Source organism: Dermacentor variabilis, chromosome 7, assembly GCF_050947875.1.
Source record: "Dermacentor variabilis isolate Ectoservices chromosome 7, ASM5094787v1, whole genome shotgun sequence".
In the NCBI taxonomy this organism is placed as follows: domain Eukaryota; kingdom Metazoa; phylum Arthropoda; class Arachnida; order Ixodida; family Ixodidae; genus Dermacentor; species Dermacentor variabilis.
The window spans coordinates 45,224,069-45,368,247 of record NC_134574.1 but is presented as its reverse complement, the minus strand read 5'-3'; the positions used below and the strand labels follow the sequence as shown (position 1 = coordinate 45,368,247).

Genomic DNA, 144,179 nt, shown 5'->3' with positions numbered 1-144,179 from the left:
TCGAACCATGTAAGCACATATGCTGGTCTCCGTTCCGAGCAAATCATGGCCGAGGTAGGGCACAAGTAGAATTTGCTCATGGCTGCAGCAGGAAAGAACGAACGGAAGCACCAGTTACGGTGCGTCTATACTGGGAGTCTATGTCGCTCTGCGGACTGCAGGAGCAAATGCTTGCCTCGAAAGACTGCTTACCAATGCGACTGACCAGGCCCCCACATCCGAGAAATGTAACACGGCGACCACAACCAAGTGGGGCAGCAAAACCCGATTTTGCAATCATTCAGTGTAGCTTGCGCAAAGACCCAGGCTATCGAGGAAGAAGAGCAATCGTCAACGAGACTAGGAATATGGAAAATGAGAAAGCTTGCATTCAAGAGAAAAGCCACTCTGCTCTGCAAGCATTGAAGGCCAAAAACATCAAGAAAAGTAAAATGGTGCATAGCAAACGGTGCGTAGGTTAATGCGAGACACGTTTCGATGTTGCATCAGCTATTTCAGGAGAGGAGTTGTGCATGACAACATACACTAAAAGGTACTGCTACAGATATGTTATGCTACTAGACAGTGACTAGTATTAAGTATCATCGAAGAATCGGTTGATCTTAATGTTTGGATGAGGATGAATGATCTCTAATGAGAATGGGCAACGAAAAAGCTTGCATTTGTAGAAGAAAAAAATTGGAGGACGCTTAAGCTTCGCCTTCAAGAGTGGAACGCGATAGCGTTCCACTCTTGAAGGTGACTGTACGCCTACTCAAACGCGCTACGCCAGCCAAACGTCGCGATCGGCAGAGATAGCCGGGCCCCGACGCGCCATGAAGGCGGACGCGGTCATGGGGCGAGTGGCGTGCCACGTGTCGGGGCAGCGGTGTACATTGCGAGGAGGGGGTCTTCTGTGTTTGCCGCAAGATGGCTCTGCATGTGCGCAGAGCGCCGCAGAAATTTAGCGGAAACGTACTTCGCTACTCGTGAAACTGCGACTTCTGTAAGTCACATGGTCATAATTACCGATCTACACCGCAGTATAACTTTCTGCGGCGCGTTTCTAAGGCAACACTGTATTCACTAGAGGCGATTTTGTCCCGTTTTGAAGGAGCGAACTCATGGCTGAGTGGTAGCGTCTCCGTCTCACACTCCGGAGACCCTGGTTCGATTCCCACCAGACCATCTTGCAAAATGTTTTTTATTTATGAAGTGCCTTCTGGGATTTATCGCTCACGGCCAACACCGCTGACGCCGACACAGGCTTTTCTGCAACACGAGCTCCTTAACACTGTCGCGTTAAAATTACACTTGGCGCAAATGGAATTGACATCGCCAGGAAGCTGATTAAGGGCAAACTGACGGAACTCTGGCCAGCGTCGTCCGTGTTTGATCAGAAGTTGCAGGTGCATCTGAAGACGAAGAATTTCTATAAAGTCCCTTTTGATTTACCTGGATGACTCAGCCAATTCGTTCGTGCTGGTGGAATGGTGGCTCAGGCTCTTTTCAATCTTGACACAGTGCTCTGCAGACATTATATCTCATGCAAATTCTTCTGCATGCGCTTCTTTGTTCGTGGTGTAAAAGCCTTGCAAATTCGGCGCCAGCCCCTTTCTGTTGGTGTGGATAGCACTCCTGTGATGACCAAGATATGCTTGGAATGCACTCTGTTGGGGCAGAACGGTGACACATGAGATACAGCACAGATTAGTCAAACTCATGTGTGTTTTCTTTTATGTTCGAACCAATTATACTGAACCATAAACATGAACGAACATTCATTTCTGCTGCAAACAAATGACATATATCTCAAGACCAGCAAGCCAATACAGCATATGTCAGGCATATTTATTTCTGAACCACATGTTTTTTACCTTGTAGTAGCAGCCAATGTCCACACAATGGCCTTGTTGTAGCAGGCAGCAGCTTCTGTTTAGTGTGTGGAGTGTGTTGCTTTATACTGGTGCCATCCTCATTACTGCACGTCTGGAACAAAAATTTTTACTGAATCAGAAATTGAACAAGCACAATTTTTCAATATGAAATGCAAAAAGGCGTGACGTATATATTGTAATGGTTTGCGACTACAGAACGCATGCAAATGTACCCTGTCTGTTCTAGGGTGCTTAAGAGGCACGTTAAATAAATTTGCTATAGTCCATAAATTTATGTCTGCCTAACTATACAATGCATGTAAACAGCTTAAGTATTATTAAGATCACAAATGAGAACATTTGTGCGTTCATTTATACACTGGAAGAGATCCCACTGCTGGTTCCACAAGCAAAGGCACGAAAGTCATGAAGCTAAATTAGAACTGATGCATTAGTTTGCTGCACGAACGTGATGCACTACTTCACTACTGCAAAAATAAATGCCCTGATATGCAAAGGGGGAAGGCAGCTGGGGAGGATCAGGTAACAGCAGATTTGTTGAAGGATGGTGGACAGATTGTTCTAGAGAAACTGGCCACCCTGTATACGCAATGCCTCATGACCTCGAGCGTACCGGAATCTTGGAAGAACGCTAACATAATCCGAATCCATAAGAAAGGGGACGCCAAAGACTTGAAAAATTATAGACCGATCAGCCTACTGTCCGTTGCCTACAAAGTATTTACTAAGGTAATTGCAAATAGAATCAGGAGCACCTTAGACTTCTGTCAACCAAAGGACCAGGCAGGATTTCGTAAAGGCTACTCAACAATAGACCATATTCACACTATCACTCAAGTGATAGAGAAATGTGCAGAATATAACCAACCCTTATATATAGCTTTCATTGATTACGAGAAAGCGTTTGATTCAGTCGAAACCTCAGCAGTCATGGAGGCATTACGGAATCAGGGTGTAGATGAGCCATATGTAAAAATACTGGAAGATATCTATAGCGGCTCCACAGCCACCGTAGTCCTCCATAAAGCAAGCAACAAAATCCCAATAAAGAAAGGCGTCAGGCAGGGAGATACGATATCTCCAATGCTATTCACAGCGTGTTTACAGGAGGTATTCAGAGACCTGGATTGGGAAGAATTGGGGATAAAAGTTAATGGAGAATACCTTAGTAACTTGCGATTCGCTGATGATATTGCCTTGCTTAGTAACTCAGGGGACCAATTGCAATGCATGCTCACTGACCTGGAGAGGCAAAGCAAAAGAGTGGGTCTAAAAATTAATCTGCAGAAAACTAAAGTAATGCTTAACAGTCTCGGGAGAGAACAGCAATTTACAATAGGCAGCGAGGCACTGGAAGTCGTAAGGGAATACATCTACTTAGGACAGGTAGTGACGGCGGATCCGGATCATGAGACGGAAATAATCAGAAGAATAAGAATGGGCTGGGGTGCGTTTGGCAGGCATTCCCAAATCATGAACAGCAGGTTGCCGTTATCCCTCAAGAGAAAAGTATATAATAGCTGTGTTTTACCAGTACTCACCTACGGGGCAGAAACCTGGAGGCTTACGAAAAGCGTTCTACTCAAATTGAGGACGACACAACGAGCTATGGAAAGAAGAATGATAGGTGTAACGTTAAGGGATAAGAAAAGAGCAGATTGGGTGAGGGAACAAACGCGAGTTAATGACATCTTAGTTGAAATCAAGAAAAAGAAATGGGCATGGGCAGGACATGTAATGAGGAGGGAAGATAACCGATGGTCATTAAGGGTTACGGACTGGATCCCACGGGAAGGGAAGCGTAGCAGGGGGCGGCAGAAAGTTAGGTGGGCGGATGAGATTAAGAAGTTTGCAGGGACGGCATGGCCACAATTAGTACATGACCGGGGTGGTTGGAGAAGTATGGGAGAGGCCTTTGCCCTGCAGTGGGCGTAACCAGGCTGATGATGATGATGATGATGATGATGAAACCAAACTGAACAGCAAGAACACTTGGAACCAACAAATAAGAAATATGAGTGAATTATCACGCTTGCAACTGTTTAATACGTTAAATTCTGTACTTTCACATCATTTTACCAAAGATTATTCGGTTTTGTGGGCAAAAGAAATTGCCGGCGGACTCGAAAAAAAGTTCCACATGTATATTGTTAAGGCTACCCAGTCACCTATGGCCACGGCTACAATAAGATGAAAAATGAGAAGCGCGTTCCGATATCGCTCTTTCTTTCCCGATTGTGTGTGTATATAACGACAGCCTCGCAAGTAATGGTTTATTTAGGAAACAGCAACGGAGGATCCCGACTGCCATATGTTCTGCAGTAGTTGTTAACTTGTCTCCGCCTGTAAGCTAATGAGACGAATATTATATAACGACTCAAGCAGCGGTGTTAAACGACTCACCGTTATTGCCGTTGTCAGCCGCACCAGAACCCAGCTCCCGTTTCGATGCAGACGTGTTCCGAAGGGCCCACGACCGATACCCAACTTTCGGGCTTACATGTCCGCTTGAAAACACGTCACTTCAACACAGGTTAAACAACGCGAGACATCAAAGCGCAATAAATTAGTTTTAGCAAAAAGGAAGCAACCAGTCTGAGTGCACGAACGAATGAATCCGTGCCGCCATGCACTCGAAAATACCGGTAAAAATTTTAAATCCAGGCCAGAGGTCGCGTGAAGATCGATGATGCTGAACGCTATTTGCGTTTATAGTGACAAAGAAACGATAAACTTACTTACAAAGAGTACAATATCTAATTAGCAATGATAATTTCGCCCTCTTTCTTATGTAACAGAAATGCTTCGGTAATTGTAAGAGAAAGTTTGTAAAATAAAATTGGGCTTATTACGGCGCCTCTAGCGGAAAATGTTCAAACGAACGTAAGCAGCCCGAAGTGATTCTACTATCCTGGTTTTCTTAGCAGCAGCGCATGGTTGATTTTTTCGCCCTCTGTGGCCATTTGTTGAACTTGAGAGTGTGCGGGGCCTGGCTGTATCTGCGGTTGCTCCCGACTCACGCCTTGCAAGAAGCACGCGATTTATATGAGCCTCACCGAACTGTCGTCCTCTCATCTCCCAAGCCTGCAGGTCTCGTATGTTCAGTTAAAAAGAACACCAAAGGGAAATTAAAGAAATACAGGTAACGGACTGTTTTCATACCATACTTGTCACTTCGTCATCTGCAAAGGCGCTACAAACTATTTCAGAAGCGTTACTTTTGTAAAAATGCCAAAATTAGTAGTAATTCTCATTTCTAGGTGGCGCCAGAAACGTCAAGGTAGCGTTCGGGTGTGTGTGTGTGCGCGCACGCGGTTGCAGACGTTGTAGCTTCATTTTGCGCACACTACACTTTTGCAACAGTACACATGGTTACGGCTAGTTTCGTAGTCGCATTTTTTGGTCGTAGTATTTATTGTTTACGCTACAAATTAGGTTGTTCTTAAATATCTATGAAAGTTAGTGGATAAAAATTATTGCTAATTAATTAGCGCTTTTTAGTGCCGTTATTTTGTGTTTGAAATGTTTTTATAACTAAATACGATAGTGAAGCTGTCAACGGCTTTCGGACTCGGTTACATGGTTGCAGTTGTGCGGTAGTTCACGCCTCGTGCTTTTTGATGAAAGTATTTCTTTTTCTTGTCGGACATCATGACGCACATTTTAGTGAAATGCTTTAACGACGACAAATGGGACGTTTATCCGTTGAAGTCGTTGCCTCACCCAGCTACTAGTCTGGTTGTTTTGATGAGTTGCGCGGCAGAGGTCATGATCCCTGTTGGAGAGAAGGCACCCTGAAACAGTCGCAGCCGAGCTTCTGCAGATAGGTAAATAATCTCGTTTTCTTGAGCACGCAGCCTTTTTTCTATTTTGACATTGACAAGCGTGAGATGTTAAGCACACCGTTCACTTTCTTCAAGCAAACCGCATGCCCCGGAGCAAAAGCGCGCGATACTAACTCTCGCAGCCGCCGTCACTTCGTTTGAAACAATGGTAGGCGAAGAGGCAGCGGTGCCCCACGTGCGTAAAATTGCACTGCTCCCTTTGTTCTTGTCTAATAACGTTTCCCTAATTTGTATGAGAGAACACAATTGGAACATAAGGATCGCCTTTTCTGCGCAATGATAGTTTTGTACACCCGTGAGCAAAAGTATACGGACCACGGGAGCGCGTGCCAAACTGCATTGACGCGCCGTCTACCGACGCGGTGCCTGCTGTCGAGAGGGCCGTTAGAGCAGCGGTGCGCATGCGCGTCCCATCATATCTGCTGGCCTGACATGTAGCCTTGCCTGACGTGGCTGCGGTGCTCGTAGACTAAACGTCCACTGGGCGTCGTTTATTTATTTCTTCAAACCCTTCAACAAGACTTGAACAAGAAATGCACGTGAGGGTGCCACTGCAGACAGCTGCGGCAACGCTGACACATTCGCGAGAATATAAAATCAGGTGCAGCTGTGTGGTGCACGCAGCTGTGAAGTTCCAATTACAGTTGCCCCCTTGCGAATCGGGTCGGGGTGACCGACCTGAATCACTGGTCGGGGTGACCACCGACAGACTCCGGTCTTGAGGGAACTTAGAACAAGCCAACGTGCTGCTGTTATTTTCGGAGATTATAATTTTCACTACTGTATGCATGAGTTCACTACGCTGTTAATTTTCCATAGGCGGTGATGACGCCTCGGAGGTCCCGTGGTATCCTCTCGTAACGCGATGCCGTGAGGAGACCCCGACAGCAAACATTGGAACAGTTCGAGATATTACAACACCGCAGAAAGGCATTTTGCGCGAGTCATCTGAAGGCGTCAGGGAAGGCAGTGCGGCGCGCGATAATTCCCCCCAAGAAGAATGAAAACGAAGCGCGGCGGACGCGCGTGCCAGCCCAGCCGCTGCGTAAAACAATGGCCCAGACGCGACGGAGCAGAGAGAACGACGCCCAGTGGACGTTTAGTCTACGAGCACCGTAGCCACGTCAGCCAAGGCTACATGTCAGGCCAGCAGATATGATCGGACGCGCATGCGCACCGCTGCTCTAGCGGCCCTCTCGACAGCAGGCACCCCGTCGGTAGACGGCGCGTCGATGCAGTTTGGCACGCGCTCCCGTGGTCCGTATACTTTTGCTCACGGGTGTACAGTGGCCACCTCATCTTTCATAAGGGCTCACGTGGGCCGTCTAAGCGCTTGTTATCGCGTTAGGATACGTGAGAGGCGCGCTGCCTTTCAAAGTATTTAGGCAGGCACTACGAGCTTAGAACTGCGACAAATTATTGTGCAACAGGCGTGCGGCTGTGCTACGCTTGTACCACACTAATACCGGAAGGCAGTGTTGCACTTCACGCTTACGCATTTCGTAACTATGGCGGCTGCCTTGGTAATTTGGGGCTCTAGGTCGTGGATGCGATCCCAGCAGCGGCCGCATTCCAAAGGAGAGGAATGCAAAAACGCTCGTGCATTGTGCATTGTATGCACGTAAAAATTTCCAGGAAGTCAAAATTAATACGGAGTCCCCAACTACAACCTGCCTCATAATGAGATCGTTGGTTTGGCACGTAGGACATCAGCATTCTTTTTTTAATCCGTAGTGGCTCATCGTATACCATACGGCTAGTGTGATCACCTCTTGCGCCGTAGCGGTTAAGCGCGCCTCGATTTAGGTTGCGGCTTATGATGCGGCGCACCGCAAAATATATTTCGCCTCTTTGGGATTTGCGGAGGACGGCCAACCGATTGGCCACAGCTTCCGCGCGGTGACTGTACGCGGATACACTGCGCAAATGAACAGAGGTGTGGTGACGATGTCGGCAAAGAACACAGCCGCCGACGGGCTCACCTTATCGGCTGTCACCGCCAAAACTACCGCAGTAAGCATCTTTATCTAGCGCGGCGGGTTGCCGTTGAAGGCGTACTGTACAATTGTAATAGGCGATAACCGAAACGTGCCACCGTCCTCTGCTGCCTCTTTGAATTGGACCGACCCGAATGTGCGTTGCTTGCAGAAGCGAAAGGAGCACCACTCGGCGCGTTGTCGCCTCGACCTAAGCGTCGCACACGTCGTTGCGCCTTGATTGTGCTAGACTTGCCTCTTCCCGGTAGAGAAAGCTGACAAATAGATGTTCCTCCTCATTGTCACCTGGTCTGTGACTAGTGTTTTTCTGTGCGAAGCCTCATTCTGGAACTTCAGTAACTTACCCAGCTTTCCATACCGCCCTCAGCAGGGGCGTAGCCAGGGGGGGGGCGCTTATGGGGCTTCAGCCACCCCCCTCCGACACTTTTTCGTGCTGCCCATGCACCGCCGACGAAAGTAACCTCCGGTGCCGGAAATTATTCTGGATTTTGTCTAGAGCGTCTTTTTCAAGCTTGAAAAGTCATTTCACCGCGAAAATTGCGAATTCGGGCTGGATTTCGCGACAACGCCCATGCACCGGGAGTCAGATAACGCAAGCAGCCCCATCCGATAACAAAGTTTCAAGGACGTGTTGATGGCGAACGGGCTCGCCGCGGCATATCGCGGAGGCTGCGGAATCTACACTCTATCATGGAATTTACGGAGCGCGTGGATGTCAATTCCGAAACATTATGGGTATAAAGTGCTCATAAACTTTTGATGTGAAAGGCGCATTGACATTTCCAAACGTGTGCTTTAGATTTTCGATTGCGGAGCTTTGTTAGTTTAATGCTCCAATAAATGTTTGACGCCAAAGGTGCATTGATTTTTCAAAGTCTGACATCGGGCCATACAACGAAACAAGCCAAATAAACGCACTAACAGAGAATTTGAAAACGCCCGCAGCGAGGTCCGATGAGACGGAGCATCGTGGTGGTTCATTCGTGCCGTCATGTCACATAAAAAATCAACATCTTTTTTTTTCACCTGCGCCAAAGCATCCAGAGAAGACACTAAAGCCAGACAAGGTAACTACGTTCTTATTTATTTTTTCTACTTTGACTTTTAATCGCGAGGACACATTGAGCCTCTCCAATTTTTTTATTCTCGCTCCCCTACCCGCGGGCTGCCAGAGCCAGCCAGAGCACATGCGTTTTTCTCGTGTTAACCCCACCACCACACGCCGGACTTCGGTGCGCATTCGGTCTTCTCTGGCCGAGTGCATTTTCGCCTGGCAGAGCTTTGGAAGCTTTCTATCTAGCAGCCGAGATAAACAAACAATGGTCGCTAGCCGCCATCCCTGTGGCGACTCGACGGACTGCACCGCGTTCGCTTGAGCACCACCTCTCCAGAAAGTCTTGTCTCGCCGGTGTATGATACGGAGCAGTATGCGCATGGTTCTTGGTGGACCAAGCGTCTCGTGTTTTCTTCGATATTCCTTTAATAGCCACATTAGTTGGCCAAAGTAGGCATTCGATTGTGACCAACATACTTTGCGTTTTTTTTTTCATTACGGTGCCCCCACCCCACAAAAAGGAAAAAGAAAGCGTTGTTGCGGTGCAGCGAATTGTCGCACGGTGAAAGTTCTATTTTGTTACTTCTTTTGCAGAACGTAGTGGGCCATGGGACGCTTCAGTAGCCAGATACTCTTATTATATTATTGCGATAGCAATTATATGGACACTCTAGGCGCATTCCTACCGTCGCCGTCGTCCTCATGTTCCGCATAACGTCCAAAAGCGATAACATCGTGACCCCGCGTCGCATGCTGTATGTGCGAGTGAATGCGTGGGGGGGGAGGGTCGGGGGAATGGGTGAGCCGACGATGGTGGCTCAATCTTGTGTGCGCAAGGGAGAAAAGTGAGGAGCAAGTGTGCCGCCTAAAGTCGCCCGCGATACATCGGTGTGAGTGGATGGAATGGGGGCAGGATCTAGGATTCTGTGAATCTGTGATTGCGCATCATGTTTATTTGCATTGTTTGACGCATTATATACCGTAACTTTTTCTTTGTTACACAGATTTTTATTGGCGACTAACTTATACGTATGTTTAAATATCTTGTTGCCAGGTATTGTGTATATGTGCAGTGAATTTCAATTGTTTTCAGTGGCACTTTTTTGCCCTTTATCAAGCTGTATCTTCGCATTTACATATTCCATTGTATGTCCGCATTTATAATGTACGAGGGCGAGTCAAATGAAAGTGAGCCTAACCACCCCGCGCCATAGTGGTTCTGTTCATTATCTCCAAGGCCTGCGCGTAACACACAGGCATCTCTCATTTACAAAAAGTGACACGCAGGTGTGAGGATAAATGTTCTTTAATGCTCTCACACACAGGGTTGAACATGGTTGCGTGTCGTAATGGACGCTCGAGAAGTTGAGCAGCGTGGTGCGGTGAGGTTTTTGACAGCTGAAGGTGTTTCCCAAAAAGAAATTAGTCGCCGGATGGCTGCCGTGTAAATTGAACATTGCATTTCATTGGCCACTGTGAAGCGTTGGAACAAACGGTTCAAAGAAGGACGGGAAAGTTGCAAAGACGATCCCCGACCGGGCAAAAGCTATCGTACAATCAACCCTAACAAAATTGCAAAGGTTGATGAGCTGATGAGACAAGAACGGAGGATGCGCATCGATGAACTGGCAGAGCGTGTGAACATCAGTCATGGTTTGGTAATGGATGCGCAAGATTTTGAACCAGTGCCAGAATGCGGAGAAGATCGGCGCTGCCTTTACTCATCTGATCCGGTATCACAATAACGGTGACAATGTCTTGTCTCCAATTGTGATCGGAGACGAACCATGGTGCCACTACTACGAGCCTGAAACACGACGGCAAAGCTTACAATGAAAGCATTCGAATTCACCACCCGCAAAGAAAGCAAAGGCCGTCATTTCTGCCGGAAAGGTGTTGTTGACTTTTATTTTTCGATCGTCAGGGGTCATTACTAATAGAATTTGCTAAATCTTGAGAGACTATCAATTGTTTCCGATATTGTGAAACGCCGGATCGGCTGCGTGTCGCAATCAAGAACAAACTACGTGGAAAATTGACGATTGGGGTCACCTTGTTCCACGACAATGCCCTCTTCACGTCGCTGATGCGGTTAATACAAAATTGGCAAAGTTCAAGCGGGAAACGCTGAAACATCTGCCATACAGCTCAGACCATTTCAGCCGTTCATTCTAAAACCATGTTCACTAATATTGGTGTGCCCCAGGGTTCCATATTGGCTCCGCTTTTATTTTTATTATACGTGAATGATCTGCCTAACTGCCTGTCCTTTTCGAAATGTATACTTTATGCAGATGATACTACTATTATTAATTCCAATAAATGTATTACAACCTTAAGTATCTAACCTTAATAGCGACTTACACAGCCTGATGGAGTGGTGCCAAACTAACCAGCTACAGATAAACCCGTCTAAAACAAAATTTGTTGTATTCACTTCCCACCAAAGAACACTTCACTCCATTCCTCCTATCTTATTGGGCGGAAGTCCTATCCCTGCAAGTTTTTCATGCAATTATCTAGGCATAGCAGTAGACAAACATCTTAAATTTACTCAACATATAACCAAACTAAAGCAGAAGATTACCTACGGGATTAGGGTACTTCTAAAAGCACGAAACATATTTGACCATCAAATATTACTATCATTGTACTTTTCATTTATTCATTCCCACATTAATTACTGCGTTACTTGCTGGGGAAACACTTACGTAACCCATTTAAGCTTATTGCAAATTCTGCAGAATCAGGCTATTAGGATAATTACATTTAGCCCATATAATAACAATGCCTCATATCTTTTACGAACTAATCACATTCTTACAGTCACACAACTCGTTAAATATAATCTAGGACCTTTTTGTACAGTCAAATCAATTGCACACGACGCGATAGCTTGTTACCACAGTCTTCTCTATTAAATACTAATATTATCAGGTTTGCAATGAATAGGAACTTCATTTTACCTAAAATCCATACTAATTATAGCAAACAGAGCGTCCATGTTTCATCTATCGCATTCTGGAACACACTACCAATTTACATAAAAACACTTAAAATTCACGAATTCAAGAAACAACTAAAAGATTACATTCTGTCGAATACTGATGCCTAGTCCATGCTCATAACCATTCTTTCAGGGTCCCTTCATTTCATTTTCATTGCCATACCGTTAGGTTTCTGTTTTTGCCTCACATATACATTCGAGTTAACAAATTCTACTGTGTTCGTCACGTCATCTACGCAGTTACTTCATCAATTGTCAACGAGATTGTGTTACAGTGCTTTTTTTTCATGACATTTATGCATATTTTATTCTTCAATCATGGTATTCATACTAAAACCTGTAATTTTTTAACAATTTGTTGAAAACTGCTGTACTTTTGTTTTATTACGTTTACTTTGTAAAGGAGGTCCCATTGCAGTCTTTGACTCCGGGACCTCCTCCTGAATATTAACAACTTGTAATCATTCTAATGATCTCAATAAAAACCGATTCTGATTCTGATTCTGATTCTGACCTGCCGCCTTGCGACTTCCACATTTTGGGGCAACCGAAAAAACAGCTCAACGGAAACAGATTCGTCTCGGACGATGACGTGAAAGTCAGTTGCAGAGGTTTTGAAGCAGCAACCCATGTAGCTTTGAAACGGGAATCGCGCGACTCATTAGTCAATGGGACAAATGTCTAGATGCGCATGGGGGCTACTTTTAACTGAAGTACCCCATTTGTCATATATTCGCCTTGGCTCACTTTCATTTGACTCGCCATCGTATATTCTGCAGAACTCGTGGTTTTTATGCGTGCTCTAGATCAGTTGCGACTATAATTTCGGTGCAATTACTCACGATACACGACCAGTGACAGTTGCTGCTGCGTAATTCATTGGAACAAATGACAGCGTCATTGAGATTTTTCATTGGCCGTTGCATATATACAAGAATGTAAAAAAGGATCTTGAATGACAAAGCGTCATTAACATATTTGCCCTCAACTTGTTCATTTCATGGCCTTTACCTTTTTTTTTAATATCAGCGGCATGCACTACTTTGCTGCCTTCGAACTGATGTAATTCTAAGGTTCGTGTGATATTTCTTTTACTTAATAAATAGACAAAAAACATGGAAGCATTGACATCAGTTATGTTGGGCACAATTTTTGGCAACGTACGAGTATATTCTTTTATGAAAAAATACGTATTTTACTTGTATTGACAGTGCATAGCGTTCAAGAATTCGTTTGCAGCATCTTTGGCAATGGCAATGCAGTTATTATTCGTACCCTAGGCAAATTCTTTAAGCGGAAGGTTTAGCTCGAGCCCAACTCCGACGCGGCCTATTCAGATACACGTAAAACGCAGAAACGCTTTTCTGAGATAATTCATGAATCGCTTTTAATGAAATTTGTTGCATTTGAGAAAGTAAGTTATATTCTAGTGTCTTTTGGAAGCGGAATTTCGATTTAGGGCCTGAACTTTGTTTCAAATATTTTGAAAACTCGAAAGTTCGAAAATAAAATAGAAGCACGAAGTTTACAAATTATTAGCTCTGCATGAAGAACAGATATCGCAGTTCTGTATTCGGCATCCATTACACCATTCCAAGCGGATAAATTTGATATGTCAATTTGTATCTTATATGAATTGGTTATGTTATGTACAAGGGTTCTGCAAAACCGTATTTCCATAATACTGAATTTTTTTAGACTCATGTGTAACATATCAATTTTGTCCGCTGTAGATCTACTATTATGTGCAATTCATAGAATTGTGATATCAATTTTCATGGATGATTTACGGAGTTGTAAACTTAATTGTTTCGTTTTCTGAAAATTTTCGATTTTTGCAACTTTACAATAAAATATTGACGACCTAACTCGAAAATCCGAAGCAAACATTCACTAGAATTTAAGTATTTCTTTAAAATGCAACAAACCTCGTCAAATCTGGTGCAGTGGTTGCAGAGAAAAACGAGTTCTCCTCGTACATGTTTTAGATAACAGTATCCGGCCTAATGTTTCCTCTTAAGGACGAGACCGAGCTGCAACGTGAGCCTCCTCCCCCCCGAACGAAATGTCTAGCTACGCCACTGGCCCTCAGTGCTTTTCCTGTGTAGCACGTTCTACAAACCTACTAACAGCTGAAAAATTACTGTTAGTGTTTGTGCATTATCTCAGTAACCCCCGATGGGAAAACCGTGCGAACAACCTTCATGTGTAGGCATGATACACTTTCTTTTTCTTCTGGAAAGCATGAGTATTGCAAGTGTCCTACACGTAGATTCTTGAAGTTTGTGTTTATTATACAAAGGAGTGCCCAGTAGCTACGGCTTAGTGCCTTAAGTGACGTAATTTTATTGCTAAGCATTGCATTCGGGTCGAAAAAAAAACTCGTGTTGTTGGCTTATTTTACTTGGTCTTTGATTGAGGAATAAGCCTTTCTGCAAAGGCCGACTACCTTCTGTTCCCCTTGCCACCGTTACTCAAGTTGTGGCCAAGTGCAAAATAATGTGATAATGTGCGTTTCAGTTTTTAGTACAATGTTACTTTTTTCTGCCATGTTCTTTCTTCAATTTGTTCAGCAGTAGCGAACATGTCACGCATTTCATATACTTTCGTGCAGATTTATAAGTAAGCTCTTTCTTTTGGTATGGTTCTAAATCAAACAATGTTAGCATTTTATTCTATTTTTAGGTATTTTGCGTGTCATTGTTTTTGCCATTACCATTGAGTTTTCCCTTTTTATAGTTGTCATGACTATGTCATACACGTCTTCCAATTTTCTGCAGTATCTTAGTGCACATATCAGGAGCTCGTCTGCATTTCGGTCTACAGGACGTTATATAAAAATCTTCATTTTTATGTGTGTACATGAAACGGCCTTCGCGTTTTCTAGGGCTTTCTTTTGTTATTTCACCATCTGTGAACGTTTGTCTTTAGTACTCTTCTATATGTCATGCACCTTGCACTTTTGCTCATTTCTTGAGCGTGTATCACACCACATTGTAAGAAAAATCTGTTTTCGGAAACGAAGTCAATAAAGCGAGACTAAACATCTGCCTTGTTGGAAGTGGAATCTTTTTTATGTCCCGGCACATGCTGGTATAATAAGTATGGGCAAGACTGCGCGCGTGCCAACGCATAGCCCACGGCGCACCACGCGCCAGCTCGCAAGCAATGGCAATGCGCTGTGTAGCGCGCGCTTTGCTTGCGAGCTGGCGCGTGGCGCGCCGTAACAAAAAAAAAAACGCGCCGCTTACGGGTAAAAAAAAAAAAAGGAAGTGGCGCACACGGCATGGGGGAAAGAGAGCGGAGCGGGTCGGCATAATAAAAACAAAAAGGAAAGAAAACCGTTTGGGAGAGGAGGTGCCGTGCGGCTGCTGTTCCTGTTGCCATGACAATGTAAACAATCGTGTGCGCCGCCATTTTGCTTCTGCGTCGCCCATTGGTTAGGGCTGTAACTGAAGGGGACCTTGGCGCTAGCGACGAAAGAGCGTCTGCTCGAAAACGGCCAATGGGAGCCATACGGAGATTCCCCCCCCCCCCTGCCGGAGCGGCTAGCTTCAAAGAAGCGGTGCATGTTCTAACTCGTACAGGCACGCTCATGTTCGCATCGCTCTCGGCGTAGCTTTAGGTTATTCCTTCTGCTGGACTACTACCCAAAGATTCGATATCTGCTTGGCATCGGCTATGCACTGTCGCGTGGTCTTTGGTTCTGTGAGACAGCCGGGAATATTTTTCCCGCAGTGAAACATCGCTGTGCATGTTTTAGCTAACATTTACCGTAGCAACCCATTTCTACTTTTTCTCGACGACACTCGCAAAGAGTCGCAAACTTTTACTTGCCAGTACAGTGTGTATATCTATTTCTTGCGTAGTTATGTTCAGTGTGGCAGATTCTTAATCCACGTAATTTCATTTTCTGTCCGCATTCCCTTCTCACAGGTTACGCATGCAGCAAATTCCCAGGTGCTAAAGTGTTCTACGTCAAGAGCACCTTGGCGTCGTGCAAGAGACACCCGTTGATTTGTGGCTGATCCACTAGCAAGCTCGCATCTTTGTTGACACTCTCCATCAAGTGGGATTTTCAACTATTTTTTGTGCTGCTCTGTGCTCTTTTGTGCCGCATGGACGCTGTGAAGGCTTACTTTCGATTTGCTCTGGCGTTTAGTAATAAAGCATCGGCTACCTTTTGAGCGGAGGCATTTACTTTTGTTTGTGAGAATATTTACCAGCCTAACCTAACCAACCTACGTGCGTACTCTAAACAGCAGCACGAACAGAGGCGGACGACGAAATAGGTAGGAGCACACGCGAGCGCAAGCTCAACTAAAAGTTTACTTATGATGACAGAGGTATTAAAGACACTGCTCAACTTGATAAAGGTAAAAAGCCGTGCATGCGTGGCAGAAAGAGCCACGTGCGACAAGAAAAAAATAAGAAAAAGCCATGTCATGTAGAATAAACGTGCGTGAAAAACGAGAACTATCGGACAAATCTTTCGAAAAAGCGAAAGATTTGTCCAATCAGTGATACTACCCAAAGAGAAATACTCTTTTGAGAACTGCAACTTTTTCCCACTAAGGGCAACCGATAACTTGGTGTGTATTTGTTTCGCTCGTGATCAATAAACGTTGCTTCTGGAACTTCTCTCGTGTTGCGGTATAGAGAAAGAACAATTGTTTCATCACGAAGACCAGAACACAAGAGGCATTATTTATTGATCGCGAAGAAAAATTCATAAGCAAGATTTCTGTGACCCTAAGTGGGAAAGAGCTGCTGCAGTACTCCTTTCCTTTATCTCCTTTCCTCTTCAACATCGGACTTAGAAAACTTGCTTTACAACTGGAAAACATCCCAAAACTCGATGTGCCTTCTATGCCGACGATATCACTCTATGGGCAACCAAGGGTTCATACGGCGACAGAGAAAACACGTTACTCGCAGCTATCGGATACATCGAGTCATACCTAACCACAGCAGGAATGAGGTGTGCCCCACACAAGTCGGAGTACCTTCAAGTCCGGCCTAAGCAAACTAAGGAACATCGAGCCCCGCCAATACATCTCGAGATTGCCGGGCAACCTATAAAGCGCGTCCCGACCGCACGCATACTAGGTATGCACATCCAGGAGAACAACGGCATAAAGCTAGCCTCAGAGAAATTAAATCACGTTATAAGAAGCACCGCATCACTCATCGCCAGAGTAGCGCGCAGCAAAGATGGTTTCACAGAGGACGAAACCTTAAGACTGGTACAAGCCCTCGTCATCATCCGTGTCACGTACGCGCTACCGTATCAAGTCAAGCGCAAAAGCGAGACAGAACGCATGGACACTCTTATAAGAACCGCGTACAAAACGGCCTTACAGCTACCGTCAAGCACAAGCACAAAGAAATTACTAGCGCTAGGCGTATACAACACCTTTGAGGAGCTAGCAAGTGCCACGCTCATAGCGCAGAGGGAGCGCCTCAACAAGACTCAACAGGGAAGACACCTTCTTCAACGGCTAGGGTATCCGCTGACACCTCAGTACTGCAAAGAAGAAACACAACTCTTGCCTAACCACATTAGAGAGAACATTGTAGTAGAGCCTATCCCCAAGAACATGCACCCCACCCACAATCAGGAGAGAAGAGCAGCGCGTGCCCGCATGTTGCACAAACGTTGTTTCAGAGATCCGGATACGTACTACACGGACGCTAGCCCGTATCCCTCGTCGCCACGTTGCGGGCTCAAATACACAATCGCCGTTGTCAATCAGGGGAACCTGGTAGCCTCAGCCTCCATCCGCGCCACATGCAGCGCAGCAGCAGAAGCAGCAGCAATCGCTCTTGCACTTCGCGATGCCGAGAGCAAGGGAAGGTCCGCCCGTGTCCTTACTGACTCACAAGCGGCTTGTCGTTTATACCTGAATGGAACACTCCCTATACAAGCCATTCGAATCCTGGGTCGCACACTACAATGGACCCATGGTATCGTCTGGTGCCCCGGGCACGAAGGCCTGCGGGGCAACGAAGAGGCGGACTGCGCAGCTCGAAGTCTCAATAGCCGAGCGGCAGACCACACCGTTCTTCAGCCCCCGACAGACCGACGAGCGACCCACGAGTTATTAACGACAGGTCAACAAATACTCCAGGACCAACGGCTCGGAAGAACGCAATACGCTCCCCCACACAAAGCTCTCAATAAACTCCAGGCAAGGGACTAGCGCCGCCTGCAAACTAACACATACCCACACCTGTCTCGTCTACACGCAATCTGCCCAGACAGTTATACGTCCCGAACATGTCCCTGGTGTAGCAACCACACAGCGACACTCACGCACATAACACACGAATGCACCGACCGTCCGGGCGACGCAATTTCGCCACGAGTCACAACACACACACTCACTACGTGGTCTTGGGAGGCGAGACTCTCCGAACTGGACCTGGGAAGCCAACTGGCGACCCTCGACGAGGCCCGGCGAGCCGCGATCGCCAGTGGAGCCCTGTCAGAGGGAACCACCCAGGAATAAACCGCGCAACGGTTTCAGCAATAATAAAGTTTCTCCTCCTCCTCCTCCTCTCGTTAATATCACTTACGGGACAAACCTTTCCGTTTTCATGTTTTTGTTAGTTTTTGACGCACATGTTTATTCTACAGGACGTCTTTCGGTCCTTTTTTGTTGTGCCGGGCTGTTTCTGCTGCGCATCCATGGCTTTTTCTTTGTGAAGTTGGCCAGTCTGTTTAAACTCTTCACGAATAAACTTCTAGTTGAGTGAGCGTTCATGTGTGTTCCTACCTTAATTCAACCTTCTCGTCTCTGTTTGGACGGTTGTCAAATATAAATGTACACCGAATTGGCGAAGTGTCCATAGAATTGATACATGAAGTTATTTGCGCTGTTTATTTCAGGAAGAACGCTATAGGGTCTTATCTTCTCTTTGTTTTTAACATTGACGTACATTCTTCTAGTTCAACTTCAAGGAGTCCCCTGAGGAAGCCAATAAGAGTGATGGTAACTTCCTTTGTGTGTAAGATTTATGAATTTCATAATTCAAGGCATGACATGTCACATGCCTGTTAGCAGGTATGCAAGCATTCGTAGTTTTTAAACAGACTAAGCTCTACATTTCGGTTCTCATGAGGCTGCTTTGTACTGTGCTGCATTCTCCAGGCGCAGGAACCTTTTTTATGCCGTAAGTGCATGTGTTCTTTTTGTATATATTGGAGAAAAATTTTCGTGAGCCCAAATATACATGTATCTCACTTTAATTTTTTTTCAACACGGGTGCTGTATCTCCCTCCCTCTTTGTTACTGCTTTGTCACAATTTTTATGCAACTTTTATGTATCTTATGCAATAAAATTCTGGTAGTATTTTAATAACATTTTACCTGGGCAATTGAGGGCATTGGTGTCTCGCATACGCGTTTATTTGCGTTTTTCACTGTCTCACAAATCTGGCTGTCCAGTCATTGGAACCTTTTTTCATCATTTATGACTATTTCTGGGGTACTTGATACTGCAAGTGCAGGTGACCATTTATTTGGCTGTTTGGAATTGTGTTAGCCATGTGTTACTACCAATTTTCTGTGCTAAATATTTATTCTTCTCTTATCGTTCAAAGTATTAGCCTTGCCTTACCTATTTATTGACTGAGGTACCACTTAGTTGCTGGGTATAGTGGAAAAGGCCCCTAAAAGTGCTCTAATTAGCTCTGTGCAAGTCCAGAAAAATTACCTGGAAATGAGCTCACTAAATTGAGGAAATGCCACCAACAAACTCTTCTGTACCCCAAATTAACATAATCAAATGGTGTACTGTTTGTTCTTGACTTGTGCCAGGGAGATAAGCTGCATTCATTACACAAAAGTTTTACAAGTTTATCTGTGCAGAAGGCGAACCTGGCTCGTCAGAAACATATGATTCAGGTGTTCACCATGCCCTAGAACTTTCTAAATGATGTGTCGTCAATTAATAGCTAAGCTGAGTGATGGTATTTTATAAAATAATTGGGCGACAAGAAAATATATACATCTCGAAGACAAAAAGCTCAGACAAGTCTACTTTGGTACTTCATTAAATTTTAATCGCCGTTAAAGACGTGTGCTAAAACTTGTATATATTTGCGTGAAGTCATTTGTTTCAAGTCTGTTATTTTGCCTTCTCACAGTCAGCCCTAGCTCTTCCTGTCATGTGTTAGTGTACGAAACATTTTAATGTAACATATTCAGATGTCTTTGGTGTATTCACACGCAAGCAGCTTCATGTTTTCAAAGTTGGTTGTTACAAGGGTATGCTTAAGCCCTGCCTTCTGAGTCGCTTTGCCTTCTAGTCATAAACTTAAGTCGAAAGTGAAGACCACAATGATCGTTTTGATTGAATTCATATGTATAGGTTTTTTCAGGTGTATTTACTCTGCTAGAGGGCTGTAGGTACTAGCCTATGTCTGCAGGTTCCATGTAGTGGTGCCTTATGTACTGTAAAGTTTCTTGTGCACGCATCTTTAGTGTAAATAAAGGTACTTCGAATTGATCAGTCTCACCTTTGCTTTTTTGTGTTCGGGAAAGTTATGTGCAGGCATCGGGGCATGCAAGTGTGAACGGTAAAGCAATTTAAATATATGAATAAAAATGCACTACCCCAACAAAACGTCAATCATATTTCAATGGCGACTTCTGAAATCTCAATGTCATTTCAACTGGGCCACAATGTACCTTTCAGTGATGTGTCAATAGTAAATCAACAACAGGTCAACAGAACTACCACAACGTCAGTTCAACGCAGAATCAATGGTAACCCAACAACCATAGCACAATAGACCTTCAATGGCAACTTAACAATTATTCAACATTGAGATACCCAATGGTGTCTCAATTAAATTTCCATGGACAATATAATTGCGACACCTCCAGAGAGCCTACTCGCTTGCTCTCTGTCGCAACAGAATACTTTGTAATTTTTTTTAATGTTCTTATGTTGTGGTCCTAAGTTAGTCTCTTGTAAACATAAACCACAGGAAAAAATGAGTGTAAGGTCGCTCTGATTGTTCGTGTTCTTAAGTGTCACGAATCGGCCACGTCCTTTGTGTATAGAGAAGGGGTTCACTTCCCCCCATGTCAGCCGGGCAACAGTTGCTGTGTTATGTGGGTCACAGGGTCACAGTCCGCCGACGGTCACACGAGTCCACACAGACCAGCCTTGAAAGGGACCGCTGTACACGGTATTGTGGATCTGGCTTCCGAGTACCTGACTAATTGGAGGCGCCGCCGAGGTTATGAAGGGCTTAGCAACTTTGACCTCGTGCCGCATGTACTGAGCAGGGATCTATTCTTCAACGCGTCCGGAACGAAATCGCCAGCCTTGTTGTTGGGTGCGACTGCCGACGTGGTGTCGAAGGCCAGCTTACAGTGCACGCTGTAGGGATGCAGTGCACACGTGAATAGTGCATTCGGACGGCGGCGTCTTGGAAACCGGCACTCGGAGAACTGTCTTGTAGACAATACGTTTGAAGGGCAAAAAGGGCCATCAGTCCCCCACGCGGACAAACTTTGAGTACAGCTGCACTACGTGGTGTCGATGCCCCTGCTTCCGAGACATTTGCGGCCTAGAGACGTCCTTGGGATTTGAGGCGGCCTAGCGGTAACTTGTTCGGGCCTGGCGTGTTATGCTGAGCGCGTCACTAACTACGGAGAAATGAGAGGGCAACGGAGTTTTAGGGAAGAAGGAAAAGAGCTTTGTTTTCCAATATGTTTATTTTTAAGAGTAAGCCCATCCCTGTGGGTTGTGGCTTAACAAACGGTTGACTCTAATTGGCAACTGAACCTGTGGGACGGGCCAACAGCCCTACCGCCTTTTTTTTCTTTGTATATTTGGGCTATAAAAATCGGGACGACATGCTGTCCCTGAGACTTGGCTGAAATCAGGATTACTGATAGATCATTGAGGCTCCGTACCATGTACGTTAGACTTGGCTGAGATCAGGATTGCTGATAGATCAGTGAGCCTCCGTGCTATGTACGTTAAAACGAGTCTGGGCTCTAACAGTCATTGAGACAGTCGAAGATTGAGACTTTGTTTCTCAATTCTTCAAATTTGTAATGTATTTGTTTTACCTGCCATGTATATAGAAAAGTTTACGTATAAATATTTCTTGTACATCTGATCGCATCGCTTCCTGCCTGCGTTTGATCAACAACTGCCGATCATCGTCCGAGAAGCTTCAAGTTCCAACGGTGAAGCGAGGACAGAGAACGAACGAAACTTTACTATGAGTTTAATATATCTTTTATGTCGCTGTAGTTTTTAATAAGTCCACGACAATTCCAATGTAGCAGTAACGCCATGTTTAATTATTTTGTAGGGATGTGGCTAAAAATTATTAGGTTCCTCATGTTTGAGGACCCCGTTATTGGTTTTTTTTTCTTTTTCTTTTTTTCGGTTAAGCTTAGGCTGCGCGGTTGCGGGGGCGAATTTGCAGTTGTCTCCATGGCCTCTCCTGAGGCGCTGGCGCTCCGCGACACCGCGGGGGTGTGTGTTTGAGGCCTCTCCTGTTGGGGAGAAGCCTTGCAGGGGCGCCGACTTGAGGGCCGGCTGGCCCTGTTTAGTAGGTGGCAGAGCTGCTTCTGCTGCCTCTGCCTGGGGCGTGGGTGGCTCTGCTGGAGGCCCGGTAACCGTGGCCTCAGCAGACACCGAAGGTTGGTGTTGCGCTACGCCCCGGCGCACCACATCGGCGAAGTTACTTCTTCCACTGAAGGAGAATGTGTTTGTTAGCGCGACACGCCTTCTTGCTTCTTTGAATCAAATGTTTTCTTTGCTTTTTTACGTGATGATTTCTTCTTCTTTTTTCCAGGACGGACACGCCCTGGAGTACGTGGCATGTTCCCGTTCACAGTTTATGCAATGCGCTGCATTGAGACCAACGAGACCACCTCGCGCATCTATACGAGAGTCGCCCCGCAGGCAGCTGTGCGCATTGAAATCTCCAAGAACAACGTAAGGTTCTGGCAATTTATCTATAAAGGACGGAAATTCATGTCTGTTTAATTCGTAATGCGGGGGTATGTAAAGCGAGCAAATGGTGGTGAGTTTGTTTAGGAGAACAACTGGAACCACCGCTGCTTTAAGGGGCGTTTGCAGCTGCAAACATTGACACGCTATGCTTTTATGAATAACAATGGCAACACCGCCCGATGATGCGACAGCATCATCGCGATCTTTGCGAAACGTAACATACTGTAGGAGGCAGTTTGTGTGTTTAAATTTTAAGTGTGTTTCCTGTGAACACAGCACTTTAGGATTGTGTTTGTGGATAAGTTCTTGCACATCATCAAGGTTTCTAAGAAGACCTTTGACATTCCATTGAATAATTTGTGCATCCATATTAGAAGTAAATTGGTGATGTGTGTGCAGAAAGAGAAGTAGTGATTACAGAGACTAGATTACAGAGCACTTTCGAGGCCCTGTGACGGGGGTTTGGTCCTTTCTGGAGCGTTCGATGGAGCCTCGCCGCTCCTTAGGCGCTTGGTGCACCGTGAGGATAGGTGTAGTGTCCATTGCCTCTTGTGAGGTGCCGGACACGCGCTCTTGCGAGCGAGAAGTTTTCCGAGAGAGTCCCGCCTCGGAAGCCAAGACCCCTGCGCCCACCAGCCCGGAGGTCGATGGGGCTCCCTGTGGGATTGAGCTGCGCCGGCTGTTGCCAGCGCTGGAAGGGGCCGAGGAGGATGAGGCAGCCTTGGCTGCGCCTACCTTCGGGGTCGATGGTCTCTTCTGCTGAGTTGGCAGAGCAGCGCTAGCTGCAACCGCCGCGGGGGCAGATGGCGGTCAGCCGACTCGTGGGTCGTGGGTCGTACAGCCGCCGGAAGCCTTTGTGTCGCTGCCCCCTGACTCGTCACATCGGCAAATGTTTTCTTGGGCAGATACGAAACCCGCCTGCGTGCCTCTTTGTATGATATACTCTCTTTTATTTTGATCGTTACAATTTCTTTTTTTCTTTTTTCCAAGATGGGCACGACCACGAGTACGCGGCGTGCTCCCCATCACAGTTTGCATAGTGGAGAGCGTTCTCACAAGCTTCAGAGGTGTGTTCATGGGCACTGCATTTCGCACAAGTTTGGCGGCCTCGGCAGCTCTGCGAACTGTGGCCGAAGCGCTGGCATTTGAAACATCGGAGGGGATTTGGCACGTATGGCCTAACCGGGAGCTTGATGCACGCAGGCGCAATTGACTCGGGCAGGATACTTGAACCACAGGTAATTACTAAGCGCTTCGTCGGAATCTCTTTGCCATCCCGCCTTATCTTAATTCTTCTGACATTGATCATATTTTGCTCACTGAAGCCCTCCAGGAGTTCCGCTTCAGTCAGCTCCAGCAAATCATCATCCGACACAACACCGCGGGTGGTGTTCATTGTACGGTGCGGGGTTACAGTTATGTGGGTCTCCCCAGATGACATTAGCTTCGCTAGTTGATCATATTGTTTCTGATCGCGGAGCTCCACGAGGAGGTCACCGCTTGCCATCCTCGACGCCTTGTAACCTGGAACAAAAACATCAGTCAAGGACTTTGAAACAAGGAACGGTGAAATGGTTCGCACTGGTTTGTCTGACTTTTCAGAGTGAATAACGTGGGAGCGGGGCAAATTCTGAATTTCGCGTCCGAAAAACTGGAAGGCACCTTCGGTGCGCCCTCGTTTCTGAGGGCGGTCAGGAAGGGGGAGGAAAGAAGTTTCCATGAAAATATATAAACATTCGGCAACAGCGCCGACCGCCCACCACGCAGCCCAACGAGGGGACGCGGTAGAGCTTGTGTACAAGCCTGCACGACGCCAGCCGCGCCGTCACTATAACCAAATATGGTGTACCCAAGCCACACAAGGTTAACCCTTGCCTCCGTTAAGAGAGGAAGTAAATGGAACAGAAAAGAAGACAGGAAAGGTCAAAAAGTGAGAGATAAAGACGAATATTTGAGGAGAGAGAGGCAGGAAAGGGCGACTACCAATTTCCCCCAGGTGGGTTATTCTGGAGTTGCGGTCTATGTGAAGCAGAGGCCGAAGAGGTGTGTTGCTTCCGCCGAGGGGCTGTAAAGGTCCAAACACCCGGCACTGGCTGAACCCCCAGCATCCCCGTATCCCCGGACACGGCTAAGCCGCGCACGGCCACACGCGGGAAGGTCCAACCCTTATGTGCTCGGGTACGTGGTCGCAACCCACCAAACGCCTGCTGACGCAGACGCCCCTGCGGGAAAATCCCAAAGATAGTACACTGCCGGGCCGACGCGCGGCCGAGGTGAATTAGGCATTAGGTACTCCCCGTATGTGGGCCGACCCAGAAGATAGTGCAATGTCGGCCCGACGCGTGGCGGAGGTGTAGTTCGCCATTAAGGGGCCCACATACACGTTCACAGAGTGGAATGGCTTTGAGATTTTATGATATTTTCAACTAAAGGGTTATATATTTTCATTAGTAGAGCCTAGCCTGCGTGCGCCGCCTAGGCTCTACTCCTTCCGACACAACCGTCTCACTACCATGACGTCACTGCAAAAAAAAAAACAAGTCGCACGGAAGCCTTCTCTCTTATGCGTGGCCTTGATCAAGGTCGCACGGTTTGAAACTCCTGGCGATACTTCTGGGAATTATCATTCGTACTACTTCGCGCTCCGTTCTATGCGTTCACGCCGCTCAAACGGTAATCATGATTGCATATGACGTATTATTGCCTTAGGTATAGATGCGTTGCTTTCTTCATTTCGTGTTATATTCTTTAATTACGCTCGGTGATTGCGCATGCATTGCGGCCGTAGTGTCGGCTTTGATTTCGGCGTTCCTTCTAGAGAACAAATATTCTTCTTGTTCTTCAAGCATGTATATCTCGTTTGTATCCTTGCGCGTTAATTTATCACCGCTACGTCTTGTGAAACACGGACGGAAAAACTTCCCGTAAACTTCTTGCTTCCCGCTTCAAATATATAAAACATACCTGCCCAATACGACAACCAATTCTCAGATTTACTGGAACTATTCTTGTAGAAAAAGAAGAAAAGAAATATCAGTGCCACATTCCATTCATGTTTCCGTCATCCTCGCGTAACAGTATGCGGAGTAATCGGTAGAGTTTTCTTAACTGCGGTCCGATCTCGGGCGCCCGAACAGATTTAGATAGCAATCATATAAGGCAATCTTTGGCCCGTCCGCCGCGCGAAATGTTTTCTAGTTCGTGCTTAACAACAAAAAAAAAAAACGGCGTGGTAGCCCAATTAGTCACTACATTGTGAATGGCGTTTCGCTGCTAAACTCGAGCTCACGCAATTAAACCAGGTCGCGGAATTGGATGGGCAAAAATGAATAAACACTCGTGTATTTCTGCTTAGGTGCACTTTAAAGAACCCCAAGCGTTGAGAAATGCCTCATAATCATATCGACAGATGCAAAACGACAGAACTCGTATAATAAACAAAGGTAGTAGCGTCCTCGGCTTTCTTCTAGAGGTGTAAACGAAAGAAATTCTTGAGTGTTATTCCTGAGAAAAACATGTTACGCCTATCTTATATTCCATACCTGATTGTCATGTCATCCCAAATGTACGTCCGCTTAAATAAGCCGCTTCTCTATTGTAAACGGCTGCGTGCAGTTATCACGCGCACTATCATAAGGTCGATACTGAAGCAAATAAAGGAACGGCGTACCTCACATACACGTAGAGATAATTCTAGATCTGCTGCGTTCGTTGATGATGATAAATGTGACACCACATAAGACACCCAGATTTATTGGGTTGCTGACAATGTGAGACTCAAAACAACATGCTTAACTTGCCTGAATCAAGTTAGCAGATTTCAGCCCTGTTCACATGGTGCGATTTTACACTGCGCTTTACGCAGCTGCGATTCTAGAAAATACGAAATTCGCATGGCCGTTTTACATGCAGGCAGCGCGGCAACTGCCATTTTTGACGTTTCCGAGCACCTAGGGGAAGAATGAGTTATCCTTGCTGTGAGTCTCCTTCAGCACAACAAAGTAAACCAACTTAGAAACTGTTTTCGTCAGGGTTCTTCGAGTTTGAGTGCGTTGCTTTATGGAAACAAAAATTAAGCAGGAAGGCCACAGTGACGTGTCTACGACGCGATCCTATTGGTCACTGTGAATAATGCTGCCTAGTTGAACATTGACTGAAGGGATGGGGTCTAGCGTCGCCGAGTCTTGTCGGTGGACCTTGAAATGTCGCACATCTCCTGCGTTCGTGCAAACCATGCCGAAGACCCATGGTGCACACTCCGCAACACCGCCGTAAATCTAACGGCTCCGCAGATCGTTTGTCGCCCTTCATTAGGCGGCCTCGATTGCACTTTCGCTTACCGCGAAGGAAGCACTCGTCGATTTGCACCACCTTCCCAGGTATGAGCGGCTGCCGGTCTCACCAGCCGCTCGTACCTCACGACCAGGCGGTCGTTGTTCCTCCAGTCGGCGATGGTCTGTTCTACAGCGACACGTCTACGCTTTTGCACACGCAGTACGCGAGCCCAAAGCCGGTACACCAGCCTGGAGAGTTACGCGGAAGTTTGGACGGCCGAGGCGGTCCGTGTTGGCAAAGCGCCGGTGCAGTGAAGCGGTACCGTGTAACTGCCACGAACAGCTTTCGGTACCTAATGTGAGCACTTCGCCTTCACAGGTTGGTTGGTCAGGGTTGAACCCCATGTCCTTGCAGATGCCCCAGTTCTCCGATGACGCCGCTGGACATGACCTTGTGCTGGGGCGCGGTGGACGCACGACGCTTGAAGCCGGAGAGAACCAAAGTTATTACATTATCTTTTCCTCTGCATCCCAGTCACATCAGATCTGTGCTCTGAAACCGTAATTTGCCCGCCACGCTGTCTCCGCAAACGAGGGTCTTCGCCTAATTCGTCACACAGCCAGTGCACAGACGTTCTCAGAACGCAAAAATCGCGCTGAAACTCCACATTGGTGATGTAGGCGAACGGGTCCATATAGCCATGTTGACGCTTGCTGCCACTGGCTGCGTTGACATAGGCTGCTGCAACCGCCACCATGTTCCCGAGTTCAACTCTGGGGGTGGCGTGGGCGGGGGGGGGGGGAGGTGCGGATCGGTGAGTTTAGTATAAGTGCGCCTGTCAATCAAAACCATACTTCACGCCCCGCACGACGAATGCAGCTTTTCTGCGCGCACTAACCACGGTTGGGTCCTGCCCAAATTATTTATATGCCTCGCAGCCGGGCTGAGAGGCTTAGCTTGACTGCCGCAATAAAACACACACAACGCACTATCATCGGTGATGTACTGAGCACCACTCTCAAAAACAAAGTGTCGAGTGTCGCTGGCTTATGCATAGATGTTCTGGCGCTATGATCGCGATGCTGAGGAGTGTGGCGTGTTGTCCAACGACAACGTATTGCAGCTCTCGTTTAAGATGGCTCCTCTCTCATCGGCGATGCAATGGAGCCGCAGTATGGCAAGCCCGTTCAACGTTTAGAATTGCTCGCAGTGCGATAGCATTTCTTCATCACAAGCACTGTGCACTAAACATTTGGAACACGTCCCTCTGCTTGAAGTCTCATTTGCTGAATGCGCATAAGAGCCCTCAGCTGCCAAAATGCCATCGCTGCGGTGTGGTTACAATGTCCGTCTGCTCCAACACCGATCGCAGAGGCAATCGGCAAGCACCTTGAAGTTCAGAGATCCTCAAATACAGCGCACATGCGCACAATTGCACCTGAACTGGGCACTCGATTAATTGCATCGCTGGACGTCGCGATCTTCGTAACGCATCGCGGGTGCTTCGCGCACACAAAAGAACTAGTAAATTTTTGCTTCGCTTCCTCACTATAGACCCTAGAATACCGCACCACCATTTTGCAACAACCGTCGTGTCTCCCGTCTTTGCCATTCTTACTTGGCAAAGCGATGGTTAATTTAGGAACAATATTTGAAGTGAGAGATGCATTACATCTGCGTTTCCAAGAAACTGCCATGGAAAAATAGTTATTGACAAATTGGGTCCCATTGCCCATCTGCTTTTGTGAAAACATACTAGTGCCTAGTAACGGTCTGGTTGGCTATTTAATTCACAAATTTCCTTCATGTGTGGCTGGAATGGTTTATTGTATAGAAAATTCAGTCATAACACAGCATAAGCATAAACACCAGCGAAATTAGCTAAACTAGCGCTGCAAAACACGACCAAGCATACCTACGTCTCTCCGTCCGTGACACGCCGGCATGTCAAACTAATTGACATCGATGGCATCTGTCTTCTTTGTCACGACTCAAAGCACTTGCAAATTTGGGCGCATACACCAGAGATACATGTGACATTTTTTTCACCCACCAGCTTTGCCCGTGACCGCCGCTGAACCATAGCTGAATCATGCACACCCCTCCACCTCGCGAGCGTTGATTGACAACCGTACATTCCTTCTTGGTGAGAAGGTGTAGTGGGACTTTGCGCACGCTTCCCTTTTAAAGGTACTGCACTTAGAGGGAGGAACGCACACTATGGGCGACGTTGAAAAACAAAAATCAAAGAAACCTGAAAAGGCAGCCGGCTTATTTTTGTTATGCTGTTTGGTGCAGTATGATTTCATTTTTCCAAACAGTTATTGTTCTGAAACCGCCTATTTTTGCCTATTTCTGCACCCGTGTACTGACATTTAGGTGCACGTTAAAGAGCGCAAGGTGGTCCAAATTTCTTCAGGCCCGCACTATGACGTGCCTCATAATGAGATCGTGGTTTTGGCACGTAAAACCCCATAATTCAACTCGCGGTGGTACAGGCAAGCCCTCCCGTGTGTTATCCGAATATGCTCAAGTTTGTAAACAGCGCTATCAAGTACATGTCGTGAGTTTTATTGCGGCAAACCACGCGATTATTTCGCGCTCCACATCCTGTCTATTATGGAGCATTTTTTTCCTGTAACAAGGGGAAAATGCAGGTGTTTGCTCAGTCGTTTGAATGCTTTGGCCTAATATAACCGGATATTAAGTTCCCGCAATGCTGAACGCATCCGGTATATGCACCTTGACAAGTATGCTGCACAGCTGCTATAAACAAGGAGGGAGAGGAATGCTTTGAAGTATGAGCCAAAGCGGCGTAGCTAATACGGCCGATTAGTATGCGTACCTGCTAGTCTAGCGAGGCAAACTGACAAACCACGCATTTTGCGTTAGCGGGAACATTTTTCACCGTAAGTGGCATTCTGTTACTCAATGCATGTACCATTCAAACGCGAAATTGTTCTTGAAAACCTCCGTAAAGGTTCACGGGGCAACAAAACTTCCGAGAAATATGGCGGGATATTACACAGGTGTCTTAAATACGGAAATTCCCAGAGAGTGAGAAAGGCCGACTAGAGCGTGTCTTCTTGAAGTACAAAAGCAGCGTCTCTTAAACACGCAAAGCTGCATTGAGCCATAACTAAGATTAAATCGCTTTAATCGCGTTTTTTTTCTCTTCTCGACAACAGTGTAGTGGCGATATATATAGACGGGAAGGCAGAAGCATAGGCCGCCACGACGCGTAGCAGAAGTTCACGCCATCAGCCGTGGTGCTGCTGTCGGTACTTAGATTGGCCAACTCACTACATGTGCTGGGAGAGCACGACCAGATGCGAGTAATATAAATTGAACTCTGCAAGAAAAATGAAGTAACATTGGCAGGGAATGTGACGTCAACGTGGAGGAGGACATGAAGCCATTGCACAGTGTCAATCGTCTGCATGTCACTAATTGTGTTCGTGGGGTTAATGCGACCTACAATGACATTTGCCAACTTCTCGATCGGGAGGCACAATTGATCATGTCCTTGCAAGTGATGCAAGCGCTTTAAACATCAGCGTTTCGTACTCCTGACTGCATGCATTTCTACTGGCCATTCTCCCTGCTGCGCAAGACCACCAGTGTCTCGAAATTGACAGTGTGATAGAAGCGGTCATGGCTGTAGGCATGTACGAATGAGAAGCAGTGTCGTTCATTCGCTGCGTTCATAAAATGAAGTCAACACATTCTAAAGTCGATTCAACACAAAGAGTACCATGACATGCATCACAACAATATAGCATTCACATGACGTAGCCATGTACTTAGATAGTGTGGCAGAGCCGTCCACATCCCATGTTGTTAAAACATGTAGCAATATCACAAGTACTTAAGTTCGAACAAACTTTCCACCCTTCAGTTCGCCTGTTAATACGCGGGATATGCATAACTTCTTTCTGAAATGCTGACTGCGCCCTCAAACTGTCAGGAACTAGAAAGAGTGCAAATCGCTGGATGTTTTTAAAATAGAAAAATATTCACGCAATGACGCCTCTGCGACTTGTCTAAGTATGCGTAAGCATTGTGCCTATTGCTCATCTCCACGCAGTCCGGTGTAATTATCGATGTTATTAAACTTAATTTGACCAATACCTTTTCAACCCTTATCGATTGTTACAACCTTATTGGCATAGATACGACAGTTAACAAGGCTTATCTGTTATCAACCTTATCGAACTTGATCCATGCCTTATTTTATCAACCTTTATAGGCCGCAGTCAACCTTATCGCAATCGATCCGACCCTTATCAATCCTCATCTATTCCTAACAATCTCATCGAATAGGATCCGACCTTATCAACTCTTATCAGCCAGTATTAACCTCACGGAATTTGTCCAACACTTATCAACCCTGGTCGGTGTTTATTCTAATCAGAATTCCTCCGATCATTTAAGCCCTTAGTTCTGTTCATTAAAGAAATCCTTGCGAACTATTCCGAGGGGGAAGGCAGCTGGGCAGGATCAGGTAACAGATGATTTGTTGAACGATGATGGGTGGGTTGTTCCAGAAAAACTGGCCACCCTGTGTACGCAATACCTCATGACCTCGAGCGTTGCGGAATCTTGGAACACCGCCAACATAATCTTAACCCATATGAAGGGGACGCCTAAGATTTGAAAATTTACAGGCCGATCAGCTTACTGTCCATTGCCTACAAAGTACTTACTATGGTAATCCCGCATAGAATCAGGAACCCCTTAGAACCAAAGGACCAGGCAGGATTTCCTAAAGGCTGCTCAACAATAGACCATATTCACACTATCAATCAGGTGATAGAGAAATGTGCAGAATATAACCAACCCTTATATATAGCTTTCAATGATTACGAGAAAGCGTTTGATTCAGTCGAGACCTCAGCCGTCATGCAGGCATTACGGAATCGGAAGGCATCACGGACGAGCCATATGTAAAAATACTGAAAGATACCTATAGCGGCTCCACAGCCACCGTAGTCTTCCGTAAAAAGAGCAACAAAATCCAAGCAAAGAAGGGCGTTAGGCAGGGAGATACGATCTCTCCAATGCTATTCACAGCGTGTTTAAAGGAGATATTCAGAGACCTGGATTGGGAAGAATATGGGATAAGAGTTAATGGAGAATACCTTAGTAACTTGCGATTCGCTGGTGATATTGCCTTGCTTAGTAACTCAGGGGACCAATTATAATGCGTGCTCACTGACCTGGACAGGCAAAGTAGAAGGGATGGTTTAAAAATTAATCCGCAGAAAACTAGAGTAATGTTTAACAGTCTCGGAAGAGAACCGCAATTTACGATAGGCAGCGAGGCACTGGAAGTGGTAAGGGAGTACATCTACTTAGGGTGGGTAGTGACCGCGTGGCAGAAATAATGGAAGAATAAAACTAGGCTGGGGTGCGTTTGGCAGGCATTCTGAGATCATGAACAGTAGGTTGCCATTATCCCTCAAGAGAAAAGTTTATAACAGCTGTGTTTTACCAGCACTCACCTACGGGGCAGAAACCTGGAGTCTTACGAAAAGGTTTGTACTTAAACTGAGGACGACGCAGTGAGCTATGGAAAGAAGGATGGGTTAAGGGATAAGAAGAGATCAGATTGGGTGATGGAACAAACGCAAAAATAAATGGGAGGGGGGGAGCATGGGCAGGGCATGTGATGAGGACGGAAGATAACCGACGGTCATTAAGGGTTATGGACTGGATTCCATGAGAAGGGAAGCGTAGAAGGGGGCGGCAGAAAGTTAGGTGGGCGGATGAGTTTAAGAAGTTTCCAGGGAAAACGTGGCCACAATATGCACTTGACTGGGGTAGTTGGAGAAGTATGGCAGAGGCCTTTGCCCTGCAGTCGGCGTAGCCAGGCTGATGATGATGACGATTTCTGTTGAGCAACTTATCCATCCGCGTTGCACCATTATGAACCATGATGGTACCAATGTAACCCTTCATCACTTTTTATCATTCTTATCAACTCATGACTGCTTTACTGGCTGTGTTGAGCGGCATGAAGCGCATGAACCCACAGTGATCGGTGGCATTTCGGTCGTTGAAGGAACGCCCCAATGGAATGAGCACCCGGCATCCACCGAAATACATCGTGCATGTGGCATGTTTGGCAATACATTGTCACAAAATCTGTATTTTTTATGTCTACAATGCTCCATGATGACTATAGACAATTTCATCGGGGGAGGAGGACAGGGCGCGCGGAGAGCCTTTCCTCCTTGGACGATCCGGCGCGGCCGGCACTGCTTGAAAGTATTGCTGCCGCGTGCCGCGGAACGACTTCGAGATGTTTTAAATCATACTTTGTGAAATTTACGCCATGTCCGTTCTTATAAGGTCATCTGGGAAGCCTTTCGATGTATCGGTAACTACAGTCGGCGGAAATATTTCTTGGGGGCGCAAAAATGTGACGCGCTTTATCAGCCGCCGTGTACGCAAAGTATCCGTCGCGGTGTGTGCGCGTGTTGTGAACTATTTTGCTTATATCGGTTTTAATTCAAGAAAGAAAACCGGTGTTTCTGTATTACTAGCATTAACTGATAAATAAGCTCCCTGTCTGATCGCTTGGCGTAGGGAGTAAAACATAAAGCACAAGAGCGCATGCTCGTGCACGGCCAACCTAAGGCAACCACGAAACATCTAAGCGACAGGCGCTATCAAATATTTGTGATGCACCGGCGTCATTCTGGCGCATTTCAAGTCTGTTCGGCTTGAAATTACTATATGTCTACGCTAGCCCTCCTGCATGGGGCCGATGGCGCAGCTCAAAACAGCGATCACTGCGGTTGGTGAACCGGCACGATACATATGTAAGCTGTGCGCTTCGGCATTGTCTGTTTGGCCTGTATACAGCCATAATATATAAGAGAGATCGCATAAAAATAATGCGATGGCTATTTTGAGGACACGATTTCCGTAATACGTGTGAGTGCGTCGTAGAGAACGGAACGAACACAACCGAAAAAAAATCGGTTATCATCCTCTCTCTCGAAAAAGCAAGAGAAAACGGGTTAACGCCGCAATAGGACCTCGCATAGTCAAGCCGCACGACGGTTATAGATATATAACCGCTGATGCCGTATGCTGGGACCATGTGGTATATAGAACAAAGATACCTCTAATCCAGTACCTCCCACTCCTTAGGACGCTCGCGCAGTTCGTAAACAGTCCCTTTACTGGACAAGCTTAATTCAGACTGTAAGGTATGCTGCTATTACTTTCCAAAACTATTTTATTCTCGGGCGGAAACCTCATTCACCGAACCAAGTAGTCACGCAATGTAACCTGCAGCCAACACTTTGAATGCTTTTCAAAGTATAACATCACAGCTCCTATCGTAGCAGAACGGTACCCACGCTGTTACGATATTCGCCTATGTTTCATGGCTCCTAAACGGCAGCTTAGAAATAGATGATGATACTGCAATAAGGTCACATTAGTGAATGAAACATTCAGAAATACGCAGTTGATCTCCGAGGCTGATTGTAGGTTCAAATATGTGCGCACACATCGCACTGCGTCTTCCGTTCACCTCAACGCCAGCAGAAACTCCGGCCATGACGCCTTAAACCACTCTAGCACATCTCACAGAAACGTTTACCAAATAGAAGATGCAGTCATACTAAACAGACCACACGACCACGAAAACAAACACCAGAACCTACTGCCGAGTGTATACCTGCCATGCAAAACACCTCTTTCAGGATAGCCAGTATGGCGCTGCTCATAGGCGGCGCCACTGCGTTCACAATATAGTGGCGCCTACGAAATAACGGTGTATACATGCGGTCCTCGATGTGGCTTTTATTACACCGTCACCAAATATTTCAACAAAGCCTTCATAGAAACTATTTTCGTTTGATAGCTGTCTTCTACCGCCGGTACAACACCTTTATATGTTTTCGATATATTCACTTTCTTCACGCGTGAGTGTTTAGCCCAGTGGGTAATACACTGAGCGTGGGGGCGCAGGTTCAGAACTAACCACCGCCAACGTTTTAACGCTTAAGAATTATCTGGCGAGTACCCGAGCAAAATCTGTCTGTCACGCGAGAATCCTATTGCATTATATATACCCAAGAAAGCGTAATGTCCGAAGTTAAAATATTTAGTTGTTATAATAGCGTACATGTAGATGATTGATAGATTTATAAGGTATAAGGACAATTAAAAACAATAATATATAACATTGATCGGAAAGAAAAACGTCCATGTCAAGCTTGAAAGCTTTTGTCGTATTACAAACGTCTGTGCACAGAAGTATGCTGTAGTGCCGCTGAGTTTAAAAATAAGAATAGCTGATTGGTACATACGATAATAATATATTATTATTATTTTTATTATTATTATTATTATTATTATTATTATTATTATTATTATTGTTATTATTATTATTGTTATTATTATTATTATTATTATTATTATTATTATTATTATTATTATTATTATTATTATTATTATTATTATTATTATTATTATTATTATTATTATTATTATTATTATTGCCACCCAAAATTGCAAAACAACACAACAGCCGCCGATCTAAGCCTGAGTTGGCTTGCAGGACCATTGTAAGAGTTGGGGTCGGGCATGAAATAGACGGTAGCTGGCCCATGCCGTCGTCCGACTCATCCATGCTAACGATTTGTTAAAGGGAGGGACTTGTTCTTATCGAGAACGAGGAATATGGGATTTATTTACAATATCTACATAAAGGGGAGAGAAAGTTAGTTTATCGGTCTAGCAAGACTGAAAAGAAAATGCATACTAAGCAGCCGTAAACGGCTGCTTAATAACACTCGGTCTTCCCTAGACCCCTAGGTGAGGGAAAATGGCCGTTCAACCTTCGACCAATGGGAGCGCCCACAGTCATCATTGTCGAGCCACCTTCGAGGGGGAGGGTTCACACACTCACTTCCGCACAGGTTTCACTAAACACGCCGAGGTGAGAGGGTTCTCGCAGACAGGGGTCTTGACCCGAGCAGGTGCCTCTTGATCCCAGAGCTGACCCCGAAGTCAGTAGCCACCGCGTCTGTCCATCAACTGCGAAGACTTATGGGTCCCGTGGGAAAACACCGCAAAACATCCTTTTCCAGGAGTTCTCTTGCTGCAAGCAAACCGTGAAGGCGGCAGCGAAGCGACTAACAATACTCAGTCCGGCGCCAGTGGCTAGACATGCCGACTCCATCGGGCTGTTGACGAGGCGCATTGTTGTATTTAGAAAGCGAGTCGTCGCCGTGAGCTGGGAAGGGTTCAGAGATTGCTTCTCCGAAGATCGCCAGCCCCCGCAGGCCGATCGTAACAGCTCCTCCATGGCGCGGAAAATCTCGACTGGCGAGTGCTGAAAACCGCTGGGCAGGAAGTGAAAGGCTGGTGGCAAGGGGGGATGCCTTGGCTTGCAGCGCCCAGCTGTGAACTGATGACACCGCCCCAAAACAACCAACAAGGACAGGCAACTGCAAATCGAACCCCACAACACGGCTCTGCGCCGAGATGACGTATCAAGGATTTCACTTTAGACCCGCTAGGATTCAAAGAAAACATAGGTGTAGAAAGAACAAATGCTGCATTTCGCTACGCGAATTTTTTTCAAGGGATTTCCTGCTGACAAATTCAGCAATCATGGATGGAGGCCTGCTAAATGAGAGGGGATCTTCTTGGCTTAACAAAATTAACAATCACAACCCCAAAATTTAGGCGGGATCCCTAAACGCAGAATTCAAATGAGCCTGCTCAAACCATCCGTATTGCTATGCAACTTTCGTTCTTATATCTAACGGAGAAGGTGTACTCTTGGAGAGTGAGGCTCCATCGGAGCAAGCGGCCATTTTTCTGTGACATTTGATAGAGCCACGTAAGAGGACAGTGGTCGGTCTCGAAGATGAATATCACACCGTACAAGTAACACGACAACTTCTGGGCTGCCCGAACTAAACAAGCACATTCCTTCTCTGAAGCGCTGTAGGCTTCCTCCCTTACAGTTAGTATACGGCTGGCATAGAGGATAAGATGTTCCTCATTATCGTCACTGACCTGACTAAGTACAACGCCCATACCTCCGTCGCTTGCGTCGCACTGAACTATGATGTTCTTTGTGTATTCTGGCGCGCGAAGCACAGGACGAGAAACCATTAGCGTTTTTAAACCTTGGAAAGCGTTCTCTATGTCATTACACCAGTGCACGGTATTCGGTGCTCCCTTTCGAAGGGCGTACGTTAAAGGACTTGCTATCTATGATTAATTTGGAATGTACCATTGATAGTAACCGACAAGTCCCAAAAATGAACGAATGTCTGTTTTCGGACGCGGCTGTGAAAAATCTCCAATCGTAGCTGTTTTCAGCTCGGCCGGCCCTCTCGTGCCCTCACCGACAACATGGCCCAGATAAGTAACCTATGAACAACCAAATCTACACTTTTCCGCCTTCATCGTTAAGCCTGCTTCCCTGAACCGCGAGAACACCTGTTCGAGGTGCGATACGTGCTGTTTCCAGCTGTCTGAAAAAATTGCTACATCATCAAGATATGGCAAGGCGAACTTATGCAAGTCTTTTAAGACAATATTCATTAACTTGTAGAAGCTAAACGGCGCGTTCTTGAGCACGAATCTGAGGGCGAGAGGGTGCGAAGTGCCTACAGGTAAAATGAATACGGCATAGCGGCTGCCATTTTCTGAAAGAGGAACTTGCCAGTATCCGCGTACGAGATATATAGTTGAAATGTATATAGAAACGCAAACTCTTTCCATTCGTTCCTCAACGTTGGGTATGGGGTACAGCTGATCCCTTGTGGGGGCATTTAACTTCCTATAGTCAACACACGGGCGAGGGACCTTATTAGGGTTTTCTACAAGTATTAGCGGTGACGTGTTGTCACTCTCAGTGGGCTCACTAACTCCCAACTCTAGCATGCACTGTATCTCAGACTCCATAATTTTTCTCTGCCGTGGAGACACCCTGTAAGGCTTTGATCTTACGGGTTCGGTTAATGTCAGCTTTATTTCATGCGTTATTAGTTCGGTTCTCGCTGGCCGATCGCTCAATCTGTCGAGATATTCCCCTAACACCCCTTTTAGCTCATATAGCTCCTCGGGTCTAAGCGCTTGCAAGCTTACCGAATGTTTGACCACTTCTAGGCTGATTTCAGAGTTTGAGGCCGCCTTATATTCATTAAACTCAGTACTAGTGTCATCCTGCTCCTTGATGGTAATGTTAACAACTCCGCTCCGCTCTACGTAAGGCTTCATCAAATTGGAGTGGTGTATCCTCACCTCCTTGCTGCGACCGGGCATTTTCAGAGCATAGTTAGTATCTGAAAGTTTGTGCAACACTTTAACCGGTCCGTCCCAGTGAACTTCAAGCTTGTTCTTTCTTGAAGGATTGAGGATCATTACCTGGTCTCCAGCGTTAAACGTACGAAGTCTCGCATTCTTGTAGTAATAGAACTTGGCCTTCTTTTGAGCCACTGCAATGATCTTTCGAAAAGTTCTTGGGTAGCACTTAGCGGTCCCAGCAGATTTAGCCCGTATTCTATCACTGTTAGACTCTCTCCTCTTTCTTCCCACATCTCTTAAGATTTTCAGTGGAGAACAGTGTGTCCTCCCATACACTATTCCTGCTGGCGAGAACCGTGTAGCCTCAGGAGGAACCGTGCGCAAGCCAAAGTGCTCGGAAGACAATTCTCCCAGTCTTCCTGGTGCTCGTAACAGAGCACCCGCAAAACTCGTTTAATCATTGAATGCCACCTCTTCACACTATTTGACTGAGGGTGATAGACGGAACTGTGTATCAACTTTCCCCCGCAATTTTGTAAGAATGTGGAAGTCAGTGAGCTGATGACTACTGACCCTTGATCCGCCTTAATTTCGGCTGGAAACCGAACTCGTGCGAATACTGCCGAAAGCGCCTCTACTACTTCGAGGGAGCTGAGTTATTTAAGAGGGCTTGCCTCCGGAACCTTTGTAGACGAACATAGCATGGTAGACATGTACCTGTAACCCGACTTTGTCTTTGGTAGAGGCACTACCGTGTCTATCACAAGTCGTCTGACAAGTTCTGATATTAGGCGCACTATCTAAAGTGTAGCTTTCCAGGTTTCTCCTCTTTACCCGAACGCTAGCATGCGTCGCAAGATCTCACACAGTGTTCTACATCTTTGAAGCAGACAGGCCAGTAGTATTCCATAAGCAATCTTTCCTTCGATTTGTTTATGCCTAGGTGGCCAGACCACCCATTTCCATGACAGAGACCCAAAAGGCCCTCCCTGTACTTAGTAGGTACGACTACCTGATCTAGAATCCTGCTCTTTCGGTCTCTGTAGTGCCAATACAATCCTCCTCTCTCTTGTATCGTCACGTTGCGCCTAGCAATGCCTTCTTTAGCTGCGTGATGTAATTTAGCCAAGCTGTCATCATTCTTTTGCTCGGCTGCCAGTGACTCTCTGTCCACACGTAAGCGCTGATCAAAGTTCTTTGAGGCCGATGATAGTAATGACCCAGTCCCGCTTGCGAGTGCGTCAGCTGGCTGAGCCTAGCTCGGATTCGGTTACTGAAGTTACCTCTTTTCCTACTTCCGCTGGAGCAGCTTTTGCATTTTTCGCCGAAAGCGACGCGATTTTACGAGCTTGGCCTCGCGTCAACACCTGTACAACGCCCTCTCCCAGTTTAAACCCTTTGTCACGCAGTAACGGATCCGATCAATTCAAAAGAACGTAAGGGTACTTCAGCGACAAGAATTTGAAAACTACAGCCTCGGTCGTGAGCTCCCCGAACGGTCCACTGATTTTGACTTTGGCCATGGGCAGACACACGCCGTGTTCTTCTACAACCTGTTTGATCCAATGCATCTACCGTCACGTAGGACGGATGAACAATGTCCATAGTGGCAGCACTGTCACGCAGCACCTGGCATTGTTTGCCATTAACTTGCAGGTCGTGAAGATATGCTCTTAAAAGTTCCATATTCTGGTCTTTTTCGTCCACGTAGAACAGCTACGCTAGGCTTCCCGCAGTTTACAGCGATCATGGGCTGCCAGGCATGAGCAGCTTGTTTTTGCGGCGATGAGCGAAAGTATGGCAATCCAAGCTGCCTTCTGGAAACAAGAATGGCTCACTGTCGGCGGTGACAGCATGCAAGGACAAGATATATCTATGATATATTTGTAGGCTGTTTACGACTCGTTCAATGATAAATGAGATGGTAAGAAGTTTGCATAAATCCGCGAGCATCGTCATCTTGACCACTGTTCTGATATTTGTCTCTAGCAATGCTGTGTAGCCCACGCCGGCGAAGCCGCTTTGCCGGTGTTTGGTAGGTTCGAGTGGTATCGCTTGTGGCAGGTGACGTAGTTGACAGTATTGGAAACTACCACTTCAAGTACTGCAGCAAGCCTTTTCGCAGGTCATTTGCCTTCAGATGCCTTTACGCAGCAAGAAACAGCTACACTGTTTAGGTTTTAACCTAGACTATCAGTCGTTTCAATTCCACATTAGCTTGTCCGCCACTGAAGCTGCTGATGTTCTTGCGGGCCAAGCACTGTCGAACATACAGATGACGAGAGTGCCCGAAAACATTCAGTGACTATTAAATGCAACCACCGGGAACAACTTCCACGCCTTGTTGCCCACACCATACCAGCGATGCGAGACGAAAGGACTCAGCCGATGGTAAACTTTATTACACCATACTCCCACGACGTCAGCGTGTACGCCAACTCGGTGACACAAGATAGGACTGTCGCCCTCAACAAAGTGTTCGTTTTGTTACGCTCATGCTATTATTGAATATTGCTCGTTAGAATGCTGTTGGTCCCCTAATCGGCCGTGCGCACTCATTTGACGTTTCACCCGAGGCAGCAGCTCCACCAAGACGTCGACAGCAGTGCCCGACACCGAGGGTAACGGGCACATGAGCGGTTCTCTTAGAAGCGATCGCGTCCGCCGCCTTCCGTCGACTTGGTAACGAGCATGAACTGTTTCGTGGAAGGAGCGTGAACGATATCTGTTTCGGTATTGCCTCGTTCTTGCGCCGAAGCTTGAATATCAGAGGTGCAGTTTTGTGGCATATACGGCACCTCTGACTGGCCACAACAAAGTCCTCAAATTTCCTTGTGTAGGGAACTAGGGAATAAGAACGTTTTAAAAGCGAATCTTTGGTGCAGAGAGCAAGTGCTGAAGTGTCCGGACGTCTGAAGACATGTGTGAGCTCTTACTAGAATCTTGTAACTTGTTTCCACATGTAAAATAAATCTCTTATTCTTCACTCCTACTCGCGGCCGCACTTATCCGTATGGCACGAAGGATTCCTTGCCTGAACTCTAGCCCGAGTCTCAGCAGTGCCCAGAATTTTTGCAAGGATTTTTGCAAGAGGTGTTTCGCGTCCTCCTCAATTTTCTTAATAACACCAATCTATTGAGCGGGAAATGAAGTTTACCAGGTCATGCTACAGTAGATCTCCCTGTCCCATTGGGTATGGGTCGAATTGGATTCTCACTGAGTGCGACATAAACTTGCTGAAGCGCTACCATTCTACCTGTGATCTCTCTAACAGCCCTGCTTTAGCACTGTTGTCTGACGACTGCTCACACTGTAGTCAACTATTAGCATGTTTATTCTCCCTCTTGAAAAGGAGACACCTGGGCGCAGCTTTCGCCGTAATGCTTCTACAAGAGTACACCAACCCGTGCTCTTCCTCCATTTCCAGATTCTCTGTATAAAATTATGCATTTTCTAGGCATGTGGTGGTTTATGGTAGCCGAAAGCAACCAGCAATGAACATGCACATGGGGCGTTTGAACACGCTCATCCTCATCCTTCAACCTTGCACCATAGCTCATTTTACCATACCTTTATTTCTTCAGTGAAACATTATCAGACAATATACGGAGTAGAGCCTATGTTTAACGATAACAAGCTGATGTATTGGTGAACAAACGAGTCACTCCATGCTGCTGGTTTTCGTAATATACTGGGGTTTTACTTAAGTTACAAAGTTTGCAAAAATCAAACACTGCTCGTTTTCTCAACGCGCAACGCTGCAGTTGATCCATCGCTTTTTCTTTTATAGTCCTGTCACAGCCACCAGCTTGTGTCCGCTAGTTGTCTCATTTTTCCGCCACGTGGTGTCAGCTTTCCGTAACCATCACCTCATTATACACCTTGTTTCAGTGAGCAAGTCGGGAAAGTTTGGCGAGGGTGCCATGTTTGGCCTGGACTGCTGCACTCCCGCGGCACTTGTGAGTGCAGCCGTGCTGCTGCTTTCGTGGGTGCTCTTGCTTCGCCGATGGTTCCGGAGGAGCCCCCCACCTGGAACGCGGATTCCTCCCATAGTTGCCGGAGCCACACTAACTGGACACCAAGAGTTGCGGAAGTTTGACTTCTACTGCGGCATGGCCATGAAGTGGGCGAAGGAGTACGGACCTGTGTACAGGTCAGCGAGTGTACGCTGTGCAGTGGCGGTGCGTTCTTGCGTGCGTGCGTCCGTGTGTGTGTGTGTGTTGGTGTGTGGGTGTGTGGGGTGTGTGTGTGTGTGTGCGTGTGTGTGTGTATGTGTGTGTGTGCGCGTGTGTGTGTATGTGCGTGCGCGCGCGCGTGCGTGTGGTTATGTGTGCGTGCGCGCGTGTGTGCGTGTGTGTGTTTTTGTGTGTGCGTGCGTCCGTGTGTGTGTGTGTCTGTGTGTGTGTGTCTGTTGTTAGATACGGGACCGTTTCGTGAGCCTACTTCGAGTTCACCAGACCACATCGAATCGCACCCTAGCTAATTAAGGAGCGCAGAAGCACGGATACCACATTCCTGAGGCGCGGCACGTGCAAACAAGTTGGCTGCCCCCACTTCGTGTGCCGCAGGTGGAGCTATTCACAGCTTGACTCTTTCCGAAAGTGAAGCGAGAGCCTGGCACTGTTGCGGGTAAAGTGGGTCCCGAAGCAAGACGGCTGTAATGCGCCGTGAAAACCACGCAGCGTCGCCCCCATCCATCTATTGTGACGGAGCATTGCAAGTCAGCAAGGCAAGACCGCAGGGAGAAGTAAGCCCTCAGACAATTGACGACCAAACAGCGACCCTCTCCGCCGGGTGTGACACCATCGCACGGGCGCCTACCATTGGCCGAAAAAGACGACACCCGAGCGGGCTCGCCGATTGGCCGAAAATGGCGTCACCTGAGCGGGCTCTCCTATTGGCCGAACGTGACGTGTCTTCGAGACACCGAAGGGCTTACAAGACGCAGACCGGGAGCAGTAGAGGAGAAGATTCCTAGAGTATTCCTTGATTCTTCTCTTTCGAGCTTCTTGCCAGTAGTGCCAGTAGTAGTAGAGTAATGACTCTAAGACTGTTAATTGACTCTCACTGTAAATAATGTAAATAAACCTCCCAAGTTTTTCATCTCAATGTCCTCCTCAACTCTTACAACTGGTTGCCAGTGGTGGGATCGCCTCCAAATGCAACAACTGGTGGCAGCGCTACGGATCAACCTTCGTCGAGAGAAATCCTGAAGAACCCGGAACAGCGAAAAAGAGCCTTCGTCCAAAAGGAGTCCCGAGGAACTTGGAACAGCGAAAAAGAGAGAGCCTTCGTCCAAAGTAGTCCTGAGGAACTGGGAGTAGCGAAGAAGAGCGAGCCTTCGACCCATGGAGTCCTGAGGAACCGGGAACAGCGGACCACTGAAGCAGATGGCAGGGTGCTGCAACCGTAAGTGAGCGCGTGGTTTTTTTCCTTTTGATTCGCCAGACTCAAACGTTGTGTGTTCATTTTGATAGTTCTGGGAATCGGGAATTTGTTGCATTGTGTGTTTGCACAAATTAATTACGGAAAACAATTCTAACCACCAGTCGGTATCATAGAAGGTTGACGAGGTTAGACTTGTTATTGGTGTGCGACGATTAGGGAGTTGAGGCGGACGAACGGATGAAAACGCCAGCTATCATAAAGGTGATTAAAGATAGTGGCAATGATGATAAAAGCATTGAGATTGCTTGGGAGGTGATACAAGAACCACGGGAGCGTGAGCGTTGTGAACGTAAGCGTGAGCGCCAAGAACTTAAGATTAAGTGTGAGTGTCAAGAACGTGAGCGTGAGCAAAAGTAGGAGAGAGAGAAGGCAGCATTGTTAAAAGAGATACAATATTGTGAGCAGCTAAAGGCACAGAGACAGCGGCTGTCTGAGAATTCTGTAGGTAGTGCAGAGCAAAAGAATGAGGAAGTATCTGGCGGTTTTTCACAAAAAACCGACGAGAAAAGTAGTGCCTGTGAGATTAGCGGCCCATTCATACGCGAACGGAAAGGGCTAGCTGCTAACGATGCCGTAGTAGCAACACAGGCCGTTAAAGGCCGTAGTGAGAGCGACGAGGTGCTGTGGCAGCAGAGGAATGTAGAGACAGCTAGGCCAGCTGCGAACAAATTGGCACAGTTACCGCGCGTGTGCGTCACATCTCATGGTATCGAGGTCGTTAGCGAGGTACAGGGTACTGTTGACCCGACAGACACGAGCACCCATGTCGAGATAACTGTCTAGTCGGATCTGCATGCCGAAGTGCAGTGCCAGCTGGACGATGCAGTTGAGGCTAATTCTCAGGATTGCGAGCTGCGTAGCTCAAGAGAATAAAACTGCGTTGTTCAGGGATCGGTGCAGCTCTCCGCCAGTCTAGGTAGCCAAGATGGGGATGATTCAGTTATTAATCATTCGGACTGTGCGCGTAAGACAGCGATAGATACCGACGGGCTGTGTGTCGATGCACAGAGTGAGCTGGGCAATGCAGTGAAGGCAGTTCGCAAGAGTGCAAGTTGCATATCTCGAGTAAAGCCTGCTGCATTGTTCAAGAGTCGGTTGAGCTGTCCGCCAGTCGAGGCAGAGAGAGTATTGATTTAAATGAAAATCAATCAGACTGCGCGGGTAAGAGACCGATCCGGGCCGATGAGATGTGTAACGGCCAGCACGAGGCGCCAGAAGGCGACGTGAAAGAGAATTCAAAGAGAAAGCGTCGCAGAAAGAAGCGCCGTAAAGATCGGAATGCGGTGGCTAATGTAGCGAAGCCAAAGACGGCGACAGGCGCGAAAAGGCAGGGCCGGGAGAAAAGAAGGGTGCGGTCGTCATTGACGATGTCGACACACCCAACACGTTCGAGCCACGGGTCGAAAGGAGACCGAGAAGCCTGTTCTGCACGGACGCGGACAAAGGGCACGGGGCAGTTAAATTCCTCGTCGTTCCGTCGTTCTTTTCGAAGCTCAGCGTGTAGTACAAAGAAGCGCAAGGTGGCAAGACGAGACCAGGTGGGGGGTAGCGACGCGGTCAATCGAGGTCGTGATGAAAACGGGGCGCCAGGACGCAAATTGGCATTAGACTGTAACGTCTTGCGAGAGCTGATAGTGAGTCAGCCCTTTTGTTGTTCCTCGGTAGCCAGAGTAGCTTTCGGACCGCGACCACCTCGGGTACGGCTCAAAGTATGAGTCAGACGTAAGCATTTGGAACGGGAGGCCAAGAGCGCTTCCGTGGAAGTAAAGCATGTTTTTTTTTTTTTTGAGGACTCGGATAATTTTCGCGATTTAAGTTTCTTTCACTATGTAAGGTATGAGCTCTGTTTATGTTTTGTTTGAGAAGCTCGAGATTTGAAAGACGTGTTTTTTGTAAATATGTAGTATCGCGAGGTGTTCAATTATAAGTAGATAGGCTGTCTTTCTTGTGTGTGAGTAACCTGAGGGTCAAGGTTATCGGTGAGAGGCCTATCGTAACGCGCGTGTGTATTAGTTAACCTTCCTTCTTTATGCGTTTTTTTTATTTTCTAAGGTTAACCGCGTAGGTTTTCAGTGAGTGCATGATTTGCACTGAGAAGCGTTCTTAGTTCCATTAGCGCGTGTCCTGTGCGGACGGAAGGAAGCAGATTTTTGACTGGGTTGCTCGTGTGTCTTGAGGGCAGCAGTATACTGACTTCTCTGGTTAGCGTGCCTGGAAATAGTTATTAGAAAACGCATCATTTTAAGGTTTCTGCGGAGTGCGTAAGCCCCGCAAGTTTATTTGCTCGCGTAAGTTACGTGTCCTGTGGGGACTAAAGGAAGAAACGTGAGTGAGCGTAATAAAAAGTTTGCCTACGGCGCAAGTACGCGTTCTGATTAGTGACCCCAAGGCTAGCGCGCTTGTGATTACGTACTTGTGAAGTTGACCAGACTGTTCAGTGGCACCAATACGTGCGATAAGTACGCCACTGCGATAGGTTGGAAGCATGCTGTTCGTGTAGTTAGGCCACTTAAGTTATGTTCGGCTGTTTTCACTGTTTGTTTGCAACGGCAACGACCCATTGTTTTGCTACAACAATGACACTCTGGTCCTGTCGGCATTCGGGGAGGTATGGATAGCGGTTTGAAAAGATGGTTGGAACTGCTTTGTTAAAATTGGGGAAATAAAAGATCAGGGTTCATTTTGACTCAGTATTAACCTGGCGAGTCAGGGGTGAAGAGCTTGCGCTTACGCGTGGTGCAGCGCTATGTTCTTTTGTTTGTTTGACGTATGTTCTCCAGTGCCCAGGAACCCGAAGTTCGTCAAACGAGGCTCGACACCAGTATCCTTAAGGTTCTTTCAGCGTTCCTCATGGCCAGCGAATTGAGTTCACCGGCCATTCCGAACTTCCGGGGCGAGGACGAGCTGTTAGATACGGGACCGTTTCGTGAGCCTACTTCGAGTGCACCAGACCACATGGAATCGCACCCTAGCTAATTAAGGAGCGCAGAAGCACGGATACCACATTCCTGAGGCGCGGCACATGCAAACAAGTTGGCGGCCCCCACTTCGTGTGCCGCAGGTGGAGCTATTCACAGCTTGACTCTTCCCGAAAGTGAAGCGAGAGCCTGGCACTGTTGCGGGTAAAGTCGGTCCCGAAGCAAGACAGCTGTAATGCGCCGGGAAAACCTCGCAGCGTCGCCCCCATGCATCTATTGTGACGGAGCATTGCAAGTCAGCAAGGCAAGAACGCAGGGAGAAGTAAGCCCACAGACAATTGACGACCAAACAGCGACCCTCTCCGCCGGGTGTGACACCATCGCACGGGTGCCTACCATTGGCCGAAAAGGACGACACCCGAGCGGGCTCGCCGCTTGGCCGAAAGTGGCGTCACCTGAGCGGGCTCTGCCATTCGCCGAACGTGACGTGTCTTCGAGACACCGAAGGGCTTACAAGACGCTGACCGGAAGCAGCAGAGGAGAAGATTCCTAGAGTATTCCTTGATTCTTCTCTTTCGAGCTTCTTGCCACGGGCCGCAGCATCCGAGTTGCTGCCGGCCCGTAATGACTCTAAGACTGTTAATTGACTCTCACTGTGAATAATGTAAATAAACCTCCCAAGTTTTTCATCCCGACGTCCTCCTCAACTCCTACAGTGTGTGTGCGGGCATGTGCGCGCTTGTGTGTGTGTATGTGTGTGTGTATGTGTGTGTGTGTGCGTGCGTGCGTGCGTGCGTGCGTGCGCGCGTGTGTGTGTGTGTGTGTGTGTGTGTGTGTGTGTGTGTGTGTGTGTGTGTGTGTGTGTGTGTGTGTGTGTGTGTGTGTGTGTGTGTGTGTGTGTGTGTGTGTGTGTGTTTACGGTCCAATCCCGCATGTTACTTGCAACCACTAGGAGCTCGAAATAGTGGGCGCCGTCATAAGTACAGTTTAACACCTGCATTCACACTCACAAGTAATTATAAGGGAAATTTTACCTCAGGACACTAACAGATTGAAGCCAATTACTACGCACCATATTGTTATCACAAAACTTACAGGATTCACTCGAGCAAGACGGAGCTGTCGTGTAAAAGGAGTGGAGCGGAGAACAGAGTGGCTAAGCAACATGAGGAAAATAAATATACTAATAAACAGCATTCCGTCACGCGTTGGCTAGAGAACCCTCCGAGGAGCCAGTCGCTTCGCATTTTCTTTTTCCGCAGTATTGGTGCAACACGTCATCTGTGAGACTCGGTTCCCTAATGGCGAGGGAATGTCCTGTTTTCGGGCGATTTATTGCAATGAGCACTTGTTCGGGCGCCCCGCCGTAGCTCTGCCTACAGAGAGTGAGTACTAAAACATACAGCAGCTCTTACGTATCGATCACGTGTCGGGCCAAAATTTCTGGCTTTATTTGTGATACGCAATGCTCCCTACGAATTCTTTCCTTCCTCAATACTGAGCAAGAGCTAAGCAGCAACTCTGCAGACATAATTATTATGCGTGGTCACTCTCTGGAAGTCGCTTCCTGGACCAGTTCAGAGGTTTGAGGCACTAAATGTGCGTCGCGCATCGAAGCATACTGCCTCTTTCTGTTGCGTATGAAATGTTGGGAGCAGTTAAAAATAAAATCGGCTTCATGCAGATAAGAACAACGAAAAGGGACCAATGTAAAGCAAAAAAATGCGCAATAGGTGCCATTCTAAAGTCCTCAAAACTATCTAAGTTCATCGGAACATCTGAATACATTATACAGCTGCGCTATTGTTACCACCCTGTCATCTAATGTAGCCTGCCATCTGTTCAAGAGGGGTCACCCCTGCATACGATACGCGAAAAGCACCACACTGAGCGCGCCGGCAAGGAGCACATAAAACATTATTAAACCAGTTAAAGCAAAAACCACCAAGTGTAGCTTAAAATGAATAGAGTACAACAGTGTGCTGCATATGTATGCTGAGTGATTGTTCTTCAGCAGTGCCATTTTATCGGTAAATGGCTTCTAGATGTCGGTTATGTTGGTCATGGGAACACTGTTTACTTCACTCGTTAGTTTACCGATATAAGCATCTTTCTGGCGTTTTGTTCCTCCTGCAGACTAAGGCAGAACCACGCCAGCATTGTAGTACTCAATGACTTCAATAACATCAAGAAGTTCTACTCGCGGAAGGAATTCCTCGACCGTTCCCGGTTCTGGGTCCTGAAGTCGGATAGGTTCCAAGGTGTGTACACAAAATCCCGTGACCTCTCGTTCTATGGCCTATCAAAATTATTGGCAGCGATGGTGAAACTGATTTAGGGAATAGATAGTTTGTCAATCAATTGTTTGTTATAGCGTTTACTGTATAAATAAGAAGAGGAAAACAGTAAACTAGATTACCTTAACGGGTGACGGTCGACGGCGTCGGTAGGATTGAAAAGGCGTCTTAGCGCATGGAATGTGCCCGCACATATACAGTCGGGTTCCGTTAATTCTATCCTGATGGGGCCAACAAAATTGGTCAGACTATCCGGCGTTTTGAATTAAAGAAAAGGCAAGAAAAACGCCTCAACATGCCGTTGACTCACTTAGCTATATTGCCTCTAAAGTTAACCTCCCCGTAGTAACATAGTATTAAGCAGTAAATCATATACGGTGGGGAAATGTGCCATTATTACGGGACATATCACGCGTACCTTAATTTGCACACGCACGTGCGCCACCTACAGCCACATTAGGAGAACCATGACGCCTAACAAGCTTATGCGTTTTTTGTCCTTTTGCAGTCTTTCTCTTTACTACGAGTCCCTAAAATCCAGATTCTTTCTTACTTTTTGCGTCTTGGTTTGTGCCAGTGCGCATAATTAAGGAACGCCTGCTAGGCCCAGTTAACGGTTTGCTATGCTAGACACGTATGGCGCGCGAAACGAGCGCTCAAATCACCATGGAAACGTGAAAAGCAGCTCTTAGAGGCTGCCAATATGTTTATAAGGCGTCTAAGGGCCCTCACAGTGATAACAGACGGTGCGTACGCTCCTGTATAATTAAAAAACTCGTACTTTGTCTCATGACAGTGGCCCCTTTCCATGCTTGGAATGCATCGCCTCAATAAATTGTGTATGCTTCACCGTTTCACACGGTTATATTGCCACAAAGCTTACTATTCAAGTTGGAATTATCTGGCGCAGCCCAATTTTAAGGTCGAAATAACTAATTTTGGGCAGACAGAAACGTATTCTGTAGCCAGGACCTTCGGTCGCGATCGATTTACCCAAAACGTCTAGTCAACCGAAGTATAATTAACGCAAGTGTACTCTGTAACCTCGAGGTTCTCAAAGACGCACAGCTGGTATATTCCGTTTGTACCTGTCAGGTGTTTGTCTACTTGTTCCCATTCTCGTCCTTTTCAATTTTCCTTTTTTATAACTACAGTTCTGTTCCATGTTCTTCTAGGCCTCGCAACAATGAATGGTGAACCCTGGAACTTGAACCGCAGATTCTGCATGCACACTCTCCGAGATTTCGGCATGGGCAAGTCGTACGCAATGGATGACATAGTGGTTTGTCGACTATGATTACTCCATATAAAAGTTATTCAATGATCTACACTCTTTTAACGTTTAGAGCAGCAAGTATCCTCCTTTCCATAAACCTCGTTTTTATCGATTCTAAGGAATCCTACCAAGACGAGTGATCTCCTCTGGGCAGAACAATGATGGCGTCACCTGCGTTCACAACACTGGGTTGATTCACATGCGCGTCAACGTGTGATATCCCGTGATCACCCCCTCTGAATTGTACGATACCATCTAGGGTCCTCCGTCGCACTAACATTGCGCATGCTTTGAAATGCACCACTTAACTGAACATTCTTTTTTGTTTAGTGATGCATGAAGGAACGTATAGAAGTGCTCTGACAACCCTACTTCAGCTTTAGCTGGTCAGCATACCTGTTTTACATACTTGTTCTTCTACAGCGGGACGCACTGCGGATCTGTCTCGACTTACCGAAGTTCGTTGCAAACAGTACCTTATATCAAAGAACAGGATTTCCGGCTGTTGCTGCAGATTCCTTGCCCTCACTAAAGACATGTTTAAAGATTTATGCATCTTCATTCATACAATCAAAGTTTGTACTAATTATTGCAACGACTGCATTTTTAATCAACCATACTACACATAATGCGGCCTCAACTTCTCTTAATGCAAGCACCGGTAGAGGGACTAAAGGTTTGGATACACGTTGCCAGTCACTGTTATCCCCCAGCCCCGGAAAATTTTAGCTACGATTAAGATTTGGTTTGATGACATAATTGTCTCCAATTTTAAACTCTTACCCATCAGCTACTTTGATGGTATCTTAGGCAGTCATTCAATACAGCTGGGAATCGACGATCTCAGCGTGGCCGATCCATGAATGTGCGGAGAGATAATATAGCTGTTGTGGGTACTTCCACTGAGCCACTATCCCGGTGATGCTGAATTTGCCTTCGCCTTTCAAGCAGAATTATTAGCGCTTATTTTAGCCCATTGGAAACTTCCAGTAAAATTATTGAAAGCTATTCTACAGATTCCCTTTCAGTGTGCAAATCACTCACTGCACTTTCAAGCACTCTTACTTCTTACATTTGAATTTTTCCCATTAACATACGCCTGATACGCTTGCTACGGGCATCCGGTCACATTTCTTCGTTACCATCTGTGTTCTGCAAACTTTTCCCTTTATTCAGCGCGGACGAATTCCAAAACCACTCGCTTATTTACGATCCTACAAGAGTGTCCTTTCCATCATCAGATTTCAATAATCTCATTTTTTCTTAGGACAGTCGATGGCGTCCCACAAGAAAATTGGGAATTTCCCTCACATTATCGCTCTTCCGTGCTCCACTATTCAATTTTTATCTACATGGATCTAGACTGACGCCATCTCAGTCATACCATATCTGTATGGTACCTAAATATACCACTGCTTACCATCCTAGTTCAACAGGCTCGTCCAGAGTCGTAGCGGCAGTTGACAACAGCGCTGGCTGCTCAGCAGAGCTGCTTGGTCTCCAGTATACACTTAGACAATAGCTCTCTAGGTCTGTGTCGGAGATAGTTTACGAATGCACCCTTCACTTGCCAGTAAATGTCGTCTCCGCCTCTCTAGCGCTGCCTGTTCCTGATCGAACTGTCTTATCCAGGGTCTCCGCGACCTTGCCTCAGTCATAAATCTCGGCCAACACTCTTAGAAGAAAAGGAGGAAATAGGGTATTACTCCTGTAGGAGACGAATTGATCTGCCACAACCATTCCTTCCTTTAAAGGGTAAGTGCAAGGGGATGAACTGTTACTCCCCATGCGGTTACTCCTTCGAGGACTAACATTTGCCCTTTTCCAATGCTCTTCGAGGGAGTAACGGTCATTACTGAGCTGAAAAAAAAGATGGTGCCCGAAAGCAGGATTCGAACTCACGTCCTCACGCTCACAAGTCAGGTACTCTAACCACTTCACCACGGCAGGTTTTTATTTTCTGTATTGCCGGCTCTGACATACACAAACAATACAGAAAATAAAACATGTCAACAAGGATTTTGCTGGAACGACACACTAACATTTTTGCAATGCTGCAGTTTATCCAGCATGTCAATCCATGGTGGCTGTTCAGGGAGTGCCCGATGGACATCCCTGAACCATACCACAGCTTCAACGAAATCATCGCGTCTAGGTCACGAATTGACATTAGCATTGTTGAACTGCGTTCTAGCTTTCCACAAACTGTGGAGGCCCAGGAGCATTATAGCATCGTACGGAAAACCCTCTGTTTCTATTGGTAAGAATCTTATTCCATGTGTATCTAAAGGTAACTCTTTCTTTGGCGTCCTTTGTGGCACGTCCCAGAAATATATGGGATCCCAACAATCTTGAAACTTATGCTCTGTCGTTTCAGGTTTCTTGCATAAGAAGCAGCTAATCGGGCACGGGACGAAAATACTTTTGTTATGCATCCATGTTTTAATTGATAATGCATTAGTGTGTAGTTTAAAGAAAGAAGTTTTTACCGACAGGTGTACTTTTTTTAACCCTTTTGAGGACATCTCCTGGGCCTCCGACATACTGTTCACCACGGCAGGTCGGTTGACAGCGCAGGATATTGAGACAAGGTTAAGCTTCGGAACGCAGGTGCGGCAATGTAAAAGTGACTCGGCATTTTGTGTATGCTGTGCGGTGAGAGTCTAACGTTGAGTGTACTTGCAACCATAAGCGACTGCAAAAATAAATCTGGCGGATTATTCTTAGGGTGATTTAAACTTAGGTACTACGGGATGTATACGCGTAGCGAGCTCTAACGGGGCACCCAAGACGACAGAGAAGGCCAATTTCTCTGTCGCTTAGCGAGTCTCGTTTGAGCTACACGTCGCTTCAGTTAAGTTTGTAATCTCCTTGGAACGGAAGGAACGGTACTATTGACCAAGAAAATCTAGCAGTCTATCAATGACTTGCGCGTTTAGTGTGTATCGTTCACTTATTGTGTGCTCAAGACGGGCATATGGCTCTTCACATTCCCGCTTGTAAATTTCGCGCAATTTTCTCACCAAGAATCAAAGTGCTGCTTTGCATGCAGTTCAATAGACAGTGCACGAACTTCGAACTATTCACGATTTATAGACAATACCATTTTTGCCGCTCCACTCCACGGCACGGACGAAAACAGCGGTGCGCCTGGAGAGTAGCTGTTGTCGTTCGTCTTCCCGTTGCTCAGTTTTCGACCAGGGACTAAACACTTACTCTCCGAAATTTGCACACGGCATGCACATTCATGCATTCAGTTCCTTAAGAGACGAAAGCGCCCTTTTTAGGGCTAACAGTTCCGTTACTCCTGTTTTTCCCGGGATTCTTCTTGGAGTGCGCACGGGCACGCATTATATCTTCCTCACTTCCACACTCTTTGAACGTCCCCACTCGTATCTGGCTGCACGGCAGCAACCCAGCGCCTTCTTCAATTTCGCTACGACGGCCCATTCGCGGTCGTCGCCCGTTACAATCCCCCGTTCTCCATATTTCGCAACGGATGCGAGCGTACAGTAGCTCTTCAGCAACTCCAGTGCGCCACCATCCCAGGGAGTCCATACGAGACCACTTTTAAAGTGAGCATGGACACCTCCCTGCAGGAGTGGGCCACTGTGGCGCGCCTTTCTTCTTTACCTGCCCTGTCGGTCACGTGATACTGATCCAGCGGGTACTAGCTGGTTGGAGAACTGTACGTGTTACTGCTTCAGTCCACTGTTGGGTGTCGCATGACTGCTAAGATAAAACGGTATCTGCTACGAATCACCTCGTAGTCCACAATAGTTTTCGTTTGCCCTTTCGCCTGTTTTCTTTAGGTGTGTAGCTGGTGGGCTTTCAATACTGATTCAAAGGCGTTTATACAAAAGCCGCGTCCGCTCGTGCAGCCCACTTCCTTTGAATATATCAGATTAAACAACCGTCTATGCGAAGATTATTCTCACAAGCTTTTCGGTTCTAGATATCGCATTTGGAACGGTAAACTCCATATGTAGTAAAATTTCATGAACTATCCAGGGCTGTTGCGGCGGTTCTCAAAGAAAGGCAATGGGTGACATTGCGAAGACAGAGTACGACTTCATTGCAAACATGCATCAGCGAACATATAATCGTAGCAAAGTCATCGTAACATCGCGTGCGTGTAAGCGAATAGTCGTTCCTGCCAGCACGAGCTAACGCGCGAGAGTTTCGTGGCACCTGCGGGTTTAGGCGCTTTGGTTGGGAGCTCGGAAAGGACATCCCTCCTCTTCTCAAGCGTCTCCTGGGCGGCTGCAGGAGAGGGCGCCGGCACCGCTACTGGCGTGCTGTTTAATGGCTCTGCTCGCTACCGAAGTATGCAGTGACACAACAATCGGTACCTAATGGCCCTCTACAACAAACTAGCGCCTTAAAACGCATCATTCCTTAAATCACACGCAAGGCTTTCTAAGAGTGTTCGACTATTTGTTCACATTGAAAATCATTGTCGATTATTTCTGCGCATTATTCTCCTCACATATGTTCACATAAGAAAACTGTGCTCGTTCAGACCGCTAAAGAGAAAGCCAGTTGGTCAAATGCGATGCACAAAGACGCAATGCGTAATTACGTTAAGGCTGTAATCTCACAAAAATAGTTAAATATTCCTTTGTAATTAATGCAGTGCAGGCACTTTGCCTGGGAGATAGATTATACCACTGAACTTGCCTGCAGCGAAGGGCTCCCAAGTGAGAAAACTGAGAAAGAAAGTTCTGGCAGGAACCATCGAAAATTATTGCCAAAGTTGGCGGCGGCTTCGCTGATACCTGCTGCGTTTCTCGGATTGCGTTTCATTTCTGTAGAACATGCAGCCAGGCGCTTCGCCCTCCGCACCTTTCTCCTGCTCCTATGTGCTTGAATTTTTCCCCTGTGCCCGGACGGATGCACCTCCCGCCTGGGTTACCACGACGTGAACAGACCATGCCGTACCGTCTGCCGCTAAGCGTTGCCTTTACGAACTCATATGCTTTCCTCATTGGAATGGCCAACAGCCCTACGTGCGAGACATGCAACATCGATGAGATGCTCGCACATATTATGTGTGTCCGCCCGTGATATAGTGCCCAGAGACAAGTGATGTGCAGAGTACTGCACCAGTTGGACAGCCGTCCACTATCAGAACTCAAAACTTTAGGTCAGTGCCCCCACAGAATATCCGCGCTGAAGGCCTTACTCGCGTTGTTAATGTTCCTGCGGTCCACGGGGCTTGACGATAGACTTTGAGAACGCCGCCCCCTACCACTCTAGTGTACGCGGTTTGCTCGTGCTCGTCTATTTTTCTCTCTGTCTCCCCTTCCACTCTCTTTCTCTTTTTATCCCCTTAACTCTTCCCCCCGTGCAGGGCTTGCCAACCGGAACTACCTCTGGTTAACCTCCCTGCTTTTCTCTTCATTCTCTTCTGTCTCTCTCTTACAAATAAGTTTACACGCTTTGGCGCCTACCTTGTTCCGTAGCAATAATTGCCATGTGTCTTGCGTGCGTTTTCTTGAAAACTCAGCGTTCGCTACTTTCCTGTCGGGAATGCCGTGCCATGGTGATAGCTCCTCGTGACATGGAAGTACCAGTCTGGCAGCGTTCAAGAAAGGAAATGCGGGCAAGACAAATTGCGATTACCGTTGGGGGACAAAATACGACCCGAAGGATGCAACATTTTTTTTAAGAGAGGGCGATACGTGTTGACAGCACACGCGCGCACACAGTGCACTGTCGGCAACAACTAAAACGCGCGCGTGGTTCTACAACAAGCGATTAGTACAGAAAAGAAGGCCTACTTTGCCTAACTACACATCTCGACGGTGCTGAGCCGCTGCAGGCGACGCAGTGTGGTGCAGTTCTGGGTCCCAGGAACATGTTTCCACACATCGATGATTTCTGCCCCAAAGCAGCTCGCTCGCCGGTAAACAAGTCTTATCGGGTGATTCATCGCTCATGTTTATCTTGCTCCGATAGTGCTTGTATGCTCGAAATTTGGCTTTTCTTTCGGGAATGCCAGTGCTCTGACACCCAATTTCTCTGCCATTTGTTACCGCCCTTTGATGCGTCATTCTACAACGTGGGCTCTTGAGTGTGTCAGGCATTCCTTTGTCTGGATGTCAAGCCCCCTACCAACTGTTCTAAAGGCCACGCTCACAAGTCCACCTCCTTTTCCTCTCTTTTGTTCTTGCGTTTCTTTTCTTTGCTACATTGCTACAAAAAACTACATTGCTTTCTTTGGCTGTTATGCATTGCGTGATTTCACGGAGTTATGCGCCACAAGTGCTGGCGTTTGGCCAGTACGTCTGGCGTGGAGGCCTTTTACGCGTGTGGCCTTGATACTCCAACGCGGCTCTCTCGAGAGGACGGACGCACGGGCTTTCAAGTTGCAGCCGGTTTTGGCACCGTGCAGCTACTCGGTGCGTCGCACGTGCAATCTTCATTACGAGATCTACGCACCCCGTTTGCCTGTTTACAATGCCCAGAACTGGCAGGGGTCCATTTAAAGAACCTGTTCGCGACAAAATGTCAGCGATGACTGTTTCCAACGGTTTCGCCCTCGCAGGAGGAGTTCCAGTGTGTCTGCGATCAAATCGCTGAAGCGGCGGGGGAGCCCGTGACCTTCTACGAAAGCATCATGCCCTGCGCGGCCAACAACATCTCGGCCATATTGTTCGGCAGGCGCTTTCCGTGTGACCATCCGGCGCGCGCCGACATCAACCGGCTGGTCAACGAGGTGGCGGCCTCCGTAAGATCCGCTCGCATCTACCAGTTCAATCCGGGCTTCGTCACGGCGCTTCTAAAGAGAGTGCGCTGCACAAATATCAACTTCACTCGGGAAAAAGTGGAGAGATTGGCGCTTTACACATAGTGAGTATTCTAAAAAGCTAGCCTTGCTTTGACTTGCTGCCAACCGCACTGCGCTCTGCGCAGTCACTGTTAGCTCTGAAGACGTCTGAAAGGGACACTAACGAAACAAATTGGTTGAGCTGTAACAGTAAATTACCGACTGATGAAACCGCTAGTACCGCGACAAGAGTTTTGGTAATCCCGTAAAGACGTAACAGCAGAAGTTCAGCAGCCTCCTTGAGCTTACTCTTTGATGCGGGCGGAGAGTTAGCCACGTGATAGGTTTCATTTCTCACGGTCTTAAATATTCAACCAATAAAAAAATTAACGGGCGATGAGTACCTGACCAAACACATGCCAGTTTTACGTTTTCTTTTTCAATTTTTCTACAAATTATTCATTGACAGCGGGTCATTATGAACAGTCATTAAAAAAACTTGTAATTACAAATAATTAACGAGCCGCATTAACAAACAAATTACTGGCCCTTGCTCCACTAGAGTGTGAAAAAAAAGCACTTGGATATTTTCGCGTAGCATCGCTTGCCTTTCTTTTTAAAAATGCGATGCATGATAGCTGGGACGAGTGTGAAAAAAGACACTTGGATATTTTCGCGTAGCATCGCTTGTCTTTCTTTTTAAAAATGCGATGCATGATAGCTGGGACGCCCTGTGTACATGCATAGTTGGTTCTGGCTGATGGAATCTTATGAGCGTTTTTGCCTGTGCTTACAGTGCAATGCTTCACGTGCACCAAAGAGACTAGGACACAGACAGCGCTGTCTTCCGACTGAATCTTTAATCACCGAGATAACATATGCCTTTACAATGAAACGCAAGCACAGGCGCACTGCTGTTTCCTAATCGCACAAACATTAGCTCCGCGGAATGTCAAGAACACAGGTTACACTCCAAAAACAATGTTCCGGGAACTCCCTTCGAGGGAGTATCTGCTTGTCCCATATTTAACTCACTTTTCGACTGTACACTGGTTACATTCAAGTAGTCTTGCTGTTTATTGCTCAGAGAGTTTTATCACGCCGCTCCCTTCCTGTGTCTTAACATTACGCCTGCAGTTTCTTGTGCCAACGCTCGTTGCAATGGTCTCAACTTCTCTTCAAGATCCTTTTTCAACCTCGACATTATTACCCCACATGTTAGCACCGACAGAATGTAATAATTGTATACTTTTTATTTCAAATAAATCGGTGAGCTACAGTCATAAACTAGTAATGCCTACTTATGCGCTCTCTACCCATCTTTACGCTTCAGGGCCCGTATTCCCCAGAAATTTGTACGCTAACAGCGCTCGTTGCGGCCAATAATGATGTAGGACATATTATTAGCCAAGGCGATCAGCCAATCAAAAACACCATTTACGAACGAAAAGCTTTGTGAGTTCGACCCCTGTTTCATTATCATGATCCAAGTTCACTGTGGCTGATTGGCCTTGATAAACGTACTCCCGTACCGATATTGTATGCTGGCTGCCCATCACGAATTGTCGCTTTGTTGGTGCGCTATTGAACAGTGTCTTAGCTTTTCGCATTATTATTTATCCCTACTAATCGATCACTTATTCGGTGCTCTCAATATTCTTCTCGTTAACAATATATTTTTGTATTGCATTAACGCTTGTTGTAGCACATTCGTCATTCTGGAACACATATGAGAACACATTACTGTTGTAGCACTGTACGCAATTTCACAATCATCGCATAAAGAACAAATCACCAGAACAATCACCGCAAAACACGCCGACAGATTGCAGACACGGCATACTGTGGTAGAACAAGCAAGAAAACAAGTTTGGGTCTCAACAATGCCGTCTGCAACAAATATTCCCTCGTGCTAAAATGAACATACAAACGTATAGCGCTACTACCACAGTCATTATCACGTAGTCCCAGTGTTTTCCATTCACTCTCATCTTACTCGTTTACATTAGCTATTATGTAATTCAACAATTTGCATTGTATTCGAGGCCAGCAGCTCTTTAGGAGTAAATGCCACACAATTTATCAACTGGAAACGGCGCGCGTGTCATATGCAGGATATTCTTTTTTTTCCTTCTTGTCCGATTCCTGTTCTGTCTTTTTTTCTTTCATTTCAGTGACAGGATAATGGAACACAAGGCAACGTCGGTAAAAGATGTCAAGCGAGATTTTATTGATGCATATCTGAACAAAGTACAAGACAGCAAAGGTGACTCGAAGGCCCACTTCACAGGTGGGAATATGAACACAATTTTGCATCATCTGCATGTGAAGCCTTCACTTCTGATGCTATTTACTCTGTGCAACAATCTTGTGCTTCTTACCAAACTTCAAGTCCTTCTAACGCTCAAAAGAAAAAAAATACGAATAAACTGATCTCACGATGACTGTCAACGGTAATTCAAATAGCATTCGAGCAATGTAGCGACCGAGCGTGTTCTGAAGTCACGTTAATTTAAAACGCGAAGTCGTAATTCTGAGCCTTTCGTTGCTTCGGCTATAAATTTTGGATAGCAGCGCGAGAACCGACGTTAGCATTAAGAGAAGGGATAGGAAAGAGGCACTGTTTCTTTCCAGTCCGTTCTCTCCCTTTCTACGTTGATCAGCGCGCTTCTAACCAAAGATGCAAAATTTTCAACATGCCCATTCTTCCTCCCTTGCGAATTGCATTTCGGCTATATGCATCACATTTTGATCGCGTCCCACTTTGTTATGGCACTTGCTTGCCAAGGTGGCCCATAAGCATGACGACATGACGATACAGTATGACGCCGATGCCGTGACGATGTAATAACGAAGTAATGTTGTCGATGGAACCACGCAAGCGGCATAATTACCACGTCACGACGATCAAGAGATGTCAAGTTTTCAACTATTACGATGGTATAATGACAACACAGGCCCTATTAGGTAAAACTATTCCGATCTGTTTGTATTCCGATCACTTGAGAGCGAATTTACGTTGCCACCGACGCAAGCATCGAGCGGTAACCCGCTGCGTTGTTTGAAAAGCTCAGTCAAACGCCCTTCGCGTTTATAGGATGTGACTTTCATTTGCTTTCAAAGCGAATAGCATTGCTACATGGAGCAGTTCTCCTTATGTAATTGGCTGATAATAGGCGAGGAGCACACTGAAGTGGAGAGAGTTTCCATGGGGCCAACTCGGCACAGTGAAAGTAGATAATCGGATGAGGAGGGTTGTGCCGGCGTCTGTGATTAGTCCGCTTCCCCTTACTCAACTTGCGGCGGCTAGTCGAAAAAAACGCGGTCACATGCCGCGGAAGGATAAGAATGCCGCTAAGATGGATCTTCGGCAAAGTACAGTTGGAAGAGCAACGTCGTATCGTGCCGAAAGGTCTCAAAAACGTTATACTGCCACGCAATATCTTTTATTATACGCGAATAAATCCACGCACCCCGGCAGCTACAATTATGCACTGCCAAAGCGATCGTCCGACAGCCATCTTTTCCTTCCGGAATGAGAGAGCCTCAGGCTATTCAGAAAATTTTCCAGCCATGATCGGTATAATAATGAGTCTCCAACGCATACACGTCTCTTTGACGCGGTGAGATTTTTAGGTGTTGTGACGTCAGTGACAGATAGACAAAGTGGGCGCCACCCGAAACAGTTTTACCAATAGCAATTTACCAAGCGACGCCTCTTTCTCTAATAGCGAAAAAGGCGATCAGTCCGAACTTATTTTTCGTTCGGTCTAATCATGCATATGGTAAATAAGCCCTCGAATTATTTCGAGAACACTCGGATTATTTAGTTAAATTAGGAAGTTCGGATAATGGAGTAAAAGATTTTCCGGTCCTTCGAAATCTAAAATTTCAACGCAGCGACACCCAAAAAGCACCGCAGCTTTGCATTTGCCGCTAACCCACGCCTACTCGTGTAGAAAGTTCGCGAAGGTGACCCAACTACCGCCGGCCCTAGCGCCATCTCGTAGGCAAGAACGCTACCGACTGCTGCGTCCGTTGTTCCGTGCATGGGCGTGGCGTGCACCCTCATCAAGATAAAGACAGTGCCGTGACTAGGGCACATAGATGCTTTAACACGATAGCGTTAGAGCGCACGCTCGAAGATATAATATTCTTCGTCAAAATTAGAAATAAATCACAGCTTTTCTTACTCATCTATTTCTGGAAAAATTTCGGTAAATCGGTTTTACTGCAAGCTGGTTTCGCTCATTCGGATTGATGACGACATTGAACCTTTGGGTACATGCGAGGGAATGGAATTTTTTTTTTTTGTTAGATCGGGCACTTCGTCAAATCGGGTTTCGTTAGATCGAGTTTCAACTGTACATGAAAGGGGAAAATTTTCATCCGCTCGAATTGTAGGACGAGGTTACAAAGGGAATCGGTACGGCTTTTTCAGAAGGAACGCGTGGAAGAAAAATTCCTCGTAGTCCGGGACTCGAACCTGGGACCGAAGCCCTTCCGGAACGGTCGTTCTACTATGTGAGCAAACCAGGAGGCTAGCCGTTCGCAGAGCGAGGGTGAAATAATCGAGAACTCAAGGCGCTCGGACACTCAATAAGGCAAATCAGTACTTTGGAGGTCCGCAAGGTGGAGGAAAGTACATGAGAGGGGGAAATGGGCATCCACCCGAATTGTAGCACTAAGCTACAAAGGAAACATGTACGGGTTTCTCACTAAGAAAGCCTTGCAGTTGAAGAAAAATTTGTCCTGGTCCAGGACCCGAGCAATATTAACATATATTTAACATATCTTAACGATTTACCTGACATTTCCTCGCAAATTTGTTGATTCACTGACGACTGTGTTATAGATCGAAAAATAACTAATGCTTCTGATATAACTACTCTCCTATCTGCTTTAAATAAGATTTATAATTGGTGCCTCACGTGGTGCATAGAGCTGAAGATTAATAAATGCAAACCTATGCGGATTTCTCGTTCCAACAAAACTTACCCTACCTACGCCCTCAATGACTGCCCCCTGCATTCCATCACATGCTACCGTTATCTTGGCATTCATATAACTAGCGATATTTTTTGGAAGCAGCATGTACAATTTCTAATATCTAAAGCTGACCACTCCTTACTATACTTGATAAGTTTTTCGCTTGCACCTGTTTCATTAAAATGGCTGTTGTACACAACTCCCCTCCGCCCTCAGTTTTAAATAGGCGTCATCTGTTTCTGATCCTCATCAGATCACATTAATTAACGAAGTGAAATCAGTACAAGTTTGCTCTGTTCGTTTCATTCTAGCTAACTACCATGGCTCTGCTAGTGTTACATTAATAAAGAGTACCCTTCAAATCCCATTGTCATCTTTTCGCAGAAACGAATCACGCATTTCCTTTTTCATAAAATCTACTACCCCGCAACGCATATCTTCACCCCTTCGGATCCATCCAGCGCCTTGTTCAGCTCGTCGTGATCAGGTACACAAAGTTAACGTACGCCGTCATAACACCGTCTCGTGCTCACAATCATTCCTTCCTAGCACTTCAATCGACTTAAATGATCCACCTACATCATTAGCAAGCATCAGTGATCCCACTCGCTTTAATAATGCACTAATCAACATGAAATAATGTATGATAGCAAATAGCATAGTTACGTGCTTATTCGTCGATGTTGTCTGCTTGGTAAACTGTTCTCTTTCTGTATTTTCATATTATGTAAGTGTCTTTTTTTCGGTAGTTATGTATACATTACTAGTTTTTTCATATCTCTTTCGTTCCCTGCACTATGAATTCCTAAAACTAATCCTATCATACGATGCCAACAAACATTTATTACGCACAAGTAATTTCGCCTATGTTGTCCTTGGTGTCAGTGTTTGTTGGCTTCTTATAATATGACTAATAAAAATCGGGCCTCTCGGTTAATCCCCTATCTTCTCGTTAAAACTAATCCTGTATTTTTACTCTTGGAATGTATTTCGCCCCTGCCATGTACAACTATGTACCTTGAGGGTCTCACAAATAAATGAATATATAAATAACCATTTAAAAATTTGGATTTGATGTGAAGCTTGGCAAGTGACTATAAACCGAGAAAAAGCAGCATTTATACCTATAACTAGAAAAAGAAAACCTCTGGAGTATGGCGATACTAGGTTGAAACGTGTACAGAAATACAAATATCTCGGAGTTTTGTTTGCTGTTGATCGGCGATGGAATCCGCATACGGATTACCTTTGTTTAAGTATACTAAGGCATTGTACAGTATGAGGCGTCACCATTATCGTGCCCTCCTGGCATAAATTGCCTAGCTTACAAGACCTCAGTTAGGCCAATTATTTAATATCCCAAAATTGTAAAGGATCCTTAGATACGGTTCAACTGCAATAAAATGGCAAGAATACATGAAATTCTGCTAAGTTAATCTTTAATAAATGTCGGCGGCGTTGTTCTCCTACTGAGCTTTGTAAAAATGCGGGTCTTGAAAGATAGGAAATTAGAACGAAGATTGAGAGACTAAAATTCCTTTTTCAGCTTATTCATAAACAGTTCAAGATAAACCATACAGCTTTTTTCGAGTTAATACACAAGAGTATCCGAGCCATCGCCGCAGCATATATATATACCACCCCTCGCCCCACCTAATGACTGCTTTAGATTCAGTCAATTCTCTCGTGTTATCGAAGAATGGAACATATTACCTGAGCCTGCAATCATATGCGCTTCGCTTATCTCATTTGAAGAAAATATAAAACGGTTTTTTGTGCATAAGATTGTGACAACATATAGTTTTTATTCTGCATGTAGGCTTTCAACAGTCTCATCCTGTTGCCCATGTTTGTCCCTTGTTCTTGTATGCTATGCATCTTGCACTGCAGCTTATGTATGTACTTCTCAGTATACGTGTGTCATTCTTCTATATTTGGAGCAGCTCTTCGCAATAACTCCGAGAAGAATTACTATAAGCATGTAATAAATTTTCGCCTAATGAATTTTTGGACCTTCCAGCCAGTAACAGCGCTCTACAGAGTTAACGGTATTATTAATGAATGAACGAATGTAAAAACGCTGTCTCAACCCTCTCTTGCAGAAATGACCATTTAAGAAACAGGTCGTGTAGAAACAGCATTATTATACATAGCATCAGCTAGTCTCCTAACAAGAATTATGAGGAACTTTCTTCAACATTGCTAAGTGGTTCCAAGATACTCTTACAATCACATGTCCGCGTATCGAAAAGTGTCGTAAATTCGGCAGTAACTTTAGAGGCCAGTCACGTCCCGTTATTATGAAGCTTCTAGATCTTCAGGATAAGCTGCTGGTGCTGAAAAATTGCTATAAATTAAAGAACACTGGCCTTCGCGTTTCGGAAGACTTCTCCCCTCAGGATCGCCACATTCGCAAGAAGCTCTACGAGGCGTCCTCCTCTTATAGAAATAGTGGATAACCTGTCCAGCTTTGATTTGATCATGCATTTATATATATGGCACGATATAATTGCGATATCACATCCAATGCTATCCTCATATATCTGCTGGCTCATATACAAACGTCGAATCATTTCGTAAGGTCAAATGCCCTTTATTTCAGGGCACTGGCAATTTTGCATTTTTGCAGGGCACTACGCATTTTAAACGTTTATGCATTAGCAATTTCTTCAAATTTCTCTCCCTAGTCTCGTTTTACTCCCCACATATTATCCTCGCAAATGAGGCGTCCGTGATGGCACGCATGATCCTAAAGTAACCTTCCCTGGCTTCACATTGGTTCGTGGAGACAGAAAATTCAGGAAAGGAGGCAGTGTTGACCTATTTCTTCAATCCCACCTCCCCTCTTCTGTACCCTCTGCTCCCCCGGATACTGAGTCTTTGTGGTATAAAGCCCAACTATAAAACATGTCTTTGTTTATAGGAGTTTTTCACCGTCCACGTGGTTCTAATATTTAGTATTTACACAATCCAAGTGGATTGTTTAATAGTTACAGTTTATGCAACGTTATCAGCATAGGCTATTTAGTGCTTCTGGCGTAGATTGGTGATCTCTCAAAGTGAGCGGACACGAAGTAGCTATCGGGCTGGAGTTGGCGCACATTTCATATACTGTGGCCTGCAACAAACCGTCCAGGATTTCCTTCGGCAAACTTCAGTTCTTGGTCTTATTACTATTGGTTACACCTCTTATTATTACCGGTTACGAATGCGATGTTATTGATGGAATATATGCCAAGTCTGGCTTAATTTCAGTTCCAGGCATCGGCCTTAAATTCCGTTATTCCTGCTGCACATTTCATGATTTTAACCGCGCTGACGATTTGGAAATGACAGACGCCTTATGCTATTCTTTTCATGAATTTGAGGTAATAAGTACCACTTGTGATGCTAATACCTCGGCAATATTTCTCAAAAATGTTGTCAGTAAGTATATCAATCTTTTTATTCTTTTAAAAACAAAGAAAGCAAACTCTGAAATTCCTTGGATGACCAGAGACCTTTTTCATTTCTCACGCCGTGTGTCCAGATGACATCAATCAGAACGCTCTGGCTACTCAACAAAACTCGTGCAGTTTTTTAGCGCTAAAACGGAACTTTGTTCTAAAATGAATGCTGCAAAAGAATTTTATTACAAGGTAACTTTGCCAAAATTAATGACGACTAATTGCCGTAAATGTTGGAAAGCTATCCTGCCACCAGGTTCATCTACGAACACGCTGGCAGTTAACTACGCTACGTTTTCTGAGGTACTGACAATAACTTCTTTTAACACCTACGTCCACTGTGTCTTTACGACTGACAATTCGGCAACGTCTGCTTTTGATTCTGAACCATTACCTCCAATCGACGACGTGTCACTGTACCCTGAGGATGTACTTAAGCTGCGCTTCTGCGCTTCTGACTGTATCCTGACCACTTTTTCTCGTATGATACTCTCTTTGGTGTAGCAGGTATCTAACAATTATCTTTCGATAAACTCTCTCAACCAGCACACTTGCTCTCTCGTGGAAACTTATGTTAATTCTGCCTTTATTTAAGTCAGGCAACGTTCAATTATTATCTAACTATAGGTCCATCGCCTGAATTGCACACTCAAGTATAAGTTACTCGAATACAGTCCATCTTTCTTTACTTATTTCTCTGCTATTTGAAAAATATTTCTTACAAATTGGCTCAGGAGGCACAGCACAAGGCCCGGAAAGAGCCTAAATAAGCTATGCCACCCTGGAAGCGCATGCATCAAACCTCACTTACAGATTATTACACATTATATGCCGACCCAGATGCAATAGGTCAATACAAATACAGTGAAATACCGTGAAATATCCAGTTCCTTCTACAGAATCAAAATCACTGCAAATCAAACCTAATACACAATGCACACACATAATGAAATAAAGCCACATAATACACAATGAAATCCAATATAATACAAAAGACTAATACCGAGAGTTGGCTCAGATGTTAAAATCTCACACCTGCTCCAACAGAAATGTGGATTTAGCTAGCCTCTGGAATTGTGTTGGAGAGACTCTAGAATTTATTAAATTTATTAACTAAGGATACTTATTGAGGAGTTCTGGCATTTGTGACGATAGCCTCCATAAACCATAAGTTGTACCTGATCTAGTCTTCACTATTAAGCTCTGTCTTAGTTCATAAGTGGACTACTTGTAGGTTTCCTGAAAATTCATTCTGTGTGCTCGGTATTAGCGCAGGGCTTCCAGACGTATTTTTTTTTCTTTTAACACTTCTTTTATCTGAAGTATTCTATATCTGGTAACATACGACGCAGTGCTTTCAGTGTAGACGACGTTTCCAATTGCTCGTATAGCTCGCTTTTCCAACAATAAAATATCACAAAGGTTTGCCTCGGTTGTCGTTGACCATACCCGGAAGCAGACGGGATTAGTGATCTTAAACGGGAGGAGCGATTTTAGTTTACTTTACCTGCCAGTGGCACTGGCTACGTCGGTTCTTAACGCATACACATGAGGAGACCATAATATATTTTCCTGAACACGACACGTGAAAATCGGATCGTAGATGTGTGTTAGGTAGGTACTCCTTCAAATTACAATGGTAAGGCTGGTACATTTGTTGGTCCTTTCAATATAAACAACAAATAATTTGGGTTTCTTCTGTATTTAGTAGCATTTTATTTTACAATAATCACGTATTCATATTTTATGGCATTTATTTACTTCTGCATATATTTCTTGTTTGTGCACTTCTGTCAAAAATACATTTTTATCATTTCCGTAAAGCACCATCTTTTTATGCCCTTTAATTTTTACAATATCATTTATGTGTAGTTTTAAAAACAGTACATGTCCGAGAATAGATCCTTGAGGTACTCCAAATCTAAGTTTCCATCCGCGCCTAGACTTCCATATTTACTGTTAACTGTGACCATGAAGCTGTGGGCACGTCCGCACAGCGTATGCAATGTCGTTTAACCACCTTCTGTTGCTTAAACAGGTGATGCTGATCACCGCATCATACCAGCTGCATGCGTGGAACCAGTGCGCCATCGGACCGTTTTTGGACCGTACCGGCATTCAGCTGGACCATGCTATCAACGTTACTCTCGGACACGGAGACCAACGGCAAGAGACGGGAATCACGTCCGACACTACAAATCGGCCACTGTCAACCTACGGCTTCAGTGGGCACGGCGGCACAGCGTATGCAATGTCGTCTGACCGCCTTCTGTTGCTTGAACAGGTGATGCTGATCACCGCATCATACCAGCTGCATGCGTGGAACCAGTGCGCCATCGGACCGTTTTTGGACCGTACCGGCATTCAGCTGGACCATGCTATCAACGTTACTCTCGGACACGGAGACCAACGGCAAGAGACGGGAATCACGTCCGACACTACAAATCGGCCACTGTCAACCAACGGCTTCAGTAGGCACGGCGGCACAGCGTATGCAATGTCGTCTGACCGCCTTCTGTTGCTTGAACAGGTGATGCTGATCACCGCATCATACCAGCTGCATGCGTGGAACCAGTGCGCCATCGGACCGTTTTTGGACCGTACCGGCATTCAGCTGCACCATGCTATCAACGTTACTCTCGGACACGGAGACCAACGGCAAGAGACGGGAATCACGTCCGACACTACAAATCGGCCACTGTCAACCTACGGCTTCAGTGGGCACGGCGGCACAGCGTATGCAATGTCGTCTGACCGCCTTCTGTTGCTTGAACAGGTGATGCTGATCACCGCATCATACCAGCTGCATGCGTGGAACCAGTGTGCCATCGGACCGTTTTTGGACCGTACCGGCATTCAGCTGCACCATGTTATCAACGTTACTCTCGGACACGGAGACCAACGGCAAGAGACGGGAATCACGTCCGACACTACAAATCGGCCACTGTCAACCTACGGCTTCAGTGGGCACGGCGGCACAGCGTATGCAATGTCGTCTAACCGCCTTCTGTTGCTTAAACAGGTGATGCTGATCACCGCATCATACCAGCCGCATGCGTGGAACCAGTGCGCCATCGGACCGTTTTTGGACCGTACCGGCATTCAGCTGGACCATGCTATCAACGTTACTCTCGGACACGGAGACCAACGGCAAGAGACGGGAATCACGTGCGACACTACAAATCGGCCACTGTCAACCTACGGCTTCAGTGGGCACGGCGGCACAGCGTATGCAATGTCGTCTAACCGCCTTCTGTTGCTTAAACAGGTGATGCTGATCACCGCATCATACCAGCTGCATGCGTGGAACCAGTGCGCCATCGGACCGTTTTTGGACCGTACCGGCATTCAGCTGGACCATGCTATCAACGTTACTCTCGGACACGGAGACCAACGGCAAGAGACGGGAATCACGTCCGACACTACAAATCGGCCACTGTCAACCAACGGCTTCAGTGGGCACGGCGGCAGAGCGTATGCAATGTCGTCTGACCGCCTTCTGTTGCTTAAACAGGTGATGCTGATCACCGCATCATACCAGCTGCATGCGTGGAACCAGTGCGCCATCGGACCGTTTTTGGACCGTACCGGCATTCAGCTGGACCATGCTATCAACGTTACTCTCGGACACGGAGACCAACGGCAAGAGACGGGAATCACGTCCGACACTACAAATCGGCCACTGTCAACCAACGGCTTCAGTGGGCACGGCGGCAGAGCGTATGCAATGTCGTCTGACCGCCTTCTGTTGCTTAAACAGGTGATGCTGATCACCCCATCATACCAGCTGCATGCGTGGAACCAGTGCGCCATCGGACCGTTTTTGGACCGTACCGGCATTCAGCTGGACCATGCTATCAACGTTACTCTCGGACACGGAGACCAACGGCAAGAGACGGGAATCACGTCCGACACTACAAATCGGCCACTGTCAACCAACGGCTTCAGTGGGCACGGCGGCAGAGCGTATGCAATGTCGTCTGACCGCCTTCTGTTGCTTAAACAGGTGATGCTGATCACCGCATCATACCAGCTGCATGCGTGGAACCAGTGCGCCATCGGACCGTTTTTGGACCGTACCGGCATTCAGCTGGACCATGCTATCAACGTTACTCTCGGACACGGAGACCAACGGCAAGAGACGGGAATCACGTCCGACACTATAAATCGGCCACTGTCAACCTACGGCTTCAGTGGGCACGGCGGCACAGCGTATGCAATGTCGTCTAACCGCCTTCTGTTGCTTGAACAGGTTGGTTATTATAATTTTTATGGCTACAAGAATGATAATCGCTTTGCTGTTGTTTTGCGTGCCCAGAAGTGATTTTTCTCCAGTTTTGCATCTTTATGTCTGTTGCTGTCTGGCGACGTAGAAATAAACCCTGGGCCAGAAACGAAGGTGATGCTAAAGGAATTGTGCGATGGCCAAAAGGCAATACAATTAGATTTAAAGAGCATGAGCAAGCGACTGAAGGTGGTTAAAAACAGCCTTAAAATATTTAAAGAACAGGCGAGTACAATTGCTCAACTGTCTAAAACAGTAAAACAGAGAGTACACTTCGGCAACAGCAGGAAAGAATGGACAGCTTTGAGGATAGAAGTAGGCGAAATAGCCTAGTGGTATTTGGAATAGCAGAAGGCGAGAAGGAATCCTTAACTGACCTTGGAGCGAAAGTGCTAGTAGGTGTATTCGAAGAAAAACTTGGCGTCAACTTGAGTACCGTGGAACGAATACATCGGTAGGGAAAAAAGAGCGCCCGGCCTCGACCTGTAATTCTCAGGTTTTATGACTATAGGGGGAAAAGCTAAAGTTTACAAACAATTCTGAAAGCTGAAGGGCAGCGGCGTCTCCATTTCTGATGATTTTTCAAAAGAAACGCTGGCGAAGCGTAAAATGCTCTGGGATTCCGTGAAACAAGAAAGGGAGAACGGGCATCGCGTGCGTTTGAATTACGACAAACTACAAGTGGGCTCTGACGTGTACATGTGGGATCAATCAAACCGCAGCCGTGTGAAGGTTCCGTATCCTAACAGATGCCCTACTGCTAGTAGGGGTGACTGACGGAACAAAAAATGTAATTGGAATGCCTTCCGCTCGATCAATTTGAACGCTAGAAGTTTAGTAAACGAAATTGGAGAATTAGAATACATCCCGGCTAATTACGATCCTCATGTGCTTACAATAACCGAAACGTGGCCGCGGCCCGAAATACAAGACCAACAGCTTGTATCACCTAATTATAAAATCATACGAAGAGACCGCGAAGCTCGTGGGGGCGGAGTTGCTATTGTATTTAAGGCCGATATTGACTGTGTGCAAATTACTGGCGTTCCAACACATGAAAGCATCTGGTGTGAAATTAAACTAGATAAAACAAGGATAATTCTTGGAACTGTTTATAGACCGCCTAAATCGCCCATTTCCTATCTTGAAGGTATGCAGCTTTACTTAGAAAGCTTTAAAAAGCGCAGCTGTCGCATAATCATTGCTGGGGATTTCAACTTGCCAGGGATTGATTGGTCCACGCTTAGCGTTCAGCCTCGCGAATATTCCCATTGTGAACTACTTCTAGAAATAGCTATCAGTAAGAATTTACAGCAGGTAGTTCATGAGTGCACACGCGTAGTTGGGAAATCAAGATCTGTATTAGACTTGGTGTTCCTAGACGGGCGATTTGAAGACTACGACGTATCGGTTGAAACCGGCGTCTCGGATCATAAGCTAGTTTATGTGGAGATAAAGTCTACCGCTGTACACGCGAAGGCTGGTAGTACTGCGCATGTTCTGTGCTTCGATAGAGCCGATGACACAAGCATAATTGATCATCTTTCGCTGTGTTTTGATGAATTCACTTCCACGGATGATGTCAATGCGATGTGGATTGCGTTTAAAGATATTGTTTTTTACTGCGTAAACAGATTTGTGCCAACTCGGAAGAAGAAAATAAACTGAACCCGTGGATAACCCGCGAAATTACACATTTAAAGCGGAAAAAATAACCGTGAGAGACAGAAGTAAAAAGAAAGATCATAATAAAATTTCGGTGCTAAGCTCCATATTGCGCACAAATATGGCTGCCGCTAAATCAAATTACTATGACGTGACATTAACTAATTTTATAAAGCACGATCCGCACCGTTTTGTAGCCATTTGTCGCATAATAACGAATGTCCAAGTGTCATTGTCGCTAATGGCGAACTTGTGTCGGACAACTCGCGTATGGCAGTATGTTTTAATGATTCTTTTCAATCTGTCATTACTGACATTTCTGCAGATGGTCTTTCTGCCCTCTCGCTAGAATCCCCGTATACATCACCAATGCCTAATATTCAGGTTTCGCATGAAGGCATTGCAGCTATTTCGCTTAAAATTAACGATAAGAAATCTGTAGGTCCACACGGCATACCAAATGCCTTTCTGTACAGATATGCGGAATGGGTAGCTCACTATCTAGAGATAATTTTTAATTCTTCGCTGAAGCGAAAACGGGTCCCAGATGACTGGCTGGTCGCAAAAGTGGTTCCGGTTCACAAGTCTGCTGAAAGGCAACATATTGGAAACTATCGGCCAATTTCACTCGCGTGTGTATGCTGCAAGCTACTTGAACACATAGTTTCAAAGTCAATCTACACCTACCTTGAAGACAAGAAAGCTTTTTTTCCCAACCAGCACGGATTTCGACAGCACCTTTCGACTGTCACACAGTTGATAGAAACGATCAACGATTTTTCAGCTTCCTTGAACAATAGAAAGCAGGCCGACGCTATATTTTTAGATTACTCGAAGGCTTTCGATCTGGTCGTACATAATGAATTCATTTAAAAACTTATGGAAATGAATATAAATTATGATGTTGTTATGTGGACCCGCTCATATCTTACAGATCGGACCCAATGCGTTGGAATAAATGGTAACAAATCTAACCAATTAAAAATAACCTGAGGCGTTCCACAGGGATCTGTTTTAGGACCACTTCTTTTTCTAGTTTACATAAATGATATTGCTCATAACATAAGTAACGACATAACCATCCGGTTATTTGCCGACGATTGTTTATTATATCGTGAAATCAATAACCAAAACCACCAGGCCACTTAGTCAAGCCCTTAAAGCTGTAGAAGTCTGGGTCCCAAAAAGTAAAATGAAAATTAACGAATCTAAATCAATCATGCTCGGAGTAACAAACAAGACAAAGCATGTTATTGAGTGTAATTATGAGATGAACTCAACCATTCTAGCCGAAGCTGAAACGATCAAATACCTAGGTTTAACAATTTCGCAGGACTTAAGTTGGAAATCGCACATAGACAGAATTTGTGGAGCTGCAGAAAAAAAGTTATGGTTCCTTCGCCGAAAATTAAAGCTAGCAACGACACCCGTCAAACTACTTGCATATTTAACTTGCATTAGACCAACGTTAGAGTAGGCCAGTGTCATTTGGGATCCGTTTCAATCAGGAATAATAAACCGCATTGAGAAGATACAGAGAAAATCTGCAACGTTCATTCTTTCCCGGTATTATCGTACTGACTCTGTTTCCGAAATGCTTCGGTTGCTTGATTTGCCTCTACTGGCTCAACGGCTGAAGTTGGCTGGACTTAAATTTCTTTTTTTTTTTTGTTATCAAAAGGCCACTTCAATATTGAAACCACACACTATCTTGCTCCCAGGCAGGCTAGAAATGTCAGGTCAAGCAAATATTGCATGTTCTGAATTCCAAAAGCATATCTGGACATGTACGCTTATTCATTTTTTCCGCGAACGATTAAGGAATGGAACAGTTTGCCGGCGTCTGTTTTGCAGTCGAGTAGCATTAAAATTTTTGAGGAACGTGTTAACAACCTTTTATGAAATTGAATCTTAGTAGTGCCGTGCAAACATTGTCACACTATTCTAGAAATACATACAAGTCTTTCTTTTATGCTACTTCAAATATCACTGTCACAATGTTAGAAACATGTATTTCTTAGCCAAACTATTGTATTTCGTTATTTGTTTTGCATTGTATTTCCAACATTCATTGCTTCATGTCCTATTTCCGTTTGTAAAGTGTTTACATTTCTTACGCGATGTGTAGACTTGCTGTACCCATCCTGTTACGGCCAAGACGGCCAACAGTACTTGAAAATAATAAAATAGTAAAAACATATAAAATTGCTTTGTATTAGATGTCGTGCTATGCATCGGATACCGTAAAAGGGTAGTATACGCAAGAGGAGTTCACGTTGCACGCAATCAACCGCCTTTCTGAGGTCTAAAAAGACACCTGGTGTGAGCAGCTTATTTTATATCTGTTCAAGAATTTCTTATTTATTCCAAGAAGGGCTGTTTCCACCGATTTATTTTTACGAAAGCCGTATTGATCCTTCGTAATTACGTAGTGAGTATTTAAAAAACTTGTTATTATTTTGGTAAAGATGTGTTCTGCTATCTTTGGGAATACAGAGAGGATAAAAATCGGCCTATAGTTGTTTATTTCGTCAATGTTCCTCCTTTATGAAGGGCAGAAACTCTTCTTAATTTTGTCTGGAAACTCACATGTTGTCATAATAAGGTTGCAGATGTGCGCCAGTGGGACTGCAACTGTACCACTTACCTCTTTTAGTGGTTTTCGCTTAAGTTCTTCGGGGCCACAAGCATATCTATCTTTATTAGACATTATTACACCCTGCACTTCATGTTGGTCTGTTGGAGATAAGGAGACATCTGAGGAACACTTTACAGCGATGTGATTTTCACGCGGTATATCAAGCGGGACATCTGAGGAGGAGCCCACTGTAACAAAGTGTTCGTAAAACGAGATTGAGATATCCCTCTCAGAAGCACCAGGTTTCTCAAAGTGAATCTTGCTGGTCGTTCCTTCTTTGTTTACCATTTCCTGGAAAGTCTCCCGTAAGACTCTGGAATTGCTGTCAGTAATAAGAAATTTATTTGTACAGTATTCAGCTTGGGCTCTTTTGATCTCCTTATTCAGGTTATTGCGCATCTTTTTTATATTCACGAAACTCACTTTCATCTTTTTTAATTGGAAAAGGCATTTGCGAAATTTAATCTTTTCGTATAGTTCAATAGTTATCCACGGTTTCCGCAAATGTCTCCGTCTTCTTCCAGGCTTCAGTGGAAAACAGTGGTTATATACGGACATAAATGAAGACGTGAACATATTGTAGAATTTTTTAGAGTCAGCCTCTTTCATAACAACAGGTATCTTCATCTTTCAACAAATATCAAAATTTCTGAAAACCAACAAAATTTTAAGCACTTTCTGGCATGGCTTTAGACGTGACCACAGCACATTAACAAAACTGACAGAATTCTTTCACGACGTGAGCAACTACTTAGACATAGGTGACCAGGTTGATGCTATTTTTGTCGACTTTGCAAAGGCCTTCGACACTGTCTCATGTCCACCATTTATGCACAAGTTGTTCGCTAAACTAAAAATGCTCCTTGGCTGGTTGGATAACGGAGTTATTTCCCAGCTATCACAATATGTACGTTTCATCTTTACTACCTCACCCTTGATGCCTCTTGGATGGGGGTTTCCAAGGTTCAGTACTGGGTCATCTTTTATTGCTGCTTTATAATATTTATCTGCCCATACACAGGTCGGTTAAAATGCGCCTTTTTGCCGATTATTGCGTTTTCTGTCATACAACTAAATCTCTTGCCGATCATGTCGTCCTTAGTAGTTCTTTCGCTGACTTCTGTAACAGGTCTAAAGCATGGCAAACGAGTATCAACTGTTACAAGACTGTCTCCATGTCCTCTGCATGACGTTCAAGCCCTGTCTTCTTCGGCTACGCTTTTAATATTACTTTATATAAGGTATTTGAATGCTAAGATTAGGTATCTCACCAACACGCAATTTTTCATGGTCAAAACACATTGATGTCGCTTACAACAAGGCCCTTAAAGACTAGGTTACTAAGATCGTACGCAACGCCTTGCTCCTCAAGAAACTAAACTTCTAACATAATATTATGAAAAGGAAGCACGATGCACAAATTTATGTACAACCATATACATGGGGAAAGTGAGTGGTTCTCGCGCAGGCTGGTACAAATGTCACAGCTCCAGGAGACAGCCTACCACATCCTCATCGTCTCCCATTTGCGCGCATGGTCCTGTCCAAATGCGCCCTTGGAGGCTGGAGCGCCGTCCCGACGCTTGTTAGAATGCTAGCGAACTGGATTAACAGTACTGTCTTAAACGGGAAACGTGGACGACGTAAGTTCGCAGCTGGGATGAAGACGGCGTGTCTTCAGCAGGGGCGATTTCGTCATTTAAGTGGCCTAATCGTCGCAATACTCGGTAGGCCCGGTATAGCGTGACCGCAGTGTTTCGGACAGGCTGACATGGCGAATTAGAGGACACAGCAGAACGATATTTCCGCCAGAGAACAGAAGTTTCCGGTAGCGACTACAGTAGAGAGTCTTTTGTAACGCCTGAGCCGCTGTAAGTCGATCACAAGTAATATGGCGAGCCTTACGAGCCCTACCAACGGCGTCGTGGGCCTATTCTGTGGCATCTTGCGACATTGACAGTAGCAATGTGTCAAAAGCTAGAGTGGTATGGCGACCAAACAAGAGGCAGGAAGGCGAGAAACAGGTGTTCTGATGTCGTAACGAATTGTACGCAAATGTCACGTAGGGCAAAGTGCTGTCGCAATCGCTATAGTCTGCTGAAACGTACATGAACAGCATCTGTGTAAGGGTGCGATTCAGTCTTTCAGTCAGTCAGTTCGTTTGCCGGTGATATGAGGTTGTGAGCTTGTGTTCGGGGGAGCATGAAAGAAGTACGTCTTCCACAACTTGGGACAGAAAGTAGCGACCACGACCTGTCAGCAGCTGAACTGGCGTGTCATGGTGAAGTATCACGCCTTGAAGTAAAACGTCAGCTACATGTAGCACAGCTGCTGACCGGGGCCCGCGTAATGCATGGTGCGTCGCATAGTCTGTGGCAACGGCTATCCATTTGTTCCCTATTACGGATGTGGGGAAGGGACCGAGAAGTTTCGTGCCAACACGGAAGAAAGGCTCCGTGGGAACATTGATTGGATAAAAGTGGCCAGCCGGTTGCGCACATGGCCTCTTTCGATGCTGGCAGGGGTTGCAAGCCGCAACATAACGTCGCATAGAGCGCTAAAGGCATGGCCCGAAAAAACGACGTCGAACTCTGTTGAAGAGCGGGAAGTGTCAAGGTGTCCGGCAACGTGCGCTGTGGACCTCAGCAAGAACAGTCGAACGGAGATGACGAAGGACAACTAGCAGTAAACCTGGTCATCCAGAGCTTACGTTGCATCGATGAAGCATGTCGTCATGATGCACAAACATTCTGGTAAAGCGATCTGATTGACCAGAAGCCAAGCGCTCAATGCTACAGCGGAGAGATTAGTTCTTTCGCTGCTGAGTAACGATGTCGCAAAGGTCATAAATGGGCAGAAGGCAGAAGGGAAGTGTGGACATACTGTTCATCGTTGTCAGGAGGATCAACGGGATGACGAGACAAGCAGTCGGCGTCCAGATGCTAGTGGCCGGACTTGTACATCCCGACGGAAGAATACTCCTGAAGTCTGAGTGTCCAGTGACCGAGGTTGCCAGAAGGTTGCCAGTTGCTAGAAGTATTTCAGTGAAGATAGCCAGCACAGGGCATGGTGGTCCGTGATGACAGAAAATGGGCGACCAAAATAAGTGAGGCCGACATTTAGCCACTACCCATACAAGAGCGAGGCACTCGCTCTCGAGGGCCAAAAAAAGCACGCAAAGCAATTTGAAACGAGGCGAACTTACAGTAATATATTCATTCTCTAGGCATAGGCTATCCATACCGTTAGCAATAATTATCAATTGTCTACCTCCTCATCTTTAAAAAAATATAATAAACTTTGTCTTGTGTATATATTTAAATATATAGTATATGTTCAACGTATTTACAGTGGAAATTTAAAACAATGTTGAAGTGAGAAAACACGGATGAGCAAGCCGCCGCAGATTCTTCTAAAGGGCTTGTCATACTATAGTCAGAATTTCCAGAAGTAAAGCGAAAGTATGAATTAGAAGCCCTGCACGTCCGTGCCAACGATGACGTAGTAAGCAATTAGCCCCAATAAACTTTTAGGTGAAAAGGTGGAGGCAAGTCAAAAGAAACCTCGAATGATGCCAGTGACCAAACTGTGGGAAAGACACTTTAGGTGGGGAGGGGAGGGTAATAAGCGTCGGCAGCGCCGGGGCGGAGGGGGCTCTCCTGGGAAACTACGGAGGGGCCCCGAATTCCCACCGTAATCGGCACATATGCCAAGACGTACTTGGTACAGACTCTTTTTGGGCAGAACAGTAGCGCATGACAGAAAAACACCGAATAGACAGGGAGCGATTCGCCAAACCCCAGCTCTGAACGCACCTTGAGCGATAACTGGCTGCAGTAGGACGCCGTGAGGCGTCCTTGGTACAGGATTCGTTGGGCTAGAGAAGTAACTCATAAGACAAAAGGATACATGCAAGATAGTCAGCAGTTACGCGCACATCATGCATATAAGCGTTAATACATTAAATTCAATACTTTCACTTCAATTTACGGAAACCTTATTCAATTTTCCGGACGAAAGAAGCCACCGGCTGACACGAATATATAAAGCTACTCAGTCGCCCAACGGCCACGGCCACGGCAAAATGAAAGATGTGACTCACGTTCCCATCTCGCTTTCTCTTTTTTTCGTGATTATGCGCATACAACGACGGCCCGCTGCGAAGGTGCGGCGTTTCGCATATTCAGGGTCGTACGGAGTACCCTTAATGTCAAGAAAAAGCGCGAAAAATGGGGACAAGAATTAGAAAACCGCAAGCAGTGACGCTGACTGGCAGCTAATGGTTTGTTCCGGAAGCAGCAACGTAGGGCCCTGACTGCCGATATGTCATGCAGGGTCTAGTTCGTTAGCTTGTCTTCGCCTGTAAGTTAACGAGACGAATATTACATAACGATTCGGGCAGCGATGTATAAACGACTCACGCGCAATGCTGTCCACAGTCCCAGCAGAATCCGGCTCCCGTATCGATGCAGACGGGTTTCGCACGCCTGACGAGCGGAACCTAGCTTTGGGGCTTACAACTGCGCTCGCAAGCACCTCGCTTCAACCCTAGTTATCGAGATATCAAAGTACCATAAAATAGCTTGCGCACAACATAAGCGAACCGGCTTAAGTGTACGAACGAATGTATCCATGCCTGCCGTGCACGGCAACGTAACGGTAAAAATTTTAAATCTAACTCGGAGGTCCCGTGGGTGCCTGAACGTTATTTCCGTTTCCGATGGATGAAAAACAGGGTTAGTACTCAAGAGCACGGTGTATACTTAGGAATAATTATTGTTAAAATAACGATGTTGTTCGTAAGTTGAAAGTTCGTTCGTTAAGGTTGCGCTTATTACGGTGCGTCTAGCAGGAGATGCTAGCGTGCAAGGAAATATATTGAGTGGAGGCACTATCTTTGTTTTATTAGCAGCGCCGCAATCGATTTTTTCGCCCTCCGTGTTCATTTGTTGAACTTGTGAACTTGAGAGTGTGCTACTCCTTGCTAAAGTCCGTTGATAGGGGTGCCTTCTATAGCGTCTTCGTTACCCCTCGCTCAGGAGGAGTGGGCGAACGCTCTCCAGGCTTGCGGCCGCCGTATGGAATATGGCAGACAGTCGAACTGATTTCCCAACCGTCACTGTCTCAGCAAAGGGAAAGGTGCTGACGCACACCGCCGGCTTCTCCCACGCAATAAGTGTGTGCGTTGGTCATGGAGCCAATGCACACGCGAAGCTTCTGTCTCATTCGCCGAAACAGCACTCGAGAGCACACGGAGATACAGGGGCATCACGCGCGCCGTGGGGATAACATCGTTTCGCCATTTCGGCTTCCTACGCGATTTCCCGCGGTTGGGGCAGCTCGACGTATCTGAAATGTCCGGGTTTTCACTGCCGCTTTGGCGGCGTGACTCAAGCGGTTGATCACGAAGGCGAGTCGCAATACCAGCAGGCGTGACCTGTTGCCAAACGCTCGACTATGACGCATGCGTGTACGGAACACAGAAAACGCTTTTAAATGGGGCACTTACTAGATCGCTAGGAGTCGCTGCTGCTTGTTGAAGAGTGCTGAAAGTTCAGGCAGAAAAATAAAGAGTCATAGGAAGAAACGCAGTGGCGGCACCACTGCTAAGCAAAATCGACTAACTGGCTCACAGTGTGTCGATTTCGTTCTTCATTTACAGTCGACGCATGGCGAGAAGCACCTCACGAAGAAACCTGGAAAAGAAATAGCCTTATCTCTTAATAACTGATAACTATCGTTTTGGACGTTGACCACACTTATTTTTTTTTTATTATTCCACTAAATTTGCTTGGTCAAAAGTACCAAAATATATTCCGCGATATCCAGTGTTCCGGAACGTCGCATAAGATTTCAAATTCCTTATTTTGTTTTTGTTTATCTCTTTTTTAATTCTTATGGTGCACGTAACCATATTTTATCATCTGCTTTCTTCCGTCAATAAAGAAATTATGGGGATTTACGTGCTAAAACCAATTCCCGATTATGAGGCACGCCGTAGTGGAGGACTCCGGAAATTTCGACCACCTGGGGTTCTTTAACGTGCACCTAAATCTAAGCACACCGGTGTTTTGGATTTCGCCCCCACCGAAATGCGGCCGCCGTGGGCGGGATTCGATCCCGCGACCTCGTGCTCAGCACCCAACACCATAGCCACTGAGCAACCACGGCGGTCTTCCGTCAATGCTTGCAACGGATAAATTTCCCTAATTGTAACTTATTCATGGGTTTATGTGGCTCTAGGACGCGTCTCTGAGCGCAGGCGTGCATGCCACGGCATCTTTATTTTAACGTATATTTCTCGCTTATGTTTGCCGCAGCTTAAATAGCTTTCACTGCAAAATGAGCGCATCAGCTTTTGTTGTAAGTCACATATGAACCTCCCGTTTACACGAAAGCTGCACAAAACATAACTTTTACGGAAACTTGCACCAGTGGCCTCGATAGGGTCAGGGGCTCCCGGGGCTTTGTCACAGAACGTCTCTCGTCACGGTAGGCGGGGCGTTCAAGTAATAGGTGCTCCACTGTTTCTAAGCTGCTACGCTTATCACAGTAGATATCAGTGGCACGCCTTGTGATACACATGTACGTGAATGCTACGTTGTGGTAGTTACGTAGTGGCGACGAAGTGGTCGTGGAATTCTTTATTTTACTTCGGAGTCAACCGATCGCTAGTAGCTGTTTCGGTGAGACGGCCGATTCCAGAGGAGATTTCTTTTTTCATAGACATGTGTTTGTCGTGTTCAAAACGTCGGGTTTTGTAAAAAATATTCTTCCAAAATCTCGGAGTTCAAGTCCATTTCGGGCAGCTTCATCCGCTTTTTCGTCTCCCGAAATACCGGCCTTGTCAGGTAGCCACTGGAAGGTGATGCATTGCCCAGCGACGTTGACTTTGTGGTGAAGATATGTAATGTCAAAGGCTCCACGTTGATTGTTACATCGTTTCGGCCTGTTCCGCATCCTTTGTAGGGCAATACTTTCCAATCCGTGAATATCACTCAGCTTGTTGGCGGCTGCTGTAGAAGTACACACATAAGGGCCTCCTTAGTGCCTTGTAACTCGGTTAACGTATATGATGTCGCACGCTCAGGTTAGAGAGTATACAAGAAGTCTGCACGAAGAGCGGCGTGCCAAGCGCCCTAGTCATTAAGAGGAAACTTTAGCTCAAGTGCTCCTATCTAAATACATGTAAAAGGAGAATTCCTTTTTCTCGGCAACCACCGTACCAAATTTGACGAGGTTTGTTGCATTTAAAAGACAAACTTAAAATCTAGTGACTGTTGGTTTCGAATTTTTGAGTTAGATTGTCAATTTTTTATTAAAAATTGGCAGAAATCGAAAATTTTCAAAAAACGAAACTATCAAGTTTACAACTCTGTAACTTAACCACTAAAAATGATAATGCAATTCTGTGAATTGCATCTAATAGTACATCTAAAGCGGACAAAATTGATATGTTACACACGAATATAAAAAAATTTAATCATAGAGAAATACAACTTTTGCAAAACCGTTGTAACCAACGTAACAAATTCACGTAAGATGTAAAATGACATATTGAATTTGTCCGCTTTGAATAATCTAATGGATGCCGTTTACAGAACCGCGATATCGGTTCTTGATGCAGAGCTCTGAATTTATAAACTTCGTGTTTCTATTTTTTTCAAACGATCAAATATTTGAAAATCGTTTTAAGAAAATTCAAGCCCTAAATCGAAATTCCGCTTTCAATAGTAACTAGAATTTAACTTTCTCTTTCAAATGCGACAAATTTCATCAAAATCGGTCCAGGGGTTATCTCATAAAAACGTTTTTGCGTTTTACATGTATTGGAATAGGCCGCGTCGGAGTTGGGCCCGAGCTAAAGCTTCCTCTTAAGCTTTGCTATGAATATCCTCGTACAAATTTCGTTTTTTTTCTTTTCCGTAGCCGGCGCATAATGCCACTGTTTCACTCAGCAAAACGTGCCTGGCACCATTTCGCTTCTTTAACGAATTAATCGTTGCTTCTTTACCCGCCCCCCCCCCCTTCACTGCGTAGCTTCAAACCCCTGAGCGCAGCACGCGAGGCGTTCCACTCCTTCCCTCCTCCCCGCTGGTGACGCCACTGACTTACACGCAGCTCCACGCACCTTTCATTTCCTGTTGTTTCTTTAGCTGGTATGCTTTCTCTATCTCTCCTTCTTTATTATCAGCGTGCTTCTGATTCAGTACTGTTATATTTCACTGGAGTCGTTGATTGCCTATTATGGCACTGATGATGATGATGCTGATGGTAGGCTAACACACACTTAATATATTGAACACTTTTCCTTCACATCCCCGTCTTCTTCGTGTTTTCCCGCATTATAACCTGCATCATAGTTCTATTTCCCTCTTCAGTCTTTCTCTCTTCCGATCTATGCCTTTCTTTTTGGTTCTATGTTATCCTCTTTACATCTCTATGTTATTGTAATTTCCTTTCTTAGCTTGTGCTTGGAAATTGCGATGTTGAATGGCGTAAGTTCTTTTTTTTATGTTACGCTGGTACCATATACATACCCACAATATAGCCCATTTCTTTCTTTTCTTCGTACGCGCGAATGCTGTATAGTGGAGACTCTGGTGGGCATGGTGACCAGCTTCCTCCTGGCCGGCACCTCGAGCACCGCTGGCACCATTCATTGGCACATGGTCAAGCATTCCCTGGAACCGGACACACTGCAAGCGAGGGTGCGTATCGCTATGTTCGTGAACTCTGCTGAGACATAACAGGTTGTATTCTGTGCTAAGCATCGCAGTTGAGCGCGAAACTTCCTCACTGGGAGCTTTTTGTTTAATGGATTGTCTTTATATGAGAGGCTGCCTGCTTTTTCTACTCGAGAACATGGCAAAAATAGGGCGACTCAAGGAAACAAGCACACAAAGCCGAATGTTAAAGTAAAACGTAAATTTGAAAAAGTCGGGACGTCCTGACACATAGTTCGCGATAAGTTCGAATTAATGCATTACAGATCACAACACACGCAAGTTCCAAAGCTATAAATCAGAAAACGTCACAAATAATTCCAACTCCACCTGAAAGGTGATGCAATTTACCGATAAAGTATTACACATATATATCAAGTAAGCTGTGTGGTTTCATCGCCCGTATAAGTTGCCGTAAACATTCCCTTAGTAATAAAATTGACAGCCATGGTATCACCAAGGCAAATATACCTGGTAGTGAAGCTTCCATAGGAGCCCTTACGGTCAAACCACGGGGGTTGGATGAGGAAACAACTTTATTAAATAGCAGGGGAAGGGGAAGGGGGAGCCAGGTCATGGGGGGAGGCTATGTCGAGGCCCAGGGAGCCGCAGCTGTCGCCGTCCATTCCGCCAGCCTGAACTCTGATTCTTGGTCGACACTTCTCAGCGCTTGCTCCCATTCCTCACGTGAGAGGGCTAGCCGCGGGAGCTCTTTTGGGGGCAGATTGCGGTCGCATCCTCATAGGATGTGATCCTGTCCAGCCGGTGCTAAGCCGCAAAACGTACATGTCGAGACGCTAGCATCCTTCAGGATGGCCGCTACTCCCCTGGGGCTGAGCACACTGTGCGTTTGAGCTCGGCGCAGGGCCATGGCCTGTTGTCTGTTTAGGCCGCCGCATGTAGGCGGGTAAATCTGTCGTTCCTCTCTTTGCCGACGCAGGCGATCTCCGTAACTTAGCGACAGTGTTTCAGGGTTTTCCGAAGGAGGCTGCCCCCCGGCCCGGTTAGTATGTCGGCGATTCATGGCGCTTAGCGCCATCTGTGTGTAATGGGAACACTTCCGGCGGAAGAAAAAATATTGTGACGCCTTACCCGTTCGAAACACAAGTGAAGTCATTTTGTTTTAGAAGGCGCGAAATTTGTTTGTTGGCCTGCCTTTAGAGTAACATATTAAAATGCCCCGCCATCCGACTTGATGGGCGTTTCGAGCTTTCAGCGCGGAAAGCGATGCAGGAAAAGGTAAGCCGTACGGTTGTCGAAATCGCACCCCTGCAGAGAACATACTTTCTTTGGAGGCCGACGAAAGCTTTAGGTGTAGAGTGCTTGTCCTAGCGTCGGGCGCCAAGCCCGTCGGCCAGCGCAGTCGCACGAAAACAACTAAACAATTATCTGGCGGTCGTAACTCACTGCTTTTGACTGAACAGATTAAGAAGCGATGAAGCTACCCGCGTCAACAAATTCAGACAAACTTCGACAAGCAAAAAAGAACAACGTGTGAGAGGAGGCGTATTTCAACAGGCGAGCTTTACGAGCGCGCCTTTCTGCACATTTCAAGAGCTGCGTTGCATTACGACTGATAGCGGCGTCAACGCCCCCGCTAACGATGGGCGCTGAAAAGGAATGTATTTATTAATAATAATAAAATTAAACAAAGTTAAATTTTCTTAACTCGTCACAATTACATAAATTGACCAAGAATTTTATTTTCGTTGAATGAATCTGTGTTTCGCTTGAATTAAAAGAACGCTTTTTTCTTTCCCGATGTTTGTTTCCTCCAAACATAGTCGCGCTTCAATCGCTGCTCTCGTAACCACCCTTGCTGATGTCGGTGACAATTTTTACTGAACCGCTTTTCGCCCGAAGATTCGCGACCTATTTTGATCGACCTTGGTGTCACTCGTGCCCAAGCAAGCATGAATAGAGAGCACTCGATGGCCGCAAACACTCGCTGTCACAACTCTGACGTAATCAAGGGGGCCGGCAACGAGGAGCAAAGGCGTCGCTCGCCCACTCACTTCACCGCGTCTCAGAAAGTTGATATTACGAGGCCTCTAACAATAGGCGTGCGGCATCAGAGCGCGCATCAAGATGCCAGCCATCTCGGCTCGCCCTTAGGCTTTGCACTCACCGCAGGTTACCTGCAAGATACGGCACGTGACACGCGTATGCACTTAGCCGCGCAGACAGCCAGGCGCGGAAAGTCAACAAGGCGCACATCAATCCAGCTGCCACCATCGTTCTCGGCTAACCCTGACACGCTTTCCCTAGCACAAACTACATACAGCACGCGGGGCGCGATAGGTTCTTATCGCACTTTGACTTTATACGGCCCATCACGGTGACGGTAGAAATTTGTCTGGAGTGTCTGTATAATTTCTATCGCCATAAAACGAGCAATAATTAAGTTATAGCACAGCCATTCATACGGTAGTTGCCGCGCAGCTTCTCCACAGCAGAAGGAAATGAATTTCAGTGAACAGATAATAGAAGGCTGCAAGCTACACAAAGTGCCATTTCTTACGCAAGAAAAAAAATTATTTCACAAGTGAGGAAACGACACAAACGATGGGCAGCATTAGAGGCGCCATTGTGAGAATACAGTTCGTTGCGAGAATACGAACAAACCGGTCCTGTTTTCACTGGCCATCCAAACTGGTCAATCAGTGGTTAAATTCTAAGTACATTTCGTTTCGAAGTTACAAGTTTTATATTTAAACATGTCCACGGTGCCAGTTGGGGATGCTCATCGCCGTCTTCGACTCAAAGTTGTGTACATAAGCTTTCCTCTGCAATGAACAGACACAAGTACATGTTGCGACTACCACGGGGCCGCGAAGTCTCCAGAGCACGTCTTGTATAAGTGCTCATCTCACATACACAAGAGATAATATCAAATGAACATGAAAGTGCTTCACCAAGGCCACTTCATTTTAACCCGGATGCTGGTTTCATAGCCTTGTCCATCGAAGCAACGCAAAGCCTTTAAGCTCTTGTTCTCATATAGTGACTTGATGAACTTGCTCTCTAAACTGTGATCCACCTGTTCCATCTCACAAAAAAAAACTTTTTTGTCATGACCATCAAGGTTGCAAGATTCATCGCCTGAGACATTCTCCCCCGAATACAAAACGCCGCTTTGACACAGGCATGTAGATAGCAGCGCCACCCCTCAACAGATCGATATGAAAGAGATATGGAGGTTACCCACCTCATCACTCTCGAGAGAAGTGCTCACTAGGCCAGCACCTCTTGGGCCAGCATCAAACCAGCAAACCAATCCAACCAATCATCAAAACGATTGGCACGCCCGCATCTCCAGTGGTGGGCCTTGCGCCAAATATACGGAGCTCTGGAGTAGAGGTTCCGCACATTCCATCCTAGCTACAACTATGACATGACCACGACTAGTGCGTACTCCTGAGGAAGAAGCTGCCTACTGCGAGTACCAGCGAGAATTGGCTCGTTAACGGAGTCGTCGTCGTAGGGCCCACCCTGAGCTGCGCGCCAGACATGCCGCAAAAAAGAAAACACTCCTAAAGCATGCTGACCACACGAAGCACGCAAAAGCGAAAATGATGTGAAAGAATGGAGAAACAAAAGATTAATAAACAGATTGCTTGCTAAGTTTGACTTGCATGGTGTAACACTTGGTTCAACTAACACAGCTTCGCTGTTTGACCGTCTTCACGGAGTGGAAGGGGCGGTGATTTTACAGTGGAGCTTTTAGAACCTCGCTGGGTTTCTCTGGACGTCCGCAGCTTCGACGAGCTGGGTGAGAGAGAACTGAGAGAGAGTGAACGCAGAGTATCAAAATAGCATCACGCAGCATAGCGATGCGGTGAGGTTGGTTGGAGCATAGCGGGGGAGAAGGAATGGCGCGGCGAAGACACATGTGGTGTTACGTCATTGCTCTCCGATAAAAACCCGCGCGCTCGCTTCGGCGGTCCTCTTTCTCGCATGTGGAAAAAACATTATGCGTGGCTCTGCTATATCAAACACCAGAAACTAGCCAAGCTGGGGGAAGCCCAACAAAAGTTAGACTAAGAGTGCGGTTTGGCACTACTTTACATGCATTCCCCCAGATCGGCTGGTTTCTGGTGTTTGTGATAGCAGAGGCAAGGATAATCTTTTTTTTTGTGTGTGTGTCACGTTTGGCGCTTGCCAAGACGTCGGCTAGACCCACTCACCCTTTCTACTACACTCTAGTTTCGTGTCGCGGGAACATCCGGAATATCTTGCGCTTGCTTATAGGTGAGCGTTTTACACAGAAGAAGGCTCTGTATCGCGTTCCGGTGCCGCGGTGCGCAATCAGTTTGCGCGGCAGGAGAACTTCGCTGTAGACGCCGGATTCCCCAGTGTGAACGTACCTCAAGGCAGACCTCAAGCGGCAGCTGTATAGCCCTATCGTGTTAAAGGGAGTTTGTGTTAGAGTTCTCGCACAACAGAATTATGTTTTCTCGTATATTCAAATCACAGTCCGACGCTATTATTTAAATAATGGGGTTTTACGTGTCAGAACCACTTTCGATTACGAGGCAGGCTGTAGAGGGGGACTCCGGAAATTTGGACCACCTGGGGTTCTTTAACGTGCACCTAAATCTAATACACCGGTGTTTTCGCATTTCGCCCCCATCGAAATGCGGCCGCCTTGGCCGCGATACGATCGCGCGACCTCGTGCTTAGCAGCCCAAAACCATAGCCACTAAGCAACCGCGGCGGGTAGTCCGACGCTATCATGTCTGTGCGTTGTTTGTGAGTCGGACTTTCCGAATTTTCTGATGCATTTTACTTTGAGAAATTTAGGTAAGTTCAGTAACGCATGTGTGGTACGGCGAGAGCGCGCATGGATCGGGATACGTGGTTCGAGATTACTTTCTTGACCACAGATGCCGCAGCAGGCGCCGACATCAGATTTTCTGCGACAAGGGGCCCTTAACTCTATCGCGTTAACTGTAGTGGTAAGTCGTTAAACTGAACAACTTTATAAAATAAGGACAAATGAAGTTTTTCGACGGCAGAATTCCAACAGGGGACCCCTAACAGAGCAGCTTTGTACTCCAACCGGAATAGAACATCCTTAAGTATCTACCGTGTGCAAGCCAGTGCACTGAAACACTGGGTTCGTCTATGGACTCTACACGCGATCCTTGGCCGTTTGAGGACGGTGAATGAAAATCAGTATGCTTATCTGTAAGTATTGACGTAATTAAAAATAAATGTTCTAATTTCTTTACTTCTAATACGTTTCCTGAAAAAAAATACATTACTCACGTTAACTGTACGAATTCTCCTTGCGTAAAAATTTGAACACAAGGTGGCGAAATATGTGCAGGCGTGTTCGTGTTCCAATCGCAGTAGTTGTGGGACTGCAAAACTATATTCTAAGACCTCACGTTACACAACTTTGCTTGCTGGAATAAACTATAACCAATCCTATGCAAACTAAGCGTACCATAGACTATGTCGGCTTGTGCTATCGTTTTCCCACACGTAGTGGCCATGATACGGTGGCTTCAATAGTGCCTGCCGGTGCGTGGCTTCTGCAGCGAAGCCCACCGCACACATCGCGCATACCGCGCAATCATTCCTCTACGTGTTGTCAGAACTCAGGCCGAGAAGATCCAGCAAAACGCTAGCTGCCATGAAGCAAGGCGGGACCGCACAGGCACGAGGACCACTCCGTCAATGCAGAAACAATGTCATGCTGCGTGTTGGGCGCGCGCTCAGCTTCGGGCGCGGGCAGCCGAGGCGCTAAGGGAAGAGGAGGCGCAGGCTCAGCGACAACGTCGACAGTTCAAAAGCGCGAGGCGGACGCACACTGCATGCCCGCCGTCAGCATGCCGCAGTACGGAAACGCGAGATCAGCACACGGCAACAACGCCGACAAGACCCTGCAATTGCAACCGATGATGTCCGCGGTCATCGAGTTCTCTCTGTTCATGCACGTACACACGTGACACCCCGCGTGTTTACTTAACCAGCGCGTACTTCCTGCTATTTACATTGCCACTACGGCTACGAGCCTTAGAGAGAGAGAAAGCAAGGACAGGAAAGGCAGGGAGGTCAACCAGAAGAGCACCCTGTTTGCTACCCTACACAGGGTGTAGGGCAAAGGGGAATAGAAAGAGGAAAAAAGGGGAGAGAGTAAGCACTGAGTGGGCGTGGGCAGGACACTATACACAGGGACTTCGTCGAATACGCTAACATCAATACTCTAGGATAACATGGGTAGATAACCATCAACTCAAAATTTCTAAAGCAAACAAAGATGTGCTCAGCTCTTTCCCTTATTAAGATTTTTCGACAATCACTAGATCATGGTACCTTACCGTCGGACTGGAAGATTGGGAAGGTAGTTCTTATTCATAAATCTGGTAGCACGCACTGTCCTCTTAACTACCGCCCAATTTCGTTAACGAGCATTCCTTGTAAAATTATGGAGCATATACTGTATTCTAACACCTTTAACTTCTTAGACTCAAATAACTACTTCATGGGTGCTCAACACGGTTTCCAACGATCGTACTCATGGGAAACACAGCTACTACTTCCACACATCGCTTGCACACCATATTGGACAGAAGTTCCCAAGCTGACTGCATATATTTGGACTTCGCGAAAGCATTTGATAAAGTATGCCACACACTACTTATGGCCAAACTTTCAGCATTGAACTGATATCATAAATTACTAACGTGGGTAGAATACTTTCTCAACAATCGACTTCAGGATGTCACGGTTAACGATCGATGAAGCACGATGAACACATATTACAATCTGACTTTTAATATATAATGGGCTAGTGCGATAACTGCCTTGTGGAATTAAACATTAATAAATTCAAATTAATGCGTGTTTCTCGCACAAACGAGCGCCGCCCAATTTATAAACTTAAAAACAGTACGCTCGAACAAGTTTCATGATCAATATAACGTCTGATCTAACATGGAAAACTCACGTCACTGTAATAGTTATTAACGCAAATCGATTGCTAGGATACTTACGTCGGAATTGCAGGAAGTCTCCAACAGAACTAAGATTGGCTCCTTATAGAAACCCGCCGTGGTTGCTCAGTGGCTATGGCGTTGGGCTGCTGAGCACGATATCGCGGGATCGAATCCCTGCCACCGCGGCCGCATTTCGATGGGGGCAAAATGCGAAAACACCCGTGTGCGTAGATTTAGGTGCACGTTAAAGAACCCCAGGTGGTCGAAATTTCCGGAGTCCTCCACTACGGCATGCCTCATAATCAGAAAGTGGCTTTGGCACGTAAAACCCCTTAATTTAATTTTTTTTTCTTGATAGAACACTGGCGCGCCCGAAATTAGAATATGCCGCTGCTGTTTGGGATCCTGACCATAATAACCTTATTAATGCACTTTAATTGATTCAGAATAACGCCACACGTGTCATACTAGCGAATTATTTTCGTACATCCAGCACAAAATTATTGAAAGCCAGTTTAGTGTGGTCTCAGTTATCACTAAGCAGAAAAGTTTTTCGCTTATGTTTACTTCAGAAAGTCTACCACCATCATCATTATCATCTACACGTTGAGCTGATCCTCCCAGTTACGTACCTTTCATCGCAGTTTGACCACATTAGTAAAGTATGGTTGTGCATACTCTCGCACACATTCCTACACTCTTTCATACCAAACACCGCACGTGACTGGAACCACCTTCCTGCGAATCTTGTTTCCATCACGGATCATGCTTTGTTCAGACAATCCTTATTTGCATTTTTTATTATAACTAACTGTGCCATATTGCGAGTCATTTTGTTTGCATCACGCTGTTCATTTTTTGTTTTGTTGATATTTCTTGTATTCTGTCTTCATAGTATGTTGTATTAACGTTTCTTTTCTATAACGTTGTATAACTTTCCGTACCTTTGTAACCACTCCTCTCCACAATGCGTCTGCGTTTGAGGGCGTTTGGAATGAATAAACAAACAAATAAATAAATAAATAATATGTTGCTATCGCTAATCATTGCTTCGCCCTCATGGCAAAAGTGTGATAGCGTCTCTTTATCTTTCTATCCCTGTTCCGCACCTTCCAGGGCATTTTTTCCGAGTGTCCCGTTCTTTCCACAGTGCCATGTAGGGGAATATACACAGGCTAATCATTCTGCTTTTTCGTGGAGAGATTTATCTCTTTCAACTTTCATGATTTAAAATGCAAGTTTATAACTTTATTGCAGTTTGAGTTTCGTACTCAAGGTCTAGGTATTGGTAGCTGTTTACACCGCTTTGTATGGGACTTAATTCCCGGCCGCAGCAGCAGCATTCCAATCGGGCGCCGAACGTTAAGAATAACGCTCGTGCGCCATGCTTTGGGAGCACGCTAATGCACTACACGTGGTCAAAAGTTATCCAGGGACCCTCACTACGCTCTTGCTCATAACCAACTGTGCAGTTCCTGGACGCTACACACCTCAATTTTGCAGCGAAGCTGTGTACCTCCAAACCCCAAAGAAATTTTCGTGTCGTTGGCGGGCTAAGCAAAAAAAAACTCCCCTTAAGTGGGCCGATTCCGAAGATAGTGCAATACCGGCACGACCTGCGGTGGAGCTGAAGCAGGCGTTAAGCACTTCCCATACGTGGGCCGATACTGAAGATAGTGAAATGCCGGGCGGACCCACGGCGGAGGTGCAGTTCGCCATTAAGATGCCCACATACACAGCTTCGCTGGCCATCCTTCTTTACACAGTGGAAGGGCACTGACTTTTTTTTTCTTCGCACTGCCCTGACACTCCTCTGGGGGTTGAGCTGTACGGACGCGCTTCACGTGAACTCCTGCTTTTTCGGTACTTTTACCGGATACTTTTATTATTCATCGGAATGGTAGCATCGGCAAGGGAGGTAGATCAGAAGGATATGGAGTTTACGAGCGGTACATGGAATTACCGCCATTTTTTGCCGTTTGTTGATGTCACACCGTGCTAACGGAGCTAGCCGTACAAGGGTGAGCGCTTGGCCGAGCGCGTGTACCCACGGCCTGTGACCCGTGGCTCGCGAGCACTCGTGAGCCGCCGCTCACTCTGTTTGAGGCCGACTTTGCCCATCGCTGATTATCAATAACTGGCGCATTTGTCGCATCAAAAGCTGCACGAGAACTGAGCCAGGAGTACAATGGCATTGAGTTGCAAGTCGAGATGTCACAAGAGCAAGAACAACTGCAAGCGGAGTGGGCGTATGACGAAAGCAGCGGAGAGGCAACCAACATCTATGAGAAATGACACACGTAGGAGAAAAGAGGAAAAAGCACTCAGGCACAAACAATAACCACAGCCCAGAAAGCACACCAACAATGTGCGCAGGAAGCCGGGGAAAGAAAACCTACGTCTGGAAACATGCATCATAAAAAACCAAGGCTGCCAGTGGACGACAGGAAAATTATCTACAGACCTAAGGTGGGATTACAGCTCTCCGTATGGACAATGATAGCAGTGTCACATGCCATCGGCCAAGCTAGAAAATTGTTCCGAAGTGACTTTGATGACAGCATCCGGATTTAACTTCAACACGTCAAACATAATCTACGAAAGTACACCAAATACTTGAGGAGCATGTATACAACATGCTCCTCAAAATCACCACTATCTAGCTTGGAAGGTCAATTTATGGAGATAAAGGAAAGTTCAAGATACCGAAGGGTATCAGCGAAGGCGTTATCTACAAGATCTCGCCAGGCACGGGCGAAGAACTACTACAAGTGTTACGAGTATCCGCAAGATACTCGTAGTCCTAGATACTCGAATGGTCTTCGCTGCACGCATGCTGGGAAGATCTTAAACGGCACTTCTCTAGTTTGATGGACCTCACGTCCCAGACAATATCATATATTACTTGTGGGACTACCACTGCCAATCATACAGGAAATCCGTGCTATATTGTAGAACCTGCGAAGGACTCGTGCACCGGCAAGATGTCTGCCCGAAACGCCTTATCAGTTTTTGCTTTTGATGATGGATAGAAAAGCAACCAGAAGACCATGACTGCCAGCCCAGATGTTAACCTTTTCAACAACCCCATTCGACAGCAGGAAAGGAGTGCCGACATAAACTCAAACCAAATCCACCACAGTACTAGATCAGACTGCAAAGGGAAAACAAGATCCAGCATCGGCAATGCAATGGAACTCAAATTTAGTCTCCAACATGCCAGAACTATGCGAATCAAGTAGTACCTCGCGATCCACTGCGCGATGATCCAAAATTGACTCTAAACCAAGAAGCGGACAAGCAAACGGCAGACCCCGGTGAAGATCACGGTCTGGATCCCGTACCCCCTAACTGAAAAAGCGAGTCGCGCATGCAGAAGCTGCAGGACTAAACACACAAGCAGAAAAACCTACGGGAAGCAAACGAGATATGCGAGCGCAACTCCAAAATCAGCAATCCCTCATTGACAAGTTCATACATACAAAGGTGCAAAGAACTAGACACCCCCAGTAAACCCTCATAATCTCAAGCAATACCAAACATCAGAGTGCCTCTTATGGAAAAACGAATAAAGGATTAGTAACACTGAAGCTGTGAAAGCAGATACAGGAAGCAATCGCTACTTTTGCAGAGTAGATAAAACAACAGGTCCGGAAACACATCACCGCTCAGCTGGCCCTTATCCATTCTGCTGTCTAAGAACTCAGCAATTTCATGTCCTGTGCCAAGCTCAACGCGTAACGAAAGGCGCAGTAGAAAGGCTACTCGCAACGCCGACAGGACTCTTAAGAACGCACATAAAGACCTCCGCAACGTGACCAGACCAGCATCTATGACCCGGGGTGAAGACGACAATATAGAACAAGATGGCGAGTAATACGAAGAGATTCCCAAAACTCCCAATGGCAGCTTGGCGAACGAACTGTCGCTCTATCCGAAACAAAACACGAACGACCAAACATCATCGCTATCCGATAAACTCCTCACATCAATCACTGCATACAGGGATACTATACACACACCGGATTCCAGAGAACAGCCATCCTGACGAAGAAAACTGCCACCATGCAAGATCAGGCAATCATGGGAACAACCGTAGAACACACCCTAGTGGAAGTACAACCTGAGGAGAAGACAGCAAAGTCTATACATCCTGTGCTTATACACTCCACCCAGGAATCCGCTATCTGACTTTGAAAACTTCATGACGGAAGCCACAAGACTCACCAGAGGCCACAAACTCATAATAATGGGAATTGTAATAGGGAATTTGGTTTACTACCACACGACCTGACCAAAAAAGGAGCACCATTAAACGATATGCGCGACAGAGTCACCTAACGCTCCGAAATTATCCAAGCTAATGATTCAAATATGAAACAGTGTATTCAGGTACACAGAGCCCGAACTCACCTTTAGAACAGTAAACTCCAAAGCCGAATGGACATGACTGAAAGAATATCTCCGTAGTGACCACCACATCTTCCAGCTTGAAATGCTGCGCCATAAGAAGCCGAGCAAAGCCGGAACGGCAAGGCTGACGGACTGGAAGGCCTTTTGAGATCATTGCATAAAATAAAACATCCAAAATGTTGAAAAGTGGCTCACGGAAGTGGTCATGATGGGCCTAGAAGCACGTTAAAGGCATCCAATTCAAGCTCGACACACGGGCACTAGACTCTCACCTCCTAAATCTCAGGCATGCCACAAGAGAACTTCGTAGAAGGAAGAAAAAAATGAAACATAGCCGTAAAGGGAAGAAATGAATCGCACGAACACATTCCACTTGTTAAATTCGTCGTTGAGCACCTTGCTTTAGCACAGTGTAAATGTGCAAGTGTTGCATTTCCTAGTGAACCATTACAATTCTAATCTCAATTTCTTATCTATGGTGCAGAAAGCATGATTCCTGAGACAACGACGGTGTGATTGTGTCCCAGCCAATAGCGAGGGTCGTAAAAAATTGAAAATAAAATTAGTCGTCACAAAATACTTCTTCCCCTATCATAAGAAGCCAACAAACAATGACACCGAGGACAACATAGGGGACATTACGTGTGCTTAATAAATCAAATAAAGAAACGATAAATTAATGGAAATGAAAGTGGATGAAAAAACAACTTGCCGCAGGTGGGGAACGATACCTGTGCTTAACAAATAAAATAAAGAAATGATAAATTATTGGAAATGAAAGTGCATGAAAAAACTTTCCACAAGTGGGCAACGATCCCACAACCTTCGCATGGAATCGTTGCCCACTTGCGGCAAGTTGTTTTTTCATGCACTTTCATTTCCATTAATTTATCATTTCTTTATTTTCTTTGTTACGCAAAGGTAATTCCCCCAATGTTGTCCTCGGTGTCAGTGTTTGTTGGCTTCTTGTGATACGACTAATAAAAATCGGGCCCCTAGGTTAACCCCCTTTCTCCTCGTTTCCCTTTCCGACGTAGAGTACTTCACTTCGCCCTACATCTCAGATGCGTAACGCTTTGTTACCTTGCGTTGTTCTGTTCTTGCGTTCTTACTTTCATTACAGAATCTATAATTCGTTTCAAAATGTAATGGCGATGCAGTGCAAGTAGCAGCTGACACACGCAAGCCGCAAACGTGAATACATAACTGTTTGCTCCTCGAACCATGTTCGCAAAATCGTTTTCTGCTAAGTTTACTGCTCAATGTTACGCGGCAAAGCGTCCGTCGTAGCTGCTATTCTTGTTGCACATTAATTGAAGTTAAGGTAACGTTGAGATATTTTGTACAGGTCCAGCGCGAGATTGACGACGTTATCGGCAGGGAACGCAAGCCAACATGGGAGGACCGCCTCCGCATGCCCTTCACCATGGCCAGCGTGTGGGAGATGGACCGCTGGAAAACAAGCACGCCACTAGGTGTGCCAAGGGAGTGAGTGACGCCATATATATGACCAGCAAGGCGGTGCGCAGTTGACGGTGAAGGATAAGCCTCGCACAGTGCTCTCCAATTACTCCTCATATGAGGCGGCCATGCCCACTCTAAGCACACGAGTCTCTAGGGCCTTAATCTCGACTCATCACTTTGTGAGACCTAGCGCCTGGCCCGAAGTCTCACTAGTACGATGGGCTGATCAAAATTTATCGACTCACAATATGGACTGTGGGGTCATCGCTTCGCACCCCTATCTACCGCCGCTCACTCCAGCATACGTTATTTTCTTTAAGGCGTCCTTTTTGACCAAAAGAACAATTGTCTCATATTCAAATGCATGCTTCCTGTGTGTCCCGCGTATTCACCAGAGCTAATGACATTGAATGCCTCGTTGAAAGTGAGTCCTCCTTTGCTGGCTATTTTAGCACCGTTGACAAGATTCGCTGCTCCTAGAGCGGTGAATCTAATTGTACAACACGCCTAAAATATCGATGTCCTAACTCTGCATGTTACTGCATTATCAAACCTGTCACTGCATGGATCATGCCACTTTTCTTCGTGTACCTCATTAGTCACCAGCTATAACTAAAACCACCGTTTGTGGCGGACCTCCTGGCTTTTCGCTAATAATAAGTTTGTTTCTCTCAATTGTGCAAAATTTGCTTTCCTTAATCTTGTCACCCGCCGCCATCGCGCGCATGAGTGTTACCGGTACAGTACCCAAAATATGCTAACTAGTGTGCATCAATGGCACTGACCCGCCGTGGTCGATTAGTGGCCAGGAATCAAATGCCGGCCGTGGCGGCCGCATTTCGAAGGAGCGAAATGCAAAAACACGGTGCATTGGGTGGAACTGAAAGAGCTCCAGGTGGTTGAAATTCTACCAGAGTTCCCCACTACGACGTGCCTCATTATCATATCGTTGTTTTTCCACGTAAAATTCCATAATAAAATTCGATGGCACTGAGAGTGATTCCTGCCGCCGGCGATCGCATCGTGCGCTGCAGTAAGGGAGCATGCTAAAGCTAATTTTTCAGAGGATATAGAACCGTGTGTGTATCATCCTCACAGCACGCTTCGGAGCGCGTGCCCATGAGCAGAGCGTGGCTTCGGTTCTGTTCTTTTTCTTCACATAAATACGCAGTTATTCAACAAGGATAAACTACGTACTCTTCGCACTAGCGAACTATCGTACGTTTTCTTCGAACGATCGTACCATGAACGGCCTCCAGATGGCGTTTCCCAGAAGTACCGTGCCTACATGAGGATTAAGACAGATATACTGATTACAATGATTCTGTAGTACAGGATTTGTGCGATAAAGAGAATCTTCTAAACAGGGAGAATAAGTGTTATGAACAGGTAACGTGGCAATGCGGAAATAGGCAGTCACGTATTGATTAAGCCTTAATAAGATAGACGTTCAACCAACGTCTAGACCCAATGAAGATAGCAGAACCTGGGAAAAATAAGCTGGGTAACGATCATAAACGCTTCCGACGTAATTCCAATGTACTAACACAAAACACGAACCAATGGCAGAAGAATGAATAAATATTAATGAAAAAATGACAACCATTCCACTCTGTGAAGATGGAATGGCAGCGAAAGCTGACGATATTCAAAGCTCTCAAATTAAAAGCAAGGTGCTTTCGCTGCCATTCCATCTTCACAGAGTGGAATGGTTATCATTTCTTGCGCTGCGAGTCTAGCGTCATTTCTCGTACGGAGGTGCCCGGGCTCGAAATTGTCGTTTTCGTTCAGCATTGCGGGAACGTGCTTTGTCGTTGGTCCTTTCGCGCCGGCCCCGTCTACATTCCCGTCGCTGTTCTCTCCGGCGCCCCTCGTACGCATGCTGTTCTTCGTGTGCATGAACTATACGTGTCCGCCCCATCAATGACGCAGCTGTTTTAGCGCCAATACCTCTCCTGCTTATATACTGCGATAACCCTGACGTCACACTGTTGTTCGCGGCGAGCGCTGTAATCTGTTCCGCATTTTGATATCTGTGCCGCCGCACTACAACCGTATGGGTTTGTTAGAAATCGCTAAGTCTGTTTCTGTTGCCGAACGCCGAGAAACTGCGGAAAGTTAGTCAAATACAGCTTTCGTAGTAAAATCATATCGCAGAGATCGCAAGAAACATAGAGACTAAAATGGAGGCACTTCCTACAACAGTCTGGGAATACAAGAACCTGATAGAAGTTATGCGGCAGAAGGTAACACAGACAAGGGAAAAAATTTTTCAATTGGAAAGAGGCGACCAAGTAAGAAATGGAAGAATAATAACTATTATTGAACAATAAAATAAGAATAATGTTAGCTTTTTAACAAATACTCAGAAACGTGGATTAAAATAAGTGGGCGGCAGAAGTGCACAAGCATCTGCTCCTAAAAAGCATGGACACGAAATGGAGCAAGAAGTCATGAAAGTTGACGACCAAGTACAAATTAATTGAACGTGGGAATAGACAACCAGAAGTCATCAGAGAGAAAGTGAGAGAAACAGAGATATCGATTTGGCTGCAAAGAACGAAAACAAAAAAGACCATGCATAATTAAAACAATGGGAAAAATAAAGAACAAGAAATCTGTACGATAACACAAAGGGCAGAGTTTTTCTATGTGAGGGAAAAACATACTAGAGCAAATATTCCCGAGTTGAGGCATGTGTACGCTGCAGCAAAAATCCCGGGACCACTCAGCATACTGCCGCTAGGTGTCACGAGCCAGCGCTGAGAAAGAATTTGTGACTGGAACGTGCGCTCGGCAAGAGGCGGGCGCTGAAGGAGAAGTAGAGGCTGAGGACTCCGGCTTGAGTTTTTGCGCGCCATCTTGTACAACTGTCCGTCTCGCCGACGCTGGGTACATCTTCAATTGTCTTTTCGTGACAAAATTGGTGAAGGTGCTGGGTACGGTTCATCCGATGCCGCAAACCCCTCCTGGTAGCAGGAGTACCAGTCCTATACTAATGAACACACCTGATCACCGGGCCAGCAGGAGAATCCGAGCATTGCCTCCAGACCTTGATCATCTCTCTGCAACAACATCGACGCCCCCACGGTTCGGTATGGAAGGAACGGCGACGTCTCTACCGACCATTAGGCAAGCTACGGCCACAACGGCAACTCAGTAGCTGCTGCAGAATCTCCGAGTGCCGAAAGTGTTCCACGGGGATATCTTGGAGGATGTAGAACAATGGTTAGCGCAGTCTGAACGCGTTGCCGACATAAACGAATGGAGCGACGCGGCGGAGTTGAGAAACGTCTACTTCAGGTGCTCGCACTTGGTACGAGAACCGAGAAGGGCTCATCAAATCGTTGCTCGACTTCCGCCGTGCTTTGCTGCATGGAGATATACACCAATTCTGATCGCCGCGAACGAGCCGAACGGGCGCTCCAATCCCGCATTCATCTGCCGAACGAGAGCGTGACGTCGTACGTCGAGGATATGACGCGCCTCTTCCGTCGGGTGGACTCAACCATGTCAGAGGAAAAGAAGCTGCGATATCTAATGCGGGGAGTTAAGGAACAGCTATCTGCTGGCCTTGTTCGGAGCCCGTCGAAGACCGTGGCTGAATGCATGACTGAAACCACCACGATGGAAAAGATGCTACACCAGTGCTCAGCTTTGTATGAAAGGCAATTGAAGATGTACCCGGCGTCGACGAGACGGACAGTTGTACAAGATGGCGTGCAAAACTCAAGCCGCCGTCCTCGGCCTCTACTTCTTCTTCTTCAGCGCCCGCCCCTTGCGCGCACGCGTTCCAGTCACTTCTTTCTTAGCGCTTGCTTGTGACACCTAGCGGCATTATTCCTAATGGAATGTGAAGGGTGAATGTGAACCCAATGAGAACCGTAGATAACGTACATGTTCCAAAAGCGCTTGTGTTTAAAGTGGACGCAAGCGTTCACCGGTGAGCACTCGAGATAAGCATGAGACGATTCGAGTATTTGTAGAAAAAAAAACAGATTACGTTCATACGACCGGATCCGTTATATGCGTGGGTAGCGCTACTATCTAGATAGAGACGTATGAAGAAGAAAAAGAAATACTATGGAGATGTATACAGAAATTTTAGACTTAAAAGCAACTATAGCATACCTCATTAGCTCAAGCAGGCTAAGTGACTATTTCTCACTGCCCCGTTTCAAAGGCGAATTCAATAACGCATCCCGATCACGTGCCGAACCATGCCAACCGTGTGGCCTCCAGGCATCGTCGGCGCTGTCACCGTCTCCCGTTGTAGATGCCCGGCGCTTAGCAGACAGGTCAGCATATTCTATAGGCACTATATCCCCTGCGTATATCATCCTTCATCCTGGAAGCTGGCATTCACCTGGAGTAATGAACTCTTCTGCGTATCTCTCCGTCCTCGGAATAGACCTAGTGGTCATACTCGATAAACAAAATTCATTCGCTGACATCCGCTCAAAGCATATTTAGCGCCAGCAACAAGGACGAAAGGGAGACGACACCACTAATGCGCTAACTTCAACGACTCGATTTTCAGGAAATACACCTATATAACCCATGCACAGTGGCGCCACCTCATCCAAATCTTAACCATCCGAAAAAGCCGTCCCCTTATCTAACAAGTTGACCGAAGGGGCACTAACACACGTATCGCTATTCCGCCAGATAGCCTGAGCCTCAATAATCTCTCGCACATCTTTATCTTTGTGCTTCGCAAGAACCCGGCAGGATCCACACTCCGGAGCGCAGCCGCATTCCTGACAGTGAGTTGACAGATGACCGTATTGCTTATTTTTCACGTTTAGGCTATGTTCCCGTGATCGGTCATTAAGACATCTTCCTGTCTGTCCGATGTCTTTTTTCCAACAGGACAGCGGTAGCTCATATACAATAGCTTCTACGCAACCCACTGGTGCTTTTCGATGATTCGTAGAGCAATCGCATCAGGCTTACGGTACGGGTCCGTTAATCGACACATTTCTGTCAGCTTTTCTGGTGCTGAAAAGATCACTTTTGTGTCCACCCGGCTAGCCATTTTCTTAAGATTATGTGCCGTTCTATGCAGGTAGGGCACTACCGCTATTTTTCTTCTGCGTTCCTTCCGTTGATTTGCCGCGTCCCGAATTGTGTTATCTGACCTGCACCTTTTCAGCAGCCCCTCGACGACCGAAACTTGCGCTGATTCCGGAAACGCTGCTGCTGATAATCTTTCCGACTGATCCATAAGACTTGTATAGATCTTATGATGGCAAGACTTCTTTAAGCATTTCCAAAGCATAAGTTGGCAATGCTCCTCTTGACGAGCTTCGAGTGGGCTGACCGATACCATAACAGGGGCTTATTAGCTCTAGGTTTATGCTCCCGACACGTGTGCCGTTCCATGAACTCAAGCTGAATATCTAGGAACCGCAGCACGTTATCGGTGGGCTCTTCGGACAGACAGGAAGATATCTTAATGACCGATTACGGGAACATAGCCTAAACGTGAAAAATAAGCAATATGGTCATCTGTCAACTCACTTTCAGGAATGCGGCTGCGCGCCTGTGTATGGATCCTGCCGGGTTCTTACGAAGCACAAAGATAAAGATGTGCGAGAGATTATTGAGGATCAGTCTACCTGGCGGAATAGTGATACGTGTGTTAGTGCCTCTTCGGTCGACTTGTTGGATAAGGAGACGGCTTTTTTGGATGGTTAAGATTTGGATGAGGTGGCGCCACTGTGCATGGGTTATGTAGGTGTATTTCCTGAAAATTAAGTTGTTGAAGTTAGCGCATTGTGGTGTCGTCTCCCTTCCGTCCTTGTTTGCTGGCGCTAAATATGCTTTCAGTTTACTAACACGCCCAACAAATGGCAATGCCGACATCCGCTCAGTTCTTCGGCTGAGAGAAAGAAACTGAGGTGACAGGGGTGAATTCAGCACATGTGTCCTTGGTGTAGGGCTAACTTTCAATCAAACAAACGCTTTGCATTCTGCCTTTCGCATCATCTTCCTATCACTTCCCTCTGGTCTTCCCTTCCCTGCAGGGCCTCGGAAGACACTGTCGTCGATGAGTTCTTTATCCCCAAAGGCACAGTGATCTTGGCGAACTTCTGGGCTGCACACTTCGACCCCAAATTCTGGATGAACCCGACCAAATTCGACCCGACTCGATTCTTGAATGAGGACGGGACACTCATGGCGCGCAAACCGGAATGCCTTCTGCCTTTCTCCATGGGTAAGCAACGGCGAACACTAAGCTTCCTAAGACTCGCTCTAGATAAAAAAAAAAGCTGCATTTGCGTTGAAATAGCGCATATGGTGCCACACACGTTGAATGTCGCAAACAATGGATGCGCCGTAGATACTACAGTAAATTAGTGCCGTTGTTTGTCTATAACAACATAAAGCATGAATTTGTGTGCCATGCTTAACACCTTCACCTATAGGGGGCAAGGTTGAGTAAATGACGGGTAAAAACGTTTCCTTTCTTGGCGTTTTTTTAAAGGTTAACCCGATGATAATTCGCCCCGCAAAGTTTTAGTGCCGCGCTCTCGAGTGTGACGTCAGCCGCCGTGGCACGCGGGCGCTCACTACGCGAAGGCTGTTCGACGCGGTCGTTGAACTTGTCCTGCTCAAGTTTTTTAGAGTTAGTGAGTCTGTGGGCTAGCAGTGCATTACGCATAGAATATTTTAGGACACTGTTCAGTTTCGTCAGTTTTTTGTTCAAAAGTCAGGATGTACAAAACGAAGAAGACTTCGCAGATTCCCTGAGAAATCTTGCTGAGTCACCGACGGAACTACGCTTAGTATCGATTGCTCCTCAAGTCTTCTGTTGGCCATAAGTAGATAATTTTAGAATTGGGGACTCAAGGCTCTGGGTCCCCAAGCTGCGCTGCGTAGGCTGCTCTTGGGTTTAGAGGAGCAGCAGAGTTTTAGAACTGGGTCAAAAGCAGACAGCGTTGAGTCGAGCGCTCAGGCCGCTCCAGCGCGGAAAATAAAAAAGGCGTTTGAAAGCAAAAAAAAAGAAGCTTTTCTTACTAGTGAAAACAAACAGAATGCATTTTGAGCGAAGAGAATAACAATAAATGTAACAACCGTAACTACTGTCTTAGTACTACGAGCCGAGTATGCTGTTTTAAGGCCTAAGACGGCTTGGGAACCCACCTTAGTTTTCATTTTTTGGGGTATTGTGTCAACGCTAACGCAAAAACCGAAGACTGGCTTGGATTCTGCGCATGCGCACTTGCGGCCCGCAATTTGCTTGCGTCCCCGAGCCGCTTGCGTCCCCAATTCTAAATCTCTCTAGTTTGTTTGCGTGCGCGTACGGCATAGGTTTCTTGTCAAGATGGCACCATGGTTGCGGCGCATTCGGTTTGACTTTTGGGTCCTTTCTTGGCTATAAAATGCCATCGCGTGCCGCATCTGCGTTGTAATTCAGGGTTTGTCTGTGTCTTGCGCACCCTACGTCTGCGTTCGCACGCTTCATTGGCAGTATATGTACAATTAAATTTTTATGCCCGCTGCTAAGCACGAGGATGAAGACCAGTGGTTTAGGTATATCATAAACTGAGTTTAATGTCATTCTCAAAAATTGAAGCGGTCGATGTGGTGGGGTAATCCACGCAGTGATCTACCAGCAGAGCATAAAGAAGCGACTGGGAATAACTAATAAAATGAGTGATTATCATCATGCCATGCAATAGACTCAAATGGTGCTTTCAGTTCAGTAAAGCAGGAAAAAAATTAAGAAATGACAGTGTGGCTGAATATAAATTGCTCGTTTTTTTATTATTATTATACCCTCCACATCAAAGTATTACAGAGGGGAGTGGGTAAAAAGCATATAGATAAGTAAACAGCAAAGCATCACGAAGTGGCTAGTTAACACAGCGAAACTGATTGGTCAGTTGTATCCGGGAGCGATGATGTCTCGTATGGCCGAGCGGAACTTGTCCTTGATTGCAACAACTGCGCCGGGAAGGTGGTTCCATTCCAGAGAGGTCCTAGAAATAAACGATTTGTGGCAGGTTCTGGTGTGGCATTGAATTATTCCAATCTTATGGCTATGATCAATGCGAGACGAAATGTGGGTCCTGTGGGACCATCCGGGGTTCTTGTTACGGAAGGATGAAAGAGATAGAGGAAGAAGAAGATCGCGAGACGCTGGCTGCCGCGTGTTTTTACTAGTAAGCCATTTTTAACCTCATTTACTCTCCTTGTATATACATTGTAAATACAGTCTTATACTCCCAATATTCCCGGAACAATATAAGATCATCGCGCAGGTAGGAATTGTGGAATTACAGTTTATAAAGTAAAGGGTAAGGCGAAAGCACGTCGGGCTGAGAGCGCAGCAGGTAGCAAGAATTTTTCACGAAAGTAAGGCTTGATGTGCGGCTATAATTTCTATGAATGAAACGCGCGGCATTGTTTTGGATTAGTTCGAGCAATTGAATAAGGGTTTCGAGGTGCGGGTGCCAGATGGATGAGGCGTACTACATTTTACTCCTGGCAAGCGTTTTAAGATTAACTTTATTGATATAGGAGCAGAAGAAAATTTTCAGTGAATATAGCCTAGCATGCGGTTAGTATGGCTAAATACCTTATCGATGTGTTACGACCAGGAAAGTAGCGACGTTATGTGGACGCCTACGTATCTATAGGAGGTTACGGCTTCTAGGGGAGCATCATTAAGGTAATAGTTCGGCGGAGGAATATTGCTGCGAATTACACGCATACATTTTGCATTTAATCACGTTAAGTTGCATTAACCATACGCCCAACCAGTTAGAGGTAGCGTCACTATCCTCTTGTAGCAGGAATTTGCTACAACGTTTGTCTGAGACTTCACGGAGGGTAACACAGTCATCTGCGAAAAGGTAAGTGTTAGAAAAAACATCACTGGGTAAAGCGTTACTGCAAATTAGGAAAAAATAGGGCCTATAACTGATCCTTGGTGCACGCCAGAGTCTACGGGATTAACTGGTGACATATGGTTATATGATACAACGTACCGTGACCGGTTAAGAAGAAAATGTTCAAGCCATGCAAACAGGTTAGGATCAAGACTAAGTTTAGGAAGTTTCAACAGAAGGAATCTATGACACACTTGGTCGATGGTCTTAGCGAAATAAAAAAAAATACAGTCCACGAATAAACCTTTGTCGAGAATAAGATGAAGACTGTGAGCAAAAGAAAGAAGCTGAGTTCCGCAAAGCAAGTTTCTCGGAAACCATACTGTGCTTTTGTGAAAAATACATTATTGTCTAAGTGCTTTGCTAAATGTGAGTGCAAAATATGCCCAAAAACCTTGCATGGAATGCTGGCGAGAGAATTGGGCGGTAGTCGAGGGGCGGGTTTTTGATGGCGGACCTGTGAAGTGAGACCACCTTCCCTACCTTCCATTCTGCAGGGAGCTGAAAGGTGCCTAAAGATTGCTGAAAAATTCTTGAAAGTACAACAGATGAATAAAGAACAGTATTTTCAGAAATCACCCCTTTATTAAATCCACACCAGGACTTGATAACTTCATACCTTTAATTACATTTTCGACCCCAAGAGGTTCAATGATAATAAAGTCCATAGCTGGGTAACTGAGAGACTGAAGAGTTGGAAGCATAGGTCAAGTACATACGACAATGTTGTTAGAGAATACAGCATTAAGGACATGGAGACATACCTCATCGGGTACCGGTGAACCGCTGGAATCAATCAGCGTGACCGAATTATTCTTGGAGGGGTTAATAACTGGCCAAAACATTTTTAGCGTCATTCGCAAGCATTGAGGGCAAAGTGTGAACTTGGAAAGATGTTTTTAACAAGTTTTACAGCCTCTGTGGAGGTATTGTTCACCTCCTTGTAAGCATTCCATTTCGATGCCAGTGCACTTTTATTAGGTATTCCAAACCGCCGTTTCTTTTTTTCGGTTGGAAAGCCTTTTTAATTTCGAGTTGAACCATGGCTTTTTACCATTGCATGATATTGCACTTGGTGGAATAAGCTTATCGGTGAGCTCATGTATATTATTTCTGAAAACGATCCAGTTCTCATCAAAGTGCGATCATCAAACTGGCTTAGAAAAGGATCAAGAAAGTTAGCTAGCTCAATAATAATAGCGTGAATATTTGCCCTATCATAGTGATAAATTAATTTTTTTCTACAGCTAGTTTTAACACAGGCGATAATATGTTGAATAAAAGACCCCGGTGATCTCTTAAAGGGGCACTAAAGTGAAAAATGATTTCTTCTGCATCAGTAAATCAGCGTTCTACAACACCAAAAACACCACTCTTACAATGATAAGACGTTTGGTAAGCCAGAAAAAGCGCAAGAACCAAATACGGGTGGCGACGCCTCCTTAAGTTCCCGCACCTGGGGGCTGTGACGTCGTGCCATCTTCAAGGGCCTACTAATTATATATAGCGGTACAGATTGACTACATTGTGTTCTAAGGGAACCAAATATTAAACATGGCAGGTTTCTGGAACCTTTATTCAGACAACGCGGTCCAAATGCGAACATACTTAGGGATCCCTGACGTCACGCAGACGTACCGGCGCTAGGGTTTCGGCGCCAAATTCAAATACTGATACTTGGACCTTAATTTTCTCATCTAATAACCAAACTATTTTTTTAAATGACTGCCTGGAGGGTTCTCAAACAATGATTCATTAGTCTAAACTGATTTATTGTTTCGCTTTAGTGTTCCTTTAAGCCCGGTAAGCATAAAACATTAGCAACTATGTCAGGATGAGAGCATGAGGTTAAGTCAGGCACTTAAGCAGTGCTGTCTGAGACCTTGGCTGGTTCCAATACTAATAGTGTTAGGAAATATAAAGCGCAGAGATCAAGAAAGTCGTTACTTTGCGAAAAAATTTGATAACAGCGCGAAGGATCACTATTACACAATATGTTGGGCGAGTTGAAATCCCCTACTAATATAATGGGATTTCAAGGATGCCACAAAGTAAGTGTGTTAAGCATATCCTAAATCTCACCGGTGAAAGTGTATGGGTAGAAGGAAGGCCGGTAGATAACAACTATGGTAATATTACAGTGACCGATATCAACGCAAGCGCACACAATTTCCAGGTTATAGTGAATGTGGCCGTAATGACACTGCAGGGACTTTGAAATAGCATGCAGTACGCCTCCGCCTTGGCGAGCAGTACGATCGCAGCGGAAGATACGAAATCGAGACAAATCAAATATTTCAGGATCTTGCACATGGTATTGTAGCCAAGCTTCCGTTAATGCAATAATACCAGAATAACAGCTATTGATGAGCTAGTCAAGTGCCTCGCGCTTGCGAAACACACTTCTATAATTAGCAACAAGCACGGAGGCTTGTGCTGTTAAGTATACGTCATTGCCCCTTGCGCGTTCGTATGTAGTAGGATGATGACGCAGAATGTCAGTTACGCTCACGTGATCTGGAACACTAGATTAGTTCGCTTAACGCTGTCACTTGTTGGATCATACATGAAACACTGCTTATCAATGAAATGCTTGTCAAAACATAGCTCGAATAAGGGGTAATTGCTGGTTTTTAACAAATTCAAGATCTTTTTTCTAGCAAGCCTTGCCGCAAGCGAGAAGTCCTCAAGTATTGAAATGTTCCTACCTTGTAGTTTGCTGCGCGACGAAAGTGTGATTTCCTTAATTTTAATGCTTGATAGTTTCATTTAAACCGGATGACACTTCGCATTTGAAAAAGTCCCGATTCGATGCGTCCGTTCAATTGAGTTTGCTGGCAAGGCATTTCCCATCGTTGACGACAGCGCATCCAGAGTTTTCTGTTAAGTTTGCAGCCATTATACACGGGAATCGGGTATGCTGTAAAAAAACAATTACGACTTCATCTGTCTTCCAAGTCGTCTAGGCCCGAGACTATGGTGTCCTGCTGCTTTGCCAACCACTCAGTGCTTTCTTGAATTATGGCAAAATCATTGCAAGCAGTATCTAGTGCTTCAGATTCACTTTCAAGTGATTCAAGACAAAGGAAAATATCAGTTACCTTGCATTCCAATTGCGTTTTGGCTAGTTTTCACATCCTTCACATCTCATTTCAACTCGGACTGACCTTTAGTAAGCAGGACTGTCGTCTTCTTTATGTATTTAAGCATTAATAATACCGTGCCCATCTGATCAGCCTCGGATATGGGAACACTATACGACGCAGCGGCATCTTGAGCCGACTTCCGCAATTCTGGAGGCCCCAGATTTTCCTCGACATCACCGTATTGCAACAACAGCGCTACGTCGAGGCAATCATACACATCATCATCATCATCATCATCATCAGCCTAGTTACGCCCACTGCAGGGCAAAGGCCTCTCCCATATTTCTCCAACAACCCCGGTCATTTACTAATTGTGGCCATGCCGTCCCTGCAAACTTCTTAATCTCATCCGCCCACCTAACTTTCTGCCGCCCCCTGCTACGCTTCCCTTCCCTTGGAATCCAGTCCGTAACCCTTAATGACCATCGGTTATCTTCCCTCCTCATTACATGTCCTGCCCATGCCCATTTCTTTTTCTTGATTTCAACTAAGATGTCATTAACTCGCGTTTGTTCCCTCACCCAATCTGCTCTTTTCTTATCTCTTAACGTTACACCTATCATTCTTCTTTCCATAGCTCGTTGCGTCGTCCTCATTTTAAGTAGAACCCTTTTCGTAAGCCTCCAGGTTTCTGCCGCGTACGTGAGTATTGGTAAGGCACAGCTGTTATTAACTTTTCTCTTAAGGGATAATGCCAACCTGCTGTTCATGATCTGAGAATTCCTGCCAAACGCGCCCCAGCCCATTCTTATTCTTCTGGTTATTTCAGTCGCATGATCCGGATCCGTGGTCACTACCTGCCCTAAGTAGATGTATTCCCTTACCACATCCAGTGCCTCGCTACCTATCGTAAACTGCTGTTCTCTTCCGAGACTGTTAAACATTACTTTAGTTTTCTGCAGATTAATTTTCACACCCACCCTTCTGCTTTGCCTCTCCAGGTCAGTGAGCATACATTGCAATTGGTCTCCTGAGTTACTAAGCAAGGCAATATCATCAGCGAATCGCAAGTTGCTAAGGTATTCTCCATCAACTTTTATCCCCAGTTCTTCCCACTCCAGCTCTCGGAATACCTCCTGTAAACATGCTGTGAATAGCATTGGAGAGATCGTATCTCCCTGTCTGACGCCTTTCTTTATTGGGATTTTGTTGCGTTCTTTGTGGAGGACCACGGCGGCTGTGGAGCCGCTATAGATATTTTCCAGTATTTTTACATATGGCTCATCTACACCCTGATTCCGTAATGCCTCCATGACTGCTGAGGTTTCGACTGAATCAAACGCTTTCTCGTAATCAACGAAAGCTATATATAAGGGTTGGTTATATTCTGCACATTTCTCTGTCACTTGATTGATAGTGTGAATATGGTCTATTGTTGAGTAGCCTTTACGGAATCCTGCCTGGTCCTTTGGTTGACAGAAGTCGAATGCGTTCCTGATCCTATTTGCGATTACCTTAGTAAATACTTTGTAGGCAACGGACAGTAAGCTGATCGGTCTATAATTTTTCAAGTCTTTGGCGTCCCCTTTCTTATGGATTAGGATTATGTTAGCGTTCTTCCAAGACTCCGGTACGCTCGAGGTTATGAGGCATTGCGTATACAGGGTGGCCAGTTTCTCTAGAACAATCTGACCACCATCCTTCAACAGATCTGCTGTTACCTGATCCTCCCCAGCTGCCTTCCCCCTTTGCATAGCTCCTAAGGCTTTCTTTACTTTTTCTGGCGTTACCTGTGGGATTTCGAATTCCTCTAGGCTATTCTCTATTCCACTATCGTCGTGGGTGCCACTGGTACTGTATAAACCTCTATAGAACTCCTCAGCCACTTGAACTATCTCATCCATATTAGTAACGATATTGCCGGCTTTGTCTCTTAACGCACACATCTGATTCTTGCCTATTCCTAGTTTCTTCTTCACTGTTTTTAGGCTTCCTCCGTTCCTGAGAGCCTGTTCAATTCTATCCATATTATAGTTCCTGATGTCCGCTGTCTTACGCTTGTTGATTAACTTCGAAAGTTCTGCCAGTTCTATTCTATCTGTAGGGTTAGAGGCTTTCATACATTGGCGTTTCTTGATCAGATCTTTCGTCTCCCGCGATAGCTTACTGGTTTCCTGTCTAACGGCGTTACCACCGACTTCTATTGCGCACTCCTTAATGATGCCCATGAGATTGTCGTTCATTGCTTCAACACTAAGGTCCTCTTCCTGAGTTAAAGCCGAATACCTGTTCTGTAGCTTGATCCGGAATTCCTCTAGTTTCCCTCTTACCGCTAACTCATTGATTGGCTTCTTGTGTACCAGTTTCTTCCGTTCCCTCCTCAAGTCTAGGCTAATTCGAGTTCTTACCATCCTATGGTCACTGCAGCGTACCTTGCCGAGCACGTCTACATCTTGTATGATGCCCGGGTTCGCGCAGAGTATGAAGTCTATTTCATTTCTAGTCTCACCATTCGGGCTCCTCCACGTCCACTTTCGCCTAACCCGCTTGCGGAAAAAGGTATTCATTATCCGCATATTATTCTGTTCTGCAAACTCTACTAATAACTCTCCTCTGCTATTCCTAGAGCCTATGCCATATTCCCCCACTGACTTGTCTCCAGCCTGCTTCTTGCCTACCCTGGCATTGAAGTCGCCCATCAGTATAGTGTATTTTGTTTTGACTTTACCCATCGCCGATTCCACGTCTTCATAAAAGCTTTCGACTTCCTGGTCATCATGACTGCATGTAGGGGCATAGACTTGTACCACCTTCAATTTGTACCTCCTATTAAGTTTCACAACAAGACCTGCCACCCTCTCGTTAATGCTATAGAATTCCTGTATGTTACCAGCTATTTCCTTATTAATCAGGAATCCGAATGCTAGTTCTCGTCTCTCCGCTAAGCCCCGGTAGCACAGTACGTGCCCGCTTTTTAGCACTGTATGTGCTTCTTTTGTCCTCCTAACCTCACTGAGCCCTATTATATCCCATTTACTAACCTCTAATTCCTCCAATAACACTGCTAGACTCGCCTCACTAGATAACGTTCTAACGTTAAACGTTGCCAGGTTCAGATTCCAATGGCGGCCTGTCCGGAGCCAGGTATTCTTAGCACCCTCTGCAGCGTCACAGATCTGACCGCCGCCGTGGTCAGTTGCTTCGCGGCTGCTGGGGACTGAGGGCCGGGGTTCGATTGTTGTATTCATATAGGAGGTTGTGGCCAAGTACTGCACGAGGGTGGCCAATCCTGCTCTGGTGAGAGAGTGCGTTACCGGTTCTGGTCACCGGGGTCAGGCCGCACTCCAGGCCTGTTCGTGCAATTTTCTCAACACACGGTTTTTTTTGTATTTTGTATTTTCCGGTGGAGAATTGCGCGGCACCGGGATTTGAACCACGGTCCTCTTGCACGGGAGACGGATACTCTACCGTCCCCGCAGGAGTGAAATTTAAAAAATTTAAGTTATGAGGTTTTACGTGACAAAACCACTTTCTGATTATGAGGCACGCCGTAGTGGAGGACTCCGGAAATTTCGACCACCTGGGGTTCTTTAACGTGCACCTAATTCTAAGTACACGGGTGTTTTCGCATTTCGCCCCCATCGAAATGCGGCCGCCGTGGCCGGGATCCGATCCCGCGACCTTGTGCTCAGCAGTCTAACACCATAGTCACTGAGCAACCACGGCGGGTGCCGCACGAGTTGTACGCCTTATTTAACCTACAGTGGTGCCCTATTTAATCAGTCAAGGTGGACCAATCTGAGCTCGCTTATACCGCACGGATGGCACTCGGCTAGAGAACCTGGTATTTATGACCTGCACATGTGTGGCCATACATACACAGTAGCATATAAAACAAGTGGCCATGATAGCAGCAAAAGGGAGCGATTGTAACTCCGTTTAGCATACAGGGTCAAGTGTTTATGCACCTGCGGAACGAAGAAAAGTTTCGCAGGAGGCATTGCGCAACGAGTGCTCCCCACATGCCCACTGAAGGGGTAGCTAATCAACAAGCTGCTTTTGAAGGGGCTGGGAAAGGGCGGTAATTCAGCCAGGGCCGTCGTTCTTGAAGCGATAAGGGTTTCGTCTAGCGGCACACGCAGGAAAGATGGCAGATATTGCAGAGCACGCGTGCAAGTGGAGTTCTTCACGATCTTGGACAGAATAAACGCAGACGCCCATCATCATCATCATCATCATCATCATCATCATCAGCCTGGTTACGCCCACTGAAGAGCGAAGGGCTCTCCCATACTTCTCCAACTACCCCGGTCATGTACTAATTGTGGCCATGTCGTCCCTGCAAACTTCTTAATCTCATCCGCCCTCGTAACTTTCTGCCGCCCCCTCCTACGTTTCCCTTCCCTTGGAATCCAGTTCGTAACTCTTAATGACCATCGGTTATCTTGCCTCCTCATTACATGTCCTGCCCTTGCCCATTTCTTTTCCTTGATTTCAATTAAGATGTCATTAACTTGCGTTTGTTCCCTCACCCAATCTGCTCATTTCTTATCCTTTAACGCAGACGCCCAAGGTGGGGCAAAAGGAAGGAACCAAAAGAAACCGCGAGAGCCGAGCCCGGCGGCATACACGCCTCATACAAGGCGCGTCTCTGTGGCCCCACTACTATGTGTCGATATTTTCCTTCATTGCTAATCGCATTAAAGTTTACATTCATTGTGCGATAGGTTCTGCCCCAATTTTTTGTCGCAGGGGGACCTGTATATATGTAATACGAAATTACTAGATTTAAAAGTGTAATGTAAAATTAGCGCTCAACTACACTGCCACACACTTAGTCTACGGGAAGTTCTGCGAATGAGCCCTCGGATCGGGCTTACTTTCCAAACCTACGTAATCTATCATTTACTCTCTCGTCCTCCCGCTTTGTGACGTGAGTTACGAGATTGTGTTCCTGACCTCAATGGCTGTGTTTATATGGAAGATACGTGAAACATATAACAATTTTTGCTCTTCTAATGGTAGCATTCATATAGTTACTAACACAACCAAATGGAAGTAGTGATAAAAAGGCGCCGTGCTACGCCATCACGCAATCACATCGCGAGCAAAGGACTAAACATGCAGCTACGATTCCCCTTGCTGACGTCACCGGAGTGCCGTTCACAGCGCCTCACTTCACGCACGGTGCCAATAGCTTCGACATACTACACGAAAACCTATTTTGGCACTACTATTCTCACGGTCCACAGAATGTGGAGTGTTACCTAGCGAGTGAAAGGCGGGGAGAGTGATACCTATCCCCAAACAAGGCGACATAACTAGCCCCTAAACTACACGCCCATATCGCAAACCAGTGTCTCATGTAAACTTTTCGAACACGTTATTTACTCGAGCCTAGTTGCCTTTCTAGAATAAAATAGATTCTTCAGTAGCAGCCAGCATGGTTTCTGCCAATATTTATCCTGCGAAACTCAACTTTGACTTTTTATAACGACCAGTTTTCTTCTGTTGGCATTGGTTCTATTATAGACTGCATATTTCATGTCTTCAAGAAAGCCTTTAATACAGTTTCCCATCGTTCTCTTCTTAAGATCAGTACTCTTGACCCGCATCTGCTAAAGGCGAGAGCCACTGGGGATATAATAATCCAGGGACAACCAAATTAGGAAGACCCACTATACTTCAACAAAAGACACTCTCTCACCAAAACAGGAATTGGCCTCCCTAGTGCAGTATTCGGCCACTCCCTCCCAAATGACTCATTCGATCAGCCAATGGCCCTCAGTCCCAAGCAGCTGCGGAGCCCCTGACAAGGCGGCGGTCGGACCTGTAACGTAACAGAGGGTGCTAATAATCTCTGGACTCGGACAGGCCGCCAATGAAAACAGACCTTGGCAACATTTAACATTCAAACTCTCTCGAGTGAAGCTAGCTAAGCAGGAATCTTCGAGGAACTATCAGGCATTGTTTGGAATATCAATGGCCTTAGGGAGGTGAGAAGAACTCGTGAGGCTTAAACACGGCTGACTAACGGCCAGGTCTTATGCTATAGATGTTTCCAGAAAAGAAGCAGTACGGAGTAGGATCCCTAACCCATAAGAACATAGCACTCAACATTGACGAATTCTACAGCATTAATGAGAGGGTAGCAATAGTTGTAATCAAACCTAATAAGAGGTATGTACAGTATTGAAGGTAGTACAAGCCTACGCTCCAACCTCCAGTCATGATGATGAAATAGATCAGTTTTATGAAGGTGTTCAATTAGCAATGAGAATAGGGCAAACTCAGTATACTCTACTAATGGGTGACTTCTGTGCAAAAGTGGGGAAAAGGCAGGCTGGGGAACAAGCGATTGACAACTACGGCGTCGATTCTGCGAACACTGGAGGAGAGATGTTGGTAGAATTTGCGGAAATAAATAAGCTACTAATATTGAACACCTTCTTCAGGAAGCGTAAGAACTAGGCACCTACCCAGGATTTTTTGTCGGGAGGGGGGGGGGCAGCTTAAGGTAACTTTTCTATGCAAATGAGGGGGGCACCTTTACTAGTACAAATGTGAATAACACCCACCATTCGCCATAAAAATGCGTAAACCCGCAAAAGAGAAATGAAATAAGATGTATTTTACAGTTACACCTGTGCGATACACACCTCCTTTACTTGGCAAACAAAGAAACACGCCAAATGTACTCGCGCAGGAAAGAAGCGCAGGATGAACTCTGCCAAGAACAAGTAAAGAAGCGAAAGTGTAAAATAAAGATTACTTTAGTAGAATAGAACTTTAAAAAGCAGTAGTTGGCAACAAAGACACACGGACCCCGCGGAGTTGTGTTACTCCGCCAGCCAATGATAGAAGCAAAGTCGTCGTCATGCGGCCTTTTCAAAATGGCGTCGTACTTGACACCTCCGGAGCGTCTGCTGTTCTTCAAAAGTCATTTCATCAGCGGAAACAGTGAGGTGTGCAACAGACATGGACAAAATGTATCGAATCTGAGCATTTCACTCTTCAAAAGTCTGCTGTGCAGTTCATTTCACTGCTGAACCCGTTTTACTCATGAAACTTCACTGCCAACTGAAGTGAAATTTCACGACAAATAGTTGTAGCAAAGCAAGCATGTTATTTCAGTTCAATAATGAATTGGGCATTCACCATTGCACTATAATAGGTGAGGGGAAAGGTATAACATTACGCGCTAATAATTTATTTTGTAGATACCGCCTTATTTGGATAACAGAAGAGGTTTGAAGTACGAATTATTTGGAGCGTCGCGAAGGAACAGTGGCTGACGGTTATGAGGTCGTGGGCGGGGCTTCAATGCACACTTAAGAGGAAGCTTTAGCTCGGGTGCTCCTATCTAAATACATGTACAAGGAGAATTCGTCTTTCTCTGCATCAACTGCACCAAATTTGACAAGGTTTGTTGCATTTAAAAGAAAAAGTTAAACTCTAGTGACAGTTGGTATCTAACATTTGCTTTATAACGTGACTGTTTTATTAAAAATTATCAAAAATCAAAAATTTTCAGAAACCGAGACTATCAAGTTTACAACTCTGTCTTTCGGCAAAGAAAAATGATATTACAATTTTCTGAGTTCCATCTAATAGTACATTTAAAGCGGACAAAAGTGATATGTTACATTCGAATCTCAAAAAATTTAGTAATATGAAAATACACCTTTTGCAGAACGCTTGTAAACAACGTAACAAATTCACATAAAATGTAAAATGATATATCGAATTTGTCCGCTTTGAATGGTCTAATGATGCTGTTTACAGAACCACGACATCTGTTCTTGATGCAGAGCTATGGATTTGTAAACTTCGTGCTTCTATTCTTTTTTTCAAACTGTCGAAAATTTGACAATCTTTTTAACAAAATTCAGGCATTACATCGAAATTCCGCTTCAAACAGTCACTAGAATTTAACTCCCTCTCTCAGATGCAACCAATTTCATTAAAATCGGTCCAGGGGTTATATCAGAAAAACATTTTTCCGTTTTACGTGTATTTGAATAGGCCACCTAGGAGTTGGGCCCGAGCTAAAGCTTCCTCTTAAATTGTATCCGACTATCGTAGCGTTTTTGAATTATCTCTGGAAGAAATATACAGAAATATATATTTGCAGAACAATCACAGTTCTTTTAGATCCCTCGTTTACTGCTCTAACAAGTTAAGTGCCACAACCGACTCTTATTGTTATTTGGAAGTTACGTAACGATGCGTGGCCGCCAGTCGCATACAACCGCGTATGGCGCAGGAAGCTGCGACTCTACACGTACTGCGCCCACCGCCGAAGGTTAGAAAAATATCTACATAAGCACAGCAGAGAAGTGGCAACGTTAAGCGGTTCGAATGATAACTGTAGAAGCGTCATTCAGAACACTCGGAATTGCCCTCCACTTCCGGCGGCGTTTTCTCTACTTCCTTTTTAGATAAAAACATGTTGATCGATGAATATTTTAATAAACAAAGGTTACATTTGTTAATTATCGTTTTTCCTTCTGTTTGGCTGTTGCCTTGGCTCTCTCCCTTCGTAGATCGCTTAATTTCTCAAGTCCTTTCGATTCTGGTTTCCAGTTGGCAATTTTGCACGAAAATTTAAGAGCTGTAGAATTAGGGAAAAACCAGACGAGTTAACAGGTGACAGTCATATTGCCTATGAGTTTCAAGGTTATTGCAGGGACTGATCATAAAAGCTCTCTCGCATTATTTTATTTTCCACCTTATGTAACCCATATCACGGGTATATGGTTCCGAGGATATGTCAGCGACGCGGCGAGCCGTCACTCGAGGAAATAATGAAACGAAAACAAAAGTTAAACGCAATTGGCATTTTCTCTGACCGCAACTCGTTCCACGTGCATAAAGCCCAGCTGACCACGAACTGAATCCCTTTCCTGGTCCCTGGATCAGTCTAAACGAAGAAGGTTGACCTTACGAAGCAACAACGATGGGCGTGACCTTTGAATAGACGGTGACAACTAAATGCATCTCGAGTTCATCGCGCGGGCACCGAATTGATGAGGAAACTGGCCATCACATCCCAGGAGACGCCGATAACTACCGCCAACCAAAAGGAGTGAAAAAGGCAGCAAAATGTTGACCGCCGAATAGCTGCCAAGTTTCAACATTGATTTGGCGGCGCTTTAGGAATGTGTGTGAGAAACGGTGGCGTGGGCGGGGAGCGGGGGGGGGGGGGGGGTACGTGCCTGGTAAGAACAAAATGCGGACCTGGAAAAGCCCTGACTGTGAAAGGACAAATCTAATTATTTTCATACTTTCTGTCGATCCCAGAATAGTGCAGGATGTAGAAGTGCTGGGTAGAATAAAGGAGGGTGCAGTGATCATAAGTTAGTGAGGTCTAGGATTCACCTCAGTTTGAGGAAGTACAGATTAAAATTGGTCAAGGAGATACAGGCCAACCAAGACACAGTAAAAGAAAAAGCAGATCATTTCAGGCTGGTAATTCCAAACAAATATACAGAGAGATGACATAGAGGTAATGAATGAAACCTTAGCTAGGCTGGCTTCAGAAGCAGCAATTAAAGTGGGAAGTAAGGTACCAAGGTAAACAGTAGCTAAGCTGTCCCAAGTAAAAAAGTACCTAACAAATAAATGACAAAAAATGAAAGTGTCATAAGCCTCTCTGTATGGCTTTTCAGGCATTATGAAAAGATATTTGGTTCAGCATGAGATACCAGCAGTCGTAGAGGCATTACGCAATCAATAAGTACAGGACTTTTACATAAACATATTGAAAACTATCTACAGAGATTCCACAGCTGCCTTAATTCTCCTTAATAATTTGGAAGATACCAATAAAGAAAGGGGTCAGACAACGAGACACAATCTCTTGCAGTGCTATTCACTGCGTGCTTGGAAGAAATATTCAAGCTATTAAACTGAGAAGGCTTAGGAGTGAGTATCAACGGAGAATATTTCAGCAACCGTCGATTTGCATATGACATTGTCCTGTTCAGCAACACTGGGGATGAGTTACAACAAATGATTGAGGACCTTAACATATAGAGTGTAAGAGTGAGATTGAAGGTTATTATACAGAAGACAAAGATAATGATCAATAGCCGGACAAGGGAACAAGAATTCAGCATCGCCAATCAGCCTCTAGAGTCTGTGAAGGAGTTCGTTTACCTAGGTCAATTACTCAGAAGGGACCCTCGTCATGAGAACAAAATTTACAGAAGAATAAAAATGGGTTGCAGCGCATACGGCAGACGTTATCCGATCTTGACTGGAATCTTACCATTACCACTAAAAAAAGGAGTGTACAATCGGTGCATTCTGCCGGTGCTAGCATATGGACAGAAACTTCGAGACTGACAAAGAAGCTCGAGAACAAGTTAAGGACCGCACAAAGAGCGATTAAACGAATAATGATAAGCGTAACGTAAGACACAGGAAGAGAGCGGTGCGGATCAGAGAACAAACGAGTATAGCCGATATTGTAATTCACATTTAAGAAAAAAAACGGAGCTGGGCAGATCATGTAATGCGCAGGTTAGATAACCGACGGACCATTAGGGTTATAGAGTGGGTGCCAAGAGAAGGGAAGTGCAGTCAAGGGCGACAGAAGACAAGGTGGGGTGATGAAATTCATAAATTTGCAGGTGCTAGTTGGAATCCGTTGGCGCAAAATAGGGGTATTTGGAGATCGCAGGGAGGGGCCTTCGTCCAGCAGTTGACATAAAATATGATGATGATGATGATGATGTTTATTATTTATATTACTGACTTACCTGCATGCGTTTCATCAACTATTAGACTATTTGCTGATGACTGTAGTCTACCGTGTAGTGGCTAACCCAGATGACTGTACCGCTCTTAAGTCAGACTTAGTATTTCTTCATGTTGTAGTGACTGGCCGATGAACCTGAACATTATTAAATGCAAAGTAATAAGGATTTCGTACTCTCTTAATGGCTAGAAATCAGTTTCCGTCCCTTCCTACAAACATCTTGGTGCCCAAATTTCTAATTGCTTAACATAGCGTGAGAATACTCATTATGTAATTAACAGTTCAAACTGCATGCTTCGTTTATTCCATCCCAACTTTTATTCAGCCCCACCTCACTAAAACTAACGCTCTACAAAACATTAGTAGGGTCCAAAGTAGAATATGGGATCTCTCGTCATCAGTGCTTATTCCTTCTCTTGAGGCCACCCAGAACCGTGCAGCTCGTTTCATTTACGCCCATTATTCTCGTACTTCCCGCATGTCTGCAATGAAATCTTCCCTTAACCTTCCTGATCTATCTTGCAGAAGAGCAGTTGACCGCCTCCGTCTTTTTCATAAAATCTATTTCACTAACCATTATCTCAAAATCGCTCTCTTTACCGCGTCTTCCTCCATCCCTTCACGCGTTGATCGTCGTTTTAAAGTTCAAGTGCCAAGCTGCCACACCAACTTGTACTTACATTCATACGTTCCAAAGACGTCATTGCATGAGATCACCTCCCCGCCTCCATCGCCAGCAACCCTGATGAAACTTCATTCAAGACGTACATCTGCAATAATGTACCACATCTGTACCACTCCTCTCTGTAACACCGCAATAGCATTGAGAGTATTTCAAATAAATAAATAATAAACTAACACAAACGAATGGATCAGTGGTATGGCGCTTTCTGCCGGGAGCTTGTTTATGTTGCGATGTATCTTACGATGAAATATTTCCATGGCTTCTTGGAAGGACGCCCATCCGCCACTTGGTGAGACCATAAGCCCTTGAAAAACGCCTTCAGGTCGTCTAAACTTACGTACTCTCCGAGAAGAGCTCCGTCATTACGCTTTCCTTTCAAATTTTCAACCACGATTTGACAAGTAAAAGACGCCGAAATCACCGCCGACGCGCTGAGTCGTATTTCAAATCATGCAACACCATAGTTCATGCGTCAACGTCTGGCATAGTTGCAAGAGCACGATCAGGAACTTCGCGCACTTCGTTCATTTCTACCTTCACCTCTGGTGCTCCAGGAAGCCGAAATTTATGACCTTGGCATTTCCATCATCTTCGAGGTTCACGACATTTTCTAACACCACCGTCATTACGTTCGATTTCCACTACGCCGCCTCTTCTTTTTTTACCAAATTCGCCCTTTGTCACATCCCGCGAATCGTTCATCACTAAAACTTATAGTGTAACGTTTTGTTTGGCCTCGTATGAAAGTGGATGTGCGCGCTTGGCTGCCTGTGTTCCTTGCTTGTGTACTACGCAAGGTGTCCAGGCACTGTGCTACGCAGCTGACCGGATTTGCTCTACTGCCTTCCCGCTTCTCTCTGATTCATGTTGACCTAGTCCGACCCCTGCTTCTTCCATGAGGTTCCGAAATATAGGGACCATCGTCAACACTTCCACGCGTTGGTCACAAGCCGTGCTAGTGCCCGATGTAACAGCGGAGACCGTTGCCATGCACTGCCCTTTTCTCCGCATAAGTCTCCCGCTTCGGGACTCCGGCTCACATTGTCACCGACCAAAGCCGAAAGTTCGAGGTGGCCCTACTCCGGCAACTGGCAAGACTCGTTGTCACTTTCCACTTCAGAATTACAGTGTAGTATCTCGCAAATGTTATTCGGAGTGAGCGCAACCCTCCTCAATATATGCACCTTAGTGCAACTCGGATCGCGACAACTAAGTTACATCGTGAACGGAAGAGCTAACGCACGATGAAATGTTATTCTTGACGAGTCACTAACCTGAAAAAAAAATAATTCACTTGCTTGAGCCTGAATGAAGCGTTGTTACCGCATCACCGCCTCGCGAACGAATACTAAAAAACTGATTTCATTTTCTATATACGCAGAATCCCGACTCGATGATCGGCCGCGCGCATTTCTGTCGACTTAAAGGCACGAGAAACGTAACAGCACCATCGCCCACCTCTTAGCCTTTGCGCGTGCTTAGAAGATTGGGAAGCACGCACGTTGGCGGCAATGTAACTTGTAATACTCTTTCGAACCTTCAGCGATTGTTCGCGCCCTCTGTCGGCCTTTGTACGTCATAGCCGATATGCGTCGCGAATTCACATGGTAAGGATGGCGCAGATTATTTATAGGCTACTGAGGGCTTGGTGGAGGGCAGGATGTTGGCATTAGATTGTAAATGTATTAATTACACCCATTGGCAAGAGCATCTTGCGGCACTCAATTGACAAATATTGCGTACATAATTACAGCGCATGCGATACATTCGGAATCGTCATGGCACAGCGTTAGCGCTCGTTCAGATACCTTAAAAAAATAATTATGAAAACAGGAAAAAAAGCTGCCGTCACTGAATATGTATAACCGTCCGTATAGAAACTTTATGCTATACAGGAAGTTATTCGGAGCTAGAAAGCCAACGCGAACGCCTAACGCGTACCGCGTTGCTATGCGTGAATTCACTCGGCGAAAGGTTGTCTGCTACACTCGAGCGGTGTAGGTGGCGCCACGGTCGGGGAGGGAGCGTGAAAGAGAGGACAAATGAGGAGTAGCGAAGGCGGAGCAGAAGAGTGTCGCTACTTTACGAAGTTTAAGGAGTTTTACGGCATCGCGGCACACGCAAGAGGCAGCGTTAGTACCAGAAAGCCCGCCTTCGTTCATGGCGTTTGCCGCTAGCGTTTCCCGGTAAACATTGCGGCTACATGCACTGCAGTTGCCGGGGGGCGTGAGAAGCAGTCAGGCATCTTTGAACTCTGTCGCGTTGCACCCTTAAAGGCGAAGCTTAAGTGTCCACCAAATTTATTTATACGTGGAAGAAAGAGCAGGTCTCTTCGGAACGAAATGATAAGGGCTTGGCCAAGCAGTTTTAACAGTCCCGAATGACGGACTATGTGTTTAGTTTGATTCGTGATTTTCCGTCCCTATTCAGAAGCGGGCGCTGTTTCCCAAGCAGAAAATAGTGAGTATCGTATTTACAACACTGAGCACAGCATGTGCTATCCAGTCAATCTGCCATGCGCGAGCGCTGTGAGGGTACAATTTTCATCGCGACGAAAAAAGCCGCCCGAAAGCTTCAATTAAGTGCAACATACGTATTTGTTTGTTCGTGCGCTCAAAAGCCACGTCTGTGCCCATTACAGCACTAACCCCTGCACTTGTACCACGAATTCGTACAGAGCACACAGTACACATTGAACACTAAAAAAAATATCTATGAGAATATCCTGCAAATATGCACATGCTAGAAAACCGGGAACACCATAAATTTATAAATATCAATGTACCAAAAGGTTACATCTTAGAAAGCTAATGGGGGACGTTTTTTTTAATCAGTCCTGTATTCATTTTTATTACTCGCGGAAGTAATGGCCGCCGCTTCGAGTAATCCAGCTGCGGGACCAGAATTGCGCTTCTGGCACAAATGGTTTTCATCTTGATGAGATTAAGATAAAGACAGTGGTGCACGTGCACGTTCTTGGCAAGCGCATGTTCCAGACGAGTAATTTTTATCCTTCAGAATTGACCCAAACCCGTCCTTGAGGCCTTTGTCGACCTGAAAGCCACCTGTTATGACGAAGATGGCAAAGAAGAACATGGATTACCAGCACAAAGTTCCCTGTTCATTACGTGACACAAGCTATTAACGTTACAGAACGCCTAAGGTTCGCTAAGATGGACAGCGATATGAGCAACACTCACATGCTGCGTGAATACGTCGCCAGCTAATTGCGGGAGCGGATCAAACTCTCAACTGTCCAAGTAAACAAATTCCGGCAGTCACATCCTTACACTAGCGACAACCTGCGTGTTAATTAATCGTTGAAATACCGAGATACTTTGCACCAAAGCACAGATACCGTTATGAGGAAGGCCGTGGTGGGGCACTCATGAATAATTTTCACGACTTGGGGTTCCTTAACGTTCGCCCAATGCACAGTACACGACTGTTTGTTCAGGCCGCCCGTATACAGCGTGCTCAGACGTGTCACAGAGCGACCGCGGCGGGTCGTGCACGCGCCTTCGTGCGTGCGCGCACTTGTGCGTGTGCCTTTGTGTGTGAGTCTGCGAAGGGGTGTGTGTGCGCGCGCATGACGTTTAGCGCATATGCTATGTGTGCTCCCTTCTAAGAGCCCTTGAAAGCGATTCCGAGCAAAGGAGGTCGTGGAAGAAAGCATGTCTAATCCCTACAAAATATAATTTACACCCTCTAGGCACTTCATAAGAAGCCAACAAACGCTGACACCGAGGACAACATAGGGGAAATTACTTGTGTTTAATAAATGAAATAAAGAAACGAGAAGTTATGGAAATGAAAGTGGATGAAAAAACAACTTGCCGCAGGTGGGGAACGATCTCCCAACCTTCGCATTTCGCCTGCCAGGGACTCCGAGGTTTCTACTAAAAAACATAAATATCCAAGAAAGTGGATAGGGAAACGGCGCCGCGGTGGCTCGATGGGTAGAACATCGCACGCGAAATGCGAAGGTTGTGGGCTCGTTCCCCACCTGCGGCAATTTTTTCATCTACTTTCATTTCCATAATTTATCGTTTCTTTATTTCATTCACTAGGAACAATTAATTTCCCGTGTTGCCCTTGGTGTCCGTGCCTGTTGGCTCTTTATGATATGCCCAATGAAATTCGGGCCCCTCGGTTAACCCCTTTCTTCTCTAATTTACACCCTTTGTGGTTCGTCGTGTCTCGAAAGAATATTGGTCATCTGCTTTGCTTTCGTTTTCTTTCTTGAATAACCGAACTGATTGGGCTGGTCGGTGATGAAGCATCTTGTGTGAAAGCGCAAAACGTTTGACAGCGGGCATTCGTGTTCCTCTCATGCTGCTAAATGTTACACACTGTCGCACAAATGCGTCTTTCTTGAAGACCCTGTGTTCGCTAGTTTACTGTCAAGAATGTTATGCACACATTGATAATGTTTAAATGCCGTTCGTGACCTGGAAGTACTGGGTGCGCCCGGTTAATTAAAGTACAGGCACACAATCTTGGTAACGACGATTGTTTGGGGACAACATACGCCGCAAATGGTGCAGACCTCTCTTAGAGTGATGAATCGTAATTTTAATCACAGGTAAACGCACCTGCCCGGGCGAAGTTCTGGCTACTGTCGAAATCTTCCTGGGCGTGACGTCACTGCTTCAGCGATTCCGCGTTCTGCCGGGTGGCAAGGTGCCTTTCGACATCAACAGCCCGGCCGTTCTGGCTGGTCACGTGCAACACCTGAAGCTGCGGTTCATAGACCGGCGCCAGAGCCACTGAACATCGATGCTACCGACGTCCGAAGATGCTGTCACATCAAAAGCGTCTCTAAATAGTGCTTCTTTAGCTTTCCCACCGAAGGATGAGTGTGAAAGAAAGGACAGAACTGAAGAAGTTAGTGATCTAAAATCATGTTTTCTCTTTTGTGTTTCTTCGTTTATTCTTTCATTGTCATTCATTGATTTCATTCTCAGTTAATGGTAAATAATTTCTTCCATTCTTCTGAACTGCTCGTCGACAGTCTAATTTATCTTGCGCGCATCAATATATCACTGTCTTAATACTAGTTTTTCTCTATAAATCCTTTCTGTTTATGCGGCAATTAACAATGAAAACAACAGCACCACGATTGTCTTCTGGGAAAATGCGTGAAGTAACATTGCTCGCAGACCACTACACATCAAGTTTGAAGTGAAGTATACTTCGGCCTCCCTAAGTATAGACCTCGGGGCATTCCGAAGCATACTCTAACGCCATAAAGTTCAAGCTAGTTTCGTCATTCAAGCACTGTGTTGATTCTATCTCTTTCAGTCATCAATTATGATGGACTGTCGACAAATGTGTCGAACTTTCGTGATTTCATTCTCATTGCGATGCACGCTCGACTAAAATTGGGTCATAACTTCTAAATGTAACTCCTATATATATTAATTTCTTTCACCTCAACTCTCGCTTCTTAGAATAGGCACTGCCAAGCGATGTCTTAAATAATGACACCGTTGACGAGTTCGTAACGTGAGTTAAGTCCTGCTTCCCATACTTTCCATAAATTATATCCTTCTATATAGGCTATAATATTCTGCAAGTTACGCTGAATATGGCTTTTGATTGTAATACTTAGAGAGTGTCTAACAAAATGCCGCAAGTTATTATGCGTGGAATGACTGTCTTGTTTTTTTTTTTTTTTTTTTGGGTGCTCTAATAAATGATGTAATTTGGTGGTCCGTATTTTTGCTTCTCAAAGCTAAATTCACCCAAATTTTTCCTAAAACTATTACTTTCACTTAATTACCCCTTCTGTATCAGCCTAAAAAAGGCTTACGGTGTTTATAAATAAAAATAAATTATCAGGTCAAGGTGAAAATTATGCTTTGTGCATCTTTTAGTGAGTAGTAATCACTACAGAGCAATGAAATTGCTTGTGGTTGTGCAAAACGATATAGCGCCTCTTCTTCATAAATGTAATTGAATCAAATGCTCCAAGCACATACATTAGGTAATCATTCACTGCAGTCGCTGCGAAAAGGATAAACGCACCTCCCGGTTGGACCTATGTAGGCCTTCCCACATGTCGCACTCAAAAACGTCCATGATGGCCGTTTTTGAGTGCTCTAAAGCACTCCAAGAAGGCCAATCTTGTTCAGATGGTAAAAAAAGTAGCAATTTTAGCCGAAAGGCGAAGCATCCACTGCGATAGCAAATTAATGGACAGCTGTACGAAGTAATGATAGTAGTTTTATCGACCGTATAAACGTGAAAACATAGCCATACTAACTAAATGAAGAAGCATGGTGTGACGCGCTCAAGCAAACATGAACACATCTCACTCGATGACCCTGGAAATTCCCAATCAAAATGCTGTAGTGAGGAAGCGCGGCAGCAGCAGCAAGCGAATTGGCCTTAGTGCTGCCTCTCGCATCAACGCGAACTAAGCCGCGAGAACAGAGCGCACGGTGGACTATGTTCCCGTCGCACATGGCTTTCAAGATACAGCGAGCCGGGCGTATGCGCGCGGCGGCACCGTGTAGAGCGCGTCCCTACCCCCGGAACCTAGCGCGATGCAAGACGGTTCGCTTCTTCTCCGCTTTCCTCCCATGAGCGCACGAGATTGAGCCGCGATCGGCTCAATCTCGCACGTGGATGCTTCCTTAAAATGTTGTACGGCATTCAGTATAGTGGTCGTTGGCAGCAACATTCTTCAGATTGAAATGAAATGTAGAATATGGTAATGGGCGGTCCTTACAACTTCCGTCAGCTGGAATGGCGGTCCAACAACTGGAGGCCCCGTGAACCACCAAAAGTCTTTTGCTCCAGCCTCTGTAGCAGATATTCGCCACCTGTTGCGGCTCTGTCCGGGAACAAGAGCTAATCGAGAAAAAAGGATTCCAATAGCTGCCAAGCTACCAACGGATGACGCACAAAGTTACTGGCGTAGGTCAGCGTATTCCGCTACTCCAATTTCTGAATGAGGAGGGCAGAAATTGTTTTCACTTTCATTTATATTGAATCGAATTAAATAAAATTTTTCCTTCAACGTCTTCCCAGTTTCAAATGGAGCCAAAGAACAAAGGCACCGAGTGCCTAAAAGAGGTTCCTGCCCTACATACAGGTGCGCCAGCACAGCGAATACAAACTGATCACATTTAGTTACACTTTAAATCTGAGTAAATAGACATTTTATATAAAGAAAACAAATCAACTTGGCCACGATCGTGCATATTATATAGAAGCAATTCCAAGAATGACAAGGACGGCACAAGATCTACACTGTTGCAACCAATAAGTAAATAACCATGACTTGAGATGAGCGTCACGAAAAAAAAAGCCGGAGTTTCGCCCAGAAAGTGAAGGATCGATTGCGACAGCAAATTAGTAGACAGGTGTACGAAGTAAGGATAGTAGTCTCATCAGCCGTATAAACTTGGAAACGTTCGCTTAGGGACTAAACTAACGAGCATGGGGTCACGCGCGCACAGGCAAGCATGAACACCTATAACCCATTAACTGCGGATACTCGCTGTCAAAACGTTGGAGTGATCCAGGAAGCGCGGCAGCTGGAGCGAGCAAACTGACCTGCGTGCTGCCTCTCGCTTGAACGCGAACTGAGCGCGCACGAAGCTTTGAGCCCTCCGCACAGCTAGACCCTGTAGTCACCACAGTTCGCTATCAAGATAGGGCCTGCTCCGCCGTCGGAGTGGAATACCGTTCTCGAAGACAGCGTTCAAGTAGAGACCGCACAGCAGCTGTCGAAGCAGAACGCCCCTCCGTCCCGGACCTTCTTCCGGTGTTTGGCGCGCGACGGAAGACTGCGCGCTTCCTCCCTACTTTCCTACCATGCGCGCTCGAGATTGAGCCGCCGCCGTCAGCTCACGCACCCACGCTTTCTTCACTCCCACATACAGCATACGGCGCGCGTCGACTATGCCGTATACGGAAGACGGTGGCGATCATGGTGAACATCATGACTTAATTCGCAACATCATCGCGGCGGCCTCGACGACGGCAAGAATGCGCCTTGAGTGTACATGTAATTGATATCGCAATAATAATGGAGCCATTTTGAATGCGCAGGACGGTCACTTTACCCAAAACTTCGGGTTTCTTCTTTCGTTCCTTGCCCCCGCTGCGCAGAACTGCACTCTATGTCCACCGTCTACCTTATACGTGCCCTGGGACAAAGACGATTCGCAAAAGTGTGCTCAAAAATGTAAAATTGAACAATGATCAAGCTGAAGACTATGAGAGATGGACGATGGACAGCGGATTTTTTTAAGTCATTGCTGCAGTAGCTCCACGAAACGGGCCTCTATGCTTATATTTAGCTCCATTAAGATGTTACGCCGCGTGTCAAACCAAGCGCCAAAACAAACTGCACTATAATGGTAGCTTTGGATGCTCGCTACGACCATCAGAATCCAAGCGGGTCGATTCCGGAGGCATTCTTGATCCAAGTAGAAGACATCTTATGCCAACAAAACAGGTGGGTGCTTTTCGGAGCAGTTAGAGAAAAGGAGGCGGAGTCTGAAGGGAACTTCTGGTAACGCGACCAGCGACACAACCGACTGCGTTTAGATGTCGAAGCAAGGCGGCAACGGTGGCGTGCGAACAAAGCGAGAGTCTCTCTTTGCCAGCGCAACCGCGGGAACATGTGGAGTGTCGAGACTGAAAACAAAGCACATTTCTCGGCTGCTGCGACAGCGATATCGTGAGTGCCTTTCGGCGTTCTGATCTGGAGTCGGGCTATCAGAAAGGATAGTCCGAAGGTAGCCGGAGCTACCCTTTTATTGCAATAGCAGTTATATGGACACCCCAAGTGCATTTCTGCCGCCTGCGTGAGGTTCCCTTAAAGTCCAAGGGCGATAAAATCGTCACTGCGCGCCGTATGCTGTATATGCACGTGAGAACGTGCGAGGGTAAGCCTATCGCGGCTCAATCTCGCGCGCTCATGGGCGGAAAGCGGAGAAGAAGCGAACCGTCTTGCATAGCGCGAGGTTCCGGATGGAGGGACGCGCTTTACACGGTGCCGCCGCGCGCATACGCCCGGCTCGCTGTATCTTGAAAGCCATCTGCGACAGGAACATAGTCCACCGTGCGCTCTGTTCTCGCGGCTTAGTTCGCGCTGATGGGAGAGGCGGCACTAAGGCCAATTCGCTTGCTGCTGCTGCCGCGCTTCCTCACTACAGCATTTTGATAGAGAATTTCCAGGGTCATCGAGTGAGATGTGTTCATGTTTGCTTGCGCGCGTCACACCATGCTTCTTCATTTAGTTAGTATGACTATGTTTTCACGTTTATACGGTCGATAAAGCTACTATCATTACTTCGTACAGCTGTCCATTAATTTGCTATCGCAGTGGATGCTTCGCCTTACGGCTAAAATTGCTACTTTTTTGACCATCTAAACAAGATTGGCCTTTTTGGAGTGCTTTAGAGCACTAGGAAACGCTCATCATGGTCGTTTTTGAGTGCGACATGTGGGAAGGCCTACATAGGTCCAACCGGGAGGTGCGTTAAGGACCGAGTACGGAAACACGAACTGCCAATTATTAATAACCGCAATGCGCCCCTCCCTGCGCATTGCCTGGCCTGCAAGTGTAAACCATGCTTGCGTGAGCTAATTATTCTATGCAGAAGTAAGTATACCACTGCTAGTGAACTTTTGGAAGCTTGTCCCATTAGGAAAGAAAAAGACACAGATTGCGTCAGCGACACGTCAAATCTGCTCATCTGGTAGCGAGACACGCCTTTTCGAGTTTTCTGTTTGCCATGAATAACTTGTACGCATACGCTATACTGTGCGTATCTAATATTTCCATTTTTTTCTTTCTCGGGTGACCCAACAAAACAAATTGTGAGTCAGCGCACGTGGTGCGCTGTTCTCTACTTTGTCCGTGTTTCTTTGCGCCTACAATGGTTTAATACTTATCAACCAATTCGCCCAAGAAGTTTTACTACTTCTCATGATGTGCGATCGAAAAGAAAAGCTCATCACTTACAGTATTGCGCCGGTGCATTAGAGTGCTCAACGTCTTAGCGTAGAATGTCGCTTAGCTAATACACTCTGCCGATGCTCCGTCGTATTTGGTCAAAGGTCACAGTCCGTATAGCGAACGACAGATGCTTCATATGCCGCACATCGACGTGACAAGGAACACTGCCTTAGCATTAGAGAACATAATAGCGTTTCAATGTGTTAATTACTGTATGGGTCACATTCCTCGGGTGAAAAAAATAGACTGCGACCTCACAGTACTTGCCATGCAGCGATATACTTTATTTGTGAATGGCCACTTCTGCAGTAATTGTTGTTTCATTCACCGACTTTGCCTTCCGTTTCATATTAAATCCAATTGTTCACAACACTGTCTTGCCAATCAAGAAATCCACGGGCCTGTATTTGGTTTCGCTTGCTGAACCACGTCTCGAGAGGGCGGCACGCCCGTTGAGGGTGTCGCTATACAAGAGCCTGTGCATGGTCCAGTGCTGAGTAGTATCGAAGATACATGTATCCTAGAGACTATCTGAGACACTATTTGGGTATTCTGAATCTGTGCCATGATACGTCAGGCAAGACGTGTACCAACATCTGTATTTCCAATACATAAAAGACTGTATCGTGTATTTTACGATACAAGGTGCTGCTTAGCAACATCACCATGCGAAACCGTAAACGTTGCCTGAACTCCGCTGCTCAAATTGCCAACGTATTCTGTGAGGATCACTTTCGACGACAGTGTCGCCTGGACGATAGTATCACCGTGAGGCGTGCGCTAATTGGCTGGTTGAGGAAAATCGCATGACGCAGTGTTCAACCCTCCAATCAGCTCATACGATTTCGCTCAACCAGCCAAACAGCGCACACAAGGCGTGGTCCAGGCGACAGTATCGCCGAAGTGGGTGGTTGCAGAATACGTCCCCTGAGCCATCTGAATAGTACTTAAGACAGCGACATTCCTTTATCTGTCCGCCGAAGCACTCTAGCGAGGGCAGGCGATGATGTCCGCGTGTCTTATTGGTGGAACAGAGTCACGTGATGGCTCTAGTGCCGTCTCAACAAAATTAAGCGCGCGAACGTCTGCGTGCTGCCAACCTTTTGTTTTCTTGATTTCTTGTTTTATTGAGATACCTATTTTATGGACACTCTAGGCGCACTTGGTCGTCGCCGTCGCCGTGATGTTCCATATGAAGTCCAAGGGCGATGACACCGTCACCGCGCGCCGTATCTGCGAGTGAAATGACGCGAGGGGAGCGAGAAAACGCGAGGGATGAAAGCGAGGTTGTGGTGAGGTGGGAGGGAGAGAGGGAAAGGACGTCGTATTTCACTGTACCATGGGAGCCTTGGGCTACCACGGTAAAGTGACACCCCGATATAACGAACTTGAGGCGACCACGGTCAATTGTTCGTTATTCTGAAAGAACGTTAAAGTGAAAGCCCCAAAATTAACGATTTCGCCCATCAAACCATCAATTCATATGTTTTCACCATATAAACTATCCAGAAAAACGTCGTTGTTGGCTCTCGCCACCCGCTGTTGCTATTTCCCATAGATTCTGCCGCCACGCACCACCGAAGCACCGTATAATAGGAGTGACGCGCGCAAAGCTGAGGCTGACGCCGACAAGAAAGGTAGCTCCACATGGCTTCCAAAGCGCAATGTTTCTTGCTTTTTGTTGGTTATTCACATTTCTTACCAAGGACACCGCAGCCGCCTCGTTCTAGGCGGGTACCTGAACTCTGTTAAGGTGCAAGCGCGCGTAAATGACACCGTCTGGAAAGTGCAAAGTGCGACCATGTGACATCCCCGCGAGTTCGGAGGTTTAATTTCACCGCGCGCGTAGCTAGCAGGGCCGCAGAAAGAAGTGTGAACGAAATAGGCATGCGCAGAAAGAAGGGTGAAAGAAGGAACGCATGTGCCTTCGTTGCTAGACGACAGTTTCATGGGCGGAGCATGCGCTCGCAAAATATGATGCGTCGTCGCCTTCGTACGCTGGCGTCCTTTCTTTCTCGGGCGCCATCTCAGGTTTTCCGATCCCATGCGCCGCGACGCCCGCTCTCTGCGCCTTGTCGTCTGCTAGCCTACTGTTTCGGCTGCGTGAATCTCAGAATCTCCAGATTTCTGAATATTAGTTCGTAGTACTGAGGCGTTGGTAATTACAAGGAAACATAATACTACTCGTTATTCTGAAAAGTTCGGTATTCAGAAGTTTGTAGTGCTGAAATATTTTTACATGAAGTTATAGGAAGTCGGCAGGGAATTTCTGAAAAGTTCGTTAATCTGAAAAGTTTGTTAATGTGGTGTTCGTCGTAATCAGGTTTTACTGTAACTGCGCATTTCGCCACCGGGCGCAAGGTGAACTGACGATCACGGCTCAGTATCGCACACGAAAGGAAGGAAAGTTCCTAGTCAGCGCGCGAACGAGGGGGGAGCGGCTTCTACTCCGCCAGCGACTGCGTACTTTGCGGGGAGGCGTGAGGTCGCGCACGCAGTAATTTCAAAGCGATCTGCAGACGCCTCATACCTTTGTGTGTGCTGTGTTCTCGCAGTTGTTTCCGTTGAAGCAACAGATATCCCGAAGATTACTTCGTTAACTGCTGCTGCCCCGCTTCCATACGCCAGCGTTACAACAACGAGTGTCCGCGGTCATCGAGTGTGTGTGTTCATGTTTGCCTGTGCGCGCTGACACCATGCTTGCTAATTCTTTATATCCCACAAGAGTTTCACGAGGTATACATTGCTCCAATTGATATTTTAAACAGTCATTGTTCATAGCAAGACAAGCAAAAAAGTTAGAACAATTCTTCATTTTATATGAAATTTATTATGCCACAAACGTTGCCTAGGAGTGGGGGTAAAATTTTCCCAAAAATTTAGGAGGCATGAAATTTCCGAAAACGTTGATTTTTTCTCTCTCAACGCACAAATACACAGAGCACTTTTTGCAAAAGAAACTGTGCGCTTGGTACATGAGCCTAACTTGCATATTGGGGCGTTTTTTTTTTTGCTATACTTTCGCTGGCCAATGGCCAACATTATCATGCCGCGCAGAATGTTCAACACGATGGGCTCTCTTTGAAACAACTCTAGGTGCTAAGCCTGATGCCTGCAATGAACTATCCTGTAACACAACAGTCGCAGGATCATCACCTTCGCGCTTCAATCCGGGTATGCCCTCGAGTGAGCGCATCAAGCCAAGTGCCACCCGGAACTTGAAGTCAACCATCCGCGTATCTGCTGATTTCGTTTCGCGGTAAAGCAGAAAAGCGCTTACAACCGCAAGATCAATAAGGTTGAAGCAACTCCTTTTGTACCGCTTCTCCGTTTTCATGTCATTCCTGTAAAATGACAATAGCATATCTGCTTTTTATACCCCGCCCATGCTCCCGCCGCGCACCCTGATTATGTTGGACTTCTGTACGCCCACATAAGTCTTGGTCTTTCGGTCGTAACGCCTGCATGTATTAAGGGGTTCAATGCTGTGGATGTTCGATGCAGCGGTCACTGTGTCATTCCAGGCACAGATGAAGACTCCTGTGCTCTTTTCTGAGCGGAAGTCTACTGATCCTCTCTGCGATTTTTTTCATTTCTTTTTCTGTTTTCAGAGGGCTGTTTGCACATCTTGTCTTTCTTGTGGTGGCAGTCGCTTCCAGTCCTCTGATTTTCATTTCACTTAGAAGCTCGATGGAAGCGAAGAAGTTGTCAAAAAAAGACGTCTGTTCCAGGTGGGCAATCATGAGTGAGTCGCAAAAAGATTTTCCCGTTCTCGCAAACATCTTCTGGGGTGTTCGATAGATCCTCAATTAGGTTGTCACCATACATCTAAAGGCGATATGCATATCCAGACTGGCATGCATATGCAGCCCAAGCTTTGTAGCATGCAGGATGCATGCTGCCAGCATGCAGCCCAAGCTTTGTAGCTCCATTTCTTAGGCTTATTCTTTATATAAACATTGAGAGAATGGCTGCCCTTATAAGGGATGATCATTTCATCTACGGCAACTCACGTTTCAATTTGGCAACTTGCCAAAAGGTGTTATTTAGGCTTTAAGCACATGTCGCACCTTTTAGAGACAGTCATAGCCTTCATCTACCTTTTCCTGTGCTTCATCGTTGTTCCCTGAGTGAAATAACAACATGATTTCGACGAACCTGTTTCTTGTCATGCAGTCAGTGACATCCGCTTGAAGAGTGTTCGCTGACCAGTGTATAGTTCTAAAAGCAAAGAACACAACAGGCATGTACCAATAAACTTGCGCATTTCGATCACTGACACTGGCTGAATTCGAGTTCGATTTTCTTCGGTCTTGAATCTGTTTGTTTGGAATGGGAGGAACTCTATGAGGTCAGAGTCAACGAGTTTGAGGAAAATGCTGAAGGGGCTCTTCCCTCTTTTTAAACTACCTGCCGGCTACAAAACACGTTGTTCCTCCCCCCCCCCCCCCATTTATATCTAAATCTTTTTTTCACCCAGTGCAAATTCTTGTTTGCTTCTTCTTTTGGGTTCATGTCATCTGCACATCTTCACTGTCTGTAGAGCTTTCGCTAACATTGTAAATTGTTCTTTCCGGTGGCGTGTATTCTTCATCGCAATCCGATCCGTCCAAGTTTTCATCTTCACTACCACTAGGGCATTCGAAAAGAATTTCTTGGATAACTTTGTCAGTCATGCGCTGCTACACATAAAAAAAACGTCCTTGAATATCATTGCCCCAAAAGAAGTCGCTGCCAGTTAACACGTATGAAGGTTGACTAGATGGAAAGAAATGAGGCACCGCAAATGCTAAGACATAGGCGCTCGATGATGTTACACTTTTTCATGCATTTCTGTGGTAGGACAGACGCCAGCCTCCTCGCTGGCAGAAACTTATATGTAAGTTGAACTAGGCGAAATCATCTGCAAGGAGCAGTTCTACAAACATGAAACTTCGTAAGTACATTCGCTAGACTTCCGCAAAACTGCTCTCAGTGTTATCAACAATAAGTTGTGAGCGTCAAATCAACGAAAGAGCAAAAAAAAACGCACACTTACCACCTAGGCCGCCTGCACGTGGAATCCGTGTTTTCGACGCTCAAAATAGCGTTTAACGGTACCCGTGGCGCCATCTACTGACGGTGAGGGCAAACACCAGCTGCCGCATTCGTCGCAGCTAGGAACACGGGGTTCCTGGAGCAAATTTGCTTTGTTGAGAAAATTAAAACAAAACTGTCACATACGTGACACTTAGGATACAAAGGGTTTTTTTCATTCGATGTTGCTAAATTTATGTGAGCATTAAAACCATGAACCTTCGTATAGATGTCTGCTAATTGGTTATTGCAATCGATGGTTCGCCTTTCGGGCGAAACTGACTTTTTTACTTGCGTCGGAGCCATTCATTGCACCTCCTCGTAGCCGACGTACTGGGCTGCGTACGCCAATGTGTGCGTCGTATTTCGCGCAAATTCTGATGCCGTTATAGCGTCGCATATCATGGGCGCTATAACGTAAAGCTTTTCTATTCCAATTCTGCAACCCTCCGAGAGCGGTAAAAGACTTTTGACAACTCCACGTCACCTGTCTCTCACGCGACGTCACGAAAACCGCCATAGCTCCCCATCTTATATGACATCACACGCTGCTTATGCATGATTGCACCGAACAAAAGAAAAAAATTTGTTATTTCTGATTCGACGCCGTTTCACCATTAGAGCTGGGCAATTGGTAAAAAGATCTAGGGCTACACCCACTTCACCTGCCTGTCACGCGACGTCACAAAACCTCACCACGTCAGAGTGACGTGTACGCGTGAAAGATACATTAATATGCCTAACAAAAATGAATTTTTTTATGAATAGCCGCAGGCTGCCCGATTCCGAAAGGAAAAAAAATATGGCTGCCGCCGATCGCTCAGGCACTGGCTACTCCCACCTGCCAGAGAGCATGGGTTAATTTGCGTGCAATAAAACTTTTTGCGTGGCCGTGTAACGTTTGCGAGCAATTTCAGCACGTTTGCGACCTCGCTGTACCAATTCTTCTTTGCTGAGGATCCGTTTTAGCAGCATTCTTAACCCTCCGTTGCATGCCGCCACGTTTTTCAACCAGCCACCACAAGCTAAGTAAGGGAAAGCGGACTAATCGCAGACACTGGCACAACGGTTATCGATTTTCAGTTCACTGGCTCCGCCTCATCGAATCCCTTTCCACTTGTGCGTGCTCCTCGCCTCTTATCAGCTAATTAGATAAGACAAGCCGCTCAATGTAGGCAACGTTATGCGTTTTTAAAGCAAACAAGTGACCTCCTATAAATGAGGAGAGTGTTTGATTGGTCTCTTCAGACAACCCTGCGGGTCACGTCCATATGCTTGCGTCGGATGTAACGCAAATTTGACGTCAGGAGATTGGAATAAAACCATGTTGGAATAGTTTCACCTTACAGGGCCCTATATTGACCGCTAATAAACATGTGCCAAGGGCAAAAGAACACAAAACGACCACACGGGCGGTATCGTCATGGTTTTGTGTTCTCTTCCCCTGTCCGCGTCTTTATTAGCGCTCAATATGATAGGCAGTAAACACCAACTAGGCAAAACTGAAGTTCTGACGCTATAGTGTCGTTATGAAGTTTCTTGAAGCTGTGTCACGAAATCTGAAGAATGCAGTAATGCGCTCACCTCGGGTCTAGTGGCGTTCACACATCAGCTATTTGGATGATCTAGTGAATTCAAATTTGTCTGTTGCGAACGAAAGCGTGGATGCCCTAGCGAAAATTCTAATAGAGATTTGTATTAGTCTAATACATTTTTCTATTGCTTTTATTAGTGTTCTATTTGTCTTGTAGAAATTTCTATAAGTCTAATAGGTTCTGTATCAGATTTGGTGCAGCACCTATTAGTATTTATATTAGTCTAATACATCCTTCTATCAGTCTTATTAGTTTATATTAGTCTGCTGTATTAGTGTTGGTGAGCGAAATTCCTATTATCGTAATAGGTGTTCTATCAGTCTTATTAGGTTGTATTAGTCTTGTAGACATTTGTATTAACTAAGTGTTCAATAAGTTTCATTAGGTTGTATAAGTCTTGTTGAAACTTTTATTAGCCTAATAAGTGTCATATTAGTTTTGATATGGCTCCTATACAATTACAGAAATATGCTTGAGAACATTTTATACGAAGTTTTTAATGAGGAGTTCAAGTAAATATTAAAATTATAGAATTTTAGTTATGAAAAGGGATGATTTTTTTGGTAACATATATTCGTGGCTGTGGATTTCAGGCATACATCACATTACTGAAAAGCTAATTAGTAAAAATAAGAGCTATGTATAAACATCATAATTTCCAGTGTTGAGTGGCATAATGTCATAGCAAAATCAAAGCCAGTCAGCATTCAAGTGTGGTTATATGGTAGACACTCTGTGTCTAGTTGTAGATTCAAAGATAGCAAAGAAAAATGAGTTGATGTTCCCATTATGTATAAAAAAGTTGTTTTATGGGGGGAGAAATCAAGCAAGACACCAATGAAGTTGGCCTCAAATTTGGAAGTAAACGTCAAAACTTCAGTGACCTATGCAATGTTCATCAAATAAATAAGCACGTTGTACATACCTGCTAGCATCAAGTTCTCAATTGCATGGTGCCTAATGTAATTATTAAGGCAATTAATAGGTTCTTAGTAACCTTGAAACATACCTATATGTTTGTAATTAACCGTAAGATATATAGCGCAAATGCTACCCAATAGTTTTGATGACTTTTCTAATACTGGTTTTTATTATACAAGGTTTTGTTGTAACAACCTGTATTCTGCTGCACTTGATTTTCTTTGAGATACCCAGTAGATGGCCTCAAGAAAGTATCCCAAAAATATGGAAGAAATAAAAGGCAAATTTTCGTGCTAATGCTATATATAATCTGTTCACCAACTACCACACTAAAGAATGCTGCCTACCAAAACAGATAAATCACTGTTTGTACTAGCTTCTGTGATAAAACATTACCACAGGTAGGCTGCTATAGGAGTAAAACTTGAGAGACATTTATGAGGATAGTTAGCAATCAGCACAATTTTGAGCCATCATGTATTGAAGTTTTTATATGACGCACAAGAATAAGCTTCAGGATGAAGTTGTTAAAAACAAGAAATTGCAAGATATTCAGTGTCAGTTTAGTTGTAGCGGTGTTAAAGAAAACGTTCCATGACCAAGAAAACTACTTTTCCAAATCTTTTATTTTCTTCATTCAAACAGCCGCAATGAATTGAAAAAGGGAAAGACACAAGTAAATTATGTGATCAACTGCTACTTTTTCTTATTTATCAGAACAATGTTTCTCTTCCATCTACCACATGATGTTGCTTTCTCTTCTTTTTGCAAATGACTGTATCATGCTAAAGCATTCAGTCTCTGGATGACCAATACAATTTTAAGCAAGTACTTGGTAGTGATAAACAGCTAATGTCACCCATCATGGAGGATTACTCTAAGCATCACAAAATGTGCACACATGGTAATTAGACATAAGAGAAAGTAGATAGTTTTAAGTACAAGATAGGCAATGTAGACATTTGGCAAGCTGATGAACTTGCAACAGCTCGAAACTGTTGATTCTAAGATGAGCTATAATGTACATAGCCCATATGTTTTCACAGCGGCAATGAAAACGTTCCGGTTGCTGAACACCACTTGAAGCATTGCATCAGTGTGACCAAGCTAAGCTAAGATAAACAAGACTATCAGGCCTTTGCTCACATACATGAGTGCCGTCTAGGACCAGCACACAGACAGACATAAGTACCATAGAATGCATAGAAAGAAAGCACTTAGGTTTACTTGTAATGCATACAACACACATATCTCAGTAACAGATGCCAGACACTAGAAGCTTGCTAGAAATTACATAACTTGCAGACGTTGAGCACTAACTGCACTAAAATAAGACTTCACTCTTACATTCAACCTAATAAATTCTGACAAACACAATAAATGTAATAGCCTTAACACATTAAAACAATTTTAGTGCCACAGGCAAGAACCGCAGAATGCTTATAGTTCATTCTTCAACCAATAAGCTAATGGCACACCCTTTCACAAAATCTTGTCAACTCTAGCACTCCCAAATCCTTTTTATTTGCAGTCCAGATGAACTGGTAATTTCATGCACTTGTTTTGTGTACGGAGCCCTCTTTTGCACCTATCTTTTTGACAGGAAATGTAACAGCAGCAAGACTATTGTGTTGCTACTATGCACAGCATGTGTATTTGCAAATATTTATCTTATTAATTGTGCTTTTCTTCATAGTCTCTTGAAGGGAAAGTATGCATTCTTGTCATACTATGTAATCGCTCCGCTGAAGCTTCTAAAAGGCAGCCTACACCATTGTCATTTAAGGAAAACAGACAAACAAATAAATAATAGAATGTGGGCAGTGTAAAGATTGCACACTTCAGCTAAAGAAGAGTTGTTCTTGATTGGTGCCACTGAAATGGCTAACAATATATAACAAAACAATAATAATTTTGATATAACAAAACAATCATGTTTTGAAGATGTCTTGGTGAGCTCAGATTCATTGGAGATCAGCTGGATCTGGGTATCTAACCACCTTTGTCTCATAAATTAGAGGATTTTAGGGCTTCTAATGTATGCAGGACAAAGAGGAAGCCATCTAAATGAAGCTTGGAAAAAAATATACTCCAGGTTAGTGTAGAACTATGTACAAGGCAGTAATAATGCATAATTAGCGAAAGAAGGCTCAGATTAAACCCACATGCGCTCGCTCAAACTGCATATGCCTAAAACTAGAACAAGAAGGGTTGTTTTACGCAGTGAAACATGTGAAACATATCTGGAAGTGGTGGTCTAAAAAAGAAGCAAAGGTTAAGTAAATTGGGCTCTATGTAAGAGTAAGATGGTACTAAAGGAGGGTGCGATGGCACAGGTGAAGTTAAGGCAACTCAGCAGTGGTTGACATCAAAGAAAGAAAGCCAAGGTATTCTAGGGGAGCCTTCCACCCTCCCGAATAACAAAAAAGGGACAACAAACTACATGGTACACTAATTCTTCAATGTCAACTGCTGTTGACTTGCCTGTTATTAAATGGACTACCACTTGTCCTAGTCTTTCTCAAGCAAATTGGGTAGGTCTGCAACATAGCAGGAACTGCCCAGAGACATTAAACAGAAATACTACCTACTCTGTCAAGAGAAATTAACAATTTTTCCCTCCTTGGCATGCAGGAGCTGATGTGTGCGATACCATGATACCTTTCACACGCCAACTGTGTGCACATTAACACGCAAGAGCTATCACAAAGTTCATACACATTGTGCAAAGTATAGAATTGACCCATTGTACAATTGAAGGTACAGTTCCTGGTTTTTTTCGCACGGTGGTATGCACTGGTGTGAAGCAGGTGGCCTCGAACTAAAAGACGCTGGAACCTGGTAACTTTATCTGGTATGTAGCCAAGCTCCGCAAGAAATGCATTCTTTTGCTCACTGTCCACAATGCCACACACAACCCCTCTTCCCAAAGTCTTTGTTTCACTACTTTTGCAAGCTACTGGAGCTGTTAACTGATGACAAATTTCTTTCACTTTAGGCTGCAAATTAAGAGTATTCTTGAGCATTGCAAGCTGTAGATGCATCACAAACCGTTCCAAAACTTGCACTGGCACACCATTTGCACTGCTTATTAATTTCAATAGTACTCCATTTCCTGACTCAAAAACAAATGTGGAGTGAGCCCACAAAGGACCAAGTTCCACCACTCCAGGTGGTTCGCCAGGTGTAAAAGTTGATGCACATTGAAAGTCATTGATGTCTCACCATAGAGCATCTGCATTTTGAAGACAAAACTAGAAAGCTTTCCTGTTGCATCACTAATGTCTTCTCTGCTAATGCTGGATTTCAGTAGAATGTGTATGGCTGACACCAGCAAGCAGAAATGGCCGTGGTAGTTTGATGGCAGGATGCCATCGAGACATGGAGTGCCATAAAAGAAAACCCACCATTTCCATTCGCTTGCCTTCCACATCGCTCTTTCCTGCACAGTGCGTGGAAGTCGGGTGAACCACTGTGGTGGCTTAATACTGAGCAGTCGTTGGTCCACTCTCTTGATTTGAGCTGGCTTTTCAATATATGATGGTGAATCTGCTGACCCAAACCATATGTCCGCCAGCTGCCTTGCAACTCCTTCTAGCACACAGTGCATGTAGTCTGGACAAACAGCCCAAACTAAGTCAAAGTTGGGTATGTAAGCAAGTGCTGAAGCTCCCTTTATGCCGTGGGATGGATTTCCAGACTGCAGAGATATCCGCATGTCTTCCCTGACACTTGTGTTGGTCCTCAGATTTGGGTGGCTTGCTCCCTCTGGAACTGGGTATCTCAGAGATCCTGGGAACATAAATCACATCACACTGTTACTTTTACGCTTCTTGAAATCGTTCTGTGTGGGTTGACAAAACACATATCTGAAAAAGCTGTTTTATTTGGCATGCAGGTGGCATGAATAACTAAAAGAAATGCCCCTCCGGTTTCCTTGTGTAATTTGCATTGTCCCCTAAGTAGTAAGATGCCACAGCCATAAGTGTTATCATAGATGACATTCAAAAGATGTTACATAATAAAGTATGCACTGAAGTGCCTTTGCAATTTTGAGTAATTGAACTCAAGCTTTGTTATATCTACATGTACGTGGGAATAGATAGGTGCTTAAACGGCCATAAACTAGCTTGTAATTGAAAGTACTTACCACGGATATGGACACCTTCGTGAAGGCAGAAGCTGCATCCAAAGTAGCCGTTGTATTGCTTCATATTGAGCACTGCTGCACGTGCTGGGGCATCAACACAACAACACGTGATGTGCGCCTTCGAGGACAGCGCTTGTTCGTCACACTTCCACGTGACAGAGTTCAGTTCTTTAAGGCTTTTAACAAAAGTTCCAAGGAATGGACTCATTCTTGGGTGGCCCTTTCCAAAATACAATCCACATAATAGCACATTACTCCACCGCAAGGATAATGGCAGTTCACTCGCCACACACTGAATTGGCCATATTGAAGCTTTGTTGCATTTGAAAACTTTCGCCCCATCTGTGTTGAATGTGAGGGATATGTCACACCATGAAGAGTTTTTCATCTGTTCTTTGTAAAGCCGCCCATCACAAATGTCTTTCATAGAGCCATCATCCGCTTGAAGTTCCCTTTTCTTCAAGGATTCTATTAAGCCCTTTGACACAGACTTGTCAATAAGCATGACTTCAATTTGCTTCTTGAGGTCCAATGTAACAAAAACATTTTGCTCCGAGTTGGCGGTGTTGCAGTGCAGGCATAAAAAATGCTTTTGACGAGGATTAGGCATCGCAGCTTCGCATGCCTCACAAAAGTAGTGTCGCTTGACAAGGCCGCCCATCCACTGCCTCCACGCTTTTCTAAGCATGTAGCTCGAAGTAGGAAGGACGGGCATGCCAAAAAAAGGTTTATGACACTCACAAGCTTCTCCATATCCGTCCAGTTTAGGCCTACTGACGCAGTATACGCCATTAGCGTCGGCATGGCATCTCTGACACTTATGTCTGAGTTCGGAAGGCGTTCGTTTGAGAACAGGCTACAAAATTCATCTGCATCACCTTCGCACTCGTCAGCACCACTGCAGTCTTCAGAGCAGCTAGATTCAATGTCAGACTGTTTGTTGCCATCTCCCACGTCACTTTCCGCATGATCAAGGTTTTGGTCACTGGCGTCGAAATCATCGTCATCATCAATCTCACACACGCCGGCATTTGCACTTCCAGCGCCGGAGCTTCTAAGCTGCGTAGGCGTCTGTGAACATGACTGCGTGTCCCGGATCCTCTCCTGGTACTGCAACGATGTCCGTGGCAAGGAGTAGGTCTCCCCTGGCTCTAAATAACGTTTCCTGCGCTTTTTACGCTGCGACGTCCCACCAACGCTAGTGCTTCGCGCCTGGTCCATGATGCAGAACGCTAAGGTGTCTGTCGGCTCTCCAACGTTAAAACGTATATTCACGGCATCGTATACGGCACGGTAAAACTGAACAAATAAAGAAAATGGCACAGCAAGACTGAACGAATAAAAACTGAGCTGTTAGTATTACGACTGAAGGCCAGACCAACTCGTCCTACACCACGGCGTTAACACGGTTCTGCATGCTATGGCATGGACGAAGGAAGAAACCATGGGCATGCCAAAAAGATGTTGCACATGTGTTGCACCTGTTGCACGCATCATAGTTTGCAACCTACAGCCCTACAGGATGACTTTGCGCTAAAGAGTATAAAAATCAAAGGCTGGCGCTGCATTTTATCATCTTATTTGTCACTAAATGCATTTTAATACATAGTTTGTATTTTAATAACAATTATATGTAACTATCACTGTAATTTAAGGTACGTGACGGCAAGACGAAATATATTTATAAAAGCTATAGCAATAAAATTGTGTTTCGAATATTTTACATATCCGAACCCATCGTCATTGCCATCGATCACTATGTGCGCATATGTGCGTGTGGCGGAGTCTCGCCGACGAAGCAGCTATATTGTCGCGTCGCACTTGTTGGTCTGTGGTCGTCGAGGCTTATACTATTAGTGTTAGTGCCAGTAGCACGTGTGTCTCGACATCCCGACACGATGTATGCCTTTGTGCGCTTTAGGGATGATGGAATGAAGGTAGCCGTTTCCGTCGATCGCATTAAGAATTCCACTCCGAAAAATCTGAGGGATTTCAACTCCACAAGATGGTATGGAGTGCGCTGGGAGGACGAAGAAAACAGCGGATATTTCCGGGCCCAAATTATGAAGTTGTTTGGTAAGTATGCTCTTCTATGTAATGTTTCATGACGCGATTGTTACGGGTATCGACAAGTGCGCATTTCATGCGATTTCCAGCAACCAAAGAGGAGGCCGACGCGTGCACGGAAGGTGTGGACAAGCGCTTTTCGTGCCCGAAAATGCCACTGTACAGGGACTCGGAAGACGACTCTTGCACGAGTCACGATTCCTACCGAGAGGTAAGGCCCATAAATATCTGTATATACAAACATCAAGTTATTTTGTGGTGTAAAAATGCCTTTTAGCGGCGCTGATTCACTGGTGCACCTGCATGGCCGGGCAGCTTGCACCTGGTACTTGTAGGCACGTGTGGTAACAATGCGGCCATTGGGCAGCCCTAATTCAGGGCACTATCTGTTTCCTCCTGACACTACTACTGGTCTCCGGGAAATGGGCAAAGGGCAGGTTACAGCAACCCTGCTAGCTACACGGTCAGATGTTCTTGCATGCACTTCCTTGTTCATGTTTTTTTTCCTTTTGCTCGTGCACAGGAGAAGAAGAACAAACGAACTTCAAAGTTGCGGCAAAAGAATGTTGAGGCGACGTTCAGGAAAAAGCAGCTAGAGGCTCTCTTCCCTGAGGAACAGGACCACAAGACAGAGGAGCTTGAACAGGAAGTGTCCAGGCTGAGAGCAGAAAATGCCAAACTCTCTGCAAGAATAGAGATGCTGGAAAGAGCTCTGTGTAGCAAGATCTTCGATGCAGGTTTGAGATCCAATTTCATTGTATCGAGTGTTTTCCAGAGATCTCCCATTCTGCATGAGCGTTTTTCTTCTATGATCACGCAATCCTTCACAGTGCTTAACTAGTCATCTCCTTATTTGTAATATCTACTGCTTGCCTTTATCCTAATGTCTAATCTCATTTTCTCTTTTCCATCTTCCTCTGCATTGTCCTAAGCTTCCTCAATTATCTATCAAGTTCCTCCACTAACACGCAAGGTCTTTCCCTATAGGTCTGCAATACTGAACATTGAAAGTTCCTTATTCTCATCTACAATACCTGCTAGGGGAAGGCAAATATTTGCAAATGCAAAATGATGAAAAAGAATACTGGTCCTAAATTTGATTTATTTTGCTGCTTTTCTATTCCGCGTTTGGGGAGAATGCGAAACCATTGTACGTGTACGTGTAATGAGAAATTCTACCCTTCTACGTTTCATTGCCAGACAAGTCCCCTAGTGCAGCTATTCAACACTTTAATTTCTGATTCAGTCTAGTACTGACTTGCAGCTTCTGTCTTCCTGTGACGTCATTGTCCTGTCTGTATGCTTATAGTGCACAGGCTCACCTACTCTTGG

The 144,179-nt window shown here is 45.6% G+C and overlaps 1 protein-coding gene across 1 annotated transcript; it reads left to right on the top strand.

Moving 5' to 3' along the window:
- The first annotated feature begins 42,259 nt into the window (after positions 1-42,259).
- LOC142588609 (cytochrome P450 2C20-like) lies at positions 42,260-123,882 on the top strand. Its single transcript, XM_075700444.1, has 9 exons — positions 42,260-42,489; positions 48,839-48,963; positions 50,175-50,281; positions 56,826-57,130; positions 59,222-59,337; positions 82,663-82,781; positions 95,505-95,644; positions 101,650-101,840; positions 123,642-123,882. Exons 1-9 carry the CDS (start codon positions 42,260-42,262, stop codon positions 123,827-123,829), a joined length of 1,521 nt encoding a protein of 506 aa, XP_075556559.1. The 3' UTR covers positions 123,830-123,882.
- The last annotated feature ends 20,297 nt before the right edge of the window (positions 123,883-144,179 follow it).

Coding starts and splice junctions, on each gene's coding strand:
- LOC142588609 (XM_075700444.1), top strand. CDS start 42,260: ATGTTTGGCCTGGACTGCTGCACTCCCGCGGCACTTGTGAGTGCAGCC. Junction 57,131..59,221: donor AGATTGGCGCTTTACACATA/GTGAGTATTCTA, acceptor CTTTCATTTCAG/TGACAGGATAATGGAACACA. Junction 101,841..123,641: donor CCTTCTGCCTTTCTCCATGG/GTAAGCAACGGC, acceptor TTTTAATCACAG/GTAAACGCACCTGCCCGGGC.